This window comes from Gopherus flavomarginatus, chromosome 1 (assembly GCF_025201925.1).
Source record: "Gopherus flavomarginatus isolate rGopFla2 chromosome 1, rGopFla2.mat.asm, whole genome shotgun sequence".
Taxonomy (NCBI): domain Eukaryota; kingdom Metazoa; phylum Chordata; order Testudines; family Testudinidae; genus Gopherus; species Gopherus flavomarginatus.
Window position 1 is genome coordinate 179,587,024 of NC_066617.1, and position 129,370 is coordinate 179,716,393.

At 45.1% G+C, this 129,370-nt stretch overlaps 1 protein-coding gene across 2 annotated transcripts; it reads left to right on the forward strand.

Annotated features, from left to right (window-relative positions):
* Nucleotides 1-4,608: 4,608 nt before the first annotated feature.
* Nucleotides 4,609-121,344, forward strand: PTGFRN (prostaglandin F2 receptor inhibitor). 2 transcript variants are annotated; one of them, XM_050957527.1, is made up of 9 exons: nt 4,609-4,708; nt 53,279-53,644; nt 54,782-55,201; nt 61,976-62,359; nt 67,375-67,800; nt 82,884-83,303; nt 94,933-95,040; nt 110,110-110,415; nt 116,304-121,344. In XM_050957527.1, the coding sequence occupies exons 1-9, from the start codon at nt 4,657-4,659 to the stop codon at nt 116,468-116,470; spliced, it is 2,649 nt and encodes an 882-aa protein (XP_050813484.1). In that variant the 5' UTR covers nt 4,609-4,656; the 3' UTR covers nt 116,471-121,344. The 2 variants fall into 2 exon arrangements, with proteins under 2 accessions (XP_050813484.1, XP_050813493.1); XM_050957536.1 differs by lacking the exon at nt 54,782-55,201.
* Nucleotides 121,345-129,370: the final 8,026 nt, after the last annotated feature.

Below are 129,370 nucleotides of genomic sequence, written 5' to 3' on the forward strand. Positions count from 1 at the left end.
AAACTTTATTAGCACATTCCCGATTTTTGTGCCAAGGTCAGTAATAAAAAGGTTAAATAAGATTGGTCCCAAAACTGATCTTTGAGGAACTCCACTAGTAACCTCCTTCCAGCCTGACAGTTCACCCTTCAGTACGACCCGTTGTAGTCTCCCCTTTAACCAGTTCCTTATCCACCTTTCAATTTTCATATGATCCCCATCTTTTCCAATTTAACTAATAATTCCCCATGTGGAACCGTGTCAAATGCCTTACTGAAATCGAGGTAAATTATGTCTACTGCATTTCCTTTGTCTAAATAATCTGTCACCTTCTCGAAGAAGGAGATCAGGTTGGTTTGGCACGATCTACCTTTAGTAAAACCATGTTGTAATTTGTCCCAATTACCATTGACCTCAATGTCCTTAACTACTTTCTCCTTCAAAAATTTTTCCAAGACCTTACATGCTACAGATGTCAAACTAACAGGCCTATAGTTACTCGGATCACTTTTTTTCCCTTTCTTAAAGATAGGAACTACGTTAGCAATTCTCCAGTTGTACGGTACAACCCCTGAGTTTACCGATTCATTAAAAATTCTCGCTAATGGGCTTGCAATTTCATGCGCCAGTTCCTTTAATATTCTTGGATGAAGATTGTCTGGGCCCTCCGATTTTGTCCCATTAAGCTGTTCAAGTTTGGTTTCTACCTCAGATGTGGTAATATCCACCTCCATATCCTCATTCCCGTTTTTCATCCTTCCATTATCCCTAAGCTCCTCATTAGCCTTATTAAAGACTGAGGCAAAGTATTTATTTAGATATTGGGCCATGCCTAGGTTATCCTTAGCCTCCATTCCATCCTCAGTGTTTAGCGATCCCACTTCTTCTTTCTTCGTTTTCTTCTTATTTATATGGCTATAGAACCTTTTACTATTGGTTTTAATTCCCTTTGCAAGGTCCAACTCTACTTGGCTTTTAGCCTTTCTCACTTTATCCCTACATCTTCTGACCTCACTAAGGTAGCTTTCCTTGCTAATCCCACCCTTCTTCCACGCCTTGTAGGCCTTCTGCTTTTTCTTAATCACCTCTCTGAGATGCTTGCTCATCCAGCTTGTCTACAACTCCTGCCTATGATTTTTTTCCCCTTTCTTGGGATGCAGGCTTCTGAAAGTTTCTGCAGCTTTGACTTGAAGTAATTCCAGGCCTCCTCCGCATTTAGAGCCACAAGTTCTTCAGTCCAGTCCACTTCCCTAATTTCCTTAATTCTTTAAAGTTAGCCCTTGAGAAGTCAAAAACCCTAGTCCCAGATCTATTTTTGTTTATCCTTCCATATAGTTTGAACTGAATTAGCTCGTGATCACTCGAACCAAGGTTGTCCCCTACAACCATTTCTTCTATGAGGTCCTCACTACTCAGCAAAACCAAATCTAAAATGGCATCCCCTCTTGCTGGTTCTTCAACTACTTGGTGAAGAAATCCATCTGCTATCACATCTAGAAAAATCTGAGCCCTATTATTCTTGCTAGCACTTGTCCTCCAGTCTATATCTGGGAAGTTAAAGTCTCCCATGATCACACATTTCCTATTAGTGTTTACTTCATTAAAAACATTAAAGAGGTCTCTATCCATATCCAAATCAGATCCCTGCGGTCTGTAGCACACCCCAAGCACCATCTCAGGGGAGGCTCTGGTAGCTTTCTTTCCCACAACTCTGATAAAACTGCTAAAAGTATTCAATGGTAGAATTCAGGCTATGAATCAGTGTTCATCAGCTAGAGATGGAAACGGAGACACAAAGCACAGTGAAAACTGAGATTCTGATCCTGCAAATGCTGGCATATATGAGCATAATTTTATGTACATGGCTAATCTCATTGAAATCAGTGGGACTGCACATGCAAGTAAAGTTAAGCACATGGGTAAGTACTTGCAGGACTGATGCTTGAGAGAGGAAGGACTGTTAAACCAATGTGATAGAGGACAGTGGAGGTAGAGAGAGATTTTCTAGTCTATTTTCCAAATTACAGGAGCTTGCAAATTATCAGATTAAGGTAATTGATTGGGGGGAAAAACAGCATAACCCCGAAAGAAAGGAATGCTACAGCAGAGCTAATCAGGTGTAGGCAGTAATGACAGATGAACATGGGATAATATCAGTATCCTGGATACCCTTCTTCAGGCAGATGTTTGTGGCTTCTGTCTTATTCACACTTCGGAAGCACTGGTTTAGTCTGTCCTGTCAATGAACCATTGTTCAATTGAACTGAAAAATTCTCTTACCCAGAAGCAAAGTCTGGAGCTCAACTTTGCCAACCAAATTCACTAAACGGCACTAAAATCCCAACAGAAATTGGACACACACAATTCTGCAAACAAATTCTACATGTGTGGAGGAACCCCAGGGATACTGGTGGCAGGGCAGAAACAGCATAATTCATCTTCCTAATCAATTTACAAGAAGAATCCATCTTAGCCAATGCTCCTTCCACTGCAAAGCACTAGAGGATTAAGAACTAATCCAAACTAAAACAAAATCCATTCCTGTAATCACACCCAGGTCTCAACAATACTAACGTCCTGAGCAGAGAAGGAAACATTCTGGCATCAAACCAAAGAATACTCAAAACCTAAACCACCAGTTGATTGCACAAAGCACTGGGAAGGAAAAAACAAACCCAACAAGCTAGACTGCTGAAGATCCTTGCACAGTCAAACTTGCAAACCTGAGGCAGGCTCCTCTTACCAAACAACTGATAATCAGTAACCCAGGTGGGCATCAGGAGGCATAAAGCATAATTGGAAGAGAGATGAGAAACAACTTGTACTGTGGCAAAGGAACTGAAACAGAAGATAGTGTCCAAAATACTAGAGTCCAAGAAATATTTCCTCAGTCAGGTTTCCTCAATAATTTAATAATTTGATTTTCCTTAATAATTTAACTAACCCAGGGAAAAATGAGACAGCAGAGATAGCATGACTAGACTGTGAAGAAGCCTGTCACTAAATCTGTGGGGAGCCATCAAGGTACTGATTGAACTCCCAAAAGACTGTAGAAGCTCATGGGGAGATGTTTGGTGTACAGCAGGGGTTCTCAAACTTCACTGCACTGCAACCCCCTTCTGACAACAAAAATTAGTACATGACCCAGAAGCGGAGACTGAAGCCTGAGCCGGCCCAAGCCCCGCTGCCCCAGGCAGGGGAGGGACCAAACCCCTAGGACTGCAGCCCCAGGCATGGGGCCTCTAACCTGAGCCCCACTACCGAGGCTAAAGCCCTCAGGCTTCAGTTTCAGCCCCAGGCAGTGCAACTTGGATTTTGGCCCTGGGCCCCAGCAAGACTAATGCCAGCCTTGGTGACCCCCATTAAAATGGGGTCATGGCCCACTTTGGGGTCCCAACCCACAATTTGAGAACCCTGGTGTATGGTGTTGGGGAATAACCCCAAAACACACTGTGAAGTCCTGTCGTGAGGGGACAGATTCCTGACACCTCTCACATGGAGCTGAGGGTCTGTCATGGCACCACTTCTATGGCTAAAGTATTATGGAACAGATGAATGAACCGTTTCAGACATGGCTGTACTTGGTGAGAAGAGAGAGGATGGGGACCCCTCTGTGACTAGGGGTGTCACCCAGAGAGTACGTGTGTGTGGAGGAGGAGGGAAACCTCTCTGAGATCAGTGAAATTCCTCCTCCCTCGTGAGGGAGGATGAGTGTGTGTTCAGGCAGGGGAAAATTAGTGTATGTGTGTGTAGGCAGGGGGAGATGACTCTGTGTGTATAGGCAGGGGAAGGTGTGTATGTGTAGGCAGGGGGAGGATGAGTGCGTGTTGAGGCAGGAGGGGGTGATGTGTATGTGTTTATATGTAGGCAGATGGAGGATGAGCACCTCCCACTGACCAGGGTACACTGCTTCCCCCATGTCTGGGACCAAGACAGGGCTGCCCAGAGGATTCAAGGGGCCTGGCGCAAAGCAATTTCAGCAGCCCCTTCCATAAAAAAAAAGGAAGTTGCATTACTATAGAATACTATATTCTCGTGGGGGCCCCTGTGGGGCCTGGGGCAAATTGCTGCATTTGCCCCCCCTCCCCTCTGGGCAGCCCTGGACCAAGAGGTCCCCCTTCCCTATTTCTGTCCCTTCCAGGGGCGAGCCCCCATCATGCCACGGGATGTGGAGAGAAGAGGAGGGTGGAAGCTCTCAGTGGAGCAGGATTTCCCTTCCCCTCGCTGTGACCAGGCACCCCCCGGCAGGGGTTACCCCAGCGTGTGGGGGAATCTCCGCCGCTGGAGCAGGGCACCCCCTCCGGGGGTGGGCGGGGCTGTGGTGCGAGCGGGGCTCCAGGGCGGGCGGGTGGCCTGCTCTCTCCTCCCCTTTAAGGGGGCGGGGGCCGGGCCAGACCCCAGCACCTCCCCCGGTACCTGTGGGAGGGGGAGCGGGGGCGGGGGCTGGCAAAGTTTGTCTCTGTGGTTGGCTGCGCGGCGCGGCCGGGCGGCTCCGAGTCCGGGTAGCGAGCGAACGAGCGCAGCGGGGCGGGTGGTGCGCGGCTCTCTCGGGTCGGCGGCGGGGCCAGCAGCTGCTGGGCGCGGGCTCCCGCGGCTGGTCGGTGCCCGCGGGCTGGAGCCGGGCGGGGGGCTCCGGGTCCGAGCAGCCTCTTCCGCCCCGCACGCAGCCTGGCCAGCATGGGGCACCGCGTGGGGAGCGCGCCCCTCCTGCTGCTGCTGCTGCTGCTGGGTGAGCCCCTGCGCGGGGTCACGGGAGTAGGGCGGGCGCGGGGGGTTACTGGGGAGCGGGCGCTGGGTCCCCTCCCTTCGCTGTGTAACTCCGCGGAGCGGCTGCTGCGGCGCTGCCCCGGCCAGGGGGGTTTCAGGCGAGGTGTCCCCTGGGGAGTCGCGGCTCTTTGTGGTGGCCACGCCTGCGCTGGGTGCCCCCTCCGCTGTGGGCTCCCCTGTGCGAGGCAGCGCGTTTGCGGCGCCGAGGCACTGACCCTGGATTTGCTCTGCAGCTGGAGCTTCCCCCCTCCCTTTCCCAGAAAAGCGCACAGCCCCGAGGAGTTCCCCTCCCGGGTTGTATTGATCCATGGAGCTGAGAGTGGCTGGCTTCCTCTCCTTCCTTGCATGTTGGCAGGGCCTGAGGGAAGCTCACCTTGAGCCCCTCCCTTTGGGCTAGGGAGCTTGGCACGGGTTGGCCTGTGATCGTTTATATCCTGCTTCCCAACGGTGCGTTTGTTTCTTGGAAGGGGTGGGGAGTTAGGGAGTCATTGAACTTTCCAGTCACTTACTAGTCCCAGTATTGTAGTTCAAAGTAAAGCTGCTGCTTCCCTGAGTTCATGCCCTATGCACATTGCTGTGATTCAGCCCTTCTTAACCTCTGCCAGGTTCCTTTCTCTCATTGTTTGGTTATTGACTCTGCCATGGCAATGTCTCCAGCACTTGTTTTTACTTCATGTTTTTTTTGCTATGACAGCTAGGCTTAAAAAAATGCAGAACCCTTCTACTGGAACCAGGCAAGGTAACAGTAGAAAGGGCTGGCATAGCTCAGGAGGGAATCCAGCTCCTACCCTGGCATTCAAAGGCTCGCTGGCACTGATTTTAGCCTTGTTAACTACCATTCTGAATCTATCAAACTGATTAACTCTTAGCACATCTGTAATTACTTATTAAAGTATAAATCTCCTGAGTAGCTATACTGGGTATGGGTGACAGTGCTAGACAAGACAGGAGGTGTACTCTGTGCTTCTGCCTTGGTCTCTAAATACTGTGTTGTTTTTTTCTCTGTAGATTTAATGACACTTTTTTAATTGTCAGATAAGCTGTGTGTGAGCAAATAACCCCAAAGCAGTTAATTGAGATCAGTAATCTCTTGCTGTACTGGCATTCATTTTAAAGACTAGATAGTATGCTCCCTATGACTCTTACAGCTTCAATAAAATAACTGAGACATGCAAAATACTGCTTTTTCCTCCTCTTTTAAAAGAGACTGAAATACTCTTGTGCATTTCAGTGTAGCCTGTATACAGTGTATAGTCAGCCTGTGGAATTAATTTCCATAGGAGGTCAGGGATATAGAGTGTAGCTGAATATATAAGGAGGTGGGATAACTTTGACATTATAGTATTAATTACCAATTCTACTAGACTGTAGAAAAGTATTATCTGTTCAAGATAAGGGTAATGAAATCTTATACTTCAGAGTCAGGAAGAGATTTTTCTCCTGTACAAGCACAGCTGGCAAGAAACGTTATAGGAGTGTTTCAAGCTTCCTCTGAAATGCTGGATATTGGCTACTACCAAAGCCAGAATACTGGACTTGATAGTACAATGATTTTGTGTGATACATCAAATGTTATGTTCCTTTGTTCACCTGTAACAACATATGAGCTCCCCGGGTAATTGATTAGCTTACCTTTTGTAGTACTGTTTATTTTTTGACAGTCTATCACTGACAGTGGGCAAAAATGAAGATGATTTCTGCCTCGAAGATCATACAATCTAAAAGTATTTTTCTGCAGATGTATTAAATATGTGTGTTGCAACTGACAATAGTATTGGAGTAGGGGTATATTTAAGTAGAGACCAAAGATTGCTCAAGTGTGAACAGAATTACACACAGTATTTAAATGATGCTGCATTATATCCATTTAATTGGATAGCAATACTAGAGGTGTTGCTGCATTGTTGTTATATGCAGGATTTGAATAGTCTATTTTATTATTTGCTTGTAGCAGATGGGTGCTAAGCCATTGATTTTTTACAGAATGTAACCTTTCATTTAAACAAAACAAATTTTCTAGCCTTCATGGCTGCTGAGTTAACCTCCTGAATGTGAGCTCTTAGTTTTGTCTTCCTGAGGCTGCAGACAGAGTATGCTCTGCCTTACAAGCAGCTGAGGTGTATCATAGAATATCAAGGTTGGAAGGGACCTCAGGAGGTCATCTAGTCCAACCTCCTGCTCAGAGCAGGACCAATCCCCAGATCCCTTAGTGGCCCTCTCAAGGGTTGAACTCACAGCCCTGGGTTTAAGCAGGTTAATGCTCAAACCACTGAGCTGTTCCCTAGGCTGGGCTTCTCAGCAGGCTATTGTTTCTGGGCCTCATAGGGGGTGTGTGTGTGCATGCATTTTGCTAAATGGAGTCTGGGTTTACCCAAAAAAAAAAAAAAAAATCCCTGAGTGTAACACTGATTTTACATGGTGCTTTAGAAACTAAATCTTATGTTAAGATAAGCCCCAAAGGCTTTTGAAGGGTAGTGCTGCCTTTGTAGGAGATACAATGTGAATGAAATGTCCCTTTAAAGTGTGACCTAATGGCCAGCAGCAGACTAGAAGGCTATGTTCATAGAATGGTTTGCTTGAGCACACTGGGTGGTTATAGCTGCTTGTTGATTTTTCCCTTATGTTGGGGATTGTTCTATTAAAGCTAGAAATGCTGCTTTTACCCAGAAGCTCCTGAGCCAACATTGCCTGGTGAGAAGGTATAAGTGTTTAGGCATGGTTTTCTTCTGGTATAAACTGCTTAGAGCTGAGGGTAACTTAGAACAGAGGGAAGCTGGGCTTCACTTGGCCTACGTCCACACTACAGCTTTAAATCGATATTAGTAAAATCGATTTTATAAAACAGGTTTTATAAAATCGATTTTTCGCGTCCACACTAGGGCACATTACTTCGGTGGTGTGCGTCCATGGTCCCAGGGTACCATCGATTTCCGGAGCGGTGCACTCTGGGTAGCTCAGTAAAAGAATAGGGCCAATAACTTCGATATCCGTCCACACTAACCCTAAATCGATTTAGTAATATTGATTTTAGGGTTACTCCTTTCGTTTAGCTGGAGTACAGAAATCGATTTTAAGACCCCTTAAAATCGATTTTAAGTGCCTTGTAGTGTGGACGGTTACAGCGTTAAATCGATTTATCGCTGTTTAAATCGATTTAACGCTGTAGTGTAGACCTGGCCTTGGAGAAGTACTTTTCTTCATACTACGAAGAACAGAGTTTCTACTTTTGCTAACCAGTGGTGCATTTTCAATCAGTTAAATGTGTAATAAGTGCAGGTAACAAAATTTTTCTCTTGCACCAAACAACTATCCTTTAAAGAACTGTTTTTCTGACGTTCAGTTTGTTCAGTGAGAGCTTTTGTATAAGTGCAATGGGGAGAGGATTTTGGAGTTTAGAAAAGTTGTTCGCTGCTTATGTGCCCTTCATAGGGGTTTGTACTGTGCACACTAGTGTAGTGCAGCTCAAGATATGTGTGGCTGAAGCACTTGTCTGCCAGATTAGGAATAACTTTTATATTCTTAGCAGAGCCAATAGCTATTTAATGAAAACAACCACCATCACAGCTGCCAGTGAGGGGCCTATTAGTGCCAGTCTCAGCAGAGAAGCTGTGAGGTCTGAACTCTCCTCTCTCCTGGCTTAGGTCTCTCTGGGACAGTGGGAGGGGAAATTTGCTCTGCTGTTGCCCATGTTTTCAATCTGCAGGGCTGTCAAGCCAACACCGTTGGTCAATATGAAAATTACTCAGAAAAGAAAAACATTCAGGATAGGACCCTGTTCTTTAAAAATAATGATCTTGTGATTATTTTATTATTGCTGGCATTTGGTGTGTGTTTAATCAGCAACCTGAATAACTGCCAGCTCTTTCATTCTTAATTATTTAAAAGTATCATAAGTATTTAAACTTAATTTAAAAAACAGAGCTTGCCCTTATTTGTGTGAGAAGGAGCTTGGGAAAAGCAGATGGAGACAATAGTCAGGTTCCATTACTGGCATATCTGCTCTGCATCCAAACATACAATGTTCTTCATTGCCAAGAAGCCCTTGCAACAGCTTCTCTCCTCTGTAATTCCAGAGATCTGTCCAGCATTACAGATCCCTGCCAGAAACCTTCTGGTATGTACCTCTCAGGTTATTTGTTATGACTTTCACCCGAAATTGTTTGGTTTCTCAACTGCTACAACAATTTAATAATTTGAATCAAAGATTGAATTAAAACTTGGCAGTTAAAGGCTTCCAATAATTAGTCACCTGCGAATTGTTATAATTGTCAACCTCAAGCCTTTTCTAGTCATTTTCAGCAATGGGGAAGCTTACCAAACCTAATACAGTGAAACCAGCACTGAGCTCTCTAATCCTATACCTCACTGGCATGCTTCTGCTGGCAGGCTTCTTATTCTACCACTTGGAGTAAGAGAGGGGAAAAGGGCTGTCCCCTTGTTGGTGTTTGGAGGAGTGGGAGACATCACTCCAGTTCCTTTCCTTTCCCCCCCACAGAGATGGATGAAAGTCCCACCAGGAGGGGAGTATCCAGCCCGGTCTTTGTCATCTTTAGAAAGGGAAAGTATTTTCCACATAATCTTGTTTGTCTGTCTGATTTATGTTCTTGGAGGACGGAGTTAGGAAAGCAGGGGTGGGAGGAAGAGATGGGAGGCACAGCTGTTTATCCTCATCCCCCTTCCACAATCTGCCCCTGACATGGTTGTAAGATGTTTCTTCCCCTGTATTTCAGGCTGACTTTCACCAGGGGGGCGTGCTGCTTTCTCCTATATCTGCTTGTGCCCTCCCACCCCACCTGACAGGCTGGCAAATAGTAGCTTATCCTCCTCCTTTCCCATCCTTGGTGTGATGTTTCTCAAAAGCCCATTCAAAAGTTCAGCATGGAAGTAGTTAGCACATATGTTTGTTTCCTAGAACTGCCCCCTCTCCTCCTGCCACCCTTGATTGCTGCTCCTTGAAGCAGCAGCCTGTAGTCTTCAGGTAGCTACTGCTGTGGTTGGCCCAGTGCCGTGCTGCTGATGCATAAGCCTGCCTGAGCAAGAGGTAGGATAAAAAGTGAGGGTCAATTTTTAAAAAAAGTGCAGCCATACTCTACTGAAAGGAACCCCTTTAAAAAGGGTACAAGTGCATGTAAAAGTCAAGCTTAATACAGAAACTCCATTTTTCCTATGATGATTTGTTTCATGGACTTTACAGAACTCTATAGATACTGTTGCAGGGCTATATTTTCTGCAGTACCTCCTTAATGTTAATAGACGTTCATAGGTCCATCTAATAACTCTAAAATTTTTCCACCCAAATCAAATAAAATGGTCCTTATTACACACACTTGTGTGTAACAAATTTGGAAGTTTTCTTTAGAGCGCTGCAGTTACAAGAACTCATTTTTAGAAAGTGGAAAATGTAATTGTCTTTTGAATGTTTCAGAAGTCATTTTAGTGCTTTTGGTAAAGTCACATGTTGGAGGAGGGTACAGATTATTCTGATCTGTCTAGAGACCAATCATTAGAAATTCCAGTCAAAAATGCTTTATATGTATTTAACCTTGTTGGGTCAGAATCAGGCTTATAATGGAGTATTTCGCAACTTTAACAGTCACTACCTTGTAGCTCAATAATTCTCCAAAACAAATGGACAAAAAAACCCCTACATTAAAATGGAGTTAAGTTTAAAAATATGTATCAGTTTAAGAATAAAAGAAATTAGAGGGCTGTTGCAATTATACCCAAACTTATAAGAACCAGGAAGGGTCCACAGGAGTAGGCATGGAGTTTGTTGTCTGCACAGTTTGTAAGACAAAAATGCTTATGGATGCTGAATGTTTCATTTTGATAAATTATATTTCTTGAGCTTTTTTGGTGATTGGGGTGGTTTAGTGAGGGTTGTCATCTAAACTGCATTAGCACTCCAAGAGTACCAAGCCTTTTGCCAATACATGTGCCACAGTTCTGGAGAAAATAGTTATAGAAAGACACACCAGCATCAAGTTCTTGGACATCACGATTAGCTTCAACAATGTAGCTCTACAGCCAACTATATATAAGAAACCCACAGATCTAGTAAACATTTCTTACTGTGTCTGGAGTGATATCTATAACAGTGGTTCTCAACCTTTCCAAACTACATGTACCCCTTTCAGGTGTCTGATCTGTGTTGTGTATCCCCAACTTGCACTTCACTTAAAAACTACTTACTTACAAAATCAGACATCAAAATACAAAAATGTCACAGCACACTATTACTGAGAAATTGCTTACTTTCTCATTTTTACCATATAATTATAAAATAAATCAATTGGAATATAAATATTGTACTTACATTTCACTGTATAGTGTTTATACAGACAGTGACTTGTTTATACTGCTCTGAAATTTTAGTTTGTACTGACTTTGCTAGTGCTTTTTATGTAGTCTGTTGTAAAACTAGCCAAATATCTTGATGAGTTGATGTAGCCCCTGGAAGATCCGTGTATCCCCAGGGAGACGTGTACCCCTGTTTGAGAACCACTGATCTGTGACTAAGCACTCAGATATCACAGAATATGTTCTAAAGAGAAAGTCTGGGATCCACACTTTAAACTGCCTCACCAAAAAAGGATGCTCCATGGGAGAAGTAGATCACATCATGGAACCGGTCATCCAAATACACCAAGAAAAGCTGCTTCTATAGAGAAATAAAATCCCCTGCCACTGCGCACCCCTACTTGTCACCTGCTGCCCCATCCTGGAACCTATGTGGGGTATTATTAAACAATTACAACTCAGACTCAATGGAAAATCTGTCCCAAACACTCTCTTCTGGCCTTCAAATAATTCCCCAGCCTCACCAAGCTCATCATCAGAAGCAGGCTCCCCACAGACTAGGACCCACCAATTCAAGCAGCCACAGCCCCTGCCACAAGAACAGATTCAGAATCTGCAGACATCTCTCTGCTGTTACCATGATCAGTACCACCCACAATATACCTTTCAAGATCCCTGGGTCCTACACATGCCTATCACAGTATGTGGCGTACATCATCTAGTGCACTAAATACTCCAATAACAACTATGTGGGTAAAATGAGACAATCACTATGTTTTCAGATGAACTCGCACAGAAAAATGATAAAAGACAAAAGCCCCATCTTTCCTGTGAGCAAACGCTTTTCACAAAATGATCACTCTGTATCTGACCTCTCAGTCCTCGGCGTGAAAGGAGACCTGTGCAATGCCCTCAAAGGATGAGCCCAGGAACTTAAATTTATAATTCTGCTAGACACCAAAATTCATGGTCTAATAATGGCAGTGGATTTGTAGCTCATTACAACAATCTGTAACCCACTAACCCTCCTTTGTTCTCTGACTGTAGAGGTGTTAACTGCCTGTTTCACCTTGAATGGTCTCTTGCAACATGTAAACTCCTTATCTGTTCTGCCCTTATTATTACCGCATCCATCCTGTCTCACTTATAAAAAGACAGACTGACAAAAGTTTGGAGAAAAGGGATGTAATGTGTAAGCGACTTGGTCTGGACATTGATGGGTGTACAACTTTTATTTTTTGCTCTTCGGAGCACAAGGTATCTGGTTTACCAACCATTTTGGTGTTCACTAACAAGTTAATTCAGTCCAAAAGTTCCATGTTTTCGGAAACCCTTGAGGTTCATATATTTGCAGAGAATAACTCTAAAAGTAACCAGCTAACTGTAAAGGCCTGATGCATCAGATTGTTTTATTCTTTTGACCTCAATGTAAAAAGACGGTTACTCACCTTTGTAACTGTTGTTCTTCGAGATGTGTTGCTCATATCCATTCCAGTTAGGTGTGCGCGCTGCGCGTGCACATTCGTCGGAAAACTTTTACCCTAGCAACTCGGTGGGCCGGCAGGTCGCCCCCTAGAGTGGCGCCATCATGGCGCTTGATATATACTCCTGCCGGCCCACCCACTCCTCAGTTCCTTCTTGCCGGCTACTCCGACAGTGGGGAAGGAGGGCGGGTGTGGAATGGATATGAGCAACACATCTCGAAGAACAACAGTTACAAAGGTGAGTAACCGTCTTTTCTTCTTCGAGTGATTGCTCATATCCATTCCAGTTAGGTGAATCCCAAGCCTTACGTAGGCGGTGGGGTCGGAGTGAAATGTGGCAGAATGAAAACTGCTGAGCCAGAGGCTACAGCATCTCTTGACTGTTGAACCAGGGCATACTGCGAAGCAAAGGTATGGACCAAGGACCAACGGAGCTGCGCGACAGATCTCGTGGGTAAGAACACGAGCCAGCAAGGCGGCAGATGAAGCCTGAGCCCTGGTAGACTGTACGATGATGTGGCTTGGGGAAATATGAGCCAAATCATAACAAGTGCGGAAGTCCGCCATCACCCAAGATGAGATCCTCTGAGAGGAAAACAAGCAAGCCCTCCCTTTGGCCCGCTACTGTGACAGAGCTGGGGCACCTTACGAAATGGTTCTGGCAGCGCAATATAAATGCGAGCACTCCACAGATGTCCAAGGAGTGCAATGGTTGTGCCCATTGCGTTGAGCTGTGGGTAACATGAAAGGCCGAAACCACCTTAGGGAGGAAAGCTGGGTGTGGTCATAACTGCACCTTGTCTTTGTGAAACCTAGTGTACGGCGGAACCACCGTAAGAGCTCTGAGCTCGGAGACCCGTCTGGCCGATGTAACAGCTACGAAGAAAGTTGTCGTCCAAGACAGGTATAGCAGAGGGCCAGTCGTGAACGGCTCGACTGGGGGAGACATAAGTCTGGTTAAAACTAGGTTGAGGTCCCAGGTTGGGGCTGGGCGGCGCACTCGAGGGTGCAAGCTCTCCAAGCCCTTGAGGGATCTCGAACCCATAGAGCGTGAGAACACGGAACGTCCACCTTAGCCTGGGTGGAAGGTAGAGATGGCTGCTGAGTGTATCCTCAGCGATGATACCGCCAGGTCCTGCCGCTGAAGGCCAGAGGCAGGCCAAATAGAGGGGATCGAGACCTCAGCAGGAGCAAGATTGAGCGTATTGCAGCTGTAGAAGAAACGCTTCCACCTGGCCCGGTACGTTGACCAGGTGGAGGGCTTCCTGTCACCCCGGCTCAGTTACGCAGCAGCCACACCGTGAGGCGAAGAGGCTGCAGGTCCGAGTGACGAAGCCTGTCGTTGCCCTGAGTGATGAGGTCTGGGTGGGGTGGCAGGGTAATTGGGTCTGTTATTGACAGGTCGAGCAACGTGGTATATCAGTGCTGCCTGGACCACTCTGGAGTGATCATGATGATGCGCGCTCCGCCCCTGTGGAGTTTGAGCAGGACCTAATGAACCAGTGGGAACAGTGGGAAGGCATAATGGAGTTGGCCTTTCCACGGCATCAGGAATGCGTCCAAGATCGATCCCGAGGAGAGACCTTGGAAGGAGCAGAACATCTGGCATTTTCTGCTCTCGCGGTGAGCGAACAGGTCTATGTGAGGAAACCTCTCCGCTTCTGGAAAGCAGAACGCCTCACATGGGGCAAAGTGATCACTCGTAAGACAGGAAAGACCTGCTGAGTCAAAGCGCCAAGACGTTCCAAACGCCTGGGAGAAAGGACGTCACCAGCTCCATCGAGTGGGCTATACAAAAGTCCCGGAAATGGATGGCCTCCTGACAAAAAAGGGGGGGGAGGACCCTGTCCCTCCCTGGATATTTATGAAGCACATGGCCGCTGTGTTGGCTGTAAACACCGAGATACAACGGCCTCGCAGCTGCCGCTGGAACCCCTGGCACGCCAGGCGGACTACTCTCATTTTTGGGGCATTGATGTGGAATGCCAGCTCCCGAGAAGACCAAAGGCCTTAAGCTCGGAGGTGACCATGAGCACTTGAGCAGAGAGATGACGCGTCCGTCGTCAGGGGCAGTGAGGGCTGGGGCGGATGAAACCGCATCCCTGCCCACACCAGGGAGGGAGTTAGGCACCACTCTAGGGAGCCTAAGGTGCTCGAGGGAACGGTGACTACCATGACCATCGGCTCCCTGTCCGGGTGGTACGCCGAGGTGAGCCGGACTTGGAGAGGACGGAGGCGGAGCTTGGCGTGTTTGGTTACAAAGTTGCGGGCAACCATGGACCCAGGAGACTGAGACAAGTACGAGCCGAGGTTGTTGGGAAAGCCTGCAGACCTCAGATGAATGTTGCCATCGCCTAAAACCGCAGTTGTGATAAGCAGGCTCCGGCTAGGTAGGAGACCAGGATAGCTCCTAGGAAGTCCAACCTCTGCGTGGGAACCAGAGTGGATTGCTCTATAGTAATCATCAGGCCTTGACCTGTGAATAAGACCGTGACGATGCCCACGCGCTGAGTGGTTTGTGTCTCAGAGTCTCCTCGGATAAGCGAATCGTCCAGATACGGAAAAACGCATATCCAACATCAGCGAAGGTAGGCGGCGACTATGGCCGTAAACCAGAAGTACTGACGGTTGGCTAGAATGTGGAGGTATCTCCTGTGCGGAGGGAAGATGGCGATGTGAAAGTACGCGTCCTTCATATCCAGGGCGGCATAGTAGCCCCCAGGAGGCAAGGATGGGATAATGGTTCCCAGGGATACCATGTGGAACTCCAACCTTATCCTAAACCGGTTGAGTCCGTGCAGGACTAGGAAGGTCTGAGACCTGCGTTCGAGTGGGGGACTAGGGCATAACGGGAGTAAAACCCCTTGCCCTTTTCGTCCATCGGTGTCTGCACCTCTTGTACGAGGAATTGCTCATGAGAGGGGTCCCTGAAGGGGGACAGGGCTGGAACAAATTAGAGGTGGTACCTATGCTCCACCGTGCGCAGGATCCAGCGATCTGAAATTAACTGGGGCCACGCCAGGAGAAAGCGGGATTGGGATCCCGGCCTGTGACTGGTACACCGCCCTCAGGCGCACCTTGGAAGGTTCGTCTTTGGTCCCAGTGGTAATTGCGAGGGACCTTGACCTTGGCTCTTTAGGGGTCCTGACGTTCGTCTGCGACCACCTTGGCCTCGGCGTTTGCCAAAGTCCTGTCTCTGGCCAGGCACAGAGTATGGCGGCTGGGGAGAGAAAGGCCTGTGTTTGGTCGCTGGCATATGCATGCTGAGAGAGCGCATTAGGATCCTATTGTCCATCAGGCTTGGCAGCCTGGGGCTGTCTTTGCCGCAAAAGGCCTTTACCAACAAAGGGTAAATCCTGAATGGCATACTGCAGCTCCGGCCGGAGGTTTGAAACCTGAAGCCATGAGATGCACCTCATGGCGACACCAAAGGCCAGAGTCCTGGCTGCAGAGTCTGCTGCGTCCAACGAGGCCTGGAGGGACGCTCTGGGTACCTTTTTTTTCCCCCCGTCCTCCAAGACGGCAGCGAACTCTTGGCGGGAGTTTTGAGGGAGAAACTCCATAAACTAACTATCTTCACCCAGGTGCTATAACTATCGCAGCTAAGCAAGGCTTGTTGCTTTGCTACCCAGAGCTGCAGGGCCTCTGCAGAGTGCACCTGGCGGCCAAACAGGTTCATTCGCCAAGCCTCTTTCGGTTTCGGGGCTGGCGCCCGCTGGCCATCGTATCAGAATCGTGGTCCTGAGCATAAGATCTGCGCATGTGGGATGACACGGATGCGTGTCCGGATGGCCATGGAGGTACTAGAAGAAGGCACAGGCAGAGTCTCTGACTCTATCGGACCTTGCCCAACTCGGCACCGGGAACCGGCACCGGGAGGCGTACCGGTACCTGGAACGAGATCCAGACCCGCAACCAGAACGGTGCCGGGAGGTCGACCGAGATCTCGGGGCTCAGGGAGAGGCTACAGGAGTCAAGGTACCTGTCGCGGTGCCGGGAGTCGGAACGGTGCCGATAGCAGGTCGGCGAGCGGGATACCGACCGGTGCAGTGAGTGCGACCAGTACCGATGAGGAAAACAGCACCGGGAAACAGCACGTGGTGCAAGTGATGTCAGGCGTGCCGACAGGACCTGGAGTGTCTGCGGGACCGTGATCATGAACGGTGCCGCTCTGCTGTGCTGACAGAGGACGGTCACATGAAGAGACTGTATTACCCGCACCGGCGGTGCCGGGGTCAGGCAGCATCGACTCTGTCATGGCAATGAGATCCCTCGCCGTTGGTAATGTCTCCGGCGTGAAGGGAACAGCAGGCTCAACCACAGTGCATACTGGGGAGCTGTCAGGCACCGGATTCGACGGCCATCGTGGGACCGGGATCGACGGTACCGAGGCCGTCAGAGCTTCGGTAGATGTCGGTGCCGGGCGATCCGAGTTAGATGAGTTGTCTGGCTGTGGTGCCGTCGGCACGGAAGCAGCAGGAGCAATAAGCTCAACCACGGCGCGCGCCGGGGAGCCGTCAGGCACCGGATTCTACGGCCCTTGTGGGACTGGAATCGACGGTGCCGACGTTGTCGGTGCCTCAGAGGTGTCGGTGCCGGGCAATCCGACTTAGACGAGCTCTCTGGCTGCGGTGCCGTTGGCACGGAAGCAGCAGGAGCAGTAGCTCAACCACGGTGTGTGCCGGGGAGCCGGCAGGCACCGGATTCTACGGCCCTTGTGGGACCGGGATCGACGGTGCTGACGTCGTCGGTGCCGCAGCAGGTGTCGGTGCCGGGCGATCCGACTTAGATGAGCTCTCTGGCTGCGGTGCCGTTGGCACGGAAGCAGCAGGAGCAGTAGCTCAACCACGGCGCGTGCCGGGGAGCCGTCAGGCACCGGATTCTACGGCCCTTGTGGGACCGGGATCGACGGTGCCGACGTTGTCGGTGCCTCAGCAGGTGTCGGTGCCAGGCGATCCGACTTAGACGAGCTCTCTGGCTGCGGTGCAGTTGGCACAGAAGCAGCAGGAGCAGTAAGCTCTACCACGGCGCGTGCCGGGGAGCTGTCAGGCACCGGATTCAATGGCCCTGGGGGACTGGAATCGACGGTGCCGATGTCATCGGTGCCTCTGCAGGTGTCGGTGCCAGGCAATCCGACTCAGACGAGCTCTCTGGCTGCGATGCAGGTGGCACGGAAGCAGCAGGAGCAGGGGGCTCAACCACGGCGCATGCCGGGGAGTCATCGGGCACCAGCAGGAATCGTAGGCTGTCTCGACCTCGGAAGAAGGGAGCGGTGCCGAGTCGACTTCGGTGCCGGCGACGGCCGGTGCCGAAAGGCCTTGGCAGTACCGGCGGGGTCCGGTGCCGAGGAGGCGCTTCTGCCAGCCGCTTGATCATCGCTCGGCGCTCCTTTTTGTTCTCGGCTTAAAAGCCTTGCAAATGGGGCACTTAGCTGTCAAGTGCACTTCAAACGGGAGTCGTGTGGATCTCCCTTCGGCATCGGCTTCTGGCAGGCCGAGCCCATTTTAAAACCCGGTGAGCCGTGCATGGGCTCCGGCACCGGGTTCATGGAAGGGGCTACTTCCTGAACCCCGCTAACAATTACTAAACTAACTATGTTAGCAAAGAAAAAAACGTATAACTATGCAAATATATATATAAAAGGATTATAACTGCATAACTATATACGAGAACTACGAGTAGCTAGGGAAGTGGAGGTCAGCTAAGCCGCGCTCCAGTGTTCCAATGACCGACACGGGCGGTAAGAAGGAACTGAGGAGTGGGTGGGCTGGTAGGAGTATATATCAAGCGCCATGATGGCGCCACTCTAGGGGGCGACCTGCCGGCCCACCGAGTTGCTAGGGTAAAAGTTTTCCGACGAATGTGCACGCGCGGCGCACACACCTAACTGGAATGGATATGAGCAATCACTCGAAGAACTGTCATTTTCTAGACCAAAACACTTTTGAGATAGGTTTTATCTATTAAGATTTAAAAAAGAAAGCTATGTATCCAAGGCTCTAGGTGCCCTCACATTGTGATCTAGAAAATCCTAAGAGATTTGAAAAGTGAAAAACTACTAAATTTTAGAAGTTCCATATCTCAAAACTGGCTTATCTGATTCAACTTGGACTTTAATTTTTTTTTTTTAAAAGGATCTTCCCTGGACTGAGTAAGCAGGACAAGGCAAACAGGATAGAGCTTTTTTTTCAGAGTTAGATGAGGTTTCAAAAGGTGGGCTTATAATGGAAATCATCTCACAATCTTAATTATGGAGTCACTACCGTGGTGCTATAATTAAGTTTAACATCCTTAAAGGAGATTTGACTAAGAGGTGGGGCAATGTCATTAAACTTCAAGAAGGGGATTTAAAAAAGGAAAAGAAAAGAGGTAGTCAGAGCCTGATGGGGGAAGTTAGTAGGTTAGAATCACTACAGTAGGGTTGTTATGGAGGCTGCTTAAGACATACTGTAGAGCATCATGGAGGACTTTTCTATTCCAGAACATAAAAAGGAAACAAATGGAGGAAGAATCCTAGCATGGTTGTGTTAATGTATAGGAGTTTATCGAGATGGAGCTCCAGCCTAAGCAATGCTAAGAGAACAGAATTGTTCTATGTAGTGTTGTTGTTGTTGTTGTACCACAATATTAGAGAGACTAGCTGGTGAGAGAGTATTTTTTTTACTAGACCAACTTCTGTTAGTGAGAGAGAGAGAAGCTTTCAATTTAAGACGAATTGTGTATGTTCGAAAGTGTATCTCTTTCAGTAGCAGAAGCTGGTCCAATAGAAGATATTACCTCTCCCATCTTGGCCCCCAGAATAATTGTTGACCGTTAACTGGTGATTAAGAACCTGATCGAAAGCACTTGCCCAGGGAAAAGTGCAAGTGAAATCATTGGTAATTCTGCCTGTGGAGGAGAATACAGTCCCGTATAAGTGCCAAGAGGAAATTTGAAAAAGCAAAGCCAAATATAACTTTTATGTTTCATTTGAAATGAGAAATTTGTGGGAGGTTCAGTGGGTTCATAGTATCCCCAGACTATAGAAGGGGCAATCTGAGATTATAAGGAGACTGCATCTTGCTTTACCAAAGAGGAGGATGAGAAAATAACTACTGGAGAGTTTTTTTTTTCAGGTAGTGAAGGTGAAATACTATCACAGAGAAGTATCAATAAGTGATGAAACAGGTCAAAATTTCACTGGACTTGATGGTATTTTTGTGTGTTCTAAAAGAACTGAAGAATCAACTGAGCTGCTAACAAAAATAACTAATAAGGAGGAGACTGAAAGTTGGCCAATACTGTAATCTACCTTTAAAATGGACCTAATGATGGTTTTTGGAATTCATTGACTGGTGAAGTTCAGTACCAGGATTAATAGCTGGGGAACTAGTTAGATTGAATTCTATGACACTCTATGAATATCAAAGGGACAAACTACACAGCAGTTCATACACAGAGCTGCTAGCAGTGCCTATAGTTCAGGTTGCCTAACACTTTCCAGTATAAGACTATGTTTGGAACACTTCGCCTCAGGAGGTTGTGGAAGCACCTTCACTGGAGGTTTTCAGAAGGAGGCTGGATAGCCATCTCTCTTGGATGGCTTAGACACAACAATGCTGCATCTTGGCAGGAGGTTACACTAGATCAGTGGTTCTCAACCAGGGGTACGTGTACCCATTGGAGAATACTGAGTTCTTCCAGAAGGGGTACATCAACTCATCCAGATATTTGCTTAGTTTTACAACAGGCTACATAAAAAGCTCTAGCAACAATGACTTGTTTATACTGCTCTATATACTGTACACTGAAATGTAAGTACAATATTTATATTCCAATTGAGCTATTTTGTAATTATATGGTAAAAATGAGAAAGTGAACCATTTTTCAGTAACAGTTGCTGTGACACTTTTGTATTTTTGTTTGATTTTTGTAAGCAAGTAGTTTTTAAGTGAGGCGATACTTGGGGGTACGCAAGGCCAATCAGAAATACAGTAGTCTGAAAAGGTTGAGAGCCACTGGACTAGATGACCCTTGCAGTCTCCTCTAGCCCTATGATTCTCTGTTTCAGTTATTTATAACTAGGGTTGGCTGAAATTTATTTTTCAGTTTTTCATAATTTTGATGGCTAATACCTACACTTTAAGCATTTCTTTAGATTTGTATCAATTTAACTTTTCATAGTTGTGAGAAATTATGAAGGGGGGGATCAGACAATATTTTATGACAGTAAATGTTGAGATTCAAAAAGTTAAAGCTTTATAACTATCAAAACACAAATGATCAATGTCACATGTCAAAATATAAAAGTAAATATCCTCAAGTCAAACTGTAATAAGTTCTCAAGCAGCATTTTTCTTACTTTTCTTCTCTGTATTTTCAGTGATTATAGATGGAAAGATTCTTTGTTGGTTTGGCTGTGTACAGAGAAATTGATTTTATTGATAAAAGTCAAATCCTTCCAAGTTTACTTATAACATTGCCAAACTTTAATCATTCAGGCTAAAATTTTCCATGCTGGGTGTCTGCTCAGGCTGAATCTTTTTTTTTTTGTTTGTTTGTTTTTTGAAAGTTTAAGCAAAAATAGTTTTTCTGACAAGATTATTTTGCTCATATTAAAAAGAATCTTTACAGCTTCTAAGATGAGAAGTAATGTACATTCATGCTTTGGAGCAAAGACCTGAAATTTGGCCCAGAAGTTGCCTTTGTGTCAGGAATGTGCCTTTTGCCTTTGCTGAAAAATGCCCCAGTTTGGCCAAATTATAAGCTTTAGAAAAATATTATTATTGTTTATCATCAGTAATAATAACCATAAGCAATACTCACCTACATTCTCCAGGGGCATTTCTTCCTGCTTTTTGCAGCACTCAGCATTTCCTGATCTTGTTGTTCAGAGATAAAGAAAAAATAAGGGACGTCCCTTGTAATAAGAGCCTGTTAGCAGCCCTGCTTGTGACCATGCATTGGAGAATGCAGCTGCCTTGGCTGGCAGGGTCTTAACTCTCAGACGAGCTAGCTCCCGCTAACCTTGCCAGTCCCAAAAGATCAGTCAGCAAAGTAATAGGCCTAAAGCCGATTCAGGGTACATTCCATCCTTGGCTCAAACTGCAGGGATATAGCATCGTGCCTTTTTTTTTTTTCTTGATATGTTGTGGCCATGGGGAATCTTTGAACAGGTTAGAACCATAATGCTTTCCCATACATTCTGCTTGCTTTGGACTGAATGCTGCAGAAGAGAGAGTTGTCATCAGCTGGGGTTCAGTGTTTGTGACAGAGGTTGCCAGCCTCTGGCATGTGGCTCGCTAGGGTAAGCACCCTGGTGGGCCAGGCCATTTTGTTTACCTGCCGCGTCGGCAGGTTCGGCTGATCGTGGCTCCCACTGGCCGCGGTTTGCTGTCCCAGGCCAATGCGGGCAGCAGGAAGCGGCATGGGCCAAGGGATGTGCTTTCCGCCGCCCCCATTGACCTGGGATGGCAAACCGTGGCCAATGGGACCTGCCATTGCCCGAACCTGCCGACGCGACAGGTAAACAAACTGTCCCTGCCCGCCAGGGTGCTTACCCTGGCAAGCCATGTGCCAGAGGTTGCCGACCGCTGGTTTGTGACATAGGACACATGCTTGTTCTTGCTGGCCTGTTCAGTAGTTTGCACTGACACGTTACCCTTTATGATAACCAGTGTATCCTCTAGCTATGGAATTTGCCTTAGAACCCCTGCTGTAAAATGGAACTATTCAGCAGACTCTAAACTCTTGTTTTAAAAATGTTTCTGGCCCATATGTTGGCAAAGAATATCTGCCAAATATGTAGCATACTTGAACCAATCCAGCACTCTTCCTGGATTTTCAGACAACCCAAAATCATTTAGTGAGAAGTGACCTGTTTTTCCTCATCTGGGTGTTAACTCTGAAGCTTAAAGATGACCATTTAAATCCCAACTCTAACTATATCACTGCTGATCATTATAATAGCAATATATCCAGCTAATGTACTTATCCACTGTGGTTGAATACAGTGACTGGTATTGAGTAGTGGGTCACTGAGATAGACGTTTACTAATGAGAACTGCTAGGATGGACTGAGGTGTTCAAAGTTCCTTCCTGTCTGCTGTAACCCTACCCATAGCATGAGGAATGGAGGGTGGAAAGAGATGATGCATCTCCCTCCCCATTGGCAAAATCATCTTCTGCCTCCTTGGCACCAAAAAACCACTACTGTTCCCTACCCAGATTTCAAAGCCTCTAGCGTGTCCCCTGACAAGAGGAAGTGGGTATTCACCCACGAAAGCTCATGCTCCAAAACTTCTGTTAGTCTATGAGGTGCCATAGGACTCTTTGCTGATCTGACAAGAGTTGTATTTTTAGTGCTAAATCCCTATGCCACAATGAATATTTGGGGTCAGCATAAAAGAAACGGACCTTAGTGTCTAAGTAACACAGAGTACTACATTGCTAGTATTGTGCATTTCTTGTTTAATTCAGTTTTTAAAAAAATCAAATTTACTTGCATTTGCTGCAGATTTTCCAGTCTGCTGCAGAAACTAGGTGGCTTGCCTCAAACTCCAGGTGTAGATTTGGCCCAAGGCATGTGGGACCTTAACTTTTTGGCTCGCTTAAGGGCAATGAGATTTCGTCCAGGTGTTTATATGCTCCTTTGGTGACCAACTGTTCAGGTGACAAATCTCTGACCAGTGACATTTCTTCAACAGATCCTTCTTTTCAGCCTTTTTTAAAAAAAAAGGCAAGCAAGCCTGACAGTTTATTTTGGTAGCTTAGGAACAGTGCTTCTTTGGGGGCAAGGGAGGTTTGGCTGCTTTATATCTTTGGGAGACCTAGCACAAATTGGGGGCTGAGTAGACCTGTCTAGGTTATTGACCAAAGTGCTGGGCAAGTTGTACTGATAAGTGTCTGTCAGTTATACACAGCTATTGACAAATGTGTGTTTGGGAGTACTGGGAGGAACAAAAAGTGTAATAAGGTGACAGACTGTGGGCACTGAAAATAGGCTGTTTCAAAAACAGGGGGAGAGTGTTTTTTTCTGCAAGTGAAGAATGAGGTAGGAAAACCTTCACCAAGGAACAGTCCTTGCAGAGGATGAGAGAGAGCATGTCCAAGCTTTGCTGCTTTAATGCAGTACTAGGAAGGGAACCTGAAATAGCAGATCTTGAGAAGTCACCTTGCCTATTACTCACCAGTGCTGAGTAGTAAACTTTCCCTAGGAAGTGAGGGATCTAATGGATTTCTTCAGAACATAAGCTTTAACTCAAAACAAAGTCTGAATGGGCCCTAGGGACTGTAATTCTTTCCCAGCTATTAGAGGTAGTCCTCTTGGCTATGGTGAGGCACACTGGTAATGGACAGCATAGGAAAAACTTGCACTGCTATTGTCCCTGCTCTCTGTCCTGTGGGTAATTAAAGGACTTTGGTGTCCAGGACTGAGTTGAGCACCTCTTACTAGCACTTCACCTTCCCCTGCTCCCCACAGTTTTATTTTCTATGTATTTATACAGTAATTTGAAAGACTAGTGAATTAGCTGCATTTAATGGAAATAATTGCCAAGAGTGACCTTAACAAGCATGTGGGGTAACTGACTCCCAAACCCAAGAACTTCTCTTAGATGTTGTTCACATACCATCATCTTATGATAGAAAACCCACCTGACAATCTTCTTGACTCTGGAGAGAGACCCCAGTAAGCGATTCCAGGTGGCCCATTCTGTGTTTTATATCCTTAAACTTTTTTCTTCTCTCACTCTGTGTAAAAGCTGCAATTGGCCATGGTTGCACATGTAAGCTATTTAAAGGGAAGGTCAAGACTTGGTCTCCAAGGTGCATGATTTTATTGGAGGTTAATAGAGAATTCCGTTTTGCCCCTAATAATTTCCCATATTGAGAGGTGCCCAAACTTTGCCCAGTAGAAGACTGAAGTGGCAACTTGCAGGAGCTTCACAAGTTCTCCAGAATCGTGTAAAACAGCAGATGCAGTTCAGATATATTGTTGTGGTCCATGGAGACTACGGGTTCCTCCATATAAGTGTCACTTAAATCAGGGTGGTATGTTACCTTTTGAGATCTATAGTTTCTCTGGGTCACTCTGTAGCTGTGGCTCTGCTTCAGCAGTCTCTGCAATAAATGCAATAGAGTGTGGATCTATTCCAGTCTGTTATACTGAAATTGCATTACTATTTCTGAAAAAGATGACATGAATGCGCTGAACTTGATTTTATAAAAAGCTGATAGTGCCTGCTGAGAAACTTGAATAGCTTTCTATTTAGAGTGATAATTTTGCTTATGTGGCACATAATTCTGTCTTTCCAAAACTTCATCTGTTTCCTCTTTATTATTAGGCTCTTGTAGGAAAATGACATCTCATCTGGCTTTTTTAGAATTTATCTGTTTCTACACTTGAAATCATAATCCTGTCTTCTATTCTTGTTTTCCCTTTCTTCTTCCAGTTGAATCTACTGCTTCTGTCCAAAGTGCTTTCTTCCCAGTGCCAGAATTGCAAAACGGATGAGGCTCTTATTGGTCTCTCTTGGGTGCGGCTTCTCCTGGGAAATTGCTATGGGCAGCAGCCATAGTAGAGTGATATTCTGTCTTTAAAATGTGAGAGGTGAGGAATCATGAGACAGCCATGGGCCTGTGCTGAATTTAAGCTGTTTACTGAGGATTAAGACCAGTGTTTTGTGTACTCCCTGACTCACCAGGCCTAAATTATGCCATAATTATAATCATTTGATTTATTACAGTTATGATATTTTTTGCCACATACATGCTGAAATAGGCAGCACGTAGAAGTTTCGGCATAAACTTCAAGTAAACTCAAAACCAGAGGTTTTGAATTAGCCATGAAAATGGGTATTAGTGCAGTATGCCTTCTATTTATTTTGAAGTGCAGTTTGCTCAAAATCTTCATTTTTAGACTATCTCAACTTAATGCTTCCATGTTTTCAATCTGTGGCTTAAATTTGTATTTCTGATATGAACTTCAGAAGCTGCTGATGGGGATGAGGTGAAGACTTTGGTTGTGGGGGCTGTTGACATCCAAGAAGGGATTGCGGAAATGTATGCCATGTTGCCGTGAGGGTTGCTAACAGTCCCTTATTACAAAGGACATCCCCTATTTTTTCATCTCTGTATATTAAGATCAGGAGTTGCTGAGTGCCGCAAAAAGCAACACCCTTGGCGAATGTAGGGGAATACTGCTTGTTGTTTGTTTTATTTATTATTAATAATGATAATATTGGGAGGAGGGGTGAGGGTGCTAAGAAAACAGACCCTTATTTTTGAAATACAATGTTGGCAACCCTAGTGTCAGTGCCATCCAGGTTCAGCTAAGCTCGTGACACTGGGAGGTTCTCTTCTTTCCTTCCTCTTTCTGGGCAGGGGTGTAAGTGACCTGGAGTTCCGTTTTCCTTCAAAACTTTCTGGAGCTCTGTTCCAACAACCCTTGATCCCTTCCAGCATCTTCACTCCACCCTCAAATCTTCATCCAACAAAAGCAAATAAGTACATTTGTTGGATGTTTCTGCTACAGCTAGCAATGAAATAATTAATGAGGATACTACATTTGCTGTCTTTAGCTTCAGTGTTCAGACCCACTAGAACCGACTGAGACTCAGAGCTGCTGTCTCAGGCTGTGCATAGATTCATGACTGCATTGGTTTACATTAGGTCTGTGTTTGGGAGGGTATTCTCACCAACCAGAGGAGCTAAATGTTAACTTTTTAAAAACTAGATTCTGTCAGAGGGTGGATTCTGCAGCTGTGTAAACACAGGGCTGTGATTATCGCTTCAAGTTGAGAACAAGCTATATAAGTAAAGGTGTTTCATTAAGGCCAAAGGTCTTTTCTTCCAAATTGTTTATATTATAAATACTGTAGTAGCAACCAGATGCCCAGTCACAATTAGGGCCATGGTGTGCTAGACACTGAACAAGTGCATAAGAAGTATGTAATTCTTGCCATAAAGAATTTATAAACTTGAGTAGAGTGTGTATATGGTAACTCTCACAAACTTAAACACAGCCTGTTCTGAAGATTTTGTAATCTAACTCTGACTAATGCAGTGTGAGAACAGCTTTATTAGAGACTTATAAAGACATATAATAATCAGAGAGACAGATACACCTGCCAGATAGATCACGAACAGTGAATTCATTACATTTATATAGGGGCTTTCCAGTGGGATCCCAAAGAACTTTAGAAGTGTTCACTTACTGCAAATTATATATGCTTTATAGGAACTGAATCTCCCATAAATTAATGCATCCACCAATAGAGTGAAAAAACACAATAATATGAAATGAATCAGGACAGGACAGAAAGTGATGAATATCCTAACTGAGACTACAGGTAATTGTCCTTGTAAACTGGTTAAACGCAAGGTTTGTGTCTTGATGAACAAAAGGGGTGTTTGTTTTTTAATTAATGTTTTAAGCTAACTTGATTGAAAAAACACCCCCTTTTTGTCTATCAATGTAGAGCTAAGGGTGAGCACTTGTACTTTTTTGGTGCAACGAACACATACTTTGTATATAGATTTACCGACCAACTAGTAGGTTACAAAGTGTACAACTTGCATAAAATATTTTACAGTATGAAGCCTGTTCTATTTGAATATTTTGAAATGTCTTAATCTGATGGCGGTATCTCCTGGGAAATGTTGTTCAGATCACTAATATTTTTTTTTCAATTCAGTTCCTGTTGCTGAGAAATTAGGGAAGAAAAAAATGACTTGTTAATTAGGACCACACAAATGTAGCTCTTTGTTAGTTCTCAAGAGGCAAGATAAGTGCCTGTTAGTTACTTTTTTGATTGCTCTTATAAGAGTAATAACTGATTTACTGTTTAATAATTAACTAAACAAACTTTATTTCAAGGTGGTGGTGTTACCATGACTAATTCTGGGGTATAAACAAGGAGGTAAAATCATACTTTGAGATACAATAGAATAAAAAAATCATTTACCAGAGAAAATGAACAGGAATCTTACTTTTAAGCTTCAAAGCAGGAATTGCAAACAATGAAGAATTAATAAATATCTGTTTTAATAGGTTTACATAGGAAGGACCTGTCAGCCTTTTTGTTGTGGCTTTTAAATCTATCAACGTGTATCTTGTTGGCTTTAGACATGGCCTAGATGCAAAGTTGTGTTTTTGCTTAAAAATAAAGATTTTTTTTTTAATGTTTAGAAATCTGTGATAACTTGATAGGTTTTTCTGTTGCAGCTGTTTCTAAGAGATAATTATATCATAGCTCTTTTCCTCCAGCTCACTGGGTTTTGTGGGTGTTAACACCTCAGTTATCATGGGACTATCATGGGACATGAGGGAGGGGGCATTTTCTCACATCAGGCAGGTTTCAGTGTCTCTTGTTTGTTCATCATTTATTTTTTGGTTAATGTTTTTGGTCAGAGCTTTCAGCTTTTTTGCATGGGAGGTCAAAGGATCAGAAGTAGCTAGGCAACTCTTGGGTTTAAATTGGTGCTGGGTAAATGCTATGGAAAATCTGTTTTTGCTTTTTTCCCCTCTTTTTGTGGGGTGGGAGGTTGTTTGCCTCATGTCTTTCAAAACATGAGTACTCCTGTTCTCTTTGTCACAAAGACCAGGGTGGGAGTCCCTTGGTACAATTGTTATGATATTCTGATAAGGATCAGAAACTAACCCTGGGTTTGATAGCACAGATGTATGCATTTGTCGGCTGACCTAATCAAAAACACTTTTCTGAAAACCTGGTTCCAATAGAATTGTGCAACTCCTTTGTAACCTGAGCGCTACTCACAGTCAGATGGGCCAGCTCGGGGAGCTGATTATAATGGCTGTATTTTAGTTTTTTAAATAGCATCTTCCATTCAGAAGGGTCTCAAAGAGCTTTACAGAATATATATATATTAATAATTTCATAGTATCTTTTATAAGTCTGGGGGACCATCATGCATATTCTTGGGGTGCCCACCCCCTCCCATTTTACTTCATTTTTACAGGCTTTTGTGGAGGGTCCTGAGCTCAGGACCCTGCTATAATTGTTCCCCCTTCTGCTTCTCTCATCAGTCCTTGTGTGCGTATGTGAGGGGGAGGGGCGGTGGGTGCTAATCCTGAAGTCCTGATCAAATTCCAGTTTGAATACAGCAGAAAATTACTAACTCAACTCCCCTCCTCTTGATTTTAAATGGGAATTTCTTCACTCTCTGTCTTTAGCTGCTGTCAGTGTTGTGCTGCGCTGTTTAACAGCTGCCATGCTATGGTGAGAAGTGGCTGCTTTTCAGTGATGGGTGAAGTGATTCCTTTGTAGAAATGGATATACAGGACCGGCGCTAGGGGTTTGAGCGCCCTAGGCGGACGGCAGTTTCGCCGCCCCGCGCGCTGGTCCCATGGCTCCGCTGGAGCTGCTGCAGTGGTGCCTGCGGAGGGTCCGGCGCTCCGTGGAGCTGCCGCAGTCGTGCCTGTGGGAGGCCCATTGGAGCCGCGCGAGCAGCCAACAGTCCACAGGCACGACTGCGGCAGCTCCACCGGAGCCGCGGAGCACCGGACCCTCCGCAGGAACCACTGCGGCAGCTCCACCGGAGCCGCCTGCTGTCCCCTCTGGCAAAATGGCGCCCACCATTTATTCTGGTGCCCTAGGCGATTGCCTAGGCTGCCTAAATGGTAGCTCCGGCTCTGTGATATAGTGATTAGCATAAGGCTGCCAAGATCTGAAGTAGTCACAGGCCACACCCTCATTTTGGTGATGAGGAAGGCTGCTGCTGATTTTTGTTGTTGTTAATTTTTAGGCAAATGAGGTGCATCCCCTCTGGCTCCTGAACAGTTGGTCGCATGCTCCGTGGTTGGGTAAAGCTTGGTTCTGGAGCTTTTTGCTCATGAAAGCTGCAGGCATTATGATGTCTTAGACTTTACATGACAGAGATGAGCAAGATATATTGGTGTCATAACATTTCTTCCCAGATCTGGACCTTAGTGTCCAAAATATGGGTGTTAGCATGAAAACCTCCAAGCTTAGTTACCAGCTTGGACCTGGTAACGCTGCCACCAGCTAGGAATTATACAGTGCCTAGCTCACCGTGGTCTCCCCAAAACCCTCCCTGGGGGACCCCCAGACTCAGATGCCTTGAGTCTTACAACAGAGGGAAATAACCCCCTCCCCTTGTTTCCTTGTTACTTCCTCCCAGGCTTCCCTCCCTGGACGAACCTAGGAGATTCCCGGCTTCCAGTCCTGGAAACACAAGTACCGAGATATCTAATCTCTCTTCCCCCTCACCCAGAGGGTATGCTAAGTCAGGTTTAGTAAATCTAACACAAAGAGATTTTCCCCCTGACTTCTTCCTCCCACCAATTCCCTGGTGAGCTGCAGACTCAATTCCCTGGAGTCCTCACTAAAGAAAAACTCCAACAGGTCTTAAAAAGAAAGCTTTATATAAAAAGAAAGAAAAGGACATTAAAAATATTCTTTGTATTAAGGTGACAATATACAGGGTCAATTGCTTAAAAGAAAAAATGAATAAACAGCCTTATCCAAAAAGAATACAATTTGAAACATTCCAGCAACTACACACATGTAAATACAAAAGAAAACAATATAAACCTATTGTCTTACTATCCTTGTACTTACAACTTGGAAACAGAAGATTAGAAAGCCAGGAGATAGAAAAATCACTCTCATAGCCGAGAGGGTCAGACCGAAGACAAAGAACTCACACCCAAAACTTCCCTCCACCCAGATTTGAAAAAGTCTTGTTTCCTGATTGGTCCTCTGGTCAGGTGTTTGGTTCCCTGTGTTAACCCTTTACAGGTAAAAGAACATTAACCCTTAGCTATCTGTTTATGACAGGCGGAAAGGACTGGATATGGACACCCCTCTTCTCCCGTGCAGCAAAGGGTTGTTTTTGTTTTTTTGGCTGTAGCAATAGCATTGTTTTGTTACTGTATTGATTCTTATAAACATACAAGTTGATTCTCAGTTTTAGTTACTAAACAATTTCAGGTACTTACATAATACAAATATTAGCTACTTACCATCTACCTAACTGTAATAAAGAGAATTCTCTTTCCATTTGCAGGATGACAAACAAACTAGTACAACCTAGAACAATCCTACAACTATATCAGCAGCCAAACAAAATAACGTGATCTCCCCACATCCTAATATTAAACAATTCCTCTGCTGGCCCCAAAGTCCAAGATTTTATATATTTTTTTTTTCTGCTCCTTTACTACAATCTCTCTCCTCACGCTGTCTGTCGACCAGTTTGTTTGATTCTCCATTCCCTTTGTTCTTCAAGGAGTTCTTCTAAAATTCCATGCTTCCTTTTTCACACTCCCCGCTGACTCATGCTTTGAAAGTGCAGTCTCCTCAGTGCTCCCCTGCTCTGTTCGTGCAGAGAATGAGACTGAGTTAGTCCTAACTGATGTGTTCTGCCTTAGGTTGCTGTTCCAGGTTCCCAGTCTTAGACACTATGTGGTGATGGTGGCCATATAAATATCTAGTTAAATGAATTAATAGGCACTTGAATGTGAGTTTCTCTGTCCTTCCTCCCTCCCTCATTGTCTTCTATGTTGAGCATGCATTGTGTTCCCAGAAGATGCAGCAGAGAGAAATCCAACTTGGATATATAACTTTAAGCAGAACGTTTATTGCATATTTAAGCATACAAGTTAAGAAATTACTAATTTAAGGTTGAACATCCAACTTTTACTAAGCTCCTTTGTGACTGTGCTTTATGATGCAGTCTTAAATTACATGATTACATACTGTTTTTCAAATATATACTTTTTTCGACAGCTGTAGCAGTACATGTGTAATATCTGCAGTATTGTGTGAGAGCCTGGCAGTCCATTAATCCTCTTTTTGTATGAAATAATACACTTTGTACAGATCAAATATAATGAAGTAATAGTGATTTTGTGTGTTTAACTTGACATCTTTAAAGAAGCCTAATTTTTGAGAGGGTTAGTGGTCTGCACTTTTCTGAAAATCAGGCTTCATGATGTCTCAGGTTGGGTAGCCTTAAATCGCTAGTCATTTTTGAAACTCTCGTTCTGTGTATACTGGTATTTCTCTCTCCCCAAGACTGAAATAGCAGGGAGCAGGAGTGTGCTTCAAGTAAGGATCATGCATTTAAAGTTTAGCACTCTCTTGCAGGAGCATCTTCCATGTCTCCCCACACAACTGAAAAACTCTTCTTTCCATCTGTTTTAATTGGTTAGCAGCTCATGCCATGCATTCCTTTTAACCATCAGCACAGCCTTCCATAGGTGCAATTCAGGGATTGAGCCAGTTAATTACACAGCTAACTTGGCTGCAAGTTTTGGGAGCCTTTATATGCCAACACACTTTCCCTTATTCAGACAACCTCTTGGGAAGAGATGGCTAATTATACCAAACTGCATGGTGAATTTTGTGATGTGGACAGATATACCATAAAGGAGAGTTTAGTCCTCAGGAGCTAAGGTAGAACTTTGACATGTAAACCCAGGTTTCTAGAGTTAAAATGTGAGTATGACTCATTAAGCCACCATAAATAATACACTAGTGTGTCAGAGTTTGTGCATAAAGAGGCAGAAACCTTCTACTTTCTGGTCCCATGGTGAAGTAAGGAAGAATGCTGTCTTGGGTTATACCTGTTGATTTAAATAGCTTTAACCTCAATCTCTGGTAATTTAACACGAGAATTCTGTTCTCTCTCTCCAAGTTAATGTTGTGCTCCCAAGTCCCTTGATCACAATGAAGAATATTGGGGCATAGTCAGCCTAAAACAGGTTGCAAAAACATCTGGTAGTACTTCAGAAATGTGCTGTGAGGCAGGGGGGTCTTGTCATAACATTTTTTCCCAGATCTGGACCTTAGCGTCCAAAATATGGGTGTTAGCATGAAAACCTCCAAGCTTAGTTACCAGCTTGGACCTGGTAATTGCTGCCACCAGCCAGGAATTATACAGTGCCTAGCTCACTGTGGTCTCCCCAAAACCTTGCCTGGGGGACCCCAAGACTCAGATTCCTTGAGTCTCACAACAAAGGGGAATAAACCATTTCCCTTCCCCCTCCTCCCCTCCAGGTGTTCCCTCCCTGGGTTCCTGGAGAGATATGCAGAAGCAAGCTCCGTGAATCTAAACAAAGGGATTCTACCCTCCCTGTTTCAAGTCCTGGAAACACAAGTACCGAGAGAGCTAATCTCTCTTCCCCGTCACCCAGAGGGTATGCAAAGTCAGGCTTAGTAAATCTAACACAAAGAGATTTTCCCCCTGACTTCTTCCTCCCACCAATTCCCTGGTGAGCTGCAGACTCAATTCCCTGGAGTCCCCACTAAAGAAAAACACCAACAGGTCTTAAAAAGAAAGCTTTATATAAAAAGAATGAAAAAAGGACATAAAAGGATCTCTGTAATAAGGTGACAATATACAGGGTCAATTGCTTAAAAGAAAAATGAATAAACAGCCTTATTCCAAAAGAATACAATTTAAAACATTCCAGCAACTACACACATGTAAATACAAAAAAAAAAATATAAACCTATTGTCTTACTATCCTTGTACTTACAACCTGGAAACAGAAGATTAGAAAGCCAGGAGATAGAAAAATCACTCTCATAGCCGAGAGGGTCAGACCGAAGACAAAGAACTCACACCCAAAACTTCCCTCCACCCAGATTTGAAAAAGTCTTGTTTCCTGATTGGTCCTCTGGTCAGGTGTTTGGTTCCCTGTGTTAACCCTTTACAGGTAAAAGAACATTAACCCTTAGCTATCTGTTTATGACAGGTCTGGAGCATAGACTCTTTAAAGCTGTTCTTGTGTATCTTTTTTTAAGGTTTTTGTAAGCCTGCTCATTTACTTACCACTTTCAGATTGTGCTAAAATTAAAAATGTCTCTTGCTAAGCAGTGAGGTTTCATTGTATCTGTTTTGCCAGAGACTGAAATAGGTGCCTATCCTGAGACAAGAGCGAGTTCCTGTTTGTCAAGATCATATCAAATAGGAAAGGCTCAGCAATGACGACTGTAAATATCTTGTGTCCCCACTTTCAGTTACAGAATGGTTATAAAAATCTTAGATTAAAGCAGGAAGAGCACCAGTGTGTGTGTCTGTCTCTCTCTCTCTCTCAAATCATACTGTGTGTGTGTGTGTGTGTGTGTGTGTGTGTGTGTGTGTGTGTGTGTGTGAGAGAGAGAGAGAGAGAGAGAGAGAGAGAGAGAGATTCTGTCTTGCCTGGGGTTGGGGGACAAAGAGAGATCAATGTTCCTGACATCCAGACTCTGAGGAGATTAGCATAGTAAATAGTGCTGCTCTGTATGACCTGAAATTGGCTCTTAAGTGCTGATTAGGATCCATTGGTTGTGAGAGAATGGGTCTGAAACCGGTAGTCTTTGTTGATTTTCCAGATTGTCACTGTACTCATGAGGTGGCAGTTCGCCTTGCACCAGGAAGATGCCCAAATGCCCTTCAATAAGGGCTGTTAAATTACAGGAGCACCATCTTGTAGGAGATGCATTAAAATTAGTAATCACACATTTGCTTTCTTCTTTGCCAGAGTGCATGGCTTTCAGGCTTCTTGATCAGTGAAGAGGCAGCATGATGTGGTGGAATAAACACTGTGCTGGAAACCAGGAATTCCTGGTTTCCTATTCCTGACTGTCACTGACTTATTGCATGACCTTGGGTAAGTTAGTTAATACCCCTGGATAGCAAAATACCCATATTATATCAACTGTCAGTAATGGGGTATCTGAACTGCTTGTGTGGAGATGGCTCAGGGCATTTTATCATCATGCTAAACAAACCATGCTCTGTTTTCATTGTTTGTGCCTTAACTTGGTCCTTAGAATGGTTGTTTTTACAGTGAAAATGGACCCCGAACTAATACAATGAAGATGGATCCCTAGACAATAAAATCTTCTTCTGTAGGAATTTACAGTCTGAACGCTAGTTCATCACCAGCTTGTCACTGCAGTTTTGCCTCATGGCAAATAGTTTGCAAATGTACTCTCAGACTTGGTACCATGGTGGTCCTGCACTCTCTGTTTCACTGTTTGTTTAGCACTTCCAGCAAACGCACCGCCAGGTCTCTCATCACCTCCAGTCATCAACACAGATTATGTAAACTGGGAAGAAACTGCTGCTCAAGAGAGTCAGGGCCCAAGGTCAATGGGAGAGGCTAGAGCCTGACATGCATGTTTTGGATTGGTCAGTGTTGTGGCTGCTGTTGCACATATTCTGGCTCTGCTGGATGGTTCTATTTTGTAATAATGCCAGTTTTTGTCACCCAAAGTGCAGCTTGCTAGAAGATCAGGCTACCCGGAGACTGATTTCAAATGGTTTTTCAAAAGAGGATTGAAAACTTATTGGAGAAGAAAAGGGGGAGGATGAGATTATGGGCATGTCTAGACCAGGAAAAATGGTAGTATTTATTCCTCCAACATGTTGGCTGACACATTTTAGTTAACATGACTTTACAGTAGAACCTCAGAATTACGAACACCTCGGGAATGGAGTTTGTTCATATCTCTGAAATGTTCATAACTCTGAACAAAACATTACTGTTGTTCTTTCAAAAGTTTACAACTGAACATTGACTTAATTCAGCTTTGAAACTTACTGTGCAGAAGAAAAATGCTGCTTTCCCTTTTTTTTTTAGTAGTTTACATTTATCACAGTACTGTATTTTCTTTTTTTGTCTCTGCTGCTGCCTAATGGCATACTTTCCATTCCAAATGAGTTGTATGGTTGACGGGTCAGTTCACAGCTCTGAGGCTTTACTGTATGAGACCTTCCACCTAGTATAGATTGGGTGATGAGGGAGCCAAGGGTTGACTGGTGTTGTGTTTCTGAAAGTGACCTTCCCTGTCTGTGCTAGGTGTAAAGTCCTTTGTAAAATCATGTTGGTTAAAATATATGAGTCAATGTCTTAAATAATGACCATTTCTTTATCTACACATGCACAGATAAAACCTAACGATGGTGGATACACTGGCCCAGATGGTCTTTTCCAATCTCAAAATTGTCCTTTAAGAACAATGGCTTAGATTTAGTGCCCAAGCTCTGTGCTGTACAATCCACAAAAATAGTCACTTACATGTCAAAATGCATTGGGATGCTCCTCTCAGGCTGTGTTCTTTCAAAAGAACTGCTGAGAGGACTGCTCCTCTCAGCGGCAAAGCTGTGCCACTGTAAGGCCACCTGTGTAGCTGCTCTGTGCCATCAGGAGAAAGCTCTCCTGCCAACATAATTAAACTTTTCTCTCAAAGGCCATGGCTACACTAGAGAGTTGCAGCGCTGGTGAGGAGGTTACAGCGCTGCAACTTAGGATGTGGCCACACTTGCAAAGCACGGCCAGCGCTGCAACTCTCTGGTTGCAGCGCTGGCTGTACACCCGGTCGAGCCTCGGGTGTAGGGATTCCAGCGCTGGTGATCCAGCGCTGGTCAGCAAGTGTGGACGCCCACCAGCGCTTTTATTGACCTCCGGGGTATAAGGAGGTATCCCAGCATACCTTAGAAGCCTCTCTGGTAATCATGCACACTCCACTGCCCTGGGCTCAGCTGACCCCACCTTTAAATGCCCCGGGAATTTTAAAAATCCCCTTCCTGTTTGCTCAGCCAGGTGTGGAGTGCAATCAATCATTCAATCAATCAGCGACCATGCCTCCATGCCCCAAACGAGCCCCAGTGTGGAACAATTCCGAGCTGCAGGACCTCATCAGTGTTTGGGGTGAGGAAGCTGTGCAAGCACAGCTGCGCTCCAGAAGGAGAAATTATGATACCTATGGGCAGATATCGCAGTCCTTGCTGAGAAGAGGCCATGAACGGGACGCGTTGCAGTGCAGGGTCAAAATAAAAGAGCTGCGGAGTGCTTACTGCAAAGCCCATGAGGGAAATCGCCGCTCAGGAGCTGCCCCCACAACCTGCCGTTTTTACAAGGAGCTGGATGCCATACTTGGGTGTGACCCCACTGCGAATCTGAGGACCACGATAGTTCAGAGCAGGGAGAGGTGGGGGAGGGTGTAGAGGAAGCCGAGAGTGAGGCTACTGGCGTGGAGGGAGGCACCCCGGAGTCCCAGGAGGCATGCAGCCAGGAGCTCTTCTCAAGCCAGGAGGAGGCTAGCCAGTCGCAGCAGCTGGAAGTTGCTGGTGAGGAAGAAGCTGCGGAGTGTGCTCGGGGTAAGCAGATTTTTATGTTTTGGGAGAGGAGGGTTTGGGTTATGGCTGCCTGCATGCATGCCTAAAGGTGGAATAGCCCATTGATTTGCTCTGTCACGTCTCTGTAATCTGCCTCGGTAATCTCTTGAAAAGTTGCAGCCAGAGGGTGGGCAATGTGCTTTCTCAAGTTTATCGGGAGAGCCACCGTGGTCCTTGTCCCGGTTAGGCTAACTCGTCCGATCCACTGTGCAGCGAGGGGTGGGGGGACCATGGCTGCACACAGGCAAGCTGCATAGGGGCCAGGGCGGAATCCACATTTCTGTAGAAGACCCTCCCTCTCTTCCCAGGTAACACGCAGTAGTGATATATCTGGCAGTAGGAAACCCTGTTGAGAATTTAGGGATACTTGAGTGCAGGGCGCCAGGTTTGCGGTCCCCCCTGAGCCCCGCGGTGCGCTCCGGTCTCTCCCCCCCCTTCCCAGCAGGCAGCCAGCCCCGCGGTGCCCTCCGGTCTCTCCCCCCCCCCCCCCCCTTCCCAGCACGTAGCCAGCCCCGCGGTGCGCTCCGGTCTTCTCCCCCCCTTTCCCAGCAGGCAGCCAGCCCCGCGGTGCGCTCCGGTCTCTCCCCACCCTTCCCAGCAGGCAGCCAGCACAGCTGTGCGTTTCCCCCTCCCCCCCACCAGCAGGCCGGCAGTTACGCGGACCGCCCCCCCCGCCAGCAGCTCGCCACCTTCCTGTTCACTGCTGTCCCCTGTGCAGGACACCAGCTACCTCCTGTACCCAGTGCAGATAAACCCCAGTGACCCATCGGTCAGTTCCCCCTCCCAGGTGCAGTCGGGGCAGAAACACTTACCCCATTGCTCGCCATGCCTTCGCTTCCCTGGCCTCTCTGTGTTATGTTAGGTATGTGGGAAGGATGCTACAAAAAGTCTAAAAACTCCTTCACTGTGTGATAATAAACAATGTAGCCTCTGTATATTACATGTTTCTATCTATGTTTTTTTTAGTGACCTTGACTAATGCAGCCGGATCACCGGCCTCACGTCGGTTGCAGAACTTGAGAAAAAATCCGCGAAAATCAAAAGAAGAATTGATCAAAGCAGTTATGATTCACTACAACAGAGAAAGTAGGAAGACGCAGGAATGGAGAGAGAAAATGTATGAGTGGAGGCAAACAGAAAGCAGGAGAAAGGAACTGGCTACCAAAAAAACCTCAAAGCAGATGATAAGCCTCCTGGCTCGCCAAACTGAGTCTTTCGAGTCTCTCGTAGCCATGCAGGCAGATCTGTACCGTGGTAACCCACACCCCTCCCAAAGCTCTCATTCTTGTTCGCCAGTATTTGCACAAAACACCTTTCTCCAGCAGCCAGTTTCTTATTACCCCCAGCTGCCCTCAACACCTGTACGATCACCTACCAGCCCTGATAATTACAATTCTTACCCTGTGCACTCCACCCCCATTACCCTGCAGCATAGTAATCCTGAAGTGCAGCAGACATTGAACAGTAATCCAAACAGGACATATTCAAACCTCTGAATGTACAGTCCACCACCCTAACCCCCCTGGCCTTTTATGTACTGTACTTTGAATAAAGGATTTTATGGCTTTTACAATACGTTTTATTATTGCAGGAAGTGGTAAATATTGTACCCCAAGGTAGAACAAAGCACAGCAAAGGCACCAAACATTACTGTTGGCTCTCAGCATCAAATTGCTCCCTTAAAGCATCCCTAATCCTTGAAGCCCTTTCCTGGGCCTCTCTAGTAGCCCTGCTCTCTGGCTGTGCAAATTCATCCTCTAGGCGTCGAACCTCGGAGGTCCATTCCTCACTGAATCTTTCACCCTTCCCTTCACAAATATTATGGAGGGTACAGCACGCGGATATAATAGCGGAGATGCTGCTTTCCCCCAAATCTAGCTTCCCATAAAGACACCTCCAGCGGGCTTTCAAACGGCCAAAAGCACACTCCACAGTCGTTCTGCACCGGCTCAGCCTGTAGTTGAACCGGTCCTTGCTCCTGTCAAGCTTCCCTGTATACGGTTTCATGAGCCATGGCATTAAGGGGTAAGCGGGGTCTCCAAGGATCACAGAGGGCATTTCGACGTCCCCTACTGTGATCTTGCGGTCTGGGGAAAAAGTCCCGGCCCTCAGCCTCCTGAACAGGGCACTGTTCCGAAAGATGCGTGCATCGTGCACCTTTCCAGGCCATCCTGAGTAAATGTCAGTGAAACGCCCACGGTGATCCACAAGCGCTTGCAGAACCATGGAGAAATACCCCTTGCGATTAACATACTCTGATGCCAGGTGGGGTGGTGACCAGAATAGGAATATGCGTCCCATCTATTGCCCCTCCACAGTTAGGGAAACCCATTTCTGCAAAGCCATCCACAATGTCCTGCACGTTCCCCAGAGTCACAGTTATTCTTAGCAGGGTGCGATTAATGGCTGTGCAAACTTGCATCAGCACCATTCCAACGGTAGACTTTCCCACTCCAAACTGGTTCGCCACCGATCGGTAGCTGTCTGGAGTTGCCAGCTTCCAGATTGCAATAGCCACCTGCTTCTCCACTGGCAGGGCAGCTCTCAATCTCGTGTCCCTGCGCTGCAGGGTAGGGGCGAGCTCAGCCCACAGTGCTATGAAAGTGGCTTTTCTCATCCGAAAGTTCTGCAGCCACTGCTCGTCATCCCAGGCTTGCAGGACGATGTGATCCCACCACTCAGTGCTGGTTTCCCGAGCCGAAAGGTGCCGTTCCACGGTGCTGAGCACGTCTGTTACTGCCACAAGCAATTGAGTGTCTTGAGCGTCAGGCATTTCAACATCATCGTCTGACTCCTCACTGTCACTTTGCAGCTGAAGGAATAGCTCCACTGCCATGCGTGATGTGCTGGCAACATTCATCAGCAAGGTTCTCAGCAGCTCAGGCTCCATTTGTAACAGAAATCTCAGAAATCGCGCTGCAGACTCACAATGCCGCCAAACAGCTCAGAATGTGTAGCAAAGCACCACGGGGCGTTGAAACAGGAAGCGGAAAGACCCGCACACTTCCTTCCCCTTCCCACAAGCCACAGCGCCAAAATGGGACGAGGTGCTCTGTGGGATAGCTGCCCACAATGCGCCACTCCCAACAGTCCTGCAAGTGCTGAAAATGTGGCCACACTGCAGCGCTGGTAGCTGTCAGTGTGGCCACACTGCAGCGCTGGCCCTACACAGCTGTACGAACACAGCTGTAACTACCAGCGCTGCAAAACTGTAAGTGTAGCCATGGCCAAAGAGTGGCAGTACCTATGTTGGCAGGAAAGCGTCTCCTGCTGACATAGCACTGTCAACACCGGCGCTTTTGTGTTGGTCAGAGTTGTGAAAAAACACACCTCTGACCGACAAAAAGTTGGACCAACAAAAGTGCTAGTGTAGACATAGCCTCAGTTACACAACAGCTTAGGAAAGAGCTGGAAAAATAAATACTGTATAACAAACTAGCTATTATTGAACAGCTCTGATTTTAATCCTGTAAATTCTAGTTGGCAGACATCTTAATGTCAGAAAATTTATATACAAATATTTACAGTTTGGTTTGACATTTGTATTTCCCAAAAATTAGGAGTGACAATTGGAACTAATATTTTCACAAACATTTTCAGCTTTGCTTCCAACCATGCCAGCTTTTCCACTTTAAACTTGTTCTTTTGTTGGAGCAGCTATATCAACTTTTCAGCTTATTCTTCCTTAAAATTTAATGTATTCAAACTCTTCTCTTGGAATTCGGTTTCTGAGGCAGAACAGCAGATAATTTCCCCCGTTGCTTTTTGGAATAACTTAACTTCCTGGAATTAGAGAGACTAAACCTGTATGGGCAACTCAGCTCATTATCCTTTTTGGAGGTAGGTAAACTGAGTTCCATGCAGAGTGCTATGTGAGGGTCTTTTCTTTTTGGATTTTACAGATTTCTTCACTACTTTCTGCAGCCTATTATTACCTTCAACTATCAGTGGCAGTGAAAGGAACTACAGAGCCAACACTTACTAGAGTTGCATTTGACATTATGAGAAAGCTAAAACCACAACCGTTAATGTCGTAAACATCTAGCAATCAGTGATCTATTTAGAACAAGGGCTGCGTTAGCAGTTTACAGCAAGCTACAGTTGTCTTCTCTCTTGTGAATTCCTCTTTAATACCAGGTGTAATATCTTCATCTGATTTGCTTTGTGTAGTGATCAAGATGCAGCAGTGCACTTTGGGACCTGTACTCTCAAGTAGGCTGTGATACAAAATACTATAGCCATATTTAGTGTTCCATTCTGGCACATCATCAGCCAGTCACTACTTCTCCACAAAGTGCCACTTCGCTTACCAGTCTCTGCATCTTGGGTGGTGCAGGGTTCATCCTGACAGCCAGAAGAAAATAGACTGTCAAACTTTCTAGAAGATGAGGAACTATAGTATAGCTGGGTCATTTAAAAGATGGAAGTGCAAGGGGCAGGGGTTATCTTTTCTCTACCAGGGATTGGTGGCTTGGTAGGCTGGAACACCTGTCCCATAACTCTTCAGCAGAGAAAAGAATCAGGGTAACTGAGTGATGATTGCCCTGGGAAGGAGGCATCCTTTCTTCCTTCCTCGTTGGCAGGTAGGAGGAACTACTCCAAGGCAGACTTATGGCCAGTGATCAAACATGTGGTAAGCAACTATTTTTAGTCTTGCACTGTGAAGCTACCAGCTTGTGAGCAGACAGTTTTTCTCATGTCTCTGCTTTGGTCACCCCTGACATAGTCATTGGGCCTTCCTATTGCTGTTCCGACAGGTCCTGATCTTGCCCATCCACCATATATATCTCAGGCGGTGGCAGCATACAGGCACTTGTATGAGACAGGTGGGGAAACGGATCTGAATTTAGCTGAGTTTTCATCTGACCCATCATGCTGAGGCTGTCTGTGCTTCTGCCCTTCCAGCAGAGCTCCTTTGCCTTAGAGCAACTTCTGCAATGAATCAAAACCCTCTGGCTTGGAAGTTTAGCCTCTCTGGGACCCCATTTTAACTGGGAAGTGTGGAACACTGTTTCCTGTGGAAAGATCAACCCTTTTCTCCAGGTATTAATATTGGGACCATTATCCCTCCCAGTCTGATTTTTTTTTCTCAGGACCTCAGGTCTCCTGTTGCCCACTTAAGAAATGCTGGGTTACAGGTTGCTCGGGTGAGTTGAAACTCCATTCCTGGGAAGGGGAGATGGATGAGATAACAAGTCAATATTGTATGGAAAGAAATGTGTGGTTTTAACCCTGGTTGCTTTATATGTGGAGCAGGACATCAGAACTTACGGAGTGGGATCCAGGAGGTATTCTGCATGGGCTGAGCAGCAGGGACCGGCAGGTGTCTGTTCTGGTCTCAGTGACATCTGAATTACTAAAAAATCTAACAGAATTAGTCTCTGATCACATGTTTGAGGCTTCACTTAAGATGCAATATGCGTTTCTTCAGCCTGATGGAGATAATGGGTTTTAAGCAATTACACCCAGGCTTAATTCCTTTAGATAAGCACTCTGCATTATCTAAAAAAAGAACCCCAACTGACTGGGAAAGAACAATGTAAATGTCTCTCTCATGCACTCTCCCATTCACTCCTTACTGATGTCTTGGAATGATAATGCTGCAGATCTGTCGAGCCATAACAATCTACAAGTCGTGCTCTATCTAGATGGTGCTGCAATAAGGGAGGTATAACAGCGCTGTCAGGAGACAGGGTACAGAGCTCTGCACGCTTCAGACATTCCAGTGCTTGTAGGATGATTACAGCTTGGCCATAAAGACTCAAATTTGACCTCTCTTAATGGAGCCCCCAGCATGCTCTCTCTGTAGTCTCTGATTATGAGATGCCAGGTGCTCTGAATGCTGTCGCTTGGAAGGAGTGATGAGAGCCTACTGTTTCATTTAGTATACCTCAACACCTCATCCCTTTGTGTGGGTCTGCATTAGGGAGAGGGGTATGGTGCTGGGGTGAGTGGGGCTATGAAGGGAGAATGAAAGAGATTTCCCTTAATTAGATTTAAGATGACTAATTTATTTAAAGTAGCTAGCTGAATTTCTGACACCCAGAGAAATTCCTTTCAATCTGCCTAACCTACTTCTTGCCAGACTGCAAAGCGCAGTATGAGATAAAGGTTATAATTGGATGGATTTTTTTTTAACTGTGGTGTTCGTGTAAACGTCATTTTTAGGGAGGTTATATTATAAAATAAAATGTATGTAACAGCAATAATATCAGAGGGTGTTGACACAAAGTATGGGTGCATTCATTATCCCCTTCCCTTCCCAGTGGTGGTTCTGTGACTTACTGCATTTGTTTCTTGGTTGGAGCTGCCTAATGGCAATCTGGCATGGAAGGATCAGAGATAAGGAGCAAATTGGCTTTCACTTCCTGGGGAAGGAGAACTGTAGTGCTGCTGAGGAAAGGTAATAGAGGAATAGTAGACCTCCTGTCTCTTCAATCACTGTTCCGTTCACAGATGACAGGCATGTGAATGGTTTCTGACAGTGGTCTGACCAGTCTTCCTCTGGAATGCAGGCTGCTCTGATGCACTTGCAAGGGTGTTTCCTTGGCAGTGCAAAAGGAACACGGCTTGTTACCGCTCTGTAGAAGTATCATGCTGTCAAGGTTTTTTCCCCGCTTTGAACTTTAAAGTACAAGAAGTGGGGACCTGCATGACCACTTCTAAGCTTAATTACTAGCTTAGGTCTGGTACGCTACCACCAGCCAGCATTTAGTGTCTGGCACACTTTCTGTTCCCCCAAAACCTTCCCTGGGGAACCTAGACCCAAAACCCCTTGGGTCTTAAAACAAGGAGAAATTAACCATCCCTCTCTCCCCCCCCCCCGACTTTCCCCTCCCTAGGTTGCCTTGAGAGGCTTCACACAGATCCAAACTCCTTGGATCTTAAAACAAAGAGGAATTAACCGTCGCCCTCCTTTCCCCCCACCAATCCCTGGTGAGTTCAGACCCAATCCCTTGGATCTTAAAACAAGGAAAAATCCATCAGGTTCTTAAAAAGAAAGCTTTTAGTTGAAGAAAGAAAAGGTAAAAATTATCTCTGTAAAATCAGGATGGAAAATGCTTTACAGAGTGCTCAGATTCATATAGACTAGAGGAACCCCCCAGCCTTAGATTCAAAGTTACAGCAAACAGAGGTTAAAAAATCCTTCCAGCAAAAAGAAACCTTTACAAGTTGAGAAAACAAACATAAGACTAATCTGCCTTGCCTGGCTATTACTTACAATTTTGAAACATGAAAGACTGATTCAGAAAGATTGGGAAAGCCTGGAATGATGTCCCGTTCCTCTCAATCCCGAGAGCGAACAACGAACAAAAAAAAAACAAACAAAAAAAAGACTTCCCTCCACCAACATTTGAAAGTATCTTGTCCCCCTATTGGTCCTCTGGTCAGGTGTCGGCCAGGTTTACTGAGCTTCTTAACCCTTTACAGGTAAAAGAGACATTAACCCTTAACCATCTGTTTATGACACATGCGCATCACAAGTTTAGTGCATTTTCAGTTGTAGTATGGAAGGGGGAAACCTGGCACTTTGCTAGAAATAGGAGACATGTCAGCTAGCTGCTGGTGGAAGCAATTCCTGGACGTTTGCAGCTGATGATACGCTAAGGGGACTCTTTCTTTTGACATAACGCTGCACTGAATCAAAGCCCAGATTGCAACTGTGCTAATGATTCTCCCTTCCTAAATACCTCTATTTATTTTCGAAGTTGGCTGCCGTATTCTTCCTGTCATAAATTGTTGTACACTGTTAAAAAGATGCTTTGTTCCACCCCAGATGTGCCTGCATTTCATTGGCAAACCAAGCATCCACTGTGTATCTGCTTGAAAAGCACTTCAGCGTGTTCATCCCTGAAAGAGCTCAGACATATATCATTTCATATGGTTGCCTTGGTTGAAAGAATCCACCTGGATGTTTCAGCTATCGTTGTCTGTCTGGAGCATAGACATATGGTGCTTATTCTCAGCCAGTTTGCTTGTCTTTCAGCTCTACTTTTTGCTATTGAATGGCTTTTTAATTGGCATCCCACTGCTTATCACATCACACTTACCTTTTGAGCAGCTGACATGGCGAGTTGACCTTCTCCTTTCTGCCTGTTGAAACCATGTTCTCCTTTTATTGGGTGGATGTGTCTAGGCCGCAGAAGGAACTTCTTACAAGAGAATGGTCTCCAAAACAGCGGTCTGTTCTGTTGTGACTCTACAGTGGGCATGCTTCGCAAGTCCCAGCAGTGAGACATGAACGGACTAGCTAGGGTGGTAAAGAGTCCCTTATTACCTTTAGTACAGACATTTTCACCTCCAGAGTAATATGACACATTACAGCAGATACATTCTTATCTGGAAACTGACATTAGTGTACCATCCTGTGGTGCTAGCAAACAAAAGTGCTCTCTCAGTGTAGTTTCCAGGTCTGTTGTGCTTTAGCAATAAATTCACTCTGCCTGTGTCGTAAGAAAAAGGTCTACTTACAGAATACCAGGTTTCTGTGCCTTGTAGGTTACTCTACAGATTCAGTACTTGCGTCTTGACTACTCAGGTTTTACATATAGGAGAAGAATCTATAATTTTTTAGTATCGGGTGCTCATCACTTCCTATCAGCAGGATTCTCATTGATTGAGGCAAGAGCTGCAAACTGGTATTGATGGAGGGAATAATTGGGTTGGGAATTTCCTTGTCATTGAGAATAAATTTGTACAAAACTTAGAGGTGGAATACTTTTAAAACTTCTCTTCATCTGTCCCTCACCATCATAAAACCATGAGCTGTGCTGCAGATAGTCTGGTTAACTTCAGCCTGTCCAATCAATCTGTTTCCTCTCCTCCCCACCTCTAACCCCTCCCAGCCCACTATCTCCACTCTGGCATTTATTTCATCATTGGATAACACACAAACAGTGCATACAGGTGATTGAGAGAGAAGCCAAGGGGGCAGGTGAATGTCTACTGTATAACAGGTACAGTGAAGAGGGCAATAATGGGACCCGCAGAACTGTTAATTAGAGGGGAAATAGACACTAGTCCAGGGGTGGCCGAAGTGTGACCTCTACTACACAGTGCTTCCAAGCTGACCTCTGCTTAAATACAGCAATGAGGCTTATGAAGACTACAGGTCTCAGTAATGCAACCTACCATCTTGATGCAAGCTGCTTGTCACTCTGATCAAGGTGAGGTATTTGTATGCTGGGACTTGCGGATTCCAGTGGGTATATTAAAAGGTGTGAGCAACTGAAATGTGCTCCATTTAAATGTTTCTGATACATGATTAGCATGGCTCTTTGGTTTACCTACATTTTGGTGGTTTTAGCTTAATCCCCCTAGAGGGCAGACACTACGTTATCTGGTCCTGTCATTTGTATCACAAGGCTGAGGAATGTTCGCTTGTCTATTGTATAATTTTGGCCTCACTACAGAGATCCTTTTGTTTTGTAAAGTAACTCCAGTTCTTCAGCTGGTGGCCTGGTAAGTCTTTAAAGGAGATTAGCATTTAGACAGGGTTTCTGTTCAACCAGGTTCAGTGTCTTAATTCTAGTTTGTTATATGAAGACAGTTGTCTTTATGTCCAAGCTAAATAAACATTGTTGGTGGTCTCTATAATAGTATAAAATATTAAACTTTAAGTATCCTCCTTGCTTTTCTGTCAGTAACATATACAGTGTCTTGTCTTCTCCCCCATCTGTTTCTGCAGTTAAATGGGATTTAGGTGAATTCATTACGAGTATGCCACCCTGTATTAACACTGAAATGTATTAGATGTCTTAGGAGATAATGCTCCCAATAAACCAACAGTTTGGAAACCTTCTGTATATCACAAAAGCTGAACTCTGGCTGCTCTGAGGGATGAGGGAAATATGAGTTTTAAACAATGCATTTTAAAACCAAATATTAATAAATTGTCTCTGTGTATCTGCTAATGCAAATGGGAGTTGTTCTTCTGCCAAGACCAGAGTTCATAACTGTAGCAGAAACTATGTGCATCACTAACCTCAGTAGAGAACGAAGCACTGTACTTGGTTTTTAGGGATAACGATGGCATTGACTGCAGCAGGAATAAAAGCAGAACCCCAAATTCCGGGGATTGGTTGATATCCAGCCTTCCAGATCACCTGTAACATCATGGAATGTGATCTGTCACAGGAGTCACCCAGTAATGGGTATCTTGGGCAACTTAAGCCACATCAAATGCCCTATCAGGTGAAGCTGTGCTCTTGTGTTGGCTGATCAGAGAATGAGGTAGAATCTCAGAACTGAGAGAGACCCAGTTTATATTAGCAGCTGCAAATAGTGTTTTCAGAAAATAATTCTTTTCCTCCAGTTCTCTGCCACCCCAAACCCCCAACATAAGAATAGAACAATCCCCTGTTACCAAAGCTGTGCCCTAAGGAGGAGGTTAGTCTGTGCTTTACCAGTAGGGGTGTTCGGGATGCATGCCCAGCAAATTCACCACAGAGTCTATAGACCTGGTTTTCAGAGGTCTCACACTTCAGTTTAAGTCAATGGGATCTGTAGTGACCTTGAAAGAATGAGGTGCTCAGCTGACTCTGTTAATCACAGTGCAAATGTGCAGACCTCACCACATTAGAGATGGCAAAGGCATGGCTAGATTGGGTTACTACAGTACACTGTATGTGGGGCTACACCTGAAGACTAGTGGAAAACACAGTTACCTTCTTATTTAGGCCACGTTCATGTTACAAACTTTTATGCATGCAAGTTACGGTGGATACAACCATTAAATTTTTCATATTGCTCAGGCATGTGCATACTTATCTTCTTGCATGTTCATTGTGTGTTCTCACCAGGAGAGCTTGTGTCGATGCAAATCGCAGTGCACTATGGGTAGGTATCCCTGTGTGACAAATGCTGCTGTCTGGGGCAGTGACTTTTGGGACACTTCAGTAATGTTTTGTGGGATAGTAGTGACTTGCCCGGGGATTGCTGAGAGCCAGAGTTTAACTTCCCAACAGGCAACTTTCTTCATCCCATAATGCCATCCATATCCCATAATTTTTATGCCTTTAAAAATAATAATCCCACAAACCCATATGGCACTTTGTCTGCAATCTCTGATAGAAGCACGGAGTTCAAAGAGCTCTGTACTATTTTCATGAAGGTTGCAAACACAGGCGCACGATTATCCTGAATTTACAGACCTGCAGGAAGTACCGCAACAACTGAGGACATGATTTTTTCAAGGACAGTTTGCTGAGGGACAGAGTGGAAAAACAATTCAAGGTTGGTGGTGGCACTCATGGAGCAGCTGCGGGAGGCAGAGGACTGCTCTGGTTCCAAGAACTAGCAGATGATTGGAATCGTATTGTAATACAGATTTGGGATGATGAGCAGTGGTTGCAGAACTTTCAGATGCAAAAGGTCCCAGTCTTGGATCTGTGTCCTGAGCTTGCTTCAGCTTTCAGCTTAGGGACACCAGAATAAGGGCTGCAGTGACACTGGAGAAGAGAGTGGTGATCACACTCTGGAAACTTGTAACATTGCATTGCTACCAGACAGTGGAAAATCTTGTTGAAATTGAAATTGAAAATTCCCCGGGGGAAGGGAAGGGAAGGGATGAGGCGGGATGGGGTGGAGAGATGTCATGCGGGTGTGCAGGGCCATTAATTGTCCCCTGCTATGCAGGACTTTGATCCCTGGCAATGCGCAGGGCATAGTAGATGGCTTTGCAGCAATGAGATTCCCAAACTGTGGTGGGTGATAGATGGCATGTGCATCCGTATTTTGGCACGATCCCGCCTTGCCACAGAATACATCCACAGAAATCTATGGTTATGCAAGTGTTGGTGGATCACTGGGGACACTTCATGGATATCAACATGGAGCTGGTCAGGGATGGTGCATGACACTTGCACATTTAAGAACACAGGACTGTTCAGGAAGCTCTACTCAGACCTTCTTTCCTGACCAGTAGATTGCCATGTATAATGAAGGGTTAGCCTTTCACTAATTTCCTGATATAAGATGAACCAGTTTAAGCAAGGGTGAAAAGTTTTTTTTTTTAAGTTCATCCTATGTTAGGGAGCTTGCACTACCTTAACTAAATCCATTTAGTTAAACCTGGGCAGCTTTTCTAGTGTAGCCAAGGCCTTCAATATTGCTTTTCCTCATGTTATTTCTCAACAGCTGTGATCAGTAGCCTCCAGATTCTCATATCTGGGGGCTCATGGCAGAGTGTTGTAGGTGAAGTATCCTGGACTCTGGAATTCACTCCCCTCGCTGGTCTGACAAAGACGGTTTTGACTTACAAGGCACATGGCAAGGCTCATCCTTTGCTTATGACTCTCGCCCTTCAGGAAAGAGTGGAGGATTAGGGAAGGATACAAATTGAGCCTTACTGGGGTTTAAATGTGCTTGAGTCCTTTAACACTGGGTCAGTTTGTAGTACTAACTTAATTTGTGGTATGCATGTGTGTAGAGAGAGGAGATAAACACGCTATAAACCAGTACGTTAGTCCCTCTAGCTTCTGTCTTCAGCAACCTGTAGGAGCACATCTGCATGCTTATATTCATCTCCTTCCTTACGCTGCAGACAGTAAACTCTGCCTCTCTCTGGGTGGGCTCCTGCATTAAAACTGAATTGGAGTAAGTGGAAGAAACATAGCTGGGTGGTGCAGTCCAGTTTCCTTACTAAGTAATAACTAAGTGACTTGATCTATCATGTAATTATATGTCTTCCTGCTGTTATTTCATTTGGTTTATTATGGTGCTTTCTTTTTCTTAAAAGATGTTAAAAGTAAAAACCTACATTTAATGGAGCACTAAGGTTGGAAACTTAATAGCACGAAAGTCAGGAAATTAGCTAGGCTTACCACAGTGTTCACTTTGCCATATCATGCTTATGCCCAGTAGAAATAAATGTACTACTAAATGAAGGGTTGAATGTGGGCTGTGATTCTGTGGGGGAAAATGCATTTTAAGAGTTAAGAGCAGGGGTGATGAAGACCACCTATCAATGCTTCGTTCGTCTGTTAGTTGAATTGCTAGATCATGCTGCCTGTGATCAGAAGATAAACAATCATACCAGATAGTTTTGTGCCCAAACAGTCAAATAAATTATGTTAAAATTGTTGTGGAGGTTTTAATTGTTGTTGCACTGAAGTAAGTACTTATACTTCCGACTGGTGCAGGTTATGGGAAAGAAGTGTGGATGGGCAGGGCACGCCCTGTGGGCAGTGACATGAAGCCTCTCCCTAAGAGAGAGGGGCTCCTATTGATCAATCCTGGCATTCGGACTGGGCTCAAATTCATATGACAACAGCATGATTTTAACCAATGGGATGTTTTTGTTGGAAATCCTATAGCTAAATTTGGATGTGGCCAGAATCTCGCATTAATCCCCCTGTATCCTATGCATGTCATTGATCTGCAAACAGGGATATCGTTGAGTTTAATGGACCTTTTCTCAGGCAAATATGTTCTTCCATGTCTATAACAGGTGGCTTCCCTAGTATGGATGGTGAAGTGAAGTGGTAAAAAGTTGTCGAACTTTATTTTTTTAAGTCTATGCTCAGAGTTCATGTGAGTGCTCTTGAGAGGACTCTGGATATTAGATTCACTTTACCGTGCTTTATGGTCCTACAAGTCAGGGTGGTCTTGGGAGGACAGGTCCTTTCAGCATCCTGGCTGCCCCTCGGCATTCCCAAACACTATACCAATATGTCTTGCAATGGATGTGTAGCTAGGGGTGATGGAGCAGGATTATAGGTTTGTGTAAGTGATTTTGTTGAGAGACTGAATCTGAAAGGATTGCGTCTTTTGCTGAAAAAGTGTTTTCCTTTCATGGAAAGGCTGGGGTTGTGAATCAAGGCAGCTCTCGTTCTCTCTTGGGGAAGTGAGCTAACCTGCCAAAGCCAGCCTGCAGCTGCAGAGATTATTCTCTGGCTACAGAGCCAAACCCACCGGAAAAATCTCACTACTGTTTCTTTGCCAGGTCATCTGGCTAAATTAAGTGGTTTGCATTTGGTCCTAGCATAATGTATTGCTTCTCCAGTCTTCTGCAGGGAATTATCACGTTCCTTTGTGCCTGCATGGTCGTGGGATTTAAGGAATGCTATCTGGGACTATGTCTTTCTCGCTCTTCTGTACAGCTCTGAGCACTGTTGGTTTTCCAATAAATATTTGCAATATTATCCAGTCTTTTGGTACATCACCATCTGGTGGTACAGGAATCATGATCTACCAACCCTAAGCATTTGTGCCCCGGTCTTCATTGGGGTTTTGGAGTGGTGCTTGGTGGGGACTCTTTGCCTTTCCTCTCTGTTTTGAGTTTTGTGCTTGTATTTTAAGCTGCTGTTTCTCCTGGACTGTACACTTCCTTTTATTTGTTTTGGAATTTGTTTGTCAGCAGTTCAGGATGGATAATTTAATCTTGATCAGGCTCTTTTCTTCTGATGTGGAAAGGAAAGACAACGTTTTTCACTGAACTGCTCTGTGGCAGAAAAGAGGGAGAGCCCAGGCTACTTTTTGAAATGTGGTGCGCAAGGGAAGAAAGGATCTTGCCCTTTGGAACCTTAAATACCTGTGACTCCATGGCTTATAGTCCTTTAGCCAGCAAATGATGACCAGACCTGATTTTCCAAAGATCGAGTACAGAAACTGAATGTGCACAAAAGATTTGCCAGTGGCAAGATGCACACTTGTCATATTGCATTAGTGACATTTTACCACAATTACAGTGTTTGTTACCTATCGTGGATAGAAACTCTGATATGCCAGGGTTTCTATCAGAAGATTTTAGAGGAGGATTGAGAGTGTAGTCAACAGGTAGTCTCAAAGTGTGCCCCAGAAGTGGGAAAAGTTGGGGATCTTTTAAGTAAATGAAAAGTTTTTGTTTTGTTTTAATTTTATTGTGGACTGTGAGGAGAGGGAATGCATAGGATTACAGAAGTGTTTAGAGCCACTAGCCTTTGGAGCAGAGGTACTGAACTCTATTCTGTGGAGAAGGCTAAATACCATTTTTAATTTTGGTCGTCAAGGCAGAGTAAAAATGTAAGACTTCACAGAGGTTTTCAGAGAGATCAGGTTAGAATGTCTTTTGTGTAGAAACGAAACTGTTAATTATTTGTTTAGTACCTTATTATTGCATTCAGCATTACTTAGTTGGAAAATCTGCTATTCTTTAGGCCCACTGCTATTTCCACCCTGGGTTTCTCTTCCTTTCTCATCCTCCTTTCTGTTTCTCTCTTCTCCTTTCTTCTCTCTAAATATTCTAAAGCTAACTTAAACAATGAAAGAGTGAGTGCTTACAATTAGTGGGGTTAGGTTTTAGGTTCTTTGCAACCAGAAGGGCTAAAATTCAGTTTTTAAAAGAATGAAAACTTAAGTTCTGCAAATTCTGAACATACTGCATAAATAAATCATACACCTAGATCCTGCCTCTGGGTCTTGTTTGACACATCTGCTCTAGAAGCTTTGGGGGAGCCCATGAGTGTTTTGGTGATCATTATGTCACATGGCAACTAGCTTAAAGGGGAAGGGAGCCCAGTATGTCCAGGCATCAAATCCTGTATTAGCTGCAGACTTTCACTTTGGGACAGCTTGGCCAATTAGTTGCTTCTCTTGTGTAGTCACTCCACCTTCTACATACAAAGGGCTGTGTCTTAGTTGAAATTCTCTGGAGGCAGAAGCATTATGGCAATAAAATTGGGTGGTAAAGTAGAAGGATCTAATTCTTGGTTCAGTTCTTAGTTATACTATGTAAAGCCACTGGTGTATCTACTCTAGCAACATGGAAGAGGAGAATAGCGAAGATCTAAGTCTGAAGGAAATGGATTTTGTGGGATACCCTCATCTGATGTTAATGATTGAATCTCAGTTGGCACTCCAGAGAAAGATGGAAACTCCCTCAATAGACAGTGTGTCACTAAGCAAACAGTGATAGAATGAATACACAATGGGACAGGGAATAATGCTCAGAGTATTGCAAAGTGCTTATATAATCAGTGATGCATCCCTACCTGGAATACTGTGTTGTCTTATGGCCAACCCATCTCGAATATGTTATCAGGCATTGAAATGGTGGGTGACAAATGATTAGAGACAGGGGAAGACTTCCAGTCTTTTCACACTGTCCTCATGCAGAACTGTTTGTTAGAAAGAGGAGTGAATGATAGAATATAACAGTACAAAAAGGTAAACAGGGCACTCTTGTTTACCCTTTCTCATAAAGTTAAGGGGACATTCAAATGAAAATTGAAAGGCAACAAACTTAAAACTGAAAAGAGGAAATTCTTTTTTACACAACAGATAGTTAACATGTGAAACTTGTTTTCAGTAATATCTTGTGATAGCTTAACAAGAGTCAAAGAATTAGAGACATTTATGCGGCTATTCATGATCCATAGTTACATTAGGCATGAAATGCAGATAGAGGATGAAGTACCTAATGTGTAGGACAGCCTGTAACTGACTGGGGTTAGAAGGAAAAACTTGTCAGGTTATTCCATGATTATCCATATTTGGGCTTCTCACATGTCCCCCTGAAGAATCTGATACTTGGCACAGTCAGAAGCCAAATGCTGGACTGGCCAGATATCACATTTGACTCTGCATGATAATTCCTTTTGCTAATTGTCTGTTTTTTCTCTTCTCCCACCTAGCTTTCTGCAAAGGGCGAATTGTGAGGGTACCGAAAAGCCCACTCATTCGAGTCGAAGGTACAGAGACGGTGATTCCTTGCAATGTTACTGACTACGATGGACCCAGTGAACAGAACTTTGACTGGGAATTTTCCCAGGGAACTGACTTTGTGCGGATAGTGAGTACCTGGGACTTGTCATTCACCTCCCAGCAATACCAAAAGAGGGTTGGCAGTGGGGAAATCGTGCTGAGGCGGAGCAGCAATAATGCTGTGTTTCTTCTGATCAAAAGTATCCAACCAGTCGATGAAGGAGAATACAAGTGCATCACCCCCAGCACAGATGCCACTGTTCAGGGAAATTACGATGCTACAGTCCAAGTGAAAGGTATTTCCACAGGGTGAGGGGTGTTTTGTAATCTGTAGCAGACAAATACGTACCACTGGGTGTTCTCATCATGTTGTACATCTATACAGTCCTGAGAATAGGCATAGCCCCATTTTGTCTAAATTCCTGTTACTAGTTATCTGTATGTGGTTCCCCCTCCCTCCAGGTCCTTTCCTAAAGCCACCCTTCAAAAATATGCCCTTCAAGTGGTGGCAACAGCAGAGGGAAGTGAGATAAAGAGGCGAAGGAGGCACATTATTGTAAATGCCACCAAACTTTTTCATATTACCAACTGCCAAAAACCAATAACAAACTAAAAATTATTTGTTCTTAGAGTCCAGGATGCTGCAAATTTACAGTCTTTCCAGATTCGTAGATTCCAAGGGACCATTGTGGTCATCTAGTCTGACCTCCTGTATAAAACGGGCCACAGAACTTCTCCAAAATAATTCATAGAGCAGAGCTTTCAGAACAACATCCAATCCTGATTTTAAAATTGTCAGTGGTGGAGAACCCACCACAACCCGTGGTAGAATGTTGGTTGATGTTGAGGCAGGGAGGATAACTTAGGAGGGGGAGAAAGGAAATAAGAGTGGTGATGGAGGATATTTTCTAGCTGAGGTAATGTCATCAAGGGGTTTCCCAGTGAGGTAGGAATAGTTTCCCTTTTTCTAGACAACATGCTGTGTTCCTTCAGCAGCAACATCCTGGCTTATCTCCTTTGATGATAGAAAAGGAGTTTTTTCCCCTTGGTGTTTCTTTTCTGAATACTACAAAAACAGTTAGGCCCTTCCATGGGGATGTACAATAGATTAGAATTGTGTTGCCTTGGTCTTGCCCTAGAGAGCAGAACTAGAGGGAAAGGGGTGATGATAAAATTAAAGACTTCATTCCTGATTCCTGAAGTGAGTGGCTTGCTCTGATAAAATACCTGGGGTTTAATGTGACTTTGTTTTTTGAGAGGGCAGGAAGGTTGTGGGGGAGATGAGTGATTGTCTAAGACCTGTTGTGAGAGTTCAGTATAATTGCATAGTTGGGTCAGTCAGCCAACAGCATTTCCCATCTCCTCTCCTTACTGTTTCCATAAACTCACATATATTACTCTGTGTGTTTTATAATGTTTTCTTCTTTGAATAGTGATTTCCGATGGCTTAACTGTGAGTGGATCTAAAGCTCGGTCCTCGAAACCTCGCAAACTGTCTGAGGGAGACTCATTTGAATTGCGCTGCTCAGCTTCCACCATCTCCTCAGAACACACTCACCTGCAAGTTACTTGGGAGCTCAAGAATGGCCCAGCCTGGCAGGAAATCCTCTCTCTGACATATGAGGGCAAGTTCCAGCCCAGCCCGGAATATGAAGAGCGCTATCTGAGTGGAGATGTGCGCTTGGACACAGTGGCAAATGACATTTACCGACTCTCTGTATCCCAGGCACTGCCAATGGATGAGGGCCTCTACAGGTGTCTTGTGAGCGAGTGGGTGAAAGGTGCAGATAGTTCCTGGCAGAAGATCCAGGAGAAGAATGTGGAAGTAGCAAACGTGGTACTTCAACAGACGAGTGAGTTTCAGGTGCACGGGTCTCCTTATGACTTGTAACCATGTCACACCTAAGCCATGACAACTTGTGAGAGCAGAAATGTAGCAGGGAGAGCCTGGGCCAGTACTCCTGGAAGAACCTAGATTGCTGTAGGAGGTGATAATGGTAGCTCTCTTCTTTTTGAGTCAGTGCTGAGACAGGGCCTCAGCATAGTGCTGGGGGAGATGTGCTGTTGAGGGCTCTGTCTTTTCAATGAGGAATAACATCCAGATTCCAATCACTTATGGTATGTCTACACAGCAGTTAAACACTCACATCTGGTGTGGGTCAGGTGACTTGGGCTCACCGGACTATAAAATTGCTGTGTGGATATTTGGGCTTAGGCTGGACTCCTTCCCCCCCCCCCCCCCCACTTGGGGTCCCAGACCTCGGGCTCAAACATTTACACAGCAGTCTTTAGCCCTGCATGCTGAGCCCTGCTAGCCTGACTCAAGCCAGTCATGGCTGTGCCACGGGTCTTTTATTCCGTTGGAGACCCACCCTTAATGGTCGTTTAATTTCCTGTCGCACCTCCCAAGAGTGTTACTGTGTCTTGGTGACATTTCTACTTGAGTACTTGTATTTTTCTCTCCCCAAATTCATCTCTCTTTTTACTCTATTTTCTGTCCTATGGTGTTAAACAGCAGCCTCTCTTCTCCCCAGAGGTGTCTGTGCTTCAGTGGCAGGTGTGTAGTGTTTGCTGTATATAGCTTTTCAGGGTAAAAACTGATCTCCTTTCAAAGTATGACTGTTTAGCTCCGCTTGTGTTCATTTTGCTGCTCCCAACCCATTGGACTGCTTGCTCTGTAATGTTGGCAGCTGTTTAGCAAGGAGTATTTCTAAGCACTGTGGCACACCTGAGTAAGGCACTATAAATTACATGTGTTTAGGAAACACAAAGACTCCTGGTGCTGGGCTGTGAGTATCTGAATATCTGTTGCCCACAGACTTCATGAACAGATACACCGAGCATGTAACTGTGCTAGCCCTGCCAAAATGTGGAGTTGGGGGACTTGTAATAGTGATGCATCTTATCATACAGTAGTTGGTGGAAGAATAGGCATGATGTCCCCTCAGAAATATGAGAGTGATAGTATTTTAGGAAGTGTGTGTGACAGACTGACAATGTCCTGAATAAACCTCATGGAATTAAGACACTTGATTAAATTAAGTTAAACTTTGTTTCATTAGGTTTGGTGCATTTGGGATCCATTGTATTGAAAATGCAATTGTTTGTGTTACTGTAGAATTGTATGTAACTTTTCTAGGGACTGGACTAATATAAATGTTAGGAACTTCAAAATACTTTTTTGGACAATGCGTGTAAAGTAGATTTCCTAGAAAATACAGGGTGGGGGGGCGGCGGTGTGAGGAGAATGCAAATTATCCACTTTGAATCCTCCCTTTTGAAACTACAACCAGGGGAGGAAAACCAATTGTCCACTAACTACCTGCTCCTGGAAACTCCAGCTCTAAGACCCCTGAGCTGTATATAAGATGCTATGAGGGTGCTGATTGTGAGCTGAAGCTGTGATTAACTTGTGACCATAAAATCTGGATGGGGTGTGGAAGGACTAGGCTGCTAGAAGCTGCATTAGGGTTGGGCGATTATCTGGTGAGCTTACCACAATGCATGTAGATTCTTTAGTGTTTTCCCTGTAGTGCAGTTTACCTTAAGAATAAAATAGGCTTGCACAGGAAGAACAGTGTGGTCATTTATACCTCTGTTATCAGTCTCTGAAGAGAAAGCAAATAGGTGAGGTTGGGCAGCCAGCTTGTGCTGGGAATAACACAGTGTAGGCAGGAAGCTGGGCAGCATAGAAATTCCCTGGTCAGAGGGAAGTGAGGTGTTTGTCTCCACCCAAGAAAGGCAACAGCTGGAGAGCTGGAAGCCTGAGAGGGGGTGCCCTTGCTGGATTGGTGAGGGGAAATACAGGTGCAGTTCTGCTAAACTGTGACAGTGTGTTCCGGCAGCCAACGCCTCTGCCATGTGAAATCCTTTGTCATAGAGAGAACCCAGAACTTAAGGTTAGATAGCTAATTCCGGTTGGTGGGGCTTAGTTGTGAGCTCTGCTGGATCAATCTGTTCCCTCTTCTCTTGGGGTATGTCTGCTAAACAGGAAAGCTCTCAAATGCTCTCTCCAGAGTCCTGGGGTACAATGCTGAGTAAGGGCTCTAATTCTGGCATTGTCTTGTCAAGTTCATAAATTTTTGAGAAGTTGGCTTATGTAGGTGGGGTTTAATCAGTGGTTGAGTGAAGGGAAGTCACTAGGGATTAGCAACTGTGCATGAGCAGGGAATGCATTTTTGATGATATTTTTTATTTTGTTGTAGGCTTTTAAATTCAGCATGGTCAATGGCAGCACTAGCAATTTGTCAGGAGCATGAGGCCAGTCCTAAATTGCATAAAGTTGAGTAGATCACATCCTCCTCCTTGTATACAAAATGGAGGATGTCCAAGTGTTGCCTGTACATGCTGTATATACCATCATCATGCAACGTGGCCTGGCGGCTTGGATTTGCAGAGCATTATATGCTAGGTCCTGTTGTCTCTGTAGACTGTACCTCCATATTAAAGACAAAGGTGAATGAAAGTTATTCCAGGCTATTTTGGCCATCCTGGACACTACAGTCACTCCTGTAAATAAGGAGGTTTGAACCTGCAAAACTGATATGGTACCGTTAATTTTTGCACATGACTAGCTGTGTATCTTCATGAATTGGTTACTGCTAACCGTGTCCTATTGCTACCTTCCATTCTATTGGTTGTCACTTTTGCTTGCCTTGTTTTGAATTTGATTCGAAGATCTCGGGCACAGGGAGTTCCTCTTCTTTCTGTGGTTAAGTGCACCACCTAGCATGATGGGCCTGTAATCCTAAATGAGGCATTCAGGCACTTCAGTGATAGTAGAACAAAGGAAGCTCAGGAATGTGGGGAGAGGTGAGACTCTCTTACAAAAGTATCTCTTGGTTTATAAATCTAGTGTTTGCGTTCCCATGGCTTGTGTGAAGATAACGTGCGTTTGTTGGAAGATCCCTTCACCTTACAGTGGAGTTGTAATATTAGTCTATTACAGCCCTGCAGAATTACTGTGGAGGTTTTACTAGCCCTCTCTACTCATATCATGATGATCATAACAGGAAAAACTAATGATCCGTTAGTCAGCTGTGAGGAGGTACTTGGGGCATGTAGGTGACTGCAACTCTGCAAGTCTGGTGTAATGTGGTGTCAGATTGAGCCTTCTGACTTTTCTGTGCTGTCAGATGCAGTGGTAAGCTGTGAGAGGAGTAATTCTTGGTTTTAAAGACAAGGGCTTTGATAATTGGGGGAAAAAAACCACGTAGGTTCTTGCATTTATATAGTACCCTAAGTGCTTTACAAACTGATAGACAATATGTACAGGAATGAGCATATAGACAGAAATCACTTCACCCACCATAGAAATGCCCAGCCACCTTCTGAGATGGACACGTGGCCACAGTTAAGGAACATGTAGCAACTCTGCTTGTACATGGTCTAGTAGAATTGGGCTCTAATCCTTGATTGGGGTCCATGGGATCCTCAGGTCCCTTAGGACGCCAATCAGGGATTAGAGCTAGTTCAACCAGACAGAGCTATTGTTTGTACGCTAACAGTCCTTGGACATGTGCATAAACAATGTGAATAAATAAATAGACCAGGGGTTGGCAATCTTTCAGAAGTGGTGTGCCGAGTCTTCATTTATTTACTCTAATTTAAGGTTTCATGTGCCGGTAATACATTTTAACATTTTTAGAAGGTCTCCTTCTGTAAGTCTATAATATATAACAAAACTGTTGTCTGTAAAGTAAATAAGGTTTTTAAAATGTTTTAAGAAGCTTCATTTTAAAATTAAATTAAAATGGAGAGCCCCCCAGACTGGTGGCCAGGACACGGACAGTGAGTGCCACTGAAAATCCGCTCACGTGCCGCCTTTGACACAGGTGCCATAGTTTGCCTACCCCTGAAATAGACAAATGAAGGAGAGGGAACAAGGTAGCAGACACCTGAGAAGTCTTGCAGCAAGAGGTAAATAATAGCACTCGTTAACAAAGCATAGGAGATGAAAAATGTGGAAGTCCCTCCTAATGCATGCTTTTCATTATTTAAACTAGGGCTGTCAAGCAATTAAAAAAATTTAATCATGATTAATCACACAATTAAAATTAATAGCAATTAATTTTGGGATTAATCACACTGTTAATACTAGAATACTATTTATATAAATATTTTTGGATGTTTTCCACATTTTCAAATATATTAATTTTAATTACAACATCGAATACAAAGTGTACAATGCTCACTTTATATTTATTTTTATTATAAATATTTGCATTTTAAAAATGAAAAAAATAGTATTTTTCAGTTCACTTAATACAAGTACTGTAGTGCAATCTCTTTATCCTGAAAGTTGAACTTACAAATGTAGAATTATGTTAAAAAAATTGTTTTATTTTTGAATGCAGCTATGTAAAACTTCAGAGCCCACAAGTCCACACAGTCCTACTTCTTGTTCAGCCAATCGCTCAGACAAACAAGTTTGTTTACATTTGCAGGAGATAATACTGATCTCTTCTTATTTACAATGTCACCTGAAAGTAAGAACAGGCATTTGTCTGGCACTTTTGTAGCTGGTGTTGCAAGGTATTTATGTCCCAGATGTGCTAAACATTCTTATGTCCCTTCATGCTTCAACCACCATTCCATAGGACCTGCTTCCATGCTAATGACGGGTTCTGCTTGATAACGATCCAAAACAGTGCAAACCAACACGTGTTCATTTTGATTATGTGAGTCAGGTGCCACCAGCAGAAAGCTGATTTTCTTTTTTGGTATTTCGAGTTCTGTAGTTTACGAATTAGTGTGTTGCTCTTTTAACACTTCTGAAAGCATGTTCCGCAACTTGTTCCTCTCAGATTTTGGAAAGCACTTCAGATTCTTAAATCTTGGGACTGTAGGTGTAGCTATCTTTAGAAATCTCACATTGGTACCTTCTTTCTGTCTTGTCAAATCTGCAGCGAAAATGTTCTTAAAACAAACATATGCTGAGACTGTTATAACATGAAATACATGGCAGAGTGCGAGGAAAACAGAGTAGGAGACATACAGTTCTCTTCCAAGGAGTTCAGTCAGAAATTTAAGTAACACTTTATTTTTTTTTAAAGAGCATCATCAGCATGAAAGCATGTCCTCTGGAATGGTGGCCAAAGCACGAAGGGGCATACAAATGTTTAGCATATTTGGCATGTAAATACCTTGCAATGCTGGCTACAAAAGTGCTATACGAACATCTGTTCTCACTTTCTGGTGATGTTGTAAATAAGAAGCAGGCAGCATTATCTCCTGCAAACATAAACAAAGTTGTTTGTCTGAGCATTTGGCTGAACAAGAAGTGGGACTAAATGGACTTGTAGGCTCTAAAGTTTTACATTGTTTTGTGTTTGAGTGCAGTTATGTAACCAAAAAAAAAAATCTACGTTTGTAAGTTGTGCTTTCATGATAAAGAGATTGCACTATGATACTTGTATGAGATGAATTGAAAAATAGTATTTCTTTTGTTTATCTTTTTTACTGTGCAAATATTTATAATAAAAGTAATATAAAGTGAGTACTGTACACTTTGTATTCTGTGTTGTAACTGAATTGATTATTCTATTGTTTCACAGTGCAATTAAAATGGTGATTAATTGTGATTAATTGTGATCAATTTTTTTTGTTTACTCACAGTTAACTCATGTGATTATCAACAGCCCTAAGTTAAACTAAACTAAATTGATGCTGTCACCAGCTTTCCAGCCTACTGATCACAAAGGTCCTCCCTGAATGCTGGCTGTGACCATGAGTTCTGTGGACTGAGTACAACCACTGGCCAGGAGAGGAACCTTTTAAATGCTCTAAGTTTGCCAGAGCTGAAGAAGAGCTCTGTGTAGCTTGAAAGCTTGTATCTCTCACCAGCAGAAGTTGGTCCAATAAATTATATTAGCTCACCTACCTTCTCTCTCTAATATCCTGGGACTGACATAGCGACAACACTGAGTAGCTATTTGCATTGCTGTAAAATCTGTAGTGTATGTTGGACACTGTAATATGTGAAGAAGCACCAGTCTATGGAACTATCATTGTCCTCTGTGCACTTTCATTTCTGGTCTTGGCAACCCTATTAAGGTGAGTCAGGAGTTCAAGATTTGGCCATGGATGCTTACATTAAGTCACACGTAACTTTCTGTAGCTGCTGCTGCTTTTTTTTTCTCTTTTTATTTATATTTATTTATTTATTTACTTATTTATTTTGGTCATCAGAGCTCAGAATTGTTTAGACAGAAACTAAATTCAGCTCTGATATAAATGGGTGCACTTCAATAGGAATTCTGCCTTCTGTGAATTAGGCCCCATGTGTCTTAGCACGTCTTTAAGATAAAGGAATATTATTCCCATTTTTCTCATGGGGAAGCAAGTGCAGAGGTTGTTCCTTGCCTAAACACAGACAGGAAGTATGTGGGAAAGCTGGGAATAAAAACTCAAGTCTTGATTTCTCCCTCCCATGTCCTAACTCCTATACACACTGATAGTTCGCAGCTTTTTTAGATCGGTACAAACCTGCATTCAAGTCACTAAGCACTGAAAGCAGAGAGCTGAAGTTACTTGAGAACTTACAGTATCAGAGCATTAGGTACTAAGTAGTTTGAGACAAACTCTTGAAACTAACACTTGTCTTGTCTTGTTTTTTAATATTCAAGTTCTGGATGTGCTTATTGCCACAAGCAACATGTCTGTGACTGAAAGGGGCTCCCTGGACCTAACCTGCAACATCACAACAGACAGAAGTGGCATCTTCCAAGCTCAGGTGACGTGGTACTTCAGTGAGTCACATGATGATACCTTGTCAGATGCCCAGGTTTTGTTGAGTGTGGACCGTGATTCTGTGGTCAGCGACTCTCCCCTGATCAGCTTGAGTCACGTGGATAGAAATTCCTATCACCTGCTAATGCGTGATGTGGGTGTGGAAGACTCTGGCTACTATTTCTGCCAAGCAGCTGTCTGGGTGCCACAGCACAATGGGAGCTGGCACAAAGTGGTGGAGAAGACCTCTTCACCAGTCAGCGTGGTGGTGACAGCATTAGGTGAGTGGCTCCATCCTGAGGCTCAACAGATAATGAGCCATTCTTTTCCTGTGTTCAACTCCACTGTAGAGTGTGCAAGGCAAAGACATTACAGGGTCTGTTCTGGCCACCCCACTATCCTATTGACCACAGATATGGAAAAATGTTCCTGTGCCAGGGTCTTTTTATCCATGTCCCTTGCGATACAGATCCATTCACACCCACTCTCCTCTTCTGGCCTCTGTTGTCATGTATTTTAGGAAAGAGAGGCATGCTGGAGATTTGCCAGGAGCCTAAAGGCCTTGTACTACAACCTATGTAGACTGGTGAACTTTGGAGCTTCCACACCTTTGGTAGACTGATAAAGTCCCTATGGGAACGGTTGTTTTTATTCTTTTATGACCGGTTGTTCCATAAGTGTGACTTTGTAATCTGTTCTGTAAAAGTTTTTATACTGCACTCACTGAATGCCTCAGTATTCAGACGGATGGTATTTGTTTGCAGGTGACCATTAATGTAAGTTTCCCTGGACTAGCAGAATTTTCTATTCACTGTAAATAAGTTTTAAGATTTTATAAATGAGTGAATTTTTCTAATTTTAAACTTAGAAATATACGAAGAATTGTGTGTTTGGCTGTACACAGGCCTACCAAGCCAGGCAATCTTTGTACAGTAACTTCTCATGGCTCCACGCACTAACCACACGTGTCTAATCCAGTCATAAATTTACTGACCTTATATTACTTTTTAGTGGTCTCCCCTATATTACTTTATTATAGAGACCCTTAATACCATATGACAGGGTGGCCGACCTATGGCTCCGGAGCCACATGTGGCTCTTCAGAAGTTAATATGCGGCTCCTTGTATAGGCACCAACTCCTGGCTGGAGCTACAGGCACCAACTTTCTAATGTGCCGAGGGGGTGCTCACTGCTCAACCCCTGGCTCTGCCACAGGCCCTGCCCCCACTCCACCCATTCCCTGAGTTTGCTGTGCCTTCACTCCTCTCTTCCCCCCCCCCGCCTCCTGCATGCCACGAAACAGCTGATTGGGAGGTAGAGTGAGAGGGAGGCGCTGATCAGCAGGGCTGCCGGTGGGTAGGAGGCGGTCAGGGGTGGTGTTAGTGGATGGGAGGCTGCTGACATATTACTGTGGCTCTTTGGCAATGTACATTAGAAAATTCTGGCTCCTTCTCAGGCTCACCCCTGCTATGTGACATCAAGGGACTTGTTTTATAAGTCAAAGGTCATACCATGTGTCACTTAGGAGTAAGTCATGTCTTCCAGTTCAGATGGTATGTTAAAAATCCTTGAATTACATCTGTGATGTCAAGTTTCAGAGTAGTAGCCGTGTTAGTGTGTATCAGCAAAAACAACGAGGAGTCCTTGTGGCACCTTAGAGACTAACAAATTTATTTGGCATAAGCTTTCGTGGGCTAGAACCCACTTCATCAGGTGCATGAAGTGGAAAATACAGGAGCAGGTATAAATACATGAAAGGATAGGGGTTGCTTTACCAAGTGTGAGGTCAGTCTAACAAGATCAATTAACAGCAGGATACCAAGAGAGGAAAAATAATTTTTGAAGTGGTAAGAGAGTGGCCCATTACAGACAGTTGACAAGAAGGTGTTAACTCTTGTGGACAGGATTATGATGTAGAATTACAGAAGCTGGAGACGGAAAAGACATAGTAGGCTCATCTAGCCCACTTCAGCTGCAGGAGCAGGATAGCGTTCTCCCCACGCTCAGAGGTGAATGTGTTATTAGGTTGATATTCCATTGTGTCTTGCCTACACCAAAGATGGTGAGTTAACCAGCTCTTGCTCTATTACCCTGGCTGAACTCTTAAGCTACAAAGATCCTGTTTTTATGCAAATATCCTGAGAAGCAAACAGTCACACTGGAGTGATCCAGAAAACCAAACCTAAACAGAATTTCTAATGAGCTGTATTTTTCAGTTTGCCATGACATGTCAACCTCTCTCAACGAATGATTAAAACAATTTCTTTATTTGACTTTTGCATTTAGGATCTAAATTACTTTTGACAGCATTTCAAACCCAGAGGGGGAGAGGGGACATTTCTACCCACTCTGTATGCTAAAATCCAGAAAGTACTGATTATCTTTCAGAGTTAAATGAGCCTAGTTCCAGTTAGTGCCCAGGCTGATGTGCAAATTACCCCACTCTCCCCAGTTCTGCCAGTGCATTCAGTTGTGGCTTGAAGCCTCCTACTAATCCAGTTCAGAGCCATTCCTGATCAGACACTGCCAGTAATGTCAAACCGTGGTGCCAGTCTGAGGATTAGAATGGAGGCCAACAATCCTAAATTAGGGTCTGAACCCAGGTACTCAGAAGTGAATGGCCAAGTCTCGAAGCTGATGATCCCGTTGAGATCTCTTTGAGTTACTCTTTATTTCCCACATGCATTGTAGGGAGAATAGGCATACTTGCTGGCATTTCCAAAACAGTAAATTAGCCATTAACATTTAAAAATTTTTCCCAATATGCTTTAAGAGATGGATGCCATTGCTATCCTGTGCTGGTCCCCTTTTTCCTTTCAAACTATCATCTGGCCATTCCCAACTTCCTGTTACACTGCTGGGCTTCAAAACCTGGCTGCAGAAGGTCACTTTGTCTCTGGTCTGAAGCGTCGCTTAGGCTGGCGGAAATTTCCTGTCCTTTCTCTCACCGCTTGGCTGAGGTGCAGGAGTGTATAAAAGCTACTCCTCAGATGATAACTGCTGCCTAGGGCTGTGAGGGAGTGGGAGAAGAGTTCTCGGCATGTGAGGTTCTAAATTGCATCCTAAACTCACCACTAACCCCCTCCTCCTTGATTGAAGTTCAGTGCTAACGTGGTATTAAGTCACTGAACTGTCAGTGAGGCTGTTCCTTGACAGCTGACGGAGTGGAGGAATGAGGCTTATCCTGGGAGCCTTTTATTCCTTTTAAATCCTCTATCTGAGAGTGTCTGTTAGTGTGATGTGCCTAGCCGGAGTGGTGCTGTTAAAGCCAAAACTCTCCCTAGCAATCCTTCCTTCCTTCTCAATAATAATAATTAATAATTAATACTAATACCAAAGTGATTAGATGAAAACTGTTTCTTTCAGCTCTTTCTCATCCTGTTCCCGGCCTGAGAAGAATTTCAGCCTTCAAACTCTCTCATCTTTGTACCAAGCTGCTAAAGCAGTCACAGGACACAACCTTCTGTAGCTACCACTCTTGAATTGTAGCCCCTCTGGCTTTGGAGGGGTCAGATTACTGCAGTATGGTTTGAGTAACTTGTCCTTCAGTTTCAAGTCTTCAGTTTGCAAGACTATTGCTGTGTGTAAATAGGATCTGAGGAGTGGTCTAGCTGTCTTGGATCTGTGAGGATTTAGTTCTCTTAAGGATTGTGGTGCTGGGTCTCATGGCCTCCTGCAGTGGAACCAGAATTCTGTTCGTTATTTTTTTAGGCCTTATTTATACTGGGAATTTTAGGGAAATTTCCCACCATTGCTGGTGCTAGCAACCGTGAAGGCAGTAGTGTAAACTAGCTTCTTGCATTTTTATCCTTGTCATCTAATCCTGTAAAAACCAATGATTAAAACAACTGATGTCTAGTCTACACTAGTGCTCCCATGGTTGCTAGCACTGATGAAGCTGCACTAGTGATAGCAACTGCAGGAAATTCCTTAAGATTTCCAGTGTAGATGTAGCCAGATTAAGTGGAATTGCACTATCAAATGCTCCCAGAGACTATTAGTGCACCTGGAGAGAAAAGGCACTAGGACTTATCTCCAAGCGTTTCCACTAACGTGTTCTAGTGCCATGTTTCAGAGCTGGCTACATTTTAGACTTATATTTTCTTCTCTGTCCCAATTATAGACAATTGTATTTCTGAGATTAATACATCAACCACAAGATAAAGGAATAAAGAATAAGTTTGTTGAAAACAAAAACAAAATGTTGCGATATCTAGTCAGAAAACAGTAGGACGTTTGATGTTTTTCAAGTAACATTAAAAAAAAAGTAATACAGGAAAAATAAGTCTTGTCTTATTAGTAGAAAGCACTTATTTGCATAACTAAAATTCAGTGCTGAGAGATTCTTACCATAGTATCTCAGTTCACAAGCCTGTAGTCTGCTGTCTCTGTAATCTAGTAGAGAACAAAGTCATGCAACCTTGTCTCATCATATCCTGGGTCAGGACAACCATCTTCTCCAACCTTAGATTCAGCCGCTCAGCTCTTAAGCTGTGAACTTGGAGAGATTCCAGCTCCATATGGGTTGTACCACTTCACAGTTCAAGCTCAAAATTGCTTTTGGTACATGCATCCTTGGTTGTCATATTAACCAGCTAAACGTTCAAGGACGTTTGCTGGAGTTAACCTTGACAAGGTGTTGGCGTTGTCCAGGGCCAAGGCAGGAGTTGGTATTGGGGATCTGTGGGGTGTGAGACAGTAACTGGGATGGGGTAGTGTCTGGGGATGGCCGTTTTATCCTGGACAGGGAGAGGAGATGGGCTGTCACTAGCCTCAGTCAGTTTGCAACTTGAGAATGAAGTGTCCTGAGCTCTCTTAGGAAACACACAGAAGATGATTTAAAATCTGAGACTGAAACCTGCACGCTTGGATGTTGGCGAACAGGCCAGGGAAGGAAACATTATTTCTCAAATGCCTCATCACCTTGAGAGGCTTTGGACCTGATTTTCTGAAGTGCTGGACTCTGGCAACTCCAGCTAAAGTCCATAAGAGCTGAAAATCAAGCTCAACAAGTAAATTGGATGTCTAAATAAAAGGCCACTTATGAAAATTTTGGTCTCTGGGACTTGCTGATGGTCACACAAATCTATGGTAGAGCCAGAGTCCAGGTTTCCAGTCCCTTGATTTCACAAGTCTTCTATATTTAGCCCACATGCTTTTTATGTGTCGTGTTTGATAGCTCCAGATATCAGGACTACACTTGGTTTTCAATGTTGTGTTGGAGTGTTTGCTTTTTACTTGCTACTTTTAACATGTTCTCTTGGCTTTCTTCCTACTTTCCCAATTCCCTTGCAGAGCTGGACTACCAGATAGTTCTGAATGCTTCTAAAACACCTAAATTTTCAGACGACCCCACAGAACTGGAGTGCAGGATCATGAATGCACAGAACACAGAAGCAAACCTACGTTTTACGGTCTCCTGGTACTACAGAATGCACCTGCGCAGTGACGCTGTTGTGACAGATGAACTTCTTGCCACTATGGATGCAGACTGGACGCTGCTGGTTGGGGATAAGAGCAGAGAGAGGACCCAGAATGGGGAAATAATTTTCTCTAAACAGGCCGTGGATACTTTCAGTTTACGAATCCAGTGGACCTCTGAAGCAGACAGAGGGGATTATTACTGTGTGGTCTCTGCCTGGAGCTGGCACCACAACAACAACTGGGTAAAGACCAAGGATGTGATTTCCACGCCGGTCAGTGTTTTCTGGGCTACCCAAGGTAGGTATTTCACACTTACTGGTTTAAATCTCTTGCTGCTGGTAGCTGCTGATTTCTTAGCTTTCTCTTTTATAGCACCTGCCAGCCAGAAGTATTCCAGTGGGTTTTGGAAGCTACATATATATACATTTAGGATTTGTTTCATCCACTACAGAATTGTAGCCCCTTCTGGAGTGAAAGTGAGTAACTACTTAATGGTACTAACAGTATCATGCAGTGTTTTGGAAAGGAAGTGAAGAATAAAAGTGTATCCATCAAACTGCAGTGAGAATTTAGGAAGGCAGAATGTAACTTTCAGAACTGGAATCAGGCCAGAGCACTGAGGTTATTGTGCTTTCTATTCAAAAAAATGTCATGGTACACAAAGCACAAGCGGTCAGGATCTTTAGCTCCCACGTAAAGATTTTTCCAGGATGCATCTCGTTGCCAACAACTGGGACATTCTCTCTGCCTCTGTAATGCCTTTATTGTTAAGCTGGTAACCTGTGCTTGATACTTTGTAAGGCCCAAAATGAAGACAGTCCATGCCTTGACAGGCTTACAGCCTGGAAACTGTAGTCTTCTCCCCATCCTTTACCTGTAGGTGTTGGCTTTAAGAAGGCACCACAGAGAAACTTGCAGGCATGCAAGGAACTAGCTTTTGAAAAATAATGGCTAAGTGTGAGAGCCATACAGTGCTGAAATTCCATTTAGAGCTGGGCAAGACTTTGACTGTTCATAACTGAGGCCCCATCTACGCGGGGGGCTAAAAAAAATTACCTCAGCAAATTCTAAAGAACAGTTTAAAATGGGTTCAGGCTGACTCCGTCTAACTGGGTACTTTTGGGTCAGTCCAAAATATGTTTAAAACAGAGGTTTAACAGTGTTCCAGTTTAGATGTAGGGTCACTGAGTGGGGGATTAGACTAGAACATAGCATTTAGGCAAAAGGCTTTTATAAACTTTCTCTTTGTTTAATGTATGCATCTTGCAAAATATATTTGTTTAAACAGTCTGGTCCCCTCCACCCTCGATTGGCAAAGCCATGTCTAAAACCCAGTTAGCTTGAACCAGTTTAAAACAGCTCAGGTCACAGCCTCAGACTAGAGAGGAACCAAAGGGAATCCCTACAGTGATTCAGCTCCAGCAAAGAGAAGATCTATAAGAATCATGCATAACGTTCAAAGCACGATTTGTAACTTGGCCTGGGAATGGAGAGATTTAATCCCTGCAAGATCAGACAAGTTACCATGTTTCTCTGAAGCTTGCTTCTCCAGCAGTGATGTGATCTCTTTCATAGGAAAGACCTCACATGGCAGTCAGTCCAATCATTAATATGGCAGGCACTCAGTCTGATCACTAGTAGGTACAAACAAATACCAAGCACCATGTTAATAGAAACATCTGATGAAGAGAACCTGCTTTTGTGGTACAAGGGATGTTGCCCCCAGGAAACTAAGCTGTATGCCACAACATGCAGCATGTATGTGTGCCATGTATAACAGTCTTCTGTTCAGCTGAGGCAACCTGGAGCTATGAGATGTCTTTGTCCATGTTAATTTCTGTGGAAAAAATTGTGGCAGGTGTAAATATTCCAGTTTCTGGTACTCTTCCAAACTTTCTGCTAGTTTCGCAATGTTCACTGATATGCAAGTGTAACTATTGTAGCCCAAGTGTCAAAGGGTTTTCTAAATGAGACATTTACTGGAAAAGAGTGGGGCCTGATGTGCACCAACATTATAGTCAGCAGCCACAAAAGCGTTAAGCTGCCGCATGCTTTTCTGTTCCTTGTGCTAATTGGTTTAACAAGAATCTGTTGTGATTTTGAGTTCCTGGCTGTTCCCAAGCCTAATAAAAAGAGGGAAGCCTACCTCCTGGGTGCTTGCCTAAAGAGAGAACCTTTTGCATGTCCCCTTGGAAGCCAAAAGTTGGCCTGTTCTAAATACAGTTTGTGCCTCCACTGCAGTTTTTCTGAGATTCTCTCACGGTTAGCAATGCTACCCTGGTGCTAGTGCAACACTGAGTGAATTTGAGGGTACGTCTACACTACAGAATTATTCCGATTTTACATAAACCGGTTTTGTAAAACAGATTGTATAAAGTCGAGTGCACGCGGCCACACAAAGCACAATAATTCGGTGGTGTGCGTCCATGTACCGAGGTTAGTGTCGATTTCTGGAGCGTTGCACTGTGGGTAGCTATCCCATAGTTCCTGCAGTTGCCCCCGCCCATTGGAATTCTGGGTTGAGATCCCAATGCATGATGGTGCAAAAACAGTGTCGCGGGTGATTCTGGGTAAATGTCGTCACTCATTCCTTCCTCTGTGAAAGCAACGGCAGACAATAATTTCACGCCCTTTTCCCCTGGCTTGCACTGGCAGACGCCATAGTATGGCAACCATGGAGCCCGTTTTACCTTTTGTCACTGTCACTGTATGTGTACTAGGTGCCTCGACAGAGGTGGTACTGCAGTGCTACACAGCAGCATTCATTTGCCTTTGCAAGGTAGCAGAGATGGTTATCAGTCGTTCTGTACCATCTGCTGCTGTCATGGGTGCTCCTGGCTGACCTTCGCTGAGGTCGGCCGGGGGCGCAAAAACAAAAATGGGAATGACCCCCCGGGTCATTCCCTCCTTTATGTTGTATCTAAAAATAGAGTCAGTCCTGCCTAGAATATGGGGCAAGTGTACTAGAGAACCAGTGTGTCAGAGAGCCAGAGAGCACAGTTGCTCCGTGTCAGATCCCACAGAAATGATGAGCTGCATGCCATTCTAGGGGGTGTCCCTGCAACAACCCCACCCATTTCTTCCCTCCTCCCCCAACCCTTCTGGGCTACCATTGCAGGGTCCTCCCATTTGTGTGATGAAGTAATAAAGAATGCAGGAATAAGAAACTCTGGCTTTTTAGTGAGATAAAATGAGGGGGAGGCAGCCTCCAGCTGCTATGATAGTCCAGGCAGGACATTAAATGGTGGAGGGGAGAGGAGCGCAGCATCCCGCTGCTATGATAGTCCAGGTAGTACAGAATCTTTTCTTTAGACATGAAGGGGGGTGGGGCTGATGGAGTTCAGCATCTAGTTGCTATGATGAGGACAGTTACCAGCCGTTCTGTACCATCTGCCGGGAATAACAGGGAGTCATTCCTATTTTTACCCAGGCCTCCCGGCCGACCTCACCTGAGGCCAGCCAGGAGCACTCACGGGCTGATGACGAGGATGGCTACCAGTCCTACTGCACTGTACCGTCTGCCACCAGGGAAGGGAGGGGAGAGGATGCTGCTGTTCATTGCCCCAGCACCGTGTCTACCAGCAGCATGCAGTAGACATACAGTGACACTGAAAAAAGTCAAAAAATGATTTTTTTCCCTTTTCTTTCACGGGGGGAGAGGGGGAGTAAATTGACGAGATATACCCTGAACCACCCCGGACAATGTGTTTGACCCTACAGGCATTGGGAGCTCAGCCAAGAATGCAAATGCTTTTCGGAGACTGCGGGGACTGTGGGATAGCTGGAGTCCTCATTCCCCCGTCCCTTCCTCCATGAGTGTCCATTTGATTCTTTGGCTTTCTGTTACGCTTGTCACACAGCACTGTGCTGTGGACTCTATATCAAAGCCTGGAGATTTTTTAAAAATGCTTTGTCATTTCGTCTTCTGTAATGGAGCTATGATAGAACAGATTTGTCTCCCCATACAGCGATCAGATCCAGTATCTTCTGTACGATCCATGCTGGAGCTTTTTTTGGATTTGGGACTGCATCGCCACCCGTGCTGATCAGAGCTCCGTGCTGGGCAAACAGGAAATGCAATTCAAAAGTTCGCGGGGCTTTTTCTGTCTACCTGGCCAGAGCATCTGAGTTCAGATTGCTTTCCAGAGCGGTCACAGTGGAGCACTGTGGGATACCGCCCGGAGGCCAATACCGTCTATTTGCAGCCACACTAACCCTAATCCGGTACGGTAATACCGATTTCAGCGCTACTCCTCTCGTTGGGGAGGAGTACAGAAACCGGTTTAAAGAGCCCTTTATATCGATATAAAGGGCCTTGTTGTGTGGACGGGTGCAGGGTTAAATCGGTTTAACACTGCTAAAATCGGTATAAATGCGTAGTGTAGACCAGGCCTGAGAGTCACCGCAGTTTGGGGAAGACCAGTTGTCATAAACAGATAGCTAAGGATTAATGTCTCTTTCACCTGAAAAAAAAGTAACCTGAAGCACCTGACCAGAGGACCAATCAGGAAACAGGATTTTTTCAACTCTGGGTGGAGGGAAGTTTGTGTCTGAGTTCTTTGTCGTCTGCCTGAATCTCTCTCAGCTATGAGAAGGATTTTTCTATTTCCTGCTTTCTAATTTTCTGTTTCCCAGTTGTAAGTACAAAGAGATCAGATAGTGAGTTATATGGTTTTTTTCTTTTGTATTTACATGTCTATAGTTGCTGGAGTGCTTTAAATTGTATTCTTTTTGAATAAGGCTGTTTATTCAATAGTCTTTTAAGCAATTGACCCTGTATTTGTCACCTTAATACAGAGAGACTATTTTTATGTATTTTTTTTTCTTTTTTATATAAAGCTTTCTTTTAAGACCTGTTGGAGTTTTTCTTTAGTGAGGAACTCCAGGGAATTGAGTCTGCAGCTCACCAGGGAATTGGTGGGAGGAAGAAGTCAGGGGAAAATCTGTGTGTGTTAGATTTACTAGCCTGACTTTGCATTCCCTCTGGGTGAAGAGGGAAGTGCTTTTGTTTCAAAGACTGGAATTAGAGAGGGTGGACTCCCTCTGCTTAGATTCACGGAGGTTGCTTCTGTGTATCTCTCCAGGAGCACCTGGAGGGGGGAAGGGAAAAAGGTTTATTTCCCTTTGTTGTGAGACTTGGGTCTTGGGGTCCCCAGGGAAGGTTTTGGGGGGACCAGAGTGCCCGAAAACACTCTAATTTTTTGGGTGGTGGCAGCTTACCAGGTCCAAGCTGGTAACTAAGCTTGGAGGTTTTCATGCTAACCCCCATATTTTGGACGCTAAGGTCCTAATCTGGGACTAGGTTATTGACACCAGTGTCTGTCCATGCTTTACAGAAAGGAGGGAAGACTTTGTACTGCATTCATCGATCCATTGGGATTCATGGGTGTGCAGTTGCTTGCTTGAAATGTAAAAGCCACATGTAGAGATTGAGGACTCTTCTTTTGGTTTGTCTTATGCAGTAACTGTCTTGTTTGTCCATTAATGTACGATTGTTAATCCACCTTGTTCATTCTCAGGAGACCAATATAGCTTAAAGGCTTTTCTGCTTGCTCAGCTTTGCAGATACAGCCAGTCATTAAGATACGTCATGACAGGTTTCTGAAATAGTCTGTGTAAAGTTCTTCTGTTTGTTTTGAAGGCATCTTGGCTAGATCTAATGTCACTTCACTTTTGTTTATTTTTATTTCAACACGGAACATAACTTTTATGTAAACAAACAAACATGCTACTAATGGTAACTGAGGTTATTTAATACCAAAGAAATCTGACAGTGAGATTTACTACTTTCATCACAGTTGCTTGCGTATAAACAAAGTTGTCTGCTTGCATGGAGATTCCAGGCTGGTCTGGATGTCATGCCTGATCCAATGCTGTTGAATTTAAGTTTGCAGCACTGTATGGGAATGTTCGAATAAGAGAGAACTTCTCCTTTCAATTATATTGTTCTGTAGACATCCACATGTTCTACAAACACTATCAGGCCTTATAAAACCCTCCATTTCTTATATAAAATCTAAATATATGGCCTAAAATTAATTGATTTTTTTCTTGGCCTGAAGCAGGGGTGGCTTCAGCGTTTTTGCCGCCCCAAGCGGTGTGTGTGTGGGGGGGAAGCTGCGACAGGGGCACTTGCAGCTCTACTACCGCCGCTTCATTCTTCGGTGGCTATTCGGAGGCAGGTCCTTCCCTCCAAGAGGGACTGAGGGACCCGCTGCCAAATTGCCACCAAAGAGCCGGACATGCCGTCCCTTTCCGTTGGCTGCCCCAAGCACGTGCTTGCTGTGCTGGTGCCTGGAGCTGGCCCTGGCCTGAAGTCCCATGCAGCAATCACCCAGGTTTACACTGTGAGCAGAAGCTGCATGATTCTTGTGCTGCAGAAATAACTGAAAATAGAAGTGAAAAAAAATTGTGACCCTTTCACAGCTCTTCTTGATACTTGCTAGTGTAGGACAGATTCACGAGAATTAGGAGTTGATACTCTTCACTTGTAGACTGTGCATTGGAGATGCTTGTATAGTGATTTCCCTTACTTTTAACCTTCCAATTTACCTTAGATAACAGTACCTTGGTGGTTGCAGCACCACCTAGAGAGGGGATAGTGCAAATATTGAGGTAGTGTAACTTAAGGCAACTAAAATGATTTTAAAGGTAACTGCATTGAACGCCAGTCCTGTCAGAACATCTGTTTTAGCTACAATCTCCCTTTTTTCTGTTTTTGTCAGGGTGGGGATTGGTGGAATAGTGCTTTTTTTCCCCTTTGTTTCTAAACTCTCCCTCCGTTATAACCATCTGTCTTTTCAGTATTGTCATTATGGCCACATTTTGAATTGATCATTCTCTTTGAAATCTTGTCTTCAGTCATTACCCAGAAGTATATTCTGCACTGTTTGCTAAGGCCTTGAAAAAGTGTGTATTAAATAGTAGGAGCAACAAAGGAATACTGTAACTTACAGAATTGAAACAGCCAGTCACACAAGTCAGGAAGTACTGCAAGACCGAAGGGAATAATTTGGCTAGGATTTCTTTTGCCTTTGGCCTTGGTCTGTTTGGAGTTACACCCAGACCGACAGTAAGTTGGGGGTGTATTCTTGTGGTTTCCTTCCGGGATCTTATCTGTTAGGTTTTTTGTCCTGCTGACAACATAAACTGTGCCCAGTTGTGCCCTTTTGTATATGTAGGTATTGGGTGGATTTTTGTTGCACTTTTGACCCTTTTCGTTAATTGAAGGTTCCAGGAGTTTAACTTCAAAGATGAGTTTGTGGGACTACTGCAGATAGGAGGAGATGCATACTCTAGAAAGATTCAGGTTACAATGCTTGAAGAAAGTTCCTCTTTTTTTTAACCTTTTCGGCCAGTCTTTCTTTAAAAGTTAGTAAGTTGCACTATTGCTTAGTATTAGGAAATGTGAAGAAATGTTTTCCCCATTTCATTCTTTACTTAACTTCTGAAGCATTCTCTAAGTACCAAATAATCTTTGATTTTTCTGTAACCTGCACAACTACCACTGGCTGGCCTGTCCAGAGGGAAATGTTGATGGTGGTGCTGTTCTGTAGCTTGTGTGCTGTGTGCAATGAGAGAGAAAAGCAGTATTTCACAGATCACATTAATAGGGCCCCCTAGTCTTTCCCCAGTAGCAACTGATGGAGAGTGGTTTTGGGGAGAGCTTTCTGTTTTGATCACTAAAGACATACTAATGGCCATACTGGGTCAAATCAGTGATCCATCCAGCCCAGTATCCTGTCTTCTGACAGTGGCCCGGGCCAGATACTTCAGAGGGAATGAACAGAACAGGGCAGTTTTTCTGTGATCTAGATTCTGGCACTTAGAATAGGGCAATCTGAGTCCTATTTTAGCCTAAATCCATACCTGGCTACATTGATGATCCCAGCTATGGCAGTGAGTGGGGTACAGTTAGTTGCATAAATTAGTGTCAAAAATATTGATGTCTTATATTAGGGATGCAGAAATGCTCACTCTTTTCCCTTATGTGACTTTTCCTTGCTCCTATTCAGCAATAACTGTCTAAGCCAGTGGTGGGCAACCTATGGCCTGTCAGAGTAATCCACTGGTGGGCTGCGAGACAGTGTTTACATTGACCATCCACAGGCATGGTCGTCCCTGGCTTCCAGTGGCGGTGGTTCACTGTTTCAGGCCAACGAGAGCTGGGGAGATCCAGTGTGGGCCCCAGGGACATGCTGGCCGCTGCTTCCCGCAGCTGCCATAGGCCAGGAACAGTGAACTGCTGCCACTTGGAGCTGCGGGTGGCCGTACCTGCGGATGGTCAATGTAAACACTGTCTCAGCCTGCCAGCGGATTACCCTGATGGGCCACAGTTTGCCCACCACTGGTCTAAACACATGTATGTTTCTTGGTGATCCCTACTGTGCTTTCATTTCCTCTTTCTTCTGAAGCAGTCGCCTTGTGATCCTTAAACTTGGATGAATACGAAGGTGGATAAACTTGACTAGAATGAGAATATTGGCTTCGTGTCCCCGCCTACGGCAGCAAGGTACCAAAGGCCATGAAGTAGGATGTAGATAAAGGCAGGCCGGAGTGCCCTATAGAGCAGAACAGAGCTACCTTAAGGTAAAATCTAAATAGGACATTTCCTGGGAAGGGAAATGACTCTCATGGAGTCCTGGCAATGACTGAGTCATTCCAATTGGAGAGGTTGTTCTCTACCCTTTCCTTGTCACTTCTGAGATCAGAGCATCGTTGTAAGAACTGTTTTACAGTGGTCTTGTTCTAGGAAGCTCAGATGTTCTCATGAAGGGGATTGTTCATAGACAAAGCGAGGTTCCATATAAATCAGAGGGCCATAGTGATTCAATATTGCAAATGTATATTGCATGTTTATGAAAAATCCCTCTGTGTATTAGGTCCTAGAATTGACTCGTCAGACTCTCCAAACGCAAAACAAAAAGCTTCCCACCCATCTCTGAAAATCAATTCCTCCCACTGTATCCTGTGTGTGCAAAAGCCTGACTGAAGTTGTGGGATTTGCAGCATGTCCTGACTGTCAGCCAACTCCAGTTCTATCAGATGAGTCAGAGAAGTGAATCTGAGTAAGGCCTTTTGCTGAAAATGCTTTTCCACAGTAAGCCCTCAAGACATAAACTACGGATTGTCAACTTGAGTCTTCCAGCTGATTTCAGTTCCCAGCATGAAGCATTTATAAAATAGCTAGGACCTAAAACATACTAGGCTTTATAGTTTAAACCTAAAATCTTGAATTGTACCCAAAAACTAGCTGAAAGCTAGCACAGTTTATGAAGCAAGTGTAATATGCTCCATGCATGAAAGACTGAGTAGTGCAGCCCCAAGAATAGCTCACTGCAGTAATGTAATATGAAGGTGAGAAAGGTGTGGGTAGCTGTAGCAATGTGCTTATAAAGTGCAGATGGATAAGAGCATGCTCAGATAATACTGTTTCCTGGAATTCCAGAAGTAACTCAAGGTTCAGTAGGATCAGCAGGCTGTGAACCTTAATAAAAACCAGATGTATCCTTTCTCTCATGAGAACCAATATTGCCTCTGCCATCTAACTGCTTCCCTCATCCAGTCAGCATCACTCCTGTCTTATCTGGACTGAGCCACAGCCAGTTAGCTCTGATTCAGGCCCTGGTCTCAGACAGGCATCGAGAAAGTCAAGAGAGCACCATTTGGGGGCACGAAAAGGAGATACGGAGCTGAGTGGTGTCCATGTGCAAAAGTAACTCGACCACATGTGTGTATAAATCATGATAGTCCCCTAATTATATGATTACAAGTGATTAGTATTTCTCAAATGAAATATAAAACATGAAACCACTTTTTTCTATAAACATTACAGACCTATATGGGCCACCTCGCAATACTCTGTTCTCTTTGGTGTATGCAAGCTATGCCAGGTTGGCTATGAAAATTGGGAACAAGAAGCAATACGCCACTCTTATTACGGAGTAAATATAAAATAGCAAACATTTCCAGCCTAGTCCCTCCCCCCCCCCCCAATAGGTAAGGCAAAAATATTTCAAATATGTATAAACTTTCAAGAATGTTAGTGTTAAACAGGAAATTAGAGTTAAAGATATAATTCTACAGTAAACCACAGCCACTTAAAACATCAATCACAATCTTAATTCTGTCCCATTTGAGCTAACAAATACCAAACTCCGACTGGGGAGGCTGGAGGGAGGGGTGAAAGCATTCAGGTACTATGGCAATGATGTAAAAACCTCAAATGAACAGAACATTTCATTACTGTAACCAGTCCTCAGGGGGTGCTAATAAGTTAGCTGTAATGCTGCAGTAGAAACTGACTTATTTCAAAATGCTCTGCATTGTAGACATTGAAATTACTAGGTTTATCAATTATGACTCTGTTCACTATGTAGTGAAAAGCATTTTAAATTCAAAGTTGTGCTCTGTTCCTCTTTTAAGAGTTAGAAGTTCAAATGGGGACATATGGCACATACTTAATTAAATTCCGTACACTTTATATAACGTTATCTAAAGATACCTTACATTATTAAAGCCATTTTCAAAGCATGTGGTTTGAGTACATAAATGCTTGGATAAAGCCATACCTCAAGATGGAAATAGACAAAGGTGCTATTCCTCTGTTAATTACATACATGGACTGCAGACTTTATTGTGCTTGTATTTATCAATGGAAAACTACTTAAAAATAACCTTCCAGGCAAGATGTTCATGAGCAAGAGTTGGACAGTTGGTCCACAAATCAAGCTGTGAGGTGTCACCAGCACTTTTAACTGACTTCTTAATTTAAAAAATGCATAATTTCTGGAAATGAACTGTTTCCTGTTTCGAAAGCCAGGAGAGGAGCCCTGATCAAGCAGTCCTTAAAAGGAGGTCATTGCAGGCGTATGTGAAACCATCAGTAACTGGTCATAAATCATCTGCTAACCACAGTTCCTATGCACCATCCTTTGGAAAGGAGACCTGATGCTATAAACCTATGGCCTGCCAAAAGGAGTCCCATTTATATGAACCCCCTGTAGGCTCTAAGAATCAGGGGGCCCTCTCCTAAAGAGCCTAGGAGTGGAGCCACACCCCTGTCAACTTCCTAAGGGCCACTGGCTGAGGCTGTCCTAAGGCCTGCAGAAAGGGAGAGGTATGGGGTTTGCAGGAGACTTGAAGGTGATCAGAATCCAGTGGAAGAACTTTCCCCTACCTTGCCTCTTGCAGTTGTCTGGTTTCTCTGGAGCAGGTCATGTGAAGAACTTCTTCCTCACCCTCCTTGCTGCCTTCTAATCCTCTACAGAGTTGGTGGGCTGTCTCCCATTTCTCTGTGATTCTCCCCTCCCCCTTACTCCCCCTGAGTCTTTCTCTTCAGCCACGTGACACATGGTGGTTGAGGAGCCTAAGTAGGCTCACTGGATGGGCTCACTAAGGGTTTTTAGGGGGGAGATTGTTGTCCCAGGGAATGAAGAACCTCCTCCCTGCTGCCCCCTCTCTGTTCTCTGGACCCTGTGCAAGAGTGGGGGAAGCAGAACTGTGACCAAGAGGACAACATGAGGTCTGGGGCAGGAAGGAAGGCAAGGAAAGAGATCATTCAGGCTCTCTGCCCTAGGCCCAAGAAGTGGCAGGGAGGTGATAGTCCCCTTCTGTGCTGCTTTCCTTTCATCCTCAGATCTCCCAAAGCCCCCTCAGTAGACCTATAGTAGTGATACTTTAGACCTTAGTGGTAAAAGTATCCTGATTGGTTAATAAGTTAGATTGGTTATTAATTAAATCACACATTGTTTTAATATCATATGCACCATGAGACACATGAAAGAGCTACTTATAGGAGGGGACTGGGCAAGCAGAGTGCCTGGGGGACAGCCTACCTAAGGTAAGTCCCCATCCTCAATCTTGCTTACCACCTTACTTGCAGAAGAGCCAGGAAGTAGGCAAACCCTTATCTCTCTCTTCCCTCTTCCCTGTGTGACTCTTGCTTCTTTCAGAATTGGTCTGTTGAACTTCTACTGAGCCCTAGCACGCCAGAGTTGATGTGCCATCTACCATTATTACTTGTTATTTAATCAGGTCCTGGGCACTAGATCTCAACTAGGCAAGTCCATCAAACTAGGTTTTCTCTTCTTTCCATTTTCTGGCTACAGAGTGGCGAAATAGAGGATTCTAATTCATCCTCAACTCCTAATGTATAAACCCTTGGTCTGATTTACATAAATTTGATAGAATAATTCTACCCATTTCAGACCTAACCTGCCAAAATTTGTCTTACAATGGAAACTCAGTTCCAACTTAAGCTGTGGCATGCCCGCTGCTGCCTAGAATAGGCATTCAGAATCCAACTGCACCAGTAACTATTTTAATAACTACATTACTGTCCATGGGATTTCATTATATTCCCTTTTACTGTTAACAAACTGTTTCTGCTTAATGTGATCACATACTTTACACCTGGAAACGATGACAAGTAAAACTGCCAATTTATGGAAACATTCAGCTTTCAAACTTGTACTCTTCTAATTAAGAATATCAAAGTTCAAATCGGTGACCTATAAATAAAAGCATTGGAAATTAATTATTTCACAGCACATCCTATATTTGGAGAAAATGGTAGTATTTTAAGTTTATTAAGTTTAAAATAGCTTGACAGGTCTCATGAAAACTACAAAGTAGATGCATTTCTACTTAAATGACACTACAAAAAAAATCATAATAGGCACTTACTGCAACTCTGCATGTGTTCCTTTGAGATGCTAATGATCGTGTACGTTGCTGAACGCTGCTTATAAGGGGTCCAAGTGCTTTCAACTCTCACTGGGCTTCATCCTGCTCCCACTGAAATCAGTAACCAAACTCCTGTTGACTTCAATACCAGTGGGCTTGAGCACATTGACTTCAGTGGTAGCTGAGGATGCTCACCTGTATTGGACCATTATGACAACCAAGTTGATGTAAGTATAAAGAAGTCAAATTCAGTTATGCAGTTATATATTGTCTTTAGCTTATAAACTCTTTGGGGCAGGGACTGTCTTTTACTATGTTTGTTCAATGCCCACACAATGGCATACTCAAGGCTGCTAGGTACTACAACAATATAAATAATATAATGTATCAAAGTTTGTAGAAAAGATGGTATGAAAAAACAGAATGTGATTATATAATTAGACTGTATTTTAGTGTACATGCATAAGAGGGCAGAGACTTATTGTGCAGGCAACCACAATTTTGACATCTCCTGACTTTTGAGCGCCTAACTGCAATCCTAATATTCTCAAATTTTGTTGTATGGAATATCTAATTCCATACTTGCCCAAACCACTGCTAACACCATATTCCTTTTCTGTTCCTGCTGATGCTTTATATAGCATTGCATAGTGATCTACTTTGTACAGTGCTGATCTTAAAGTTGTCATACTCGGTTTCTCATTTCGTGCACTGTTTACTCATTGGGAAAATTGCTTACAGGCAAAACACTCCAAAATGTAATCATGACTAGTATCTTGTTGCTCTCCTGGGGAAGGCAGAAGTATTTGTTTCAATTGGGGGGGTATGTGTTGCAGCCTTACTCTAGCTTATTTCCCTGTTGCCCTGTAAAGTTTTGCCTTGCACAGCGTGGCTGGGTTTGTGTTTCGTATGGAGTCATTTTCATTACTGGAAGAAAATTCACTGTAGCAAAAACAGTACTGAATGCTGAGCTGACTCCAGTCTACTATTTGCACTTCTGTGTTTTCTTGCCTAATAACCAATAGATACCTTGACTCGTTTGGGTTGACTGACAAATATACTAGTGTTGTGTGGCACAGGCGAAGGTTAGACAGAGTGCATGCTTGTACAGACTAGGTTAATATGGTCTCCCAAACAGCTCAAGGGGTTACCTTTAGGGATCAATCTTGCTTTGTTTAGAGGGGACGGACAATGCCAATCTGGAGACTTTTTCAACTTATAATGTGCATGTGTGTGGGTGGGGTAATGTTGTACCCTCTCCACTGGAAGGAGCCATAGCTCATGAGATAGATGGAGGATCAATCCAGGCAATCAGCTGGAAAGATATTATTGGGGTCATCTTTTTCCATCCACTTCAGCCAACCTTGGACACTGTTGGAAGTTAAGAGAACCCTGTATTCCTCCTGGAAGGGAAGTGAATTGGAGCCTTAATTGCTCTTTGTCTTGTGGATTGGCCACAAGGCCTTTGTGTAACTCCTTTTGTTCTTTGAAATGTAGCTAGTACAAAGTTCTTATCTAAATGTGGAAATTTCACTAGTTTATTTAAATTGTTTGTAAAATGTACTGATGGAAGGTAAACTGATGCTTCTGTACAGCTATTTATCCAACTGTTTCTTAAACTGACTTCAGTGAAACCAGTGCAACTTCTGTGTGCAGACCAGGACATAGATATTATGGTGTTTGGTGGTTTAAGTGCCTCAATAAGTAGGACTGTTCTCAACTGTGTAATCTTTCCCAGTAGTGAACAATATACTGAAGTTTGTAACTCACCTACCTTTATCTACCTCTGGTTTTTTTTGTTGTTGGTTTTTGTTTTTGTTTTTTGCCTATAACTTTTTTTGATTCTTTGCTCTTGAGCTCAAACTTTCCATTTCTGGGGTCTCTGCTCCTCTCCTAGATGAAGAACTGTCCAAAATCCTGTCATTAAGGGATATTTAGGATTCAGGCTCTCACAGACTTGGGAAGGAGCGGGGAAATGTAGGGCAAGTCCTCTACTCTTTATTTGACATAATGACAGTAAATATGCAACTTCTAACATTCCAATATTAGTTATGACCGATTTAGACAAATAAGTAGCATACAGGTGAGAGGTCCAGAGGTGGAGGAAGATGTATCCTGGATTTTTTTCCTACATGTAGAAAGCGTTTGGGGGACTTTTTTGTTCTTGTAACCAAACCTCATTATGCTCTGATCCCAGCTGATCTTGCAAGCTAAGCCAAATCAGGGTAGGACACTACTGGAATGGATCTTCAGGGCAGACCCATAGTGCTGCAGGAATTGGTGTTGATCCAAAAGGCTGCAATTTTCATTTTGTCACTGGTGCTGAACTAATGCCCCAGCACTTTGATCTGAAATGGCACTTCCAATAGCAACATAAAACTGAGGCCCTGATCCCTTTAGGGATTTATTCAAATGTAGGGTACTATCCTTGATGTCCTAGCCACATCTGTCTTGGGTAATTAAGTTCCACCTGTCACAGTTTCTCTGTAGTGTCTATCAAGAATAATTTTCTTCACGTCCTATCCTAAGCTGTTTATGTAACAGTGTGGGCTGTTAAATAGCAACCTGCATACTACACCAGCAATAGGTAGAGTGTTCTAGGGCTGTATCTACTCATTTGTGAAGCATTTTGGAAAGGTGCTATATAAATGCAGACAGCTATTTATTGCTTCTAATTTCCTTCTCTCTTTCAGATTATACACTAACAGTGGAGGCAGTGAAACTGAAGCCGTTCTTTATGGCAGGTCACACCTTTGAGATGACGTGCAAGGTGTCTTCCCAAAACATCAAGACCCCGCGTTACTCTGTTCTCATTACAGCAGAAAAGACACTGACGGATCAGTCAAACCCTAATGGAACCACTCGCATAATCTCCTTGAACCAGGATTCAGTGGTAAGACTGGAAGACTGGACAGACCAGACCCGAGTGGATGGTGTGGTCCTGGAGAAGGTCCAGGAGAACGAGTTCCGCTATAGGATGTACCAGACGCAGATGTCTGATGCTGGTCTGTATCGCTGTGTGGTGACCGCCTGGTCCCCAGGCGGCGGTGGCATGTGGCGAGAGGCAGTGAATGGCTTATCCAATCCCATCCAGATAGATTTCCAAACCTCAGGTCAGTACAGAACTCAATGTGTACGTGCTTTGGGAGGGAGCTGAGTGCTGCACAGTGCTTATGCCAGTGTCACTAACCTCTAGGGTCATTGCTGCTGTTCCTTAGCTCGATCTGAGAGCATCTCCATGCTGAGATGGGTCTGGTTGTTAGAGTGTTGTGTATCTCCACTCCCCAGGCACTTCTCTGCTGTTCATTGTGTTTGGTTATATCTTGGAATACTTTAAATGAACTGGGTCTGATATTGGAGTCCTGGCCCACATTCCTTCCTTTGCTAATACAGGCTTGAAAGTCTCTCATGGCATGACCTATCTCTGAGTAAAGAATGGCTACTGCACTTGCCAGCTCAGTCACTATATTGCTGGTATATAATGATTGCTTTGGGAGAGCTTTAATGCTAAAAAGCCATGGAGAATCCTATTTCTGTTCTAAAGCAAACTTAATTAGTTTGGAATAAAATTGCCCAAGTGCATTTCCTATCAATATAATTGCAAAAAATCCAGGAAATTGCCAGTTAAGCCAACTTTAACATTGCAGCAGCTTCTGCTTGCATGCCCCACTACCCAAACATCTTAAAACCCAATCATACTTGGACTCCAAAGTGTGACATGGTATTTTGAATTTCAGCAAATAGACAACTGCAGTGCATACATCTGTTCTTCAGCATTGCACTCAAACTCTCAACCTTAGCTGCAACATCTACTAGATTAAGCTATTTTCAGACAGATGTTGTCTGTACATGGGTGTGATGTCCGTGTGTACTTGTTTGTGACTGAGGCATCAGGTAGGTGCATTTCTGATTTGTTATATGTTGCATTCAGTTACTTTTTTATGGTGCTGAACCACCTGGGAGAGGTTAAAGTGGTTATACAAGAGCTGAGGCTGCTTTGGATGTTGATGTTGGCTTAACTGGCGATTTCTTGGATTTGTAGTGATTTCCCCAAGTTTCAAATTCCCCAAGAGCATTTCCACCAAATTTGATGGCTCCATGGGCAAATTGACCCTGCGGGTTTTTTTTATGTATCAGTGCAGTTAGCAACGTCATTTTTATCTCTATTCCCATTCCCCACGTGCTTCTTCCCGTTGCACCGTCTCACTCCTCCTCTGTGGCCTCACGCACAGCCCAGAGTCACAGTATGTATCTGAAGCTTTGGAGGAAGAGGAATTCTGGGTTTGGTGAGAGGATAGAGCTTTGCACAAACTAGGGTCTGTTCATTTCCAGTTGCCTAAATAGTAATAAAATGATCCTCAACCAGCCAGTATCTGAAACTGAAACATCTTATGGCAAGGGCCATGGGCTAAGCCTTAAGCAGTCGTTATAAAATGATGTTCTCCATTGCAACTGTGCAGGGCTCTTACGCTGTCAGAAACTAGCCCTACTGAAAGTGCACCTGACCTTAAAGAGCCTGGACAATGTCGAGGACTGAACTTCCAGGTGAGTTTCACTACTAGGCCTTACTATTCTTCCCCTCTCCCTCTTTGCTTGTAATCATAAAATGGTCATTCTAAAAGCAGACATTACCCATGCTCTGGTCCCATTCAGAGTACCCCAGCTAGTGGCTTATCATTTCAACAGGATGCATGTTACCTGAACGTTTGTGTTGCCAGTGTACAGAGTAATATGAGAAGCTTGAAAAGGTGAGCCTTTTCCCTCTACCCAGAGCCGTTTTTACCCCCCCCAAGAAGGGGGTCACTAATATGACTCTCTTGAATGTATTCGTATGATGTCACTTTGTATTCATGCTAAACAGTTTAAGAAGAAGGCACACCATTAATATCCGCAGTATGGAGGAAAACCTGTGAGCTATGTAAGGGATGGGTCTGTTTGTTGCATTTCCATCTTTCCTGGCCAGACTTCCACACTCCCTTCAAAAGAGAATCTAATTTCCCTTTTCAGTCCTTCCAAGAGAAGAAAAGGCTGTTTCACAAAATAAATCTGGCAAATAGCAAAGGCTGATTTAAAATTTTCACATTCGCAATTCAAGTTTCATGGCACATGAACAAATTTCACAGTCTCATACAGTTCTGATTGTAATATCGTCTGCACTGGCCTTCCCAGTCCCCCCGAGTAGCAGCTTTTCTAAAAGCTCTCTTGCAGCTCGACCTGCTCCTCACTTTGAGTGATTAGCTGATGTTTTAAAATCCTATTTGTCTGCAGGTTATTTATTTGGGACCTTGTCTTGAACTGTCTTTATACAGTTTGGATGGGAAATGCTGGTGTTGCCAGACTGAAGCAACTCTGGAGAAAAAAGAACTCCTCAAGCTCAATTAGAAGGGACGTTGGCATACATGCCAAACCAAAAAATGACTTCCTGCTTATTGTTAGGAACAGGGGCACACATGAGAGTGCATACCACACGTCCCTTCCTCTAGCCCCATTCCTGTCCCCTGTGCCTTTTTGTTCTGTTCTTGGATTCAGACAGGCGAGTCAAATTTAGAGGAATGATTACAGGCAGGTACAATACACCTAGCTTTCTAGAGGGAATGAATGTCTATGGTTGGGCTTACATAAAGATGGGTTAAAATACAACTTAAATTCAGGATACATTGTGGATTGAAGTAATAGTTACACAGATGAATAGCAAAGGTAGGGAGAAATTTAAAAGCTTAGTTTAAGGAGAAATGTTTTGACTAAGATTTGAAGATTACTCACCAGGCTCAGACAGAAGATGCCCAATAACAATGAAGGTGCTTATGCAAATGAATTTACCCTTATATCTCTTTCATGTCAGAAAGGAGGTGGTATCCCTGTTTTACTATGAGAAAATGGGCACAGTGTCAGAGGGGCTGGAACAATTTGTATAGTAGGGGTACGGAGAGCCATTGAACCAAACTGTAAACCCTGTATATAATGGAAACCACTTCATGCCAGGGGGTGCGGCAGAACTCCTGGTTCCATCACCTATGTGCAGAGTTTGACTTGATCGAGGTCAAAGTTAAGAGGTGAAAGGTAAGGTAGGCTATTCTACATAGCAGACTCTGCAGAAGGGAAGGCTCTCATAAAGACTATGTGAAGGGAACAAAAGCCAATGGGTGGGGAGTAGTGAGATGAGGTTGACAGGCTGGAACAGGTCCGTGAAGGATTGAAAAAGCTAGAAAGTGCCGCTATGCAGTAAATCCTGAACTGAGAGGAGGCCTGACAGGGGTGAACTCTGACTTGCTCCAAACGATGCTTCCATCTTCTGCTTGGTAATAGCGCTGCTTCACGCTCTGGAATTCCTGACCGTTTAGAATAGTCACTGCTGACCAGCAAGGCATTTTAACTGCTGCTGCTGCTTTAAAATCAGGTTGCTTATCTAAACAATTAACAACTGTAGTGTTCCAATCTCCAATTTGACAAGCTCAAACTATGACAGTATCTTGAGTCCACGCTTTGGGGGTAAGGTGCAGGGGTGGAAAATAAATAAGAAAATAGAGAAACTCTCTCAGCAAAGGAAGTCGTTAATGAGTGTTACGTGAAAGCTTTTAGTGGTTGTAGGAATATCCTTCTGTGTCTTTATTGATTGCTGTTTGGAGCTGGGGGACTTGTTGGATTGGAAGTCCTTTCCTCTAACCTGGCTTCCTCCCAGATCTGTTTTGTCTGAGCTTGGCTGTGTTTCAAGGAAAGATTTTTTTATGCACATACACCTTGTGAAATGTGACCTGTTTGAACTGTAGAAGGCCTGTAAGATTTTTATATACAAGCTGGAGACTGCACACACGAACTCCAGTATTTCCCACCAATAATAATCTTGAAATGTGGCATTGTTATGAAAAGTTTTTCCATTAATATCTGTGGGAAAATGTCTCCCTCCAGATTCTTTCCAGTGGTGGCACAACTTGCTGGCTGCAGGCAGAGGCCACCTTGTTTCTTTGCTCAGTGCTGAATAAGGATGAATTTACTGCAATAAATTCATGGTCTGAAACTTAAAGGAAAAACCTGCTTGAAATTCCATTAATTGAAAGATGTGATAAATCTATATTTCAGAATCACATAAATTAGAAGTATGTGGGAGAGAAGCAGAGGCGAACTACTAGGTTTAGTCTATGTACTCCCAGAACCTGAGTTGATTGGAGATTGTTCCCTAGTGGATAGCTTCATAGATTTTTATGGCCAGAAAGGACCATTGTGATCACCTAGTTTAACCTCCTGCATAACCTGCCACAGGACTTGTTTTAATTCTTGCTGCAAGTCCAATAGCTGTGGTTGAATTAAAGCATATCTTCTAGAAAAACATCCAGTCTTGATTTAAAGATTTCCATTGATTCTCCAATTCCCCTTTTTTAGTCTACTTTGAAAAGTATCCTGAAATGAAGAACTATCATTTCCTTTGGAAGATTATTCTGCAGTCTAATAGTTCTCACTTGTTGGCAAATATTTCTTGATATCCAGTCTGAAAACTCCTTCTCTTAATTTCATGCCATCACTCCTAGTGACATCTCCTGGCACAACCCAAAGCAGTTCTTCTCCCTCCTTAGTACCTGCACTCTTCAGATGTGTACATGTGTCCTCTCTTAATCTGGCCAAACTGTGTATCTATTTAGTTCTTTAAACTCCTCACAAGGTAGTCCCGTTCATAGGGCACACTCCTCCAACCCAAAGCTCATGATCCTTCCTAGCCTTCCTTTGGACCAGGCTTCTTAATAATTAGAACAACATATTACAAGCAGAATACTTTCCACCTCAGGGTATAAATCGTGCATGCTAGGTGATGTTAGAGCTGCCCCTTCATACAGTGAAACACCCTTGCTAGACCAGTGCCCCAATTCTCATTAACCTAAAGGATCTGTTGTTAGCCCACTTGGAGAAATTCTTTGAGTCCTTTGAGGGCAAAGGTCTATTTGGCAACTGAAATGTGCTAAATCAACGAGCCTGGAGACTGGCGACTAGTAAGACTCCGAGCAGTGCTAACTGCTTATTCCACAATATGTCTTTTTTCACTGCACTCACGGGTGATCACCACTGAAAGAGAGGAGTGTTCACTTTCCCATAGCCTTTTCCATCCCCTTGCTGAGCTGGGTAACAAAGGTCTAATTAGCACTTAACTGCATGTCTGGTTTTTGGGATGTGGACCCCTATTGGCTAGGCCTCAGATTGGGATGAAAACATTCATTTCACCCAGGTCATTGTACAGCCATCAGATAGTAATGGGTTCATCCTTCTTCCTAGCTGGGCCACAGTTGAGCCAGTGACCTTGATGTGAAAAGCTTCCTACTTGTGTACGCAGAGGCACCAAGTCACCTTGCAATTCAGATGGCTTATTCCATAGGGTTAAATTCTTTGCCATCATCCCCCAGATAGTATTTAGAATGGCTTCTCCCACAGCATGGTTACAGGGCCGGTGCAAGGATGTTTCACGCCCTAGGAGAAACTTCCACCTTGGGCCCCCCCCCTCGAGCCCTGTGGCAGCTCTCTGCCTTAAGGTGCCCCCCCTGCGGTATCTCCCCCCCCCCGAGGCGCTTGCCCCGACCCGGGGAGCCATGCAGCAGCTCACTGCCCCAGATCACCTCTGCTCCGCCTTGTCCCCGAGCACGCCGTCGCCGCTCCACTTCTCCCACCTCCCAGGCTTGCTGCGCCAATCAGCTGTTTGGCACCGCACGCCTGGGAGGGAGAGAAGCAAAGCGGGGCGGCGTGCTCAGGGGAGGAGGTGGAGCAGAGGTGAGCTGGGGCAGGGAGCGGTTCCCTTGTGTGCTGTGCCCCCCCCTTACTTGCTGCAGGTGGCCCTCACCGTGCCCCCTGCCCCAGGTACCTCCGCCTAAATGCCGACGATGATCGGGGCGGCCGATACGAAATGCCACCCCCCAAATGCTAGTGCCCTAGGCGACCGCCTAGGTTGCCTAATGGGTTGCATTGGCCCTGCATGGTTACACAGAGATCCAATACAGTATTTCCGGTCCATAGAAGTGATTTGATGGTGGTGGTTATAATGTGCTTCTGTAAAATAAGATGAGAGAGAGAAGAATCGAGCTTGGCTTCACTCTGCTGGCTGCCTCCAGAGAAACCCCAGCGAAGGGTGAAAGCTGGTGAGAGTCGGAAACAAAAGGGAATTTAAGAAGCTTCTTGGTGTAATCTTCAACTCTGGATTACATCTGTGAATGAGCTCATTACACAGCAATGTTTTCACTTGTTTTGGAAGGAGCAAAGATAAACCAAGAACTGTTGAAATGTGAGCTGTGTATTTGTTGTTAAACTTGTGATTAAAATAAAACTCTGCCCTCTGCTAACCCAGAGATCTGACTTCTCCCTTTCCTTCTCTTTCTGCATCACTCACTCACTTGATCAAATATGTGTCTTAATCAAGGAAGTGAATAAAGAGCAATACAGCAGAAACTCCCTGGCAAGAAATCCCTGTATTTTCTACCCTTTTAGTGGGTAGAAATATGTTTAGTCATCATTGTTTTTTCCCCTCATCAATTTGTAGTTGGAAATGTAAACCACAGATTAAAGTACAGAGGGTTCTTTCCAGTAATAACTATTATGAAATTTGGGATGGTGCTGGTTAGGGAAATCTCTATAGAAAGAATAAAGGCAGTGGGGGAGGTTGAGAGGAGTTTATTACCATAATCTGCTCTTCTCCAGGTCTCTTCAGTGCAGTAGTGGATGGCTTAGTGCAAGGGCAGTTATGAGTAATATTTTTGAATAGAGAGAATTTGCAGATTGCATCAATTTTCCCTTGCATGGTTTATGGCACTGCCTGATTTCAAGGAGAAAAGGCACACTGCAATGATTGCTGCCTGGCTGTTGAGGAAGTGAGTATGTGACAGAATTCCTTGTGTGTACTTCTGATTCTGAGCCACAGTTATCTTGGGCAAGTTACTTAACTTCTCTTTCCCCCACGTTTCCCATCTATAAAATAGGGATAATACTTGTCTACATGAAGCTAAATTTGATTTTTGTATAGTGCTTTGAGAACACAGTCTAAAATGCAGTATAGAAGGCCAGAAGTTAAGGTTGCCACCTTCCATTAGAAATCTTTTTTCCCATTACTTCTAACTTTCTGAAACATTTATTTTCTGCGCTTTACTTGGTCTTGATCCAGCGATCTAGAAAGATCGATTGCTATCAATTCAGCTGTTTTTATTTTAAATTCTCTGCATGAGTCTTTAAAAATAAAAGGAAAATAATCTTTAAACTCAAAGGTTTTGTGCAAGTATAACTCAATCAGCTAAGCCAGTTTTGTTCAAGCCTGGCTTCTTGTGTAGATGTCTTTGAGCTCTAAGGAATAAACCAAGCTTGATGTCGTTTGAGCCATTAGCTTTTTTCAGTGAATCCTCAGAAGAAATTGCCGTAGCTTTTTAAAAAAAATCTAAAGCTAAGTCACTTCAAACTGCTAGGCACTGAGATGTTCTCTATTTTTGGATTGAACTAAACTCTCTGGCCTGGCATTTTGGCCAGGAGAGTTAACCAGCAGTGGCATTCAGAAGGAATTAGCAACTTTTACTGTTTGGTTGTTTTTAAAATTATGCTTAACCTCATTCCTTCCTAACCCCCTACTCCCAAAATCAAGGTGGTGTACTGTTGGACTTGAGTAATCAGTCTTTCAAAAATGAAGAAATGAAGAGCTGTGGTTGAAAGATCTATTTTAACTTTGTCATTGTGTTTATAGTGTTTTAATATCACAACTTTTTAACCTTTACAACCATAATATAGTAGAATAAAAACGAGTATTTCTTATTACCTGAGTACGTACCACAGTTTACTGTCTGAGTTCGATCTTGGTTTGATTTTTAAGTTTCAACGAGATTTACAAAATGTCAATTTAATTTCGAAACTAGGGAACCAGTTTTCCTCTAAGAATGCTTGTCAGAAAAGTTTATGTTCAAACTTTTTCATTGGATTTCTTAGCTTGAGTCAAAGCTAAATTGGCTTAGACCTTGATTTTTCCAAAGTTGAGGTCATTCAGCTTTAAATGTTCCAGACTTTAACCCTACCAAATAATATTTTCAAACTTGGGTTGATTTAGGTCTCAGTGAGATTTATAAAACAAGTCATGTGATTGTCTGTATTGTAACTGAACTTTCTGTTTGTAGTTTGTAATAGTGACCGTCCATATTTTAAAGTATTAAGTACAGGCAACAGGGTTAAGATGGAGCTATGAGCGTGAGGTAAAACCAACCTGATTTTCACCAATGTCCCAGAAGTCTTTACTGTTGCTCATTTAACTTGGGTGCCCTGTGCTAAGAGGCATGCCTGAAAGCTGCATGCAGTTGCACTGATGCCAGTGCTTGCCAAGATGCTTTTCTTAGAGCCCTCAGAAAGAAAGTGCCCAGCTAGCGGATTTTTTGCTATGTATGCTTTAGCTGACAGATCACAGCATTGTTTTTCTGTGGGAGTGATTCACTGATCATTCCTGCTCATCTCTTCCTATTAGCTCAAGGCAATAGCACTCTGAAAATAAAGATTACTTTCAGCTTCCTTTTTTTTTTTTTTTTTTTTTAAGGAATGGGGACTTGGTGGCTGCAGGGGACTTTTAGTGAACTATGGAGCACTTCACAGCTAGGTCACTAGTACAAATCCTGCCCAGGTGGGTAGCAGCCAAAACTTGTTACTTTCTGATGGTGTTTCAGTGGCCTGTGTGACATAGAGTTGGTCATCTCAGTCCAATTCCTGGTTAAGTGCCCACATCACAAACAATCATAACCCTGAGCATTGATTGTCCTCAGGTACTTGCAACTTCTGCAGAGGGACAAAGAATTGGATGAGCCACGAGCTGATCTCTGAAGGTGGTCTCTTCAGGCCAGAGGTCAGGGATGTTGATGTGAAAAGTGGGATGGTGCCTCACTGGGAAAGTGCTCCCCTCGAAGGACGATGGCATTCTTCCCTCCTCCTAACTTTCTTTGTGCTTCAGGGACAATTTTCCCCAGTGTAGAGATGATTTGCAGGAGTTGTGTACTCTGGAAGGGAACTAATGATTTCCCACTGGTTACTATGGTTTACCCAGGGGAAGTGTGATCATTAAATGATGGACATAAGGAAGCAGCTGCCCTATTGTTGCATCAGTGTTGCCCTAGAAACTTGGGCATGCTGGTGACAAGCAGGGAGATGCAACTGATGGTCTGAAAGCAGAAATTCTCTTTTATAAGGATGAAAACATTTGATCTGATATTAACCTAAGCACTTTGACTTCTGCCTTTAAGTTCTTTTATGGTAAAGGGTGCTCAGATTCTGCCCAGCTGAGAAGCTGCACTGGCAACTTGCTGGGGCCTTGATGGCTGCAATCGATGTCTATAAAATGGAGTAGATTGCAAATGACCTCATCTTTTAATATAGAGACGTGACCTGCAGAAACTACAGGTCAGAATGTGCGATGTTCTGCGTTGATAACTCTCCCTTCTGCCTACACACACACACACAGAGTATCGAGGCTACACTTTTGAAACACTCAGCAGGGCAAAGTGACATTGACAAGGATCAGACAGTTCTTCTCTCGCTCTGTCTGTCAATGGTCTCTAGGGAAGTATGTATAGGAACACAAGCTTGATTCTTTTCTCTCTACCAACAAAGTGGCAGGATCTGTGGGAATGCAGTGATTCTCTCCTGACCTGAAGTGAGAGTTCACTCACTGATGCTGAATCACTGCAGTCACTTACTGTAAAATGGAGTGCATATAATACAGGATACAGTGACTATGGTGCCATTCAAATTCAGTCTACACTGCAGTACATTAGACTCTGGGAGAGCAGTGGTATGGCAAGCAAACATGGCTCAATCATGCATTGAGACGTTGATGTTTTATAAATCTAAATAAAATCAAATAAGGGATGCTGTCCTGAACGTGATGGTTAACATTGACTTTGTAACAAGTGTGTTAGCATCTTTAATTTCTAGCCGCACAACTCACTGAAGACTAACAGGAAAGAGCTTAATTTGTTTTATTTGAAGAGTAAACATTATAACAACACCTTTAATGGCAATGAGATTGCTAGCTATCCTTGGAAACAATTTGAATTTTCATAGGAAGATCTTGGACAGGTCTGAGGAAGTGGTCGTGCTAATATTCCTTCCCCTTTCCTTGCGGGGGACTGCGGGGGCGGGGGGCTCAACATGTTAACTTTTAAAATGTGTGTGTATTATAATGCATTTATCAGGCACCCATCACAATAGCATCTGAACTTCATAAAATTCTGCGTCTCTTAAATGTTCTATGTTCCTCTTAAATATAAATATGTTCTAGCAGACTCTTCAAGTCTCAGCCAATAGTTCATACAACTTCTAAGGCTTCTCTGTTCATTTATCTCCATGTTTTCATGGACATATTACACTTTATATATAATGCCTTTCATGTGATGGTGGTTTTATAAACTGGCATAAGTAGACGTTGCTTCATCGCTGCCAAAATGCAGCCATTTTGGGGTGGTGGTGGAAGGAATGGGAGATTTAACTGCACACAAGAATGTTGCACTACAATTTAACAGAGAGTAAAGAAAACTATGCCTATTTGAAATCATAGGACAAATTTAGGAAGCCACAAAGTAATTGCTTCCTCTTAACTGGAACTTTGGCTCTTGTGAAAAGTGCTCTGTAATCTCTGTGGACCACAAATAGTCAGCCCTCTGTGGTCTTCAATATCTCAACCAAAAGGTTACACTTCCAGAGCATTGGTTCAGTAGTAACATGAAGAACAAGTACAATCTACTCACTCGCTAATACATCTTCCTACAGAAACTTGGATTTTCCTAGGAGGTTTCCCATCAGAAGCCTGACAGGACTCTGCAAGAGTTATAAGGATTATTGCAATTAAAGTAGGGTCTAGACCACAGAATGATGGAGACAACCGTAGGCAGTGCTGTCTAGTTTCTCACCTCTGGTAGGTGAACCCTTATTTTAGTGGAGGACTCATATTATGGGATATTCAGATATCTGTCCTTCAGTCTTCTGCCTACAAAAGAGGTACAGTTCTAGCCATGTAAACATATGAGAAGTGCCATCACACTGTCATTAATTTTGCACCACGGATTTGGTACCGGTCAAAAGTGGGTGTCTTGATCCTAAAGGCTTTTCTGTGGTGCACATCACCTTAGTAGCTGAGCATCTCACCACACCCCTGTGAGGGTATATCCATATCACCGTTGTACAGCTGGAGGAGTTCAGATACAGATGTTTTGACTTGCCTAGGCTCATAGAAGAAGTTGTATATGGTAAAGCCAGGACCCATATAAAAATCTTATGGAATTGTGGCCGTATGATAAAGGTTACATGTTTTAAGAAGTGAGTTGGATTTGTTCAGCTCCTAATAGATCTGTCCACGTCACACACATCAGTGGCTCTGCAATCAAAGCGGGGGCGTGTGTGTGTGTCCAAGACTGAACAGGTGAAAGACACGCACAGGGGCCTCCTCCAGGGCAAGTGGGAGGCACATTGGCAAAGGACAGTTTGGGGTAAACTCCTACTGCCATACTGTGCCTGTTCTATGAATCAGTAGAGGACTTCAGAGCTGGTGATTGGTACTTTCCACCGGCAAATCAGTGTCCTAAAGAATATGTAAGTGGCTCCATAAATCTTCACTCTGGGAGCAGAGGCAATATAATAGTCATCTAACATCAGAGTGCTTCACAAACTAATGTAGATGGTTTTAAACACTGGTTAAAAGCTTTTGGGTAACACAAAGAAGGAACCTTGAATGAATAATGGGATTAAATTGCTATCTTTTAGGTCCTGTATTTAATGTCTCGATGCATTCGGACAACCCGACGGTTTACCAGGGCGAGCTGGCAGATCTGCTCTGCATTGTCACCATCGACAGAGCGGCACTTGAGCCAGGTACCCCACTGAACTTTATTTCATTTTTGTTTTTTTTGGAAATAACTCCGTTACCTTCACTGTACTGTACAACACTGGCAGTTGGGACACTATTCGAATAGGTCTACAAATCAAGAACAACCACAAAGCCCCATATTACTAGTCAAAGAAATGGAGGATATAGAAGATACAGGCCAAAAGGTTGTGTGTTGTGTGTATATAAAACAAACTGGTAGGTTCTCATTTCAGATCCTAGTGAAGAGGAGTCCTCATCACAAATCTCCATTACTGTTCACACTAACAGTCCCCATCACTGGCAGTCTCAGCAAAGAACCAAAGATTGAATGCGCCATGGGTCAGTCACCCTTAGTTCTTCGAGTGATTGCTCACATCCATTCCAGTTAGGTGTGCGCGCTGCGCGTGCACGTTCGTCGGAAACTTTTTACCCTAGCAACTCCAGTGGGCCGGCAGGTCGCCCCCTAGAGTGGCGCCGCCATGGCGCCCGATATATACCCCTGCCGGCCCACCCGCTCCTCAGTTCCTTCTTACCGCCGTGTCGGTCTTTGGAACTGTGGAGCGCGGCATTGCTGTCCTCCACGTCCCTAGCTCTCCTTGTTACTACCGTTGTTAGTTAGTGTTAAGTATAGTTAGTTAATTAGTTTGTAGTGTAAATAATATTGTACATAGTTGTTAGCCGGTCTGGGCTGTAGCCCTTCCCGGCACCCGGCACCGGGCTCATGCCTGGTTCGCCGGGCTTTAAGCAATGTGCGGCCTGTAAGAAGCCTATGCCGACCAGCGACCCTCACGACGCGTGTCTAAAGTGCCTGGGGGAATCGCACAGGTCGGACAAGTGCCGCATTTGCAAGGCTTTTAAGCCCAGAACAAAGAAGGAGAGAGACCAGAGACTTAGGACTCTCCTAATGGAAGCAGCACTTGACCCAGCAGCTTCGCAGGCTGTGATCTCTACACCGGCACCGGATCGCACCGGCACCGGAAAGACTCCCCGGCACCGACCTTCCCCGGCACCGGGTGCAGAAACAAGACCATCGAAGTCTGCAACTCCAGCCAGGCAGACTCGAATGGAGCGCCTGGCATCGACATCTGCCGCGGCGCTACCGGCACCGTCGACTCCGGGCCCGGTGGGTCCGTCGAGTCCGGTACCGCCGAGCTCCCCCATAAGATCTGGGGTTGAGCTATTGGTCCCATCCACTCCAGAGACCTTTGCCTCGGCACGGGACCTCATTGCCCTGACTGAGTCAACTCAGCCGCCACCCCCGGTACCTCCGGTGCGGGTAGCGTCCGGGGCAAGCCCATGATGATGGCGCCGTCTCGGGACTCACGCTCGCGATCGAGGTCCCGACGCCACGGTCGCTCGAGATCCCGCCGCCGCTCGCAGTCCCGGCACCGCTCCCCTCGGCGGTACCGGTCGTACTCGCGGCACCGATCGGCCTCCAGACGGTCACGGTCTGGTTCCAGCCGCCGATACCGACACCGGGACTCTAGGAGCCAGTCTCGCCGTCGTTCAGCGCACCGGTCGACCTCCCGGCACCGAGCTGGTGGCAGGTCCCAGTCCCGGTCGACCTCCCGGCACCGCGTCGGTGGCAGGTCCCGGTCCCGATCCCGGCACCGAAGCAGCAGCCGGTACCGGTCCAGATCCCGGCACCGAGACAGAACCCGGTCCCGATCCCGGCGCCGGTATGACTCCCAGTACCGATCCCCGGCACCGAGAACATCTTCAGTGCCGGACCGCGGAGACTCTTACCAGCCGCGGTCGGCCCCGCCATGGCCTTCCAGACAGCCGTCGGTGTCATCACAGGCGGACAGCGTATATGCGCTGGGCACCGACAGACAAGCGGCTCTCTTCCAGGACCCTCCGCAACAGGACCAGGGTCCGCAGCAGTGGGGGTTTTGGACACCCTGGGCGTACCATCAAGCCCAGGGCCCCCAACAGCTTCCTCCTAGGCCTGCAACGGCAGAGCACAGGGTGCCGGAGGTGTCGTTGTCCCGCCCCCCTCCCTCCCCGGAGGGGGAGGAAGGATCGAAGCAGCAAGACCCTGGTCTTGCTCCTGAGCCAGAGGCGAGGGCTGAGGCGGACCCCCCGCTGGACACTTTCTTGCCAGGGGTCTCCTCATCCTCCTCTCCTGATGAAGCGGTGGCTGGCACTTCCTCCAATAGCCCTCCTCCGCTAGATCTCAGGGCACATCATGACCTCCTCAGGCGAGTAGCACAGAATCTGAGCCTGCAAGCCGAGGAGGTCTCTGAGATCGAGGACCCCGTCGTCAGCATCCTCTCCTCCGATGCTCCCACCAGGGTCGCCCTCCCCTTCATTAGGACGATCCAGGCCAACGCCAATACAATCTGGCAGTCACCGGCCTCCATCCCCCCTACGGCGAGGGGCGTCGAAAGGAAGTACATGGCCCTCTCCAAGGGCTATGAGTACCTCCACGTTCACCCGACACCATGTTCCCTGGTGGTGCAGTCGGTGAACGAGAGGGAGCGTCACGGACAGGAAGCCCCAGCCCCCAAATCCAAGGAGGCCAGGCGTATGGACCTCCTCGGCCGCAAGGTCTATTCGGCTGGGGCCCTTCAGCTCAGGGTTTCCAATCAGCAAGCCCTTCTTAGCCGCTACGCTTTTAACTCGTAGGTGGCAGCGGACAAGTTTAAAGAGCTGCTGCCACAAGAGGCTCGTCAAGAATTCGCGGCGATTCTTGACGAGGGCAAGAAGGTTGCACGAACCTCGTTACAGGCCTCTTTGGACGCTGCAGACTCGGCTGCCCGTACCCTCGCCTCGGGGGTAACGATGCGCCGCATCTCCTGGCTTCAGGTTTCTGGCCTTCCACCGGAGCTCCAATACACCATCCAGGACCTCCCGTTCGAAGGCCAGGGCCTGTTCTCAGAAAAGACAGACCCCAGACTGAAAAATCTTAAGGACAATCGGGTCATTATGCGCTCCCTCGGGATGCACACGCCTGGGACGCAGCGCAGACCCTTCCGGCCGCAACAACAGCAGCAGCGTCGGCCATACCCCCAGTTCCGCCAACGGCAGGACCTTAATAGGCGCCGCGGCAGGAATGGAAGGCGCAGACAGTCGGGAAACCAAGGGGGGCAGAATCAAAGCTCCTCCAAGCCCCCGCCTGGGCCCAAACCTTCGTTTTGAAGGTGCGCCCGAGGGCGCAGTACCAGTTTCCCCCACGGATCCTTCCCCCCCGTTTTCCAACCGCCTTTCATTTTTCCTCCAGGCGTGGACCCAAATAACATCCGATCGCTGAGTCTTACGCACGGTGCAGACGGGATACCGCCTGCAGTTTGTATCATTTCCTCCCTCCCGCCCCCCTTCCTCGTCCCTCTTCAGGGACCCCTCTCACGAGCAATTCCTTCGGCAGGAGGTGCAGACGCTCCTCAACGAAGGAGCTATAGAGGCGGTTCCGGAAAACGAGAAAGGCAAGCGGTTTTATTCCTGCTACTTTCTGATCCCCAAGGCCAAGGGAGGCCTCAGGCCTATCCTCGACCTGCGAGAGCTCAACAAGTACCTAGCGAAGTTGAAGTTCCGCATGGTATCCCTGGGGACCATTATTCCATCCCTGGATCCGGGAGACTGGTATGCCGCCCTCGACATGCAGGACGCTTATTTTCATATTGCCATATGACCACACCACAGACGATTCCTTCGATTCGTGGTAGGCCACCTTCACTACCAATTTGCAGTCCTCCCATTTGGCCTTTCTATGGCTCCGAGGGTATTCACAAAATGCATGGCCATCGTCGTGGCACATCTTCGGCGCCGTCGTATCCACGTGTTCCCTTACCTAGACGATTGGTTAATTCGGGGCACGTTGGAGCTACAGGTTTGCAGCCACATCCGAAGGATCACCGGCCTGTTTGCTACCTTGGGCCTCATGATCAACGTGGACAAGTCCACCCTGCTCCCCTCGCAGAGGGTGGAGTTCATTGGGGCCGTCCTGGACTCCACCGTGGCCAGGGCCCTTCTGCCGTTGCCAAGGTTCCAGGCGTTGTCGGCGATTTGTTCAGCGCTTGCGGGCAGCCCCCTTGACATCGATACGGACATGCCTAACCCTGTTAGGCCATATGGCAGCATGCACATTTGTGACCGGTTACGCTCGGCTCCGCATGAGGCCCCTCCAGTCGTGGCTCATTGCACATTACCGGCCGGCAAGGCAACCACTAGACATGCTGATCACAATCCCCCAGGGGGTGTTGGATTCTCTCAGCTGGTGGCTAGACCAGTCCGTAGTGTGTGCGGGGCTCCCATTCCACTCGCCCCAGCCCTCGGTGTCCCTAACGACGGATGCCTCAGATCTCGGCTGGGGGGCCCACCTGGGAACCCTGAGAACACAGGGCCTGTGGTCCCCGCAGGAGGTGAAGCTGCACATCAACATGCGGGAGTTGAGAGCGGTCCGCCTTGCTTGTCAAACGTTCTATCACCAGCTTCAGGGTCGTTGTGTCGCGGTACTTACCGACAACACGACGACCATGTACTATATCAACAAGCAGGGCGGCACCAGATCCTCCCCCCTATGTCACGAGGCGATGCGACTCTGGGACTTTTGTATAGCCCACTCCATTCACCTCACGGCTTCCTTCCTCCCCGGAGTACGGAACACGCTGGCGGACCGCCTGAGCAGATCCTTCCTCTCACACGAGTGGTCCCTTCGCCCGGACGTCGCCCTCTCGATCTTCCAGAGGTGGGGTTGTCCCCATGTGGACCTCTTCGCGTCCGGGGGGAACAGGAAATGCCAGGCGTTCTGCTCTTTTCAGGGCCGGGAACCCGCGTCTATAGCGGACGCCTTCCTTATTCCGTGGACGACCCACTTGTTCTACGCGTTCCCCCCGTTCCCGCTGGTCCACAGGGTCCTTCTGAAGGTGCGGAGGGACAGGGCCCGCGTGATCATGGTAGCCCCGGCGTGGCCCAGACAGCATTGGTACCCCATGTTGCTGGACCTGGCCATAGCCGATCCAGTTCCCCTGCCCCTTCACCCGGACCTGATCACCCAGGAACACGGAACTCTCTGTCACCCGGACCTCCAGTCGCTGCACCTAGCAGCGTGGCTCCTGCGTGGCTGACCAGTTCTGAGTTGCGCTGCTCCACCCCGGTACGGGAGGTACTCTTGGGCAGCAGGAAGCCTTCCACTAGAGCGACATACTCGGCCAAGTGGAAGCGTTTCTCCTGTTGGTGCGTGGAGAAAGGTCTCCGCCCGATGGAAGTTTCGGTGGCCAATATTTTGGACTATATTTGGTCCCTCAAACAACAGGGCCTGGCGATATCGTCCCTGCGGGTCCACCTGGCGGCTATCTCCACCTTTCACCCGGGTGGGGATGGCCGCTCCGTTTTTTCTCACCCGACGGTAACTAGATTCCTGAAGGGGCTGGAACGTCTATACCCTAACGTCCGACTCCCTGCCCCGACCTGGGACCTTAACCTGGTGTTGTCTCGGCTCATGGGGCCCCCCTTCAAGCCGTTAGCTACTTGCTCCCTACTCTATCTTTCTTGGAAGACTGCCTTTCTAGTAGCTATTACCTCAGCTAGACGGGTGTCGGAACTCCGGGCTCTCACGGTAGACCCCCCGTATACAGTCTTCCATAAAGATAAGGTGCAGCTGAGGCCACACCCTGCCTTTCTCCCCAAGGTGGTCTCAGCCTTCCACGTCAACCAAGAGATATTCCTCCCGGGTTTTTTCCCGAAACCTCACTCTTCAGGCAGGGAGCAACAGCTCCACTCGCTTGATGTCCGTAGGGCTCTCGCGTTCTATGTGGAGAGGACCAAACCGTTCCGCAAATCCCCCCAGCTTTTCGTGGCAGTAGCGGACCGCATGAAGGGGCTTCCCATTTCCTCGCAGAGGTTATCCTCATGGGTAACGTCCTGTATCAGGACCTGCTATGAGCTGGCCCACGTTCCTACGGGCCGTGTGACTGCGCATTCTACCAGGGCGCAGGCATCGTCGCTGGCTTTCCTCGCCCGTGTGCCCATCCAGGAAATCTGTCGGGCAGCGACCTGGTCATCGGTCCACACCTTTGCTTCCCACTACGCCCTGGTCCAGCAGTCAGGAGAGGACGCGGCCTTCGGATCTGCAGGCTCCATGCCGCGACTTCTCACTCCGACCCCACCGCCTAGGTATGGCTTGGGATTCACCTAACTGGAATGGATGTGAGCAATCACTCGAAGAAGAAAAGACGGTTACTCACCTTTGTAACTGTTGTTCTTCGAGATGTGTTGCTCACATCCATTCCACACCCGCCCTCCTTCCCCACTGTCGGAGTAGCCGGCAAGAAGGAACTGAGGAGCGGGTGGGCCGGCAGGGGTATATATCGGGCGCCATGGCGGCGCCACTCTAGGGGGCGACCTGCCGGCCCACTGGAGTTGCTAGGGTAAAAAGTTTCCGACGAACGTGCACGCGCGGCGCGCACACCTAACTGGAATGGATGTGAGCAACACATCTCGAAGAACAACAGTTACAAAGGTGAGTAACCGTCATTTAGGAATGAGATTCAGTGTGGGGAAAAAGCTGTGTATCTTCTGTGGGTAGTCATTAAATCTCCACGTGTCAGCTTAGCACTGTTTGCCCAACGCTAAACATACTTTATATCTTGTTTTTACCATTTTAAAATTTCGTCAAGATGCTAACAATCCTTTCTCATTGCTGATCTCGTTAGTAATGAGCCTGCTTCTAGATTCAGGAGCTTTTGTATGAAATATCAAGAAGAAATGTTGCACTCTGTTCATTGCTAACATGGCAGGATGCACAGTGAATGCAAACCTTAAAAGGCTGTGAGGTTCAGAGAAGCACCAAAAGTTCAGAAATCTGCTTGACACTAGCGTGGCTGATCCTGATTTGGGGTAAAAATACCGTGAAATAGCTTTAAATGATATATTTGTGCTTTGAGAGCTCAAAAAGCTCAAAAACAAACAAAAAACTTAGGCTTGATGAGAGTTTTGGATGAAGGTTTAGCTTGGTTTATATTCTCTTCAATTTGTCCCTATTTGTTATGTAAATTAATACATGTGACACTTATGACCTCTGGAAGCATGATGCTTCTCCAAAAAGAATAAATAAATCGCTTTTTAGTACAGAAGGTTAGAACATGACATACCAAGAGTTACTCAAGACACCACCTTATAAAGTTCCAGGTTGGCCAGGTATATATGAATATAGAGGCAAATGCAGTGCAGTAGTAGTCTGCTAAGTTACTGCTCTGTGCTGCCTGTGAAAATATGAGTGAAGACTGTAGTGGGAATGGTGGAAACCTGGTTTGAGTGTCTTATTTGAATTGGTCTGTGGGGAGAAAGTTGAGTAAACTTCAGTGTCAACAAGATTCATAACCCTGGAGAATGGGTGTGGTCTGCAGCAATATAATTGTGTTTTTTGTGCCCCAATCTATCCTTAGTGTGCTTTTCAGAAGACCCCTTTAGGAATCAGCAGACAGTTTAGTCTCCATGGCTCATTTTCAGTTCTTGATGCCTCTGAGATTTCCAACAAGGAGGCCATTCAGTGTACATTGTAGTGAGGTTTATTATATGACTGATCTGGGGGTGTATGGCAAATGAGAGATTGGAGGTATCCGGACAAAGGGTGGAAGAATGATAGAGAACAGAGTTTTACACTGGAAAGGTGACCTCTCCAGGGAACTGCCAGTCCCTATGGCCAAGGTGTGAGTGGTGCAGTCTCATTGGAGTTGAGATGATTATTGAAAGCATTGATAGTGCTGAGAATTAGAAATGTCCCTGTCACCTGGAGCAGTCAGTGCAGAGTTTCCATTATCATAGCACTGAAGATAGTTGTAATTGATTCTGCTTCTGGGAATTGTCTCATTGTGCTTGGCAGATCTATTTCTGCAGATTCTTAGGTCTGTAGCAGCTGGGCAAACAGACCTGTATTCAGGTTGTACTGTGGATGTGCGCAGCAGGGAATAAGTAAGTGTGGAATTGTGACAGGTGTCCAGTGATCTGTGCAAACATTGTTTAACAAGATTTGGGATTCAGACCAGTCTCATCTGTGTCCTCCTGGAGAAGCTACATCTGGGCCCTTCAGGCATGCTTGGCACCTCTCCAGCCCTCTGCTGGACCTATGGATGGGAGTCTGATATCTTTTTGACCTGTTGGTGGCCTGGACTATATTTAGTGAGACAACTCTCCATATTGCAAAATTTAATTCACAATTGGAGTTAATAACTCAGTCTTAGCAGAGATGTCAAGGAAATGAACAGACCATGGAAACTCCTCTCGAATTGGAACTGACACACAATGCTGGGGAAAGCTTGCACCAATTGAATACATATAGAAGAGTTGATGTACTTTCTGGGTTGACTGAGGCTGGGAGGATTTCGGAGTCTCTTGAGATAACTGGAACAATGTATTACAGGTCTCCCTCTGCCCCCCCAGGGTGTGGGAAGTTAAGTGAAGGCAGAGCAGACATCACTGCTCTTCCAACTGTCAGCTTAACCTGCACAGAGAGAGAAAGCACCACACCTGGCCCAACCTGTATCTTCTGGAAATCACAGAAGTCAAGTGTCCATATTAAATACTTGCTGTTTTGGTCTCTGATATTCCAGAATTGTTCATTTTAGGTTATCTCATGAACACAGAAGAGGAGCTTTTTTTTTTTTTTTTTTTTTTTTTTTACAGGCGGCAGACATGTTGTTGAGGGCATTACGCCCAGATTTATGCTGAACTATTTTTATCTAAGCTTTGCAGCTCTTCTTCACAAGTGTGCAATTCTAATAGATGTTTATATTTCATGGAGTAAGGAAGGGAAACATCTGGGGTGATCTGTTTACACACTCAATTTTCATAGCCATCTGTGCAAAGTACTTATAGGAAGATTTTGAAATATTTGCTGTGCTTTAGAGAAGACAGTGTCTTTCTCTTTATCTGTCAGCCTATCTTCCTTTTGTTACGCCCAGTATAAATTAGAGTACTTATAATGCTACTGGTTCTAGGTCAGACTTAGGTGGGGAAATGTAACATGTCTTAGCTAGCTGAACATTTATCCATCATTGAAGGCACTTTTGGATGTGTCCCTCAGTGCTCTGCTCTGGCTGTAACCCTATTCAAAGAAGTGCTGCTGCTGCTGCTGCTGCTGCTGCTTTGAGCCTCCTCCTGGAGTGTGCATTATGGAGGGTTGGGACGCACTGGAATATCTGTCCCTGACAGATTCTTCATCTGCGAGAGCCAGTTTTAGTTTAACAGCTGTGATTGGTGCACTGAATTTGAATGGGAAAAAAATATATTTTACTTCTTTGAGTAAGGTAGTGCCTCTGGTGCCTCTAGGGCAAGAGTCTCTTCTATTAGTTCTGTAAAAATTCTTATTCTAACAGATAACAGCGTCTCCCAAATGACCTCTTCATAGGCCTGTATTCTCAGGTACTTGAGAGTATTACGGGGTGTCTCTCTGAAAAAGTAGTTTTATATGCTCCAGACAGACCCAGTGAGTGCCCTGGCAAATTAACAAAGCCAGCTTCTTTACCTATCTTGAAGTGTTACTCTCAGCTCTCTAGGAAGCCCTATTCAACCTCATATAAATTTAGTAAACAAAAAGGGGTTTAAAATTGTGTTTCAGCACAATTGCAAGAGGCTAAAAGAGCTCTGTTCTGTCGAGTGGCAGTGTGTAATGTGCAGTAGCTGGGCTGGGAATAGGATTCACTGTCCTGAGGACTGAGTGGCCAGGAAAGTAGCTAAAACCCAGACAGCTTAGTCCTGTGTGTCAAATTGGAATATGCATAACGATGTGCCTTACATGTTGATGATTCTAGCCAGCCTGGAGGGAGAAAGCAGGACACCACCACATTAGTCTGCCTGTAGAGAGGACCTGAGAGTTTCATGACCCAAAGGGATCATCAGCCCCCTGGATTTGTCACTGGGATATTATATTTCCCCCTCATAATATTCCAGGGTGCATTTAACCTCTCTTTTCCTGGTGCCTGATATCAACTAACATAAGACTGTATGGTAGGGGCAGGGCAGAATGGCAGGGAATTTGTGGTGACAGTGATCTGTTCCAGTGATCCAAAAATTAAGACCTTTTTTGTTCCCCGGTTAAAATTGATTCTTAGTATGAACAACTGACATGGGGATGGAGGAAAGATTTTCTTGCTTTTGGGGATGCCAGTGTATAACCAAATATTTAAATATGCTGTTTAATTGATCAGATCCTGGGAGCAACTGGACATATTTGCTACTAATCTTTAGAGAGTACCGAATTCATGTCCTGCTGTTGCTAAATTTACCATTATTTTGTAATGTGAAAAATCACACACAACTCAGGAATAAAGCAAATGATTTTGGCACACAGCCCCTTCAAGGGATATAGTAACGAGGAAATCTTTCAGGCAGACAAACTCTCTCCCCCTGATTCTCTTGAGTGCATTGGTACTGAGTCACTAATTATGCACTGTGTATACTGATACATTGGCATAATACTATTATGCCACAGTGTAATTACAAAAAGCTAGATCTAACATTCTCAAAATGACAGCAAGATCTTGTAGCTTTCAACTCATTATCTCTGTATGAAAGAAGAAGAGAACCTCAAATTAACAGTATAATTTTAAACAGAAAACAATTCTTCAAAGGTATGAATTTGCCTGAGACGTTAAAAAGACTTGTTTGTTAAAATTTTATTCTACAAGTGTAACCGCGTGTGACTGGGGACTTGGGGGAGGCAATGGGTCAGAGCTGTGTCATCTTTGATGTCATGTATCCTGGAGAATGTCCAAGTGTTCTTACTATGACTGGATCGAGCTTGTCTGATGTACAGTATGCGGAAGTAAGAGGAATTTATGAGTAATGTATATCTTCAGAGATTGGGTGTAGCCAGGATGTGTGGACCTGTTACCTCGAGTCACAGTTTCAATCCAGCTTGGTGGAGACAAAAAAGCTAATGGCTATCTTAATGATCTTTGGAATGAGTGGATGGTTCTCAGTCTGGCTTCTTGTGGACTGGTGCCCACTACCACATTCAGCACTAACAGGCCCCTTTTTTAGCAGTCTCCGCAGAAGTCAAGAACTGACTGGCCTATGGTGATGGAACTTCTCCTAGAAGTGGTCAGTTCAGGTACAGAATGAGGGACACTGGTGGTGAAGGGAGCAGGCAAGACAGAGGGTGAAATCCTGGCTCTATTGAAACAAAGGAGATTTTTTTCCCCTTGACTTCAGGTGGGACAGGATGTCACCCTGAGTAACTAAAAGTAGCCTCTGCAGTTACAGGAAGTAGGGGTGATCTCCATGGACTGTCTGTCAACAAATGTGCTTCAGGGCATTAACTAATCCCCAGGTGGGGTTGGGTAATGTTTCCCTTCTCCAGAACTGCAAAATACACCAGGTACTTCTGTGGGGGTTCTGTGGCATCTTCTGGTATTGGCCATTGTTGCAGAACTTACTGGGTGAATGGACTATTTGGGGATGCCAATGTCTCTTGCTATATAGTGTGCTCCTATCTGCTGTCTTTCCGTCTTTTCATTACAGAAGACATTTTACATGAAAATAGGACATTCTATTCCATAACGTTTATCTGCTCCTGCTACATATTTCAATCCTGCTTATGGGTACTTCCAGGTCAATTAATCATATTACAAACAGAATTATCCCCTCCAATACGGGAATAAGTAACAGGCTTTGAAATGCAATACATAGCTATTAAAGAGACAAGGTAGGTGAGGTAATATCTTTTATTTTACACAGAGCTTTTCTTCAGGTCCTTCCTGAAACATGAAGAAGAGCTCTGTGTAAGCTCGATCACTTGTCTCTCTCACCAGCAGAATTTGGTCCAATAAAAGATATTACCTCACCGACCTTGTCTTTCTAATCTCCTGGAACCATCATGGCTACAACTCTGTGTGCATACATAGATGTGGCACCTGCTAACTATAGATACCCCCTGCAAGTGTAGGGTAGGGCTAGGTATTGAGATTGAAGCTCAAATCAGGACTGATGGTGCTGATATCCTGCAAAATGTTAGTGATATTTTGGTTGGACCTTACTCAGAAATGGAAAACATGGACCCTTTCCAGTTTTAGATCTGATGTGGATCCAAAATTCTACAGAGTGGCTTGGATATGGGAATTCAACTAATTCATATTCAGTATCTCCTTTTCCCGCCACTGATCTTATCCAAAATTCATAAGGACGTGGGCTTCAATTTTGGCCCATCTCTGTGCTTAATGTGTAGGGGAATAAGAGATGCAGATAATGTATAGATGCAGCAGAATTGTGTCTAAGGCTGCATCCTCATTACGCACAAAGCCATGCTACCTACTACTACATCTGAGGCACTTGTGTGGTAAGAAGTGCTCAACACAGATTTCCTTTGACAGTGTGGGCTACTGATTATTTAGTTAAGAATAGTATTATTTGTGTGCTGTGTATTATCTAGAGCCCATTGACTATAATGTGGCCAGGCTGGGAGACCTCAAGATAAAGTCCCTGACTCTGGTGATCAAGGAAATAGTGTTAGGCCCCTCCTGCTTATCTTCCTGACATTGTGGATAGGTCAGGTACAGAATGGTCCATCCCACCCCTATCATCCCAACACACAGATTATGAGAATATCTCATTATTGCTGTCAGATGGGATCTATCTTTAGCAGGAGCTTTAGACAAGTTTGTGTTAAGTCATAGTTTTTTACGCTCTCTTTTTTTAGCAGCTTTCTGTGTATTACTCCTATGTAATAGCATCCATGCTGGTTTTCTAACCTGCTGTGCAGTGCACTGGGGCTTTAACATAGAGGATGTTGCAGTGATTAAACTGCATCCTCAGCTGCCAGCCTAATAGGGTTAAAAGTGCAGATCTGCTAAATGGATCAATATGATCTTGTATGAGCACGGAAAGGGACGGTTGTACTGATGGACTCTGCCTGCCTGTCAGCCGGTGTTAAAGGAAGCAGTCACTACCAAGACACTTGGTAGATTATCTCCTTGCAAGTGCCATGTGTGCAAGGCATAGTCCCTTCTGACACATAACTAAAGTAAAACTTTGGCAGAAGGGTGGGCTGTTTCATGGGCAGGATGTGAAGGCAAATATTGTTGTTTTATGAGCAATTCTAGCATGCTCATCTCTGTAGTACCTGGAGGCCTGCCTTTTTACTAACTACAGCTAGGAGCTTGTCTTTTTAGAGGAGAGACTTCTCTGCAAGCACGAGGGACTAGACAAGGTCAAGGACATTGTTTGGAAACTATTACCCACTAGCAAACTTCTAGCATTCTGCTCTTCAGCCCTTGTGCTTTAGTTTAACCATGTGGGAGTTACAAATGTTACAAAAGCCTGCTTCTAGGCTTGCTTAGCAAAGACACACCTATGAAATTAAACTTGAGATTTCAGCCTAAAATAGCAGGAAAAAGACAAAAATAGATCTGCTGCTGCCCCCAGTAAGTAACCCTGTCCCTCGCCCAGCTACCCATAGCCTTCCTACCGTTGTACCCCAGCCCAACTTCATGGCACACTTACTCTCCCCACAAGTACCTGCACGATTTACCCACTCTCCCGTAGTTGCTAAACCTTTGTTTTGACAATACCTTAATCCCATTCCTCTTCAGCTGCTAAACACTCATGTACTGCCCTCTACTAGAGCACCCCACTGTGACTCTTCCATCTGTTCTGGTCCCACTGACAGCCCTTCCCAGGAGCTAAAAATCCCTTGCTACCATCCCTGGAAAAAAAGCCCCAACCACCCTGTCATGGCATAAACCCCCACTCTGAACCTTAGCGTCCCAAAGATGGGGTACCAGCATGAATTCCTCTAAGCTCAATTACCAGTTTAGTACTTGTAGCGCTGCCACCAACCAGGAATTCTAGTGCCTGGTACACTCTGGTCCCCCCAAAACTGGCCCGGGGACCCTCAAGACCCAGTCCCTCTGGATCTGAACACAAGGAAAGTAAACCCTTTCCCTCACCGTTGCCTCTCCCAGGCTTCCCCTCCCTGGGTTACCCTGGAAGATCACTGTGATTCAAACTCCTTGAATCTTAAAACAGAGAGGAAAATTTATCTTCCTCCCTCCTTCTCTCTCCCCCTCCCAGACTCTTCCTGAGAGAGAAAGTAATCCTGACACAGAGAGAAATTAACCTTTCCTTTCTCCCCACCAATTCCCTGGTGGATCCAGACTCCATCCCCTGGGGCCTCACCAGAATAAAAAACAATCAGGTTCTTAAACAAGAAAAGCTTTTAAATAAATAAAGAAAAAACAGTAAAAATTATCTTTGTAAATTTAAGATGGAATATGTTACAGGGTCTTTCAGCTATAGACACTGGGAATACCCTCCCAGCCTAAGTATACAGGTACAAATTTGAACTCCTTCCAGCCAAATACACATTTGCAAATAAAGAAAACAAACATAAGCCTAACTCACTCTATCTACCTAGTACTTCACCATTCTGGACATATAAGAACCTGTATCAGAGAGATTGGACAGAAACCTGGTTGCACCTCTGGTCACTCTCAGAACCCAGAGAGAACAAGAACCAAACACTAGCAGCACACACAAAAACTTCCCTCCCTCAAGATTTGAAAGTATCCTGTTCCCTGATTGGTCCTCTGGTCAGGTGACAGCCAGGCTCACTGATCTTGTTAACCCTTTCCAGGCAAAAGAGATATGAAGTACTTTTGTTCTATTAACTCTTACTTATCTGTTTATGATACACCCCACTAAGTGACTCTTCTCTTTCTGCTGCCTCTGCTTTACAGGTGCCCACGACCCCCATAAACTCCCTATCATAATTAGATAGAATTCCAAGGATTGATGCCAAATATTGATCCAAGCCTACTTAGAGTTTCCTGCAATCATCATCTTCCTTGTGTGTCTGGTCAATTCAGAAATGAGGTTAACTGCCTCAGAGTTCATATGTTCATGATACCACCTGCACTGTAGTCCTTATGTGATTTACCCTGTTTGTGCTGGAAAGCTGAGTTGTCAAAGAGCAGAATGTACCAGGAAAAAAAAAACTATGTTGTATTTTGAGTCATTTGGGTATAGTGCTCCTTTATGTTCAGAGACACCAGACTGCGCCCATTTACTGACTGACTAACACTGTAAATATCCTTCAGAGCTTGCTGTCCTTGACAAATTCTGTTTGTCTTTAAATTCAGATGATATGTCCTTCGATGTCTCCTGGTTTGCTGTGCATTCCTTTGCACTGGACAGAGCCCCTGTCTTGCTGGCTTCCTTGGATCGGAAAGGGATTGTGAGCCAGCCCAGGAGGAACTGGAGCAGCGACGTCAGCCTGGAGAGGATCAGCCCCATGGAGTTCCGGCTGCGGGTGCATGGCTCGGAGGACCAGGATTTCGGCAACCATTACTGCTCAGTAACCCCTTGGGTACGATCAGCCACAGGTGTCTGGCAGCGGGAACCGGAGATCAAATCCAAGCCCATATTCATATCAGTGAAAATGGATGGTAAGGATTTTAGAGACTTTCCTTGTTGAGACTGGGGAATGTACTTGCCACATCCCTGTTGGAGCCCTCAAGTACCAACTATTCCCCATTCTACCCCCACCTCCACACGTTGGAGGCCCCTGCATTGTAGCTTCCTCCTTTCTGCAGAAGGAAACGGTACAGGGTACTTCATAGCCTGTCTGTACACCTGCTGTATTCTGCCAGTGGGGACGCTGGGGCTCAGGAATAGCAGTGATGACGCTTTGCCCCATATTGACAATAAAAACACCCGTAATGCTATTGGCCTGATGTGTATTGACATAGAACTAAAAAGCTTTTAAGTACTCTGCAATTGCCTCTAAATATGAAAAGTGCTAGTTCTATCTGCAGTTAAACTTTGCATTTGCCATTGCATGTTAAACTTTTAATGCCTGATCATACAATGTGCCCAGCAGTGTATCGTGCTTACAAAAGCAAAGCTTTCCCCTTTCCCAACCCATTGAGTGACCTGATACTTTGCACATCTATTGCATCTTTTAATCAAGACTCTCAACATGATTTACATTGTAAACTAACCCTGATGCTGACCACACAAGGGAAGTATTAAGCCATATCTATGTTACAGACTTCGGTAAATGCAAGTTCTATCAATGTAAAGCCACCGCAGTTAGTACATCGCTTGTGTGAACATGACTGCTTGTGTTGGTGTTGCATGTACGCACCAGGAGAGCTTGTGTCAATGTAAAATGCAATGCACCATGGGTAGGTATCCCAGTGCGCCATGCGCTGCCGTCTGGTGAAATATCCTTTGGGAAATTTTTGCAACGCGCACACGAATCGCGGGGAAGGGGGAGCAAGGGGTCAGATTCCCATCAGGCAACTTTCTCATCCCATAATGCCATTTCTCTCCTGTAACATTTTTGTGCCTTTTTAAAAAAACCTACAAACCCACACTTGTCAGTGTCCACCATCTCCAACAGAAGCATGGAGCCTGCACAGATGTGTACTATCGTCCTGAACATTACAAACCCAGAGAACAATGCCCCAGTATTTGCAGAGCTGCAGGAAGTAGCGCAACAACAGGGGATGTGATGATTTCTTCAAGGACAGATTACTAGTGAACACAGCAAAAAAAAAAATAAATAAATAAATAAAAAAATTCAAGGTTGTTGGTGGCATTCACAGAGCAGCTGCAGCAAGTGGAGTGCTGCTTCTGGGCCTGAAAGCCGAGCACTGACTAGTGGGATCACATTGTAATGAAGGTTTGGAATGATGAGTGGTAGCGGCAGAACTTTTTCAGGTGGGAAAGGCTACATTCCGAGCTTGCACCTGCAGTCCAATGCAGGGACATCAGAATCAGAGCTGCATTGATGGTTGAGAAGTGAGTGATGATAGCACTGTGGAAACTTGCAATGCCAAGTTGCTGCTAGTTAGTGGGAAATGATTTGGGAATTGGAAAATCCACAGTGAGAGGCTGCTTTCATGCAAGTGTAGGACCATTAACTGTATCCTGGTACGCAGGACTGTGACTCGGGGCAATATGCAGGACAACATAGATGGATTTTCAGCTGTGGGTTTCGAGAGCTGTGGCATGCATATCCCTATTTTGACCCCAGCCCTACTTGGCTACTTTTCTATGGTTATGCAAGCGTTGGTGGATCACCGGAGATGCTTCACTGCGATCAATGTGGTCAGGGAACATACATGGTGCTTCCATCTTTAAGAACACAGGGTGGTTCAGAAATCTGCAGCAGGGACACTTTTTCCAGATAGGTGGATTACTACTTGGCAATGCTGAAATGCCAGTAGTGATCTTGGGGGACCCCGCCTACCCTTTGCTCCCCTGGCTTATGAAGCCATATACTGTCCACTTTGACAGCCCCAAGAAAAGATTCAATTACTGGCTCAGCAGGTGCAGAATGACAGCTGAATGTGCTTTTGGCAGATGGAAGGGATGTCGACGGTGTTTACTCACTAGATTAGAGCTCTGAGAAAAATATCTCAATTGTTATAGCTTCCTTCTGTGCCTCACATAATGTCTACGAGGCAAAGAAGGAAAAGTTGCTGCTGGGATGTAGGATGGACGTGGAGCAGCTGTTGGCTGACTTTGAACAGCCAGACACAAGCACCGTTAGGAGAGCTCAATGTGGAGCTGTGCAGCTGAGGGATACTTTGAAAGAGCATTTTAACCATCAGCCATAGCAGTGTGGTGTAGTAGGCTGTGCTCTACCTGACCCTGACCTTTTGGCGGCTGTCAAGAGTTGTGTAGTGCTAGGTGGACTTTTACGTTCATCTTTTAACAAACCAGTGAATTGTGTGGTGCTAACTGTGCATGTATAATTATTACACTCGGTTTTTCACTTAATTTATGAATTCTGTGGCTCTGATCTCTTATGAGTAATCTAGTGGCACTCAAAGCACAGACATACCACAGAATGTGATGAAGTAGTAAAGATAAATTTATGTCCAAAAAATAAAAATGTATTGCATACCCAAACCAGTGCCAAACATTGATGTGCAAAGAAAAACCAAGATAGTGTAAAATTGTAATTGTAAATTAATAGAACAGAACTTTAAAATTAGAATGGTGGAAAACATTCACGTCCATGCCAGTCCATTTCTGCCAAACATGCACCAGCGCTTGCTCTCACAGGTCACTGTATGTGAAGCTGTGGTTTTCCTTACTGTCCCTTGGTGTGGGGGGATAGGGATGTGGCCCCTGATGCAAAATGGAATGTAGGGAGCTGCTGAAGTTGGAAGTCTCCATTGACCGTAAGGGGAGGTGCGTCTGTGACTGTTGGAGCTGTAGATCAACAAGAGTCTGCAGCATTTGTGTTTGCTGCCTGAGAAACTGCATTTTGTCCTGGTGCATCTTCCTCTCCTTTTCCTGTTGGTACTCCTGTGTCTTTCTCCTGCCCGTTCGTTCCTTCTCCAGGCTGTCTGCTGTGCTCACCCTCCTGGCTCTCTGTTCAGCGTCTGATGCACCACTGACTTTCATTATCTTGGTGAACATGTCCTCCTTAGTCCTCTTCTTTCTCTTCCTCATCCGGGGATGGGCGTAGAGCGGGCATCTTTCAAGGCCACAGTGGCAGCAGGTACAGATAAAACAGACAGATGTATCATACTTACAGTCACAACAGAAAGCAGAAGATCTCAGAATTCCCTTCCCTTATTCCCCTGCAAGTTTTATACAAGACCTGCTTATTGACCCTCTGGAGTGCCTCTGCACAGCACCAGTCTCCAGCAGTATCCACGGTCACTATGGCCATTAGGGGAAAGGTGGTGAATCAGGAGGGAATTGTTTGGTTGTGTCAATCAAAAAATTTCAGCACTTATTTCCATGGGCATGAGTACAGGGCAATGGCACTGAGTACTGGCACTGTTTACCACGGGCAGCAATGATTTTAGCTGATATCTTGCTCTTGAGAGTCACAAAGCCCAGAGAACACTGTGGATGCTGGTGTCCTGAAGCCATCTGGGCCCATATGCCATTAGCCTGTTTACTGTAAGGGTGCCTGCCAAAGTCATCATGGAGTGATGTGGGGAAAGTGTCCTACCATGGAGGCAGAAATAAAGCAGCCATCCCTAAAGACATTCGGGAGAGGATTGAAGAGTACCTCCATGGAAGTTTCATCAAGATCTCTCAGGAGGATACAAGGGACATCTCTGTGCACATAAACAAAGTGCTCCATGTCATGCATGCCCCACACTGCCTACCTCTACAGGAGACTGAAAAGCAGAAAATACTACCTCTGTGTGTTGTACCTTTACCTCTTCTTGTTGAGTAAAACAGTGAAGCGTAGATACCTGAGTCCTGCTAACCTCTGATTGGGCCAGGTGCCATCTCCACATCTAAACATGTGAAGGGAGAGTGTATGCCCACATTTACCCTGAGGTTCGTTCTACTGGATCAGGCTCATTTGTGCTTGGCTGGCAGTACTGGCTAGATGGTGAAGGAATCTCCAAGTTCTTGGCTCGTGGCATAGCAGGATCTCCTGCTGCTTCTCCCTTCTCATTGTTCTAGGCAAGGGTCTCTGTATGGGCATCCATGGTGATCTGCAGGGCCCAAGTATGGCCTGCAGTTCATTGTAAAAGTGGCAAGTCTGTGGCTCAGCACTAGATAGACGGTTGGCCTCCCTGGCCTCATGATATGCCTACCATAGTTCCTTAATTTTCATATGGCATTGCTGCTGATCCCTGTCATACCCCTTTGCCTGCATCCCCTGTGCAATCTTTTCATATATGTCCATGTTTCTACGACTGGTCCATAGCTGTGTCTGCACAGCCTCTTCTCCCCAGAGGGCCAGGAGATCAAATACCTCCTGTCTCCTCCAGGCAGGAGCATGTCTATAGCGTGTAGCTGGTATGGTTGGTTGGGCAGTTGCACACAACAGTGGAGAGCTACTGGGTGCACTTTTCAAGCTGTACAATCAGGAAAAGGCATTCCAAAAGTATGTGTGGGTTTTAAAGGGAAGTGGGTGGCTTCCAGCATCTGGGCAGTGGAGTTCACAACTGTGTCCAGAGCAGTCTCTGTCTGGCATTGTGGGACAGCTACTGGAGGATTGTTAGGGTTGATACAGGTCACACAGTGTCTGCGCTCGCACTGACCACAGTGTGTAGACCATGGTGCAACGCCATTAGGAGAGGTGGCATCTCTTGTCAACAAAGGTTGACGTAAGTCGCCTTAACTTTGTAGTGTAGACCAGGCCTTAGCTACATTCCTCAGATGGGACCTGAGGCACGGTGGATTGTCATGCAATTAGTATGAAAATAAATAACAGAACCCAGGAGTCTGACTCCTAATCCCCTGTTGTAAACACAAGATACACTGCTCCCTGTGCTCATGGTTCTTGACCTATGTTTCAGCCCTTTTTGCAAGTTGCACACAACCGTTGAATTTCTTGAAGTACGAGAAACTAGTTTTGTTAACTGCTGCATGTACTTAACATTAGATGCATGCATCCAGCAGATAGTTAAACAGGGATTAGTGATAATCTGGGAGGCATTTCAGGCAAAGCACTTACCAAAATACTTTCCAGAAATTCAAGGAATGGCCTCACTGAGAGCCCCAAAGAAGATGAAATGAAGCATTAGTCTTTGTTCTGCTCTCTGTGCAGATAGTGAGTTACCTTAGGGACAAAATGTCAGTTTCTAGTGCTCCACTCCCGTCCCTGGTGGAGCTAATCCAACAATTAATATTGCTTGTCAATGTGAGCCATAGAGAGAGCTGCAGTTGAGTCAGACTCTGCATGCGCCTCCTGGAGCAGTGTGCCTCTTGGGCTGATTTACCAAATCCCCTGAATGGGTCCTCATTCCAGACCATCCATTTCACTGAACTGCAGGGTGCTCAGCGCTTCTGAAAAGCAGACCACTTCTTTGGGCACTTAAATATGGACTTGACTGGAAACTTCTAGGTGACTAGAATGAATTTGCTTCCTAACGACCTCTAAATCTACTTATTCAGTCCTTCAAAAAGTCAGAATCCTTGATGCGTCACTTGGAAGCTGTGTTGTAAAAGGAATGGGTTTCTGTCCGGCTTTGTTTAAATTGTTGGTGGATGTATCTGCTTTGGTTAAGCACCCAAAATACGAATGCTCCTCAGGACTAGATTAACCTTTGGAGTCTGTCAGATTGGAGCTGGGAATCTCACAATGAGACATTCTCTTATGAGATTTTGCATCCTGTCTTCCTTGTTTCCATGTGGGGGGGGTGGGGTGAGAGCTGAATTTTTTCAGAACCTTCAAAATGGGAAGGGGGAACTAGAATTTCATTCTTTCCAATGGTTTCATCTGTCCCTGGCTGATGTGTGTTTTCCCTTTCTTAGACAGAGCAAACGTGTTTGGCATTTCTCTGTACACTGTATTTAATAACTTTTCTTTGGCTTTTTCTTTTTTCTCCACCCTTCCTAGTGCTGAATGCTTTGAAATATCCACTGTTGATAGGCATTGGTCTGGCCACCATCATCGGACTCTTATCCTGCCTCATTGGCTACTGCAGTTCCCGCTGGTGTTGCAAGAAGGAAATACAAGAAACCAGACGGGAGCGACGCCGGCTAATGTCTATGGAGATGGACTGAGTGTGAGAATGAGACTACGCACGTTTCAGGAGAGATTTGGGCAGTTGGCTGAGACAGAGGTGTGTGACAAACATGCATGCCCAATGGACAGTATCTTTCTCTCTGATCTAAGCCAGGACCTAGAGCTTCTCCTCTCCACATGCTAAGTACTGAGCGCACAGGCCATGTGTACCAGCACAGAGCTCTTCTTCCAGGGACACTTACTGTGGGGATGTTTTCTTCTGACACGCAAACTGTTCTGCAGCCTTCGGACAAGATTCACTGTTAAATCCTTTTGTCTTGTTTCTTAGGAACTTTCTTTGTGTGTTAACATTGTTGGGAAGGGGGGTTATTGTGGTGGGTGGGGCTTGGGAGAAATATTTTGCCTTTTATAAAATTAGCTGACCTGTTCTCTCTCTCTCTCTCTCCTCCCTCCCCTCCCCCCCAGGGTTTGGTTCCTGTCTCCAGTGCTGGGAAGGAAACAGCCATATGGGGTGCTCTAGTACTTGTTTGGTGAAGATGCAATGGTCAGGGGTGGGTTTATGCTTGTCAGGGTGCCCTCTCTTCCCCTATTTTCAGGGGTTTGCAGTTCACTCCAGAATACAGCGTGTATGGACTGTCTGTTTGAGACAATTTTTTTAAACCATTTTCTTAAATATTTTTTTTAAAGTTGGTCTTTGTTCTGCTGACAAGTGCTACCTTGGCAACCCTAGAGGCTGAATGCTCAGACCAAGTACTTCACAGCGCAGATCTTCCTTCCCACCACAGCCCCTCCCACTGTGCCTCTACCCTGACACACAGGGAGCACTACTCTCCCTGAGTGGAGAGTTCAGTCTCCTTGGCCTCTCTGCTGAGACCACCAGCAAGGCACCAGTTACCAGTCATGGCGGTGGTGATGTGTTCATCAGAGGAACACCTGTCCTTTTAGGAAGAGGATGGAGACCACCAGATCTTTTCAGGTGTATGGTCAACCGGCCATTGGCTGGAAATGATGTGGGAACCAACTGTTACCTATACTCAGAGTAGGTTCATTTCCATTTTGTTTCCTTGCAGTCACCTAACACAAATCTCTGCAATCTCTAATTTGGCAGCAGATTAGAGTCTCTATTAGCAATGCCCATGATCAACAGCAGCCACATTGTGACTCAGTGTGGGTGCAAAATCAGGCCATCATAGGGGGGGAGAGTTTGTTTTTTGTTTTAAACAGGTCTCTGTCTCTTTATACCTGCAGTGATCCCTAACTTTTCAATAGGTCCTCTCCATTGCTGGGCACTACATGGGCAGATCTCTCCAGGGGGTTTGAGGCATATTCATAGGTGCTATAGTATGAAAGCCCAGCTCTGGTCTTTCACAGTCCCCTGGCATAGCTCCTAAGGAGCTGCTCTCAGTTATCCGGGCAGCTCTGTCTTCTAGCTCAGCTGGTGTTTTTAAGCAATAAAAGTCAGACATTGTGTACAAAAGAAGTATGCTGATACCACATTCAAGGTTTGGCTAAAATCAACAAAGATGGGAATTTGAGTTACTGTCAATGCTCCATCCTTCTCCATTATGCTTTAGGAATAAAGAACCAATGATCGATGAGCACGATTAACCATCTAGACTTTCATTATATTCTAGATCTTTTCTATAACTAGTAGTCCGTTTGTGCGTACCTTCCAGGGGTGGTGCAGGATCTAACTTCCTTGTTATTAACATGAATTCATTTCACAGCTGAGCTAGTGAAGTCTTTAACACTGTTGTATTATAACCACTGCAAACTGCATTTATTTGAGATGCTCAGTTACTTTTGTCATGATTTTTTCCAGTACTGGCACAAGACTCTTTCCCTAAAAGAGACTTAGGCTAAGATTTTTCACGTGACTATTTTGGATGCGTGCATTTCAAAAGCAGCCTGACTGTTCCCAGTGAGTGCTCAGCGCAATTGTTTTGTAGTTTGGCCCCGTTTAAGGTGTCTCATGTGGTCATCCCAAAAGGAAAGCACCCAAAATCACTAGTCACAGCTGGAAAATCTTGACCTGAATCTTCTCAGCAGCCTTCCCTATTGCTAGCTTTTCCTGCAGCCGAGCCTCCTGAATCTGCAGGCAAACATTGCAAGAAGCTGGCAGGGGAGGAACACACAGCCATCATGGCACAAATGAGTTCCCCATGTAAAAGTGTAAGAACTTGCCTCTATATTCTCCAAAAAGAGGCAAGCACAGGAAGTGATTTGCTAGAGCAGAATGTCCTACTCTTCCAGAACCAGCACAGAATGTTTGTTATCCTCTCCTGCGCTACCTTACCACTGAGGCACTCACCTGCTGGTCTTGTGGGGCACTGAGTTTGCACTGATGTCCTCTTTCCCACACACAACTAAACAACTCTTACCGTTCCTGCTTTAATATTTGCTTTCCTCACATCATTGCCTTTTTTTTGTTAAATGTTTCTAGCATGGGGCAAGTGGGGATTAGTTATCCAAAGCACAAGTCACTCACTCTCCTTGCAGGTTTAACCCTCATCTCTGTTGCTGTCAGTTACATTTGGGGGAAACAGAATCAGGCTCGTAATGCAGTAATATGGAATGAGCAAGCGAGGAATGGGATCTCCTCCTAAGCACACACTGCATGCTGGCATTTTCTCCCCGCAGAAAGAAACTCGGGGTTATTTTGGCTGGGGGGGGTCCTTGCCCATTAGTGAAGGGTCCCCATGTCCTTAGCTAATGTCAACCTTATTTTTTGAGTAGTGTCCCTCTGGGTGCTCCACTCTGGGTGCGTCTGGGCCCCAAATTCCCTTGATCAGAGACTTTCATTAGCAATGTCTCTTTAACCTGCACTTGCGCTGTTGGTATCCCTATATCCTGCGCCGAGGCTATATCAGGCTGTACAGGCAAACTGCCTCCTCAGTTACTTCTCAGCTGTGTTGGCATAATGGAGTTAGCATGTCCGCCTCTTGCCTACCTTGGCAGTTACGGAGTTTCTCTCTAGTTAGCTAGTTTGGTTTGTTCGTAGTAGTTAGATTAGTATTTGTTTAAATTTAAGAAAAAAATAATTATAGAGGGTGGAGTCCAGTCTTAGATCAAAGACTTTTCTGTTTGCTCACTCCACACCCACAAGGTTCATGAAAGACCTGGGAGGACCTTCTTCCCACAGGCATAGACTTTCCCACAGGTCTTGTGTAGGACCCGAACCTAGTTCCCAAAAGCCTCACAAAACTCCCTTTTGAACCAATGGACACCTGCTCCTTATTGACTTTATTGAGGAAAACAGCTTCCTAGTAGCTACTAGGAAGTTCTCAGCCTGCAGAGACAGAGAGATTGGGGCCTTAATGGCTGACCCTCCTTTCACAACATTCCACAAGGATAAGGTGCCCTTACAGCCATGTCTCAGGTTTCTCCTAAAGTAACATATGAATTTCACTTGAATCGGAGCATATACCTATCAGTTTTCTTTCTGAAGCCACATACTTCCAACGTGGGGACTGCTCTCCATGCTCTAGATGTCAGGAGGGCATTATCATTTCATCTGAACAGAACTAAGCCATTTTGTAAACCCAATAGACCATTTTGACCTGTCTGCAACTGAAACCGAGTTCTGCCATTTCTACCCAGAGACCTGCTCTAAATGGATTTCTGGGTGTTTTATAGCTTGCTACCAGGCTGTTGACATGCCACCACCATCAGCGTTTTGGCACACTCAGCTAGATCACAGTCTACATCTATGGCTCTCCTTAACAATGTTCCCTTTCTAGAAATCTGCAGAGCTGTTACATGGTCTTCTATACGTAGCTTCTCTAGGCACAGACGCGGCTGTTGACAATGTAGGTCTCTCTAATGTGATGGACTCCAATCCGAAGCACCTTCCTTCCTAGGGGGATACTGCTCAGGAGTCACCAAGAGTGGAGTGCCCATACAGACACTACTCGAAGAAGAAGACGTTACTCACCCTCTATAGTAACTGTGCTGGTCTTCAAGATGTGTGTCCCTGTGGGTGCTCCACTACCCACCCTCCTTCCCCTTGGTTTCAGTTTCCTCTGAGACTCAGTGATGCAGAAGGCACTGAGGGGGCAGTTCACCCATGTAGCCTGCTACAGCCTCGGCACAAGGATAACTACAGTGCATGCAAGGGCTGAACGGATGCTGCTCCTGAAGATCTCAAAGGGCCTCTGGGGCACACGCGCACCTAGGTGGAGCACCCGTATGAGCACAAATCTCAAAGAACCACAGTTACTGCACAGGGTGAATAACCTCTTCTTCCATCAGAGCATAACACATCTCCCTATTCCACATGAAAGGAGTTGGCCACTAGATCTCACGGCCGCTAGCCCTTTGGGAGGTGGTGCTCCATCCCCTTTCTCTCTGTTGTTGTTGTTGCTGCATTTTTGAAGGCAGAAATCTTTGGGGCAGTACTTCCCCAGCAGGTCTTCCAAGTGTGCCAATTTTGTAATACCCTTTTTTTATACAATGGGAATCTTGTCTCTAATGAGAAAAGCTGTGTGTCTTAGTCACTCTTTCCCATGACTTTTTTTTTTTTTTTTTTTTTTTTTTTTTACTCTCTGTAACCACTTGTGTGTATTAGGAGTGGTTGGTATCAGGAGGTTAAGGATTAAGCTGCATGAGGTTCAATGCAAGGGTTCAGTACCCTCTAAGCTGCAACTCCTGGGATTGAAACGAATAGCCAAGTATGCTAAGGGCTCCTGTCGATCTTACTCTGTTCACTTTGCCACAAGTTTCCTACTCAGTTACAGCTGGGAAATTCCTCTCTTCTTGGACTCTGAACCAGGCATTGCTTGAAAATCACTTAATGAAATCGACAGGAATTGGTGGAAGGTACAGAATAAGGTGTTTGGCACAATTCTGGAATGCCAGAATTGAAGGGTTCTAATGATGCTCTGTATTGTTTCTTTTTATGTTCAAAATAAAGAGCGAGTCCTTTGGTAACCGTTCTGTGGTCAGAATGTTCCCACTGCAGGCAGCTCTTCTCATCTGGTTTACACTCACAGCTCCCCTCAAACAGACATCAGATTTGAGCCTCGCAGCCCTCTTTTCTCTTCTCCCCCACACCCATCCAATTTAGTAGGTATTCTCCCCGTTTGATGGACAGTTTAAATGACTGGCCTAAGGTTATATGGTGTATTATCATCCAAGCTAGGTCTCAACTTTGGTTCCGTGCTCTGCCCGCTATAAAACTGGCCATATTGAGAGCAGCAACTTTCTCCTCCTGTCCACCCTGAACCAGACTGTTGGTTGCACAAGGGCCATGAGTTAATGCCTATGGTATCCTCTAAAACCAGCGTATCAGGGCTGCTGGCTGGCTCTCCTGACTCTTCCAAACAGCAATCAGGAAAGTCAGTGGTACTAGAACTGAAAATCTGTTTTTCTCCTACTCTGTCTGCTGCTCTCTGAGAGCTGTAACGTGCCAGTGTAGACAGTGCACCAGCGCTGGGAGCCGCGCCCCTCATGGAGGTGGGTTTTTTTATAGTGCTGGGAGAGCTCTCTCCCAACGCTGTGCTGCGACTACACAGGCCACGTTAAAGCGCTGCAAGTGAAGATGTGCCCCCAGTCTGGGATTTTTTTTTCCTCTTGTCACAGCTGGTAACATCACCAAGCCCTACAGCAGTGTGAAGAATGCACCTCCCTGCTCTGCTACGGTAAGGGTGGTAATTTGTCCTCCTGTAGGTATTTAAGTCTGCTGGTGCAGAAGTCGCTGGGAACCGCCTGTACTTGTTCTTTGGCAGGGTCAGTCTTTCAGGTCACTCATGCTGTCCTGCTTGATCACAATACCAAAGCCATCTCACGGTGACACGTAGCGCTGCTGAGTGGTGGCTTGCGTGGCAACTCCTACCACAGTGTATGCCTTGGTTTCTTTCCCTCCCCAGCTCAGGTCTGGCAGCTATGACTGAAAGAAAAGATCACGACAATCTGTATGGAGTTTTCATGATTTCCCAGTTTCCAAGTTATGAGATCTTTGGAGCAGGGATTCTTTTCAAATAAGTGTTGGTAGTGACTGAGTGCAATGAGGACGCTATGCCTGATTTGGGAACCTTAGGTGCTACCATAATACACATAAGTGAGATCCCTGGGAATAGGATGATGGCCCAGCAGCTTTTGTCCTGTGCCGCTGCTGTGCTGGCAGTGTGCCTGCTAGGCTTGTGTTTTCCCCAGGAGGTTGTCTTGCACCAGAATTACTTCATGAGATTGCTGCCATTTGTAGAACCAGGAGAGAAGTGCTGGTATTGTTATCCATTCTCCTGCTGTTTAAAACCCGTTCTCCACTACACCATTGTACTGTCTGAACATGGTTGCGAATGGTGTTGGTTGTCAGGATGCTGAACAGACTTAGTGTAGACCAAAATATCTACTAACTGAAGAAACCCTCCACGTAGTTTCTGTATAGGCATTAAGCTGCCTAGTGTGACACAAGCTACCTCAAAAACATTTTCTTGACAACACCTGAATGCGGAGCTGGTGCTGCAACCTCAGACTTCTGCAACCCAGTTGGACTTCACTCTATGTAGTTTCTTCCTATTTTTCTCCTTCTTTGCTCTGTGCTTGGGTTTCCCTTTTTTCCACGTTTGCTTGGGAGCATGGTATCAGACCCACTACATAGCCGCTTCTACTAGACCTATACCAAATATCTAGCTCTTTCCCCACCTCACCTCAGTGGAAATGGTATTTGAACTGCAGCCAAACAAGCCAAATGGGGGATAGCAGTGCAAATAAAATTCTACTAACTATTTTTTCCATTTTTCTTTCCATCTTTTATCTCCAAATGCTTCCTACGTGCTCTCCTTTCTCTTTGCTTACCTTTTTCATTTCCCATCCTACTTCCCCTTCCTTGCCATCTCTCCCACCTGTATCCTGGGCTCCGTCCCCATCTCTCTTCTCCTAGCGTCTTAACCTTCCTGCCCTCTGTCTACAGTGCTCCCGTTTGCTAATTTTCTTCACCCTCTCCCTTCCTCCCTCCCTCCCTCCCAAGCACATGTAGTATGTCCATCTGCCCACGAGTGTAACATTACCTGTCCTCAAATAGCTTGCTGTGAGGCAGACCACGCTAGCCTCTGGGAAATCACCCACCCTTGCATTAGCATTAGTGGAGCTCTGCCAGAGGTAGTAACAGCAGGAGCACTACGATAGGCAAGGTCTGGGGGTCTTTAACCACTGGGTATCATCTAACTCTGTTCTGAGCAGGTTTAGATGACGGCGCTGCTCTTGCTAGAGCTGGGCTCAGTGTAGTGCAATGGTGGGAGATTTTCCCCAAAGGCTAGCGTGTAAACAAGGCATGGGCTAGGCTCTGTACAGCATTTGGAAATGTTTACAAATGTGGCTAGAGCCAAGCCCCAGAATTTGGCACAGATTTGAAAGTAAACGGGGGTACAGTTGTCCCACCCTGCCCCTTGCCGGGCTGGATCCTGCCCCTCGCCCTAATAACATTTTATGGCCTTCTGTTCTCAAGGACCCAAGAGAACATGCTGTAAAACTAAGCACCAATGATAGCAAACAGTTCCAAACCAACATGGAGCACAGAGCCAAAGCAGAAGGGGCCAACTTCATCCACTAAAGAAATAGCCTTTGGACTGGTTATTCAATAGGCAGTGCTCTTATTGACTTATTACATGCCCCAACTGAACCTGTGGCCTTGTTGTGCTAGACACTGTCTATAACACCACTACTAAGATGGTTCCTTTCCTGAAGAGCCTAAGTCTAAACAACCAAAGAGTGGGGGAAAGGAAGTATTACTGGCCCCATTCAACAGACAAGAACTGAGGCTCAGCTTGTGACTCTTAAATAACCAATAAGCCAGTGCCCCAGAATGGTAGTCGGCGGTACTGTGCTGTCTGTCACTAGTGCCATATTGCACAGGACATAGCATATATGTGCTCAGGATCTGTGTGTTGGTGTGTGATGTCTGTTAATAAACTGGTTTTCTCACCAAATTTCAGTGTGAAAGGGAATGTGGTTACCTCTGTAATGCCACTGCTGCATCCACTGACCATGGCATTCACTTACTGTCCTGTTGAGTAGTGCTGCCACTTCACGCTCAAATAGTAGCTGCATTTCCTTAGTGGAAGGCGTTTCCCTGGGGTATGTACGATAGGCGTAGTGCTTGGAGTCCTTTGGATGAAAGGTGCTATGTCAATGTAAGATCGGTCTCGCCATGTTGTAGTGCTGGTCCTGATGGATCATTTATCTAGGTACTTTTCAAATCACTCCTCATTCTAGAACCATTTGCACCCCTGGGGCTAACAAAGATGGGACAGAGACACTGTGCGACAGGAGAGGCAAGGTAGAAATTGTCTATCCAGCACCGCACAAATGTATCTGTCACAAAAAATGCCGTCTAAGAAGTTCCCATTTCTTAGTCCCACCTGCTTTTAAGAAACAAGTTTGACTTGGCATAATGAGAGTTTCTTTTCATGTAAATGTTGTAACGGTGAAAGGTGCTGGAGCAGCCTCTCTCCATACAAATGGCAGAGCATTGGTGGTTACCTACAACGTCCTGCAATCTGGCCTCCAGGGACCACCTCTGCAGGGGAGAGCAGGTCAGCTTACATAACCTGTTCTGTCTGTGGGTGTTTTCCTGAGACTGACGACAAAGGGATGGGAGGGCAGCAATTGTATTGATATGAATAGCTGTTTGCTAGCAAGTGAGCAGAGAATGCTAGCTTACTGCACCCTGGCCACGGAATAGCCATCACTTGGTATCTCTTCAGATACTGCCAAACAGTGCTGGAATGTAAACTGGACGTGAAAGGTTCTGCCCCCTCCCCTCACTCTGCTGAGCCATGCATGATCCCAAGTTAGCAGATTATATTCATTTCAGAGGAGCTATAAATCACTAAGAAGCAGGTTGGAGGCTTTAGGAGCCTGCAGTAAGCCAGAGTTTGCAGCTCCAGGCTTTCAGCTGAACCCACTTTCACTCTGCTAATGGACCTTGTGAAATCTGAGCAGCTTCTGCGGCTGCTGCCTGTCTGACACACACAGTTTCAAGGGGAGGGGGAGAGAATTGGTTTCTGTTTAGAGTGGAGTGTCACTGGCCAGGCTCTGGGGATATTGTACCTGTTACAGTGATGAGAGTGAGGCCCTTTAGGACTGGGTAGAGTCAGACACAGCCAGGGGTGCAGGAGCTGTGAGCTCTGCAGAGCTCTGCCACTACCTCTCGGCATGGACGTGTCATCCCCTGATAGTCCAGTGCTGACCCCTTGGTTCTTAGCAGGGTATTTTCATTACAGTCCATTTCAGTGTGTTTGTACAGCACCCCAATCCCTCCATAGAGCCAGGGTGGGTGCTTTATACATACAAGTGCCCAGCAGCTGTCTCCCTGCAGCCTGGTTGCTTAGTTCTGCAGGGAGACTGCTCCTCACCCAGTGTCAGAGCTGCTCAGCCAGTGCCTGTGAACAAGCCACCTTTGGTGGTTACAAGCCGGGCTCTCTCGACAACAAAGCTCAGGGTTTTAGGTGATGGCTCTCAGTAGAGAGCAGGAGCCCAATTTTAGGCAGCCAGGTTTGAAAATTTGTGGTTTGAGTCAACATTTATCCCAGTAGCTGGCGTCAGATCAGTCAGTCACAGCACAGTAAGGGCCAGTGCTCCACGCTCTGATTGCAATCGGCCTGTCTGGCTTTCAGCACCCGCAGCAAAAACCATTGGTGAGTTCATTCCAAGAGTTCCAGCTCCCTCAGGCCTTCACTGAACATTTCCTCCGGGAGGATTCAGCTCACACACACACCTACCTAGAGGAGCAGAGGGAAAAAAAATCCTGAGTTCAAATCCTAGCAACTTGGGGAGGGGGAAAGTGCTGCGCTATCACGATTATCTCAGTGTCTTGCGGGACACCAGCAGCCTTCAGATAATCAAGCGAGCTGGCGCAGCAGACTTTGAAGTCTGCTGTCAGGTTTTCTCAGCCCTGATTGCAGACTTCAAAGCCTGCCGGTTAGTTCCCCTAATTACAGAGAGCAAGCCGACTGGCTGGCTGCCCAAAGGCCAGCCAGATCAGCTACACTCCCACGTGTATGTATTCATGTGCTGAAAGCTCACGCTGGAGCACAAATATCTGAGTCCTCCAGTCCTTGCATGGCCCAAACTTTCCTCATTACCTTCAATGGAGTGGCTGGCCTGTAGTCACTTAAGCTCTCGCCTGCTGTTTTAATGGAGTCAAGTCAGATTTCAGTGGATAAAGGCTTGTGCAGCAAATGCCACTGAGCCAGCCAGCCTTAGGGAAGCCAGCTGGCCCTGACTTGTGGGGGAGAACCAAGCAAAGGAAATGAAACTGCCATTCCTCCTGCAGGAAGCAGCTGCCTAGGGAGCTCTGAGTGCAGCCACTATTATCTGAGCCTCGCTTGTCTAATGCCCCCCCTGGGCTGTGACCTGGTTTCGGATAAGAGGAAGGGTTCAGTTAAGGGAGTTGTAGTGATGAACCACCCTGGGTAGCTTTGACAGCAGAAAGGCATGTGCAAGAGTTAGGTTTGTGCAGCAAGGAGGCTATTGATTCTCAAGCTTAAAAACTCACGGTTTTTAAACTTTAAAGTCATCTGGGGAGTGTGTGGGGTGTGTGGGGGGAGGGAGGAATGCTGTCACCTCCTTGGCCCTAGACTGCACTCTGTGATAGCCGGAATAAATAGAGCTACTCGGATGTTAGTCGATGAATCATGCGTTCACAGTTTTACTGTTATTTCTTGAGTAAGTTATTTAGGGAATAGTTTGCATCAGGTCAATCGCTGTTCAAATCAGATTAGACCCATGATGAACAATGGCACCATCAGGCACCTATGTTACTGACCTGTGGATCAGAAACTGTTTCAGAAAGGAGGTCAAGTATCATGCTAATTTTACATATGGGGAAACAGAGGCATGGGGAGATTAAGTGACGTGCCTTAGGCAACACTGTATGTGGCTGCGGCAAAAATAGAGCCCATGTCTCCTACTCCTGTGCCCGGTCCCACTAACCAAGTCTCTCAACCTTTTTATCTGCCACTGATTAAATGGCTAGGAGGCAGGGGGACCTGCCCCATAACTCTGCGTATCCTAAAGGACTCCGGGATTTGGATCACAGTTATTTTTGGATATATTGTGGGTTGAGGTACTTGCGGAGCGTGGGTCTAGTGGTGCGGGGACCTTCTCCCTTTCCTCTCCCCTTCCTTCAGTTCTGGGACTTCTCTGCTCCAGGGAACCGTGAATCCAACACCATGGCCCTTTGAGCACACTTCTGCTGCCCTGGATGGGCAGAGAAGGGAGGAGCAAAAGCAGCAGCAAGGAGGGCAGAAAGAAAGCTCCTGCTTCTCTTCCCTGCCTGGACTGCTGCTGGGCCCCATGGAGCACGGGCATTGTTCTGCCGTCTCAAGGTTGCAGTCCAGGGTGCAGTCCTGCAGATGGCCCTTCACAATTCAGTTCCAGCTCATGCCCCACAGGAAGAGCAGCCTCTCCCAGGACGATGCAGCCTATTTTCTTTTAAATAGCGACGCTACCCCTACTCCAGCGTAGACCGGGCCTAATCATGTTAACAAACAGTTGACAAAAGCAGGTGATAGCCTTGGTCTTACTGGTTGCTAGTCCTGCCAAGCTAAACTACAGCAGGGCATTATAAACTGTTACATAACCTGGTTAAACCTTGTCTGCACTGGGATTTGAAGATACACGAGTCTCTTTTTAGCAATAGTGAAGCATGGTTCAGAATGCCTGATGTACAGAATGGCAGAGGTGATACACGTAGCTCCTCACCTGCCCTCCCGCTTCCTGACACATTCTCTTAAGGCAAATGCCAGGAACTGGTGGGGGGATGGGACCCAAGAGGGGGATGGAATAAAAATTTCAGCTGACTATTGTTTAATGAGAACTTCCTTTTTGGAATTTTAAAAAATTAAGCAGTAAGTGTTTGGGAAAGAAGCTGGGTTTTAATGTTAAGCTGCTTATTTAGGTCTCCAAGTGCTGGAGATACAGTATTTCAAAACTAATTAGATTGACAGAGGCTTGGATTCGATTACAGGATTTCCAGCGGCCGAGGGTTTTTTAAATTAAATGGTTACATTTGAAATGGTAGAGAGAATTAAACAGCCACTGCTGCAGCCAATTATTAAACACCTCTAAGAGCTGCTAAAAGTGATAATGCTGTCAATCAAAAAGCCTTCACTGCCCCTTTCTGCCCAAACTGCACCAAGCCCTAAGATGCAGGAGATAGGACCTACTTGCCAGACCATTTTGACTAACAGAAACACATTAGATGGGCAAAAAGAACAGGAGTACTTGTGGCACTTTAGAGACTAACAAATTAATTTCAGCATGAGCTTTCGTGAGCTACAGCTCACTTCTTCAGATGCATCCGAAGCCGAAAACGTTTCTTGGGCAAAGTTGGATTTGCCCATGGTTTTTAAAAGCTGGGAGGAATGGGCTGTGCTAGATGTTTGAGGAGTGGGGGCCACTCTGTCAGCTGTTGACAAGGAAGAATGGCAGTACTCTGAATAGGCAGGTGCTGTCAATCACAGATACTCACCGGGCCAAGGGCTTCTCTAATGTAACCAGGAGCCTATACCAGGCAAGGAGGTGGAAATCAATAGCTCAACTCTTTAAAAAAATAAAATAAAATAATCAGTCTGTTCCTTTAAACAGTGGCTGAACACAGATCCTCTTGCCTCGGCTTGAACGGCTTCTTTTTCACCCTTTGAAAACTTTAGCCCTGCTTTTCCTATCTCAAACACCGCCTCACCCGGTGTAGTCATGGTGGGATGGGCTCACCTTGCCTGGCCGCCCTTGGCACCACACTCGTAAGGCCCCTGCTCTCTCATAAGCTACAGGCCAATTAAGGCATCAGCTTGAATGACTGTCCCAAAGGGCTTTTAAAATGTTAATCATAAACAAAGTGTTGTATGAGTTGTCCTCTGTTGGAAAGTTTTAACATTTACAGGCACCACTGTTAGCACCATATATAAAGGTGGCCCTGATGCATCTCATTATCAGAC

Excerpts from the sequence above, each read along its gene's own strand:
- PTGFRN (XM_050957527.1), top strand. The coding sequence starts at position 4,657 with ATGGGGCACCGCGTGGGGAGCGCGCCCCTCCTGCTGCTGCTGCTGCTG. Across the intron at positions 95,041-110,109 it reads CAGAGCGGCACTTGAGCCAG|ATGATATGTCCTTCGATGTC; the intron begins GTACCCCACTGA and ends CTTTAAATTCAG. Across the intron at positions 110,416-116,303 it reads CATATCAGTGAAAATGGATG|TGCTGAATGCTTTGAAATAT; the intron begins GTAAGGATTTTA and ends CACCCTTCCTAG.